This window comes from Acomys minous (genome assembly GCF_964271855.1).
Source record: "Acomys minous genome assembly, chromosome: 4".
NCBI lineage: Eukaryota > Metazoa > Chordata > Mammalia > Rodentia > Muridae > Acomys > Acomys minous.
Window position 1 is genome coordinate 83,736,947 of NC_140486.1, and position 144,179 is coordinate 83,881,125.

Here is a 144,179-nt window from a genome sequence, read left to right on the forward strand (position 1 = left end):
GAGGATGTGGAGAAAGGGGATCACTCCTCCATTGCTGATGGGAGTGCAAACTTGTACAAACCCTTTGGAAATCAATCCGTCACTTTCTCATAAAATTGGCAATAGTGATACATCAAGACCCAGCTATTCCACTCCTGGGCATATACCCAAAATATGCTCAACCACACAAGGATGTTTGTTCAATTATGTTTATAGCAGCCTTATTCATAATAGTCAGAATATGGAAACAACCTGGATACCCCTCAGCCAAAGAATGGATCAAGAAACCGTGGTACATTTACACAATGGAATACTACTCGTTTATGAAAAACAACGAAACCTTGAAATTCTCAGGCAAATGGATGGAACTAGAAATGATCATCCTGAGTGAGGTAACCCAGATCCAGAAAGACACACATGGCATACACTCACTTATAAGTAAATATTAGCCCAACATAGATGTCTTCTGATAGACTTCAATGAATGGGAGATCAGGACAGATGCTAGGACTCACTATTGGACTCCTGGTGGAGCTCTGAGAGAGGTATGGAAGAATGGGGGCATGGAAAGACCCAGAGAGGTCAGGAGCCCCACAAGTAGACCATCAAGGCTGGAGATCTGGACCCAGGGGGAGCTGCACAAACTGTTGCACCAACAGAGGACAATACATGCAGTAAACCTAGACTCCCTGTTCAGATGTAGCCAATGGACAGCTCATTCTCCATGGTGGGGAGAGCAGGGACTGCCTCTGACATGAACACTTGTACCCTGATTTGACTACTTCTCCTTGGTGGGGAGGCCCGGAGGTACATGGAGGAAGGGGAAGCAGGCTATCTGGATGAGACCTGATAGGCTGTGGCCATATCGTGTGGGGGAGGAGATCTTCTTTCAGAGGTCTAGGGGAAGGGAAAAGAGAGGAAGAGGGAGTGAGGGTGGGACCGGGAAGGTACAAGTGAGGGTATAACATTCCTGATGTAATCTGAATGAATTATAAAAATTAAAATAAAAAGAAATGAGACATTCTAGTGTTCAAATGGCACAGTCAGAATATTTTAGTGATTGTATGAATGGTGAACAATGTATAAATTCTTTTTAAAATATATTTTATTAATTTATTCATATTTCATCTCAGTTGTTATCCCATCCCTTGTATCCTCCCATTCCTCCCTCCCTCCCTCCCTCCCATTTCCCCCTTACTCCCCAAATTCTTATAAGCAATAAGGGCTAGACATGATGGAAAAGACATTATTCATGTCCCCAAACACTCATAATCTAGGGGTAGAATATGGAGTGAGCAAATGTAGAAGCTGAGGGACTCATTGTAGTTCACTGCAGCCAGAACCAGGCTAGAGCACGCACTGACCTGATCCTGACGAGGCAAGTATTAGGGGTGCCATTCCAGAAGATTCTGTAGTATGTTTGGGGATTTGAACCGAGAGCCTTGAGGACTGTCTCAGTGCTTTCAAGTGAAGCACTCCTTTGTAAAGACTTTACTGTCCTGTAGAGAGGCTTTTCACAGCAGGTTAAGGCTGGGCTTTTGTGCACTCTTTTCTTGAGCCATCACAGTGATTCCCTCCTTCAGTTCTCATCACTAAATGGCTAAACCTGTTTGGATGGGATCTTTGAGAAAATGCAGGCTGCTATGGGTCCTTACGCCATGCATACCCACCCAGGAGCGTCCACAGTGCTAACCCAGGGCCACAGAACACTGTTTTCTTTAGTGGACAGCCTTACCTCATGCAGCTTCTCAATATCACTTTGCTTCCTAACTCATCACAGGAATTATGGCCACCATTTATCATTTGGATTTATTAAATATTCCTTGGATGCCATATATTGTCAATAGCCACAGTCCTTCAATGGTCTCATTTTGGCAATCGCTATTAATAATATCTATTTTATGCTTACAATGTGCCACACACTGAAACAATCATAAATGTTTCACTTTATCCAATCTTATTATATGGCTCTGAGGTAATACCCTCTTCTAATTCCTGTCTCCCATGGAGTATTCTGAGCCCCAAGATGCAACACCAGCCATGTCTGGTGTCATGTCTTGCAAATACTGACTCATAGCTCTCCCCCCAAACCTCTGGCTCTTTCAGTCTTTCCACCCCTCTTCCACAATGACCCCTGAGCCTCGAGGGGAGGAAGTCTTATGTAGATATCTCAATTAAGGCTGAGAACTCCACTGTCACTTACTCTCTGCACTTTGACACTTTGTGAGTCTCTCTACGAACCAGAAGAAGCTTCCGTGCTAAAGGTTGAGAGATGGTCTAGTAGATACACACATGCACGTGCGCACACGCACACAGACACACACAGACACACACACACACACACACACACACACACACACACAAACACACACACACTAGTAATTGGAGTTAGTGTGGAAGGGAATACATGAAGTTGAGAGGAAAATCTGCTAAGATACTGGCCTGAGGATAGTTAGAGGTGAGAAAGTAGGGGGTGAATTTGATCAAAATACATTTTGTACATGCATGAAATGGATATATATATATATGTGTGTATATATATATCTCAATGCAACCTGAGTCTAGATGACACCAAGAAGCACGGGCCGTAGGATGAACACTCAGCTACCCACTCCCCAAATCCCTTATCCTGACTTTGGGGCCCAGTTCCCTCTATAACTTTAAATTATTATTTCTAAAACATTTCTCTTTAATAGATGATGTACTGTGCTTCAAATGAAAACATTTCAGTGTCTGCAGCAACTTCTTTTAAACGTGCTCCTTATAATTTAGTTTGTTTTTGTTTCTGTCGATTGGCCCTTTCAAAGTCTCTGTTTTGTTGCAATTTTGGCTTTATTGGGATTTCACATCAAGGCATTCCCTCCCCCTCCTGTTAAGTTCACACAGGACGCCCTCAGAATACCCTTACATTGTGGCAGAGACTAAAAATGGAAAATCCTGAGCCTTTAACTGGATGCTGGCTTTGTAATTGTTCCTGCGGTGCCTTTACCACATTCCTAGATGTGTGAGAGACAAAGGGAATGGGAGGGGAGAAATGTTCAGTTTGCCCAACAGATGTTAATCCTATTCATAATGTAAAAGCTCCTCCTTTTGTCCATAACTTAAACAAATGAATATTTTAATTTTTCCCTGAACACTGCCTAAGATCAAAGAGGTTCAGCCTTAATATCTCCATCACACTTTCTTCCTAATCCAAATTCTGAGGGAAAAAGAAGCAGTTTACTTCTTCCTTGGAGCTTACCATTATTATTAATCCACATTTGTTTACACAGGCCTTCTTAGCCAATATGGTTACCTGAGCTATATTTGGTCAGTATTGAATAACCTAACTGTTACAACACAACTCTCCCCACTCCCATAAAGTGATGCCCACAGGCACATTTATGTAATTTTAGGTAGAACTGAAATCTACTGTGATCAGTTTCCCACCCTCATCTCCAAGCTACTCTTTACAGTAACTTTACTCTCCAGACAGGATAGGATTTATACGACATTAAAAAGTTAAGAACACTTACAGAATACATTAGTATTATTCTCTGCAGTATAGTGTACTTGTAGAACATTTATAGCTATTTACAATGAGGAGATGACAAGAGTACCTGCATTGACTTTAAAGTCATATTTGGACAAATTATTTCTCTGGCAAAACTGAGTCTAAACATGTGAATTTCCTAATCTCCAACCCTGTACTCAAAGCAGAAGAGAACTGCACTGTTTGCTTCCCACACATTGGATCCCTCAACGCCCCCCCCCCACACACACCACCAGCCCCACAAACAAGGTCAGCCCACGAGGCAAACATTGGTGCTGACACAGATAATGGCAATAATACTGGTAGTAAAAGTATGTGTATCAGAGGAGCTATGACAACAGCAAACCAGGCTGTCCTGTTGTAAGAGGGCAGTTAAACAGAGAACAATAGGAAACAAGAGAGAAGGAAGAAAAGAAAAGCTCCAAGGAGAACATAAAAAGCAGCCCAGCATAGGTGAAACCTCTGGTGAGAGAGAGGACACGCCTTTACAGAGTGTCATGCTGCATCTTTCTGCACTTATTCTCTTATTTTCTTTTTTAGTAGCATCTTGATCCTTTTTCAAAAGGGGAACCCATGTGCTTGAATAGTAACTAGCTTTCTAGTTCTTTGAGGACAGCACAGACTGGGCAGTTGAGGCGGAGGGGGGGTTGTCGGGGCAGGGGTGGGGGTGGGGGAAGGTAGTATCCTATGTATAATGGCAGGGAAGCATACAATGTGAACAGAGCAAGGTGTTAGGGATAACGGAGATGACTGTGATGTAATGGTGCTTCGTGAATCATAGGTTTGAAGGCCTGGACATGTCCTTGAAGACTGAATCATCTATGAACTCCTGTATGTCATAGAAGAAACAAACAATTGCCCCGGGGATCTGATATTTAAATGAGCATACTTATATATTTGTTTTCAATTCTCTACTCTCCTAATTATGTGACAAAGTTAGAGATGTTAGAGTATTGAGCTTTTTGAATGGTCTAGTCTCCCAGGCAATACATTTGTTTGCACTAAATTTAAAAATTCAACTTTAATATGCCTCTCTCAACCACCTCATATCTCACATTTCTTTCTAAAGAAATTGTCTCATTCTTTTTCAGAAAATATATTTACTTCAAAGTAGTTTGTGCCCTATCCATTCTTAGCAATGTACTATTTTACCACACCACTTTAAATTTCTAGCAAGAATATATAAATATATACAATATATTTATATTTGCAATAAATATAGGGAAATCTTAGGAACTTATGACATAAGTAAACTTTATAATAAAGCTTTCATCAAAATTTTTGTAACCACAAAATATTTTACAAGGATAAATACTTTAACATTGAGATTTAGTTGCAATATTTGTGAACTTACCAATTTGCAAAATTAAAGTTATTACTGTTGTTTTATGCGTACATGTATGCAAACTGTGTGTGACTCATGGCAATGCAACAGAATGATACATTAAAATATAAGAAGTTATTATATAGAATAAACATTCATTCAAACTAGCTGAGGGCTATCTTTTGTCTTTTCTTTTTCTGATAACTTTTAAGTTGTAAGGCTGTCTCATCATGACAAGTGTCACTCATACATTAAAACACTGTGGGAAATAATCTGATGAGGTTTTTTTTGTTACTGGTGTGTGTGTGTGTGTGTGTGTGTGTGTGTGTGTGTGTGTGTGTGTGTGTGTGTGTGTTTTGTCTCTTGGTAGAATGTCTTTTTAACTTGATGGCATTTTCAGAGATAATAGTAACGAGAGATATAATATTATATGGATGGAACCAGTAGAAAAATATTCCATAGAGAACAAGAAAAATGTCCTGTTTTGGGGAAATTCTCCTGAATGAGATGGAGCAGGGCACACTTTCATCTCCTGACAGAGGATGTATGTCTCAGAAATGAACAAATAGGTCAGCAGGCAAGACCTTTAAGAGAAGTAAGCGTGACGTTTTTCTAAGAGAGGTTGTCCCTAAGCAGCAGAAAACCTGGGAAGTTCAGGACGATGAAGGGACCACACATACTGGGCAAGTGTGCCACATAGTCAGCGGCTTTGATTCTAATGAGAAAGAGCTGAAAAACAGTTCCCTTTAACAGAGACAACGGAGTCTTGGAGTGTATAGCCTGCCCCCAGCAGTTTGTTTTCATTTTGTTATTAATTTATCAACTCAGACTTTGGACAATAAGCTCTATACTTGACACGAAAGTGAAATAATTATAAAGATCACCAAAGACAGTTGGAAGAAGTCCACTTTCCATGATTTGAACTAAGGAGAGACACTAAAGGAAGAGTGTGCCAGATTGCCACCAGCTGACGAGTGTGATGGAGTGCCACACTCACAGTCCCCTCTTTCACCATAAGCCTAATCCTATAGGAACTGGACGCCCCTGCCTCCAACATCTAAAAATCTGAAGGAACTGTTTTCTGCACATCTGGGTTGTAAAAGCAAGTCGTGAAGGAAATGTCAAAAAGTAAAATAAGAACCATTGCACATGTATGAGTGTGCACGAAGTGAGCTTTTCTGTGGATTAGGATCTTAAGAATCCTCAGGTAATGAGCAAAAAGCTGTTGTGACCTCAGTCTCAATGGCTGTCTTCCCAGGAAGCTGATAAATGCCATCACGGAAAATACATTTTAAGAGAATGAAAAATGATATTTGGAAGAAAGCTACTGTGTATTATGTCAGGCACTAGTTATTGGAGATTATATTTCATTTTAAAACTCAGAGTCCTTATGCTGATGTAAAACAATAATAATCAGCCACAATATGAGGACAATGAAATAAATCAGAAGAGAAATGCCAAGACATTTTTACTCTCCTGCAGTCTCTAAGTAGCTTCTTTCTGAGTGGGAGCAGAAACTGGTAATTCAGATTTCTAGACATTAAATCCAAGTTCATTTCCTCAAAACTGTGGTTCTCCTAATATATATACATATATACATATATACATATGTATGTATGTATCTATATGTATGCACATATATATGAACAAAGACTATATAAACAGTAAAATGCATATATGTATATATGTATGTATACACACACACATATATATGAACAAAGACTATATAACAATAAAAATGCATATATGTATATATCTGTGTATATGTATGTGTATATACACACATATATACATATATAGAAACAAGGACTATATAAACAATAAAAATGCATATATATGTATGCATATACAGACATACATATATATATACATATTTATGAACAAAGACTATATAAACAATAAAAATGCATGTCCCGGGGCATTGCAGGAACGCTTATTCTGGCTAGTCTCTGTCCCACCTGTCTCGTCACTGGCTGCCCTCGATGGCCTCATTCTGCAGAACAAAATATCTTTCTGCAATAATGTCTCAAGGACATTATTGTTCTGAAGAACAATTCCTGTACTGTGAAAGTCATGTGGACAGTTAATGAAAAGACAGGCAAACCTCGGAGGGCAAAGCATCTATTATGCCGGTCTGTATGGGATGGGACTTGGAACTGGGACCCATGATTTCCCATGGTGCTGTAGGAGTGGCGTGGCCTGGGTGGCTGCACAGGGATTCAGGGACACTGTCCGCTCTCTTCTGCTGTTAGCACCTTACCAGTTCCGTGTCGCTGGACTCACTCATCATCATTCTTTCTTTATTGATTTCAATCTGGGTGTTTTTGTTTTCTTGTGGTAAAGAAAATAAGAGTTTAAAGCACTCTTTAAAACGTCGCACACCACTTCTTATTCCTTCATCAATTAGGAAAAAAGAGTCAGTCTGGGGGATCCCAAAAACAGATCTGAGAGAATCCTCTCCCTCTATGTGATTTTCTGCACCCAGCACAGAAAGGTTAAGCTGTGTGATGAGAGACGGCTTAGTAAAGGAGACCTTTAAAGTGGACTGGATGAAGCCACTTCCCCTGCTTGTGGTGTCATTTAATTCACTCTGGGAAAGGCTCCTCCAACCTCCTCTGCCTCCTTTCAAGGGTGTCGTGGCACTCCAGTCACTGAGAATTGCGTCCCCCGAACGTGAGGACAACTTGTCAGTTTTCTCTGAATTCTCTGCCCTGAGCTAAGTCATCCATAAGCTGCTGGCACTCCAAAGATGACTTGTTTGGGGTCACACGAGTGAGGTAACCTAGACTCAGAATGACACACACAGTATGTACTCACTTATAAGTGGATGTTAGCCATATGTTACAGGATAGTCATGCTACAAATCCAGGACCCAAAGAAGCTAAGTAACAAGGGCCCAAGGGAGGCCTCCCTTGAATCTCACTTAGATGAGGAGTAGTCAGAAGAAGAGGAAATTGAGAGGGAACTGAATAGGAGAGGGAGTTGGGAAGGAAAAGAGTTGGGGATATCAGACATGGGGAAAGTGAGGAGGGGAGGCTTGAGGGTCTGGAGAGAAAAGGGAAACTGAAAGCAGGGCCATCAATGAGACAAGCTGGACACCAGCAAAAGAGTAGGCCACAGGAAGGATATGAGAATATCTCTAGCTAACGTTCCTAATAGCAAGGGGGCATGAGATGGAGAAGGCTGCCTTCTAGCCAGGCAGGACCTTTAGTGGCGGGGGGGGGGGGGGGGGGGGGGAGGGGGGGGGGCACCAGCCCACCTACAAAACCTTCGAAGTAAAATTGACCCTGTCTACAAGATGTACAGAGATAAAGATAGAGATTGAGGGACTGACCAACCCACGCCTGGCTCAACCTGAGACCCACCCCAGGATACAGAGCCCACCTCTGACACCATTGATGATTCTGTTATGTTTGCAGACAGGAGCCTAGCCTGACCAGTCTCTGATAGGCGCCACCTAGCAGCTGATCTGAGACTCGCAGTCAAGCACTAGGCAGAGCTCAGGAGTCCTGTGGAAGAATGAGGGGGAAGGATGGCGGGACCCTGAGGGGACAAGAACACTGCAAGAAGACCAACGGAGTCAACTGACCTAGACCCATGGGGGCTTACAGAGACAGAAGCACCAACCAAAGGGTGACTGGTCCTAGGCCCCTACACATATGTCACCAGAGGGCAGTTTGATCTTCATGTGGGTCCCTTAGTAAGTTGAGTGGGTGCGGTCTATGACACGGAGTCTGTTGCCTGCTTTCGATCACTACCCTCTAACAGGGCTCCTTTGCCTGGCCTCAGTGGATGAGGGAGGAGCTCAGTCCTGATGTGACATGATGTGTTGGATGGGTAGGGGGAGGGACTCCCCTTTTCTGAGGACAAATGGAGGGGGGATAGGGGGCAGAAGGTGGGAAGGAAGGACCAGAAGGAGAAGTGGAGGGGCTATGATCAGGATGTAAAATGGATGTATGAATTAAAAATAAATTTTTAAAAAAGAAAGAAAAGAAAAAAATGTTTCAAATGTTGTAAAACAACAACAGACAACAAACAAACAAATAAAAAAAACCCCACCAAACTCAAAGGTAGCTTTGCTGACATGATGGCTAATTACAGCCAAAGCTTCCTGTTCATAAACCAAATTTCCGTTGTGGCTATCATGAGCTATAACAATGATTGATAATAGGATATGAATTAGGCCTGTGCTCTTAAGCCCAGGAACAAAGAGACATGCATAAGCAAGCCTGAGACACAGTGCTGGAGACACCTTGGAATCTTCTATCCAAGCAGAGTGGGTTTGTGAAGAGAGGTCCCAGATTGGTTTTCTGTCTAACCCAGTAGCGTGCCCTTCCCAGGTAGAGACCTCATGGACCGAATTAGCAGCCTTTACAAAGTGCTTTGATTTTTTTTTTCTCATCCAATCTACTTGACCTTTTTGAGCCACTTTAAGAAAATATACATGCAAGTGTTGTTCTCAGACACAAACTAATGTGTATACACCAGAGTATCCCCTCCCCCAGGGCTGGAAACGATGTGATGGTTATGGACCCCCCAAAAAACCCAAAGAGGATGTGTTCACTATGTTGTGAATATGTAGCCTACCCTGTTTCACATTTTCTATGGGGGAAAAAAAAAGGTTAGAGCAATATTATTAACTTCTAGTTAGTTTCTCAAGATCTGTCATTTTTTGGCATAATTTTCGAACCTTCTCACACATATACCTAGTACATCTTATGATGGAATTGCAAGTTTATATATAATAGTAACCTAAAAATGAACTTGTAAAAAAAGAGTCAGTGCTCTGAAAATTGACTGAAGGGTAGAACATGAAAAATATGTTGACTTCAGAATAGCAAATCACTCAGGAAATGGTGGACTAAAAATGACAGCCAGAAAGGCCGACTTAAGATGATTCCATGTACAATACATCACTGTGACTCTGAACTTCCTAGTCATTGTTGTAACAACACATATATGATTCAGAGATTGAGTGCACATGAAATGCTCAGTCTATCTTGGGGATTTCTAGGAGAACTCAAAAAGTAGCACTGAATTCTAATTGCCACCACTTGTCCTACTTGTTACTGTGGATTTCAAAACAAAACAAGTCAGGATTTATGTGTAGACATTGTCTTTCCCTGTTTTATTTTTATTTTGATCTTTTTATTATTTTTATTTTTACATTTATATTTATATTTTCACACATATATACAATAAACTACCCACAGCAAGAAGAATCGCAAAACAGTCAGGAATTATATAAATGCTACATTCATAGTGGGGTTTTTTTGGCTATTTGCATTTGACACCCTTGAAGAAAACATCTGTCCTATCTTGGTGTATCTAAAATTCTGAAAGTAAATCAATATCTATCATATCTCATCTTTATTAACTTAAAACAGCTATCTAGACCTAAAAACATCTTAACCCTAAACAACTAAGATTAAGTGTAAAACTAAACTATCTGGTCTTCAACTGCATCAGAGACTTGAGAAGGAATAAAAATGATTATCTGAGTAGACAAGAAGTAAAGGTTAAGAGCTTCCAAAATGAGAAAATAACAGAGACAATTTGCTGTCTAAACAGTCACCCAAAACTCTCTATAACACTGGAACATCTTCTTCAGCCTTCTGGCTCAATATGTCTGACAGACATATTTGTGAGGCAGGAGCTATTGAGGACTTGCTTACCCTGTCTTGGCAGAGTTTGCCTGATGACTCTGCCTGCATCCAAGCTTGCCCATTTTTAGGCAGAATTCTGTCTGTGGCCAAAATGAGGACATTTTGCCAAGTGGTTTGTTTGTCATGTTTGAAGCCATCTCCATAAAGAGGTTCTCCAATGCTCATCATCTTCTTTGAGGTATCATGGGTGATATCAGGGGTTAAACTGTCTTATTGAAGAAAGATTCCAATCCCAATTGGTCCAGCAATTCAGATTGTCGACACATAACTTTAATTAAGCCTGTAACTTCTCAACATTTAGAAACTAGACCACAAATGCTATTCCTAGCTTTTTAACCACTTCCCCAATTTTATTTGGGCCCCTACAAATGTATTGTTCATCCTAATTTATCCAAAAGAAACTGTAAGAGAAAGATGCCCCATTTCTCTTAAGGGGGGCTGGGTAGGGATTTGGTTGCTTTCTTGGAATATAGATGTTTATTCTCATTAGGAGTTGGTTATAATTTATTATTGGTCTTATTCAGAGGAAAAAACATGGTTAAATTCACATGAAGTCTCTCTTTTCCTTTATCTTTCTTTCTTAGGTTTGGAGATAGAGGTTGAAAAGAAAGAAATATATAGGGATGATAGGATGAAAAGTAGATTATTGAATCTACTCCTCAAATTAATGTCTTAATTGTTACTACAAGGTTATTTTTAATTCACTAATATAGAATTTTGTATATTGATGCAAAATAAATTTAATTTTGATACCCTGGTATAGAATTTAAATTTAAGATTATTCTTCAAACACATTATATATATATATATATATATGTATATATATATATATATATATATTCTAATATGAAGTATTGTACCCACACAACTCAACTATAATACGAGATTTACTTCCAATACTTTAAAAGTGCTATTTCAGCCTGCATAGATTAATTAAGTAATGCATGTTAATTATTAGCTGGTCAAATCATAGTCATGTCAATTACTATCTGTTTCTATCACAAGAATATATATTCTAGGTTTAATAGATAGATATGATTCTATAGATAGATAAGGTCTTCAAAAGTCTTAGAGACCTACAAAGTATGGTATTTAAAGATGATTTTATTATTGTAAAGATTCTTTGACTGATAATAAGACAGATTAACTCCTGGCAGCATCCTTGGCTTTTTTAAAGTTAAATATTCCTCCACAGTCTTCAGAGCTTGGGCAAAGATCATCCTGTGTTGCTGTCATCATGTACCTGAGGTTTTACAAGAGGGCCAAAGGACCAGCACAAACATTTCTTAGGGTGGATCAGCAATAGCATGGAACTTACCAAACGAGTGTGCTTTATATAGGACAAATTAAATAATTAACTTTCCATACTCTATCAATGCCTACTAAGTGTATGCAATATATCACTTTCATTGAAATGTAGTATGTAAATACATTTTATTGTAAGATTACTCATGGGAACACATAATAGACTTTTGGCTCTCTTCCTTTTTGTATTCAAATTTCACATTAACAAAGCTTCACTTTCTAATGTGAAAGCAAATTCCCTGGTTTTAGTCTCAGCATCAAGCTTCTGCACTAACTGAATGGAGAGATGCTCAGTGTTAAGAGTATATACTGCTCTTGTAGGGAACCGAACTATATCAGGTAGCTCACAATTGCGTGTAACACCAGCTTCAGGGTATATGGCACACATTTAAAAATAAAATCTTTTAAAATAGAATATATACAAATTACCTATACGCATAACTGATTACTAGCTATTAAGTGTTAATGCTAAATAATTCTCACTATGATAATAATATTGATTAAGTTTCCTTTGACTCTTGTGTTAGTTCTTTCGCTAGCTCAGAACTCCTACTGAAAATGTGACTATTAAATGAAATGACTACTGAGAAGGATACCAGTTACTAGGAAGCTCGTAAACCTGTGAAGACATTAGCAGAAGTCACTACATGGAGTATCAGGAGGGTCCCTCTGTGGAATGCATGAGAAGTCTTAGTAGACCATGTCTTCAAAGGCACAGACAACCATAGACGAACACTGTCAAGGTCAATCTTAGTTACTTCCTGCCTTAATTTACCTTTAAGAGTCTGACTCCAGCTTGAGGAACTTACTCCTCTCTTGATGCTGTTAAAATCCAATTCTTGACGACTTTCCTATTTGCTTTATTACCTTTCTTAAAAGAAGAGTTGACAATGAAAGTTTTATGCACTTTTATTACCACGTTTCCAGTACATGTGGCATCTTGTAAAACAAGTCACTAGGTGCCCCACCCATGGCTCAATTCCAGCAACCAGATTATTCTCAATTATTGTTATAAAGACCCGGCCAGCTCAGGGTGGACCAGAATATCCATCACAGTTCCTTCTCGAGGAGAGTTCCATGGCTGTCACCAGACAGACAGGTGAAACGATCCCAAGGGCCCAGTAGGCCACAGAGTGCTATATCTGTTTTCATGAATACCTTAGGAAATCATCTTATATTCTTTTTCATTGGAAAGTAAGATTCATTTAGCTACTTGCTTTGTGTTTGCATTTCTTAATGGTTGCACAGATTAATCCTTTTTGCTTCAAATTTTTTCACCTGTGTCACTAAATAAAAGCTTTAATTACTTCAATAAATTGTAGAGCGTTTGTACTTTGGACCTTTTTAGAGTCTGAGCTTATATCCACTAATCTGTTCTAAAGCCCTCCAGGGAACAAGGTCAAGAAATGCGTGACTGCTAAGAGCATTTTTTACTCTTATGCAACTTTATAGTTACACAATTCATGAGAATTTACCGAAGTGTCCTTATCTTAACAAATATTTAGAATATAGCCAAGTATATTGAATCTAATTGGAAACAAGAATAACTATGCCATTCTTTATTCCTACCCAGTAGGTAAAATATTTTAAATATAGTGTATTGGTTTGATAATTTTAAAGGATATTAATACACTTTGATACTGGCCAATCAACAAACTTATGTTTTCCAAAGGTCAGAAGTTGCCTCTTACTTAGCTCTAAGCTCAGAGCCTCATACTTCAGAGCTCTTATAATATTAAATGTATTTGATGAGTGAAGGTTCTCTCTCTCTCTCTCTCTCTCTCTCTCTCTCTCTCTCTCTCTCTCTCTCTCTCAATGTAGGTTTTTTGGCAAGTTCTGTGTAGTGCTATATTCTTCTAGAGAGAGAGCTCAGAATGATAAAACCTTCACTGTAGCTAAGCGAATCTTTTCTCTTAAATTTAGCCAACTTCTCATCTTTGTGTTGACTTGAAAACACAATGTCATTTGCGTCTTCCTTTCTCTTCAATTGTTCCTGTGTTCTTTTCTATCAAGAACACAAGTAATGAAGTTAGTGCTATCAGCTCAAGATACGCCTGAACCTCTTTGTGGGGAGGCAAAGTTACCGTGCGAGGATCTCAAGGAGTCTGTTTTTTTTATTAGCAGTCCTACTTTGGGACCCATCGAGATGTAGCTCAGTTGGTAGAGTGTAGATTGTCTCAGGTTTATTTCCCAACAACTAAGTGTTGCAGCACTAAGAGGTGGAGGCAGGATGGTCAGAAGTTCAGGGTCTGCCCCCCCCTTGGCTACATAGTCTGTAATAGGTGAGATTATGTGACAAAAATAAGGAAAGTACAATTTGAAGGGGAAATATTTGGCAGAATAGGAGTAATGCCATAGGACAGACCCACAGACCCACTAGCATGTCACCTGTCAGCCCCATCACCAATTATGAAACTTTTGTCTTTCCCTTGGGGCTGGATTCTTCAACACAATGGAGTCAGCTGTGGTTTTCAGTGGCTTTCCATAGGCATTACTAGGAAACTCTGAATGTATTCCCTTTAGCAACAGCTTCTCCCAAACTCAGAATACTGATGTCTTTGACCCAGGCTTTGACCCATAGGACGAGAGCAGAACCAGTGGAATATGATGATGACCAAGGGAGGAGCCAGAATAGCTACCAAAGTTTCAGACTGAATCCAGGTAGAGCCACCCAGAGTCTGTCTTTGTGAAAAGACTATCAGTTAAAATATGTGGGGGAAAAAAGAGGAAAGATGAGGAAGAGGAGGAGGAGATATCACAAGCTCACCAAGCACAGATGTGCAACCTGGAGGCCAATGGGCAGAAGTATAAAGCCACCACCCTAGGGAATTCTTCAGCTACACAGGGGGCTGAGCATTTCTATGAAGCCTAAAGAGCCTTTTTCACACTCGTAAATACCCACGCAGTGAGCTTGAGAGAGGAAATCAGAGTACATGCTTCATATTTTATGGCTCTCTTCTCTGCAGACATGCGTCTGGATGGGGGCTGTGGGCCTTCTCTATCTCCTTACATCATCCAGATACAAACAAGTAGCAGGGAGACTGTTTCCTATGCCCCAAACCAAAAGGCTCCATTAACAGATCAACAAGGGAAATGCATTTATAATATTTTCTCTTAAGGCAAACTTAGCTTCAAAGCGGTGTCATACCTTCAGTATCTGAAGCTTGTTTGCTCATTTGTTTTTCTAATCTTCTTTTGACTATTTTGAAATGTATTTCTTTCTTCTGTCTCATCTTCCTAGTGACGTCTCAGATCAGTCAGTGAATACTACATAGCTGGTTGAGATAGCAGAAGAGAAAAGCACGTTCCAGAATTCTAAACCACCGCATCCATTTCAGAAGCAGCACCCTTGTAGGCTATCACTTGGGAAAAGGGGTGGGGATATCAGGGGATGAGAGTACTTAGTGTTTTTGTTGTTGTTTTGTTTTGTTTTGTCACCTATTAGTTGCTAGACATTAGGTACCTGCTGTGTACCTGACAAGCTAGTTTTTGAGTCTTACCCGTCTGGCTACAACAGTGTGAGTGTTCTTAGCTGTCATGGGATTAAATGAGGGAACATAAAAGAGACTGTTCCCTGGGCCCTAGCATGCCATAGGAACTGCTGTTAGAACAGGCTGAAAGCTGTATGCTGAGGCTTCTCCAGTCTTGCTCTTGTATGTCTGTTTATAGCTGTTATGATTGCTGCTGTTGTAAATAGCTGGGCCCTGTCCATCCAAATGCTGATGCTAAAATGCAGTCAAAGCAGCTTTCTCTGGTTGCCTATCTGGTGGGTATTCTTACCCCTGACCTTCCTGTGCTCTTATAATTTAAAATTACCCATTTGGTCCTGTAAGATTCTGTGAGAACTTAGGAATCTATGAATGACTGATCTCCACAGTCTCATTTACTGACAAATGTATCGACACTATCTTATTTCCCTGAAAATCAGTAGCCATTGCAGCCACTTAGAACAACCCGACACTCCCTGACCATGTTAGCTAATATAGAATTTGCTCAAGAGAACACTGTATTTTATTAATTTAAGCTGGCTCCCATGGGGTGACCTCCCTCTATTTAAGAAAATAAAGTTGTGACTCAGGATCTGACTAAAGGGACTGGTTGGTGGGCTATAGAACACTTGCCCCCTGAGTCATCAGTTCACATGTGACCCCAAATTGCAAACATCTGAGTGTTGTTTGCTAGTCTCAGCCCGCTCAGTACAGGAAAGGCAGCCACATCGCATGCCTGCAGAAGCCACCACAATTGGTTGCTCTTTTCAGTGGCAAAACGAGGTGCACAGCAGACTTACCTTTTCATCTTGAGCACCTTCAAGGGCACTGCCAACACAGTCTAAACACCAAGATTCATTTTCCAAAGTTATCAAGCACTTTTCAACATGTGCATTTTGTTTATAAATTGGTTTCAAATAGCATTTACAAGAAATAATTTTGTTTCATCAAAAGGCTATTGGTAAGGCTTGTGTATGGCTCAGCTGGTAAAGTGCTTGTTATACAGGAGTGAAGACGTGAGTTCGTGTTCGTTTTCTGTCTCTCTGTCACTCTGTGTCTGTCTGTCTCTCTGTGTCTGTCTGTCTGTCTGTCTGTCTGTCTGTCTGTCTGTCTCTCTCTCTCTCTCTCTCTCTCTCTCTCTCTCTCTCTCTCTGTGTGTGTGTGTGTGTGTGTGTATACATATGTACATATGTATATCTCAGGGCTGGAGAGATGGCTTAGTGGCTAGGGGCACTTACTGCTCTTGCAGAAGATACAACACTCAGAAAGAGCAGTTCACAACTGCCTGTAACTCAAATTCCAGGGCATCCTATGCCCTGCCTTTGTCCCTGCATGAACATCATGCACATACATACCTCCAAGTGCACACATACACATGGGCATGTGGATCCTCAGGGCTCTCTGGCTAGCCAGTATGACATAACAGGAAATGTCAGGAAATCCAGAAACTTGTCTTAACAAAAAAAAAAAAAAAAAAAAGAAGCAAATAGCAAAAAGCAAAAAACAAAAGCAAGAAATGGTAAATGAAGCCTGTGGAAGAAAGGACACTAGAGGCTGACCTTTGACCTTGACATGAGCACACACACACACACACACACACACACACACACACACACACACGGTTGCCATTGGTTATTGAGGCTTGAGTACTGTGACTGGAACAGGCCTAATGTCATAAATATTACTCGTATTATGCATTCATTAGCTATTCATGATGTCAGAGTGACTGACTTCTGTCAGTCTACTTCTCTCACCTTCGTCCAGTTTTCACCACCCACAGCACTGTCTTTACTGCTTAGTGATTTTCTGTGCTGTGTATATGGGGCATTTTTTGCCTAGAGATAGGCTCTGGGAGCACACTAGATAGGTTACCAATTCTAGTCTAATTATTTTTGATGTCTATTTATCATTCTAAAGGATGAAACCTTCTCAAAATGTTCACCCAAACTTTGCTAGTATTTTATAAATTTCAAACATTTTCAAAATTACTAATGGGAAGTAATAGGCTAGCAAAAATGACTCAGAGAGTAAAGGTACTTGCTGCCAAGACCTATTGCTTGAGTTCTAACCCCAGAACTCCGATGGTGGAAGAAGAGAGCTAATAGTTTCAAGATACCCTTTGACTTCAAAGTGTAAGCAGAGGTGTGTGCGCACACACACACACACACACACACACACACACACACACACACACACACACACACAGCAAGCAGAACCTGAACTATATACTCAGAAAATACCCATAAGAAAACTAAGATTTGAAACAAATCTCTTCTCAATTGTGTATGTCTGAATTATCAAAGGATAGCAACTGCTTCTTCTTTGTTTTTGAGGCAAGGTCTTATTAGGGGTAGCCTTGGCTAGCCTGGAGCTTGCTCTGTAGACCTGGCTGGCCTTAGTCTCACAGAGTTCATCTGACTCTGAGGCCTCAAAGCCTGCCCCCAGTGAAACAATCCTCCAACAAGGCTACATCTACTCCAACAGGGCCACACCTCCCGATAGTGCCATGCCCTATGGGCCTAGAGGGGGCGGTGGGGGGGGCGTTTTATTCAAACCACCACAACCAGTACTAAATATTTATTTATATTATAGCAGTTAGGAAGGAGGGAATGACATTTGCTGGGCTAGGGCTGAAGCCATTTTTTGGTGTTGTGTGGCCGACAGTCCAGAAGTAGCTCACAGATGTAGCTAGAGCATTTTAATGTTACCTTACTTCCAGCAAAATGTCTTAAGCACACAGTCTTAATATGACAACAATCCCCATGACCAGGTACCAGTGTTCACTGCATGGACCATAATTCTATTCAGCTCTTTTCTGCTACTTTCTGTCCAGTACGTTTCCTAGATGGAGATGGTTTTCAGGCTGAGCTGACTAGACAGCTCACTAAGCAAAGTCCTATTATCTAGTGTCTTTTCTTTTTAAAATGTAATTTTGGAAATTTCCTGTGTGTTGGTGGTCTACTTGTATGCATTCTTGTGTGCATGTCCAGGCACCTGGAATTGGAGTTACAGACACTTGTAAGCTATCATATGGATGCTGTGAATTGAACCTCAGTTTCTCTGGAAAAGCAGCCAGTGCCCTTAACTGATGAACCATCTCTCCATCCCAGGTATTTTTCATTTATTTATTTTCACTTTGGACATCTTTTTCATACACCATCATCTCAAACTCTTCCATACAACTCTTGTCTCACTTTTTTTTGCTTCTCAGTGCCAGAGAAATTAAATATATTCATTAAACTAAAGGGCAATTAATGGCCTGAAATTATCTCTGGAAAATATGTAAAATATAATCAACATAGATAGAGTGCGAAGGGACACCACTTGGGTTTGAGGCTTAGAGCTACTGTTTAAAGTCATGTACCAGCAAGCTAGTGCATTTATGAAAACTGCATCGCTGACATGTGATTAGTCTGACTCTGCTTAGTGCCAAGGACTTAGACTCACAGAAAGGGGCTATTTTATTGCTTAATATATTCTTATTAAAGTAATATTTTGTAACAAAGCAGTCACTTACATGAGGGCTTTATGCGGTGGTAGCCGGGAAGAACATGCTTTTGAGCTATGAAGCAGACCATAAATAGTAAGCTGATTGCAAACCTTCAGTCCTAAAAGAGGGAAGATGAAGTTTTACTGGGTCTTAGCCTTGGGCCTCCATGAGTTTCCATGTCCCTTTCCTATATTTTAAAGTAGTCTGTGACTAAATGTTTACCTCATTTACTTAAAACCTAAAAATCCTATTCTGATTTTAAAAATAATCCACTTCTTTTGCAGAATACACACACACACAAAAGAAAGGAAAATTCACCTGAAATAATCCCACCAAAAATAATCATTGCCAAGTGTGTAGCAATATCCTTCTGCTTTTCCCAAGCTATGTATACACTCACGTCCATATGCACCACTGTATCGCATATATAAGAAAATAGAGTTTAAATTTTCTGTTTTCTTTTGTATGTTTATGTATTTATTTTTAAATATAACAAAATAAAACGTAGGATAAAACAAAAGTTATCACAGCTAAGTCAGACAAGATGGACCAGCAGAAGGAAAAGAGTCCAAGAAAAGGCACATTGCATCAATTTTACTGAAACAAGTAGAACTGAGATTCTAAGAAGGCAGGGAGTCGTCCCGGGTCCCAGGGCCAATAGTGTGCTCAGAATGTTCCAGAAACCACATGCCTTTTAATAGTTCGAACGGCAGAGTCTAGGCCTACCTGTCATCGGGCAGTCTCGAACTCTGCCACAATCTTTATATTTTGGCAAAAAGAAGGAATGATGAGTGGTCATCTGACCGCTCAGGTCAGATGAGTGTGGTGTCTCTTCATTGCTGGCCGGTGGCCAGATCCTGACAGTTCCCAGTGACTCAAGCGCAGGGTCAGTGGTAACCTCAGAGGCCTTATTGCTTACTCTCAATATCATTTTTTATCCTGAAAAGTGACATTCCCAGATGTTCGTATCATCTTATGTAGCCTTTGCCAGTGAATTTGATACAGGTAAGGTCATGAAGAACACACGTTATTCTTAGGAGTCTGTGACATGTCTCTTGGACAGACATGAGGTCGTGGAGACTTCCAGAATTCTTTCAAGCATCTACATGCTGACTGAAGTGTTGAGTGGAAACTTTCTCACATACTGTTAGAAAACCCTGAGAACTACTCAGTATGGGTGGGTCTTCAGAGGAAACTCCACAAATTGGTCCCCAAATGTCAGGGCCATGCTTCCTGACCTTAGGTCTGTGTGCTTGTCCCATGTTCCTACAGTCTCTGCGTCTCAGATCAACCCTTTCTGTCTCATTACAAACAGCTTGGTCCTCGGTTCCTGAGAGAAGTTGAAATGACACCTCATCTCTGCCCCTGACCTCTTATCTCTTGTGAGTATGGGGTCCATTTTACAATTCCGAAGCTCTGGGGTATGAGTCCACTAAGACAGATTATTGCCTGCCCTCGATCTATTTCCCTACTCACTCACCAAAGAAGAAGAAACTTGAGGCGAAGAAGGTCCATGCGAGTGATTTCAAGTCAACAGTATGTTGGTAGAACTGGCAGTGTGGACAAATTTAGGAATTATCATGAGGGAACGGAGTTAATCTCTTCCTCCTCCTTCCTTTATTCTGGCTAGAAAATAATGGCCAATTCTTTCAATTATTGAAGCTTTATACGTCAGAGATCTGAAGCAATCAAGCCCCCAATGTTGCAAACCAGGCATCTAGAATTATATGGCTAAGTTTATACACTCACATGAGATAGGGCACGAGTTCCATCCTATTTAAGTCACTGGGATTTTCATATTGATGGCATGATTAATACCAACCTCACAAGATAGTTTTCAGACTGATAATGATGATGGAGGGAAGGAAGAAAAAGCTCTGTTGAATTTCCAGGGAATGAACTTAGAGCCGCAAGGGCACGGCTTTGAATACCTACTATTTGTCTGCTTGAAGAAAAGAAGTTTTTTTTTTAACAACTGATCTCCTTTCCCAATTAGTAAGGAAGCTGAAGCGACCTTAAAATACACAGGATCAAAATGGCCAACCCCACTTGATTTCCCTCCTGGAGCTGATATTTATCCCAGTGTATGTTGACTTGCAATTCGTCTATATCCCCTACTTCTAGAAAATTTTAGGCATCTGGGTGACAGACTTACAACACAAAATATAACAAATGAGGATATTCGTGAGCAGTAATGTGTGCATTAGGCAGAGTGCATGGCGATTGTAACCCAGCACTCAGGAGGTTCAAGTAGGCCAAATGCTACAAGTTCAAATCCCTCATGAAGTATTAATCCAGCCAGAGCTGCTTGACAAGACTATCAGGAGCAAAGGGTTGGGTACAAGTTGACAAGTGTAAGCCACTCTTTGTTTATTTACTACTGTGTTTCTAAAACCTATTTGATTAATAAACATATGCAGTCTGAGGACTCCATTTGCTGGTTTTTCTTGCCCAACATTCTTACTCCCTTTTCTTTCCTGGAATGGGCACCCTCCTTGTTTGCCTCAGGTGAACCCCTCAGTACACAGGATGCATAGGGCTGACTGTGATCAACCTCCCGACAGAGGCCAGATGGTGACAACTGGCATGGGCCACAGCTGGAGGTGCTGAGTTGGTGGAATACGAGCCTGCCCTAGGTCTCTCTTGCTTGCCTGTGAAAGTTTTCTGGTTTGATTCTGTTTCATTACATGGACTTATCAGTGACCTTACCCAGTGATTTTCTACTTGAAACCACTTTATTCCCTGAGGGACATTTGGTCTTTTCTGAGCAACTTTCAGTCGTCCCAGTTGGAAGCATGGTCTTATTGGCAACCACACAACAGAGTCCAGGAATATTCCTAATCCAGCTGTTGTACCCAGGGTGGCCTTCAGCCTCTTTACAGAGAATCAGCAAGTCCACAAAGTCAGGGCTCCTGTGACTGAGAACCTTTCTGCCTTATTCAGTCTCCCTGTTGCTTCAAGTTGGTTTCGATTGCGTTTGAATTATTTACACTCAAGAGTCCTGGCTACCGTGGGGTGGAACTATAATCTGGTTCTTCCTGACAGCACAAATATGCACAAAATAGAATTCAGCAGTCTCCGAGGAGCCCCATAGCCAGCTGTTCTGGCCAGCAACATCCAAAATGAATACTACCTATAAATTCTCTTGAGCAAAATAGAAACCTACTTTTGGGGATTCTATTCTTAATCACAATAGTCCCTAAATAAAATACACCACAAGTCACCGAGACATTATTTGGGTGTGTCACTGACCTCTGTGTGCTACTGTCGAGCTTGCAGGATGCAAAAAGATGCAGTGCCAGACACCCCTGTTTTTAATATGTCTGTACAGCCAAAAGACCTTTTCAATTTGGCTTAAAGACATCTTGCTAGCTATTGGTAGCTCTTCACATTCTGATGCATGATCCCAAAAAAAGCAGAAAATATTTCTGATCTCCAGTCATAATAAGGCTATCATCCTCCACTTATTCAAATGAACCTCTTGGCATAGGGCTTGCTTCCTTCTGAATGATAAGAGCTGCCCCTGCCCAGATTAGCCATAGTATGCCTCCATTGTCATATGGTAATGAGCACAGTGTGTTGCTCAGAAGCAACTGGTTGGTGACTTTGGGAAAAATGAACAAACGGTTATTATCATACTTTACATACAGGTTAAGAAAGTTAAAAAGATCCAGGCAGTGGTGGCACATGCCTTTAATCCCAGCACTCGGGAGGCAGAGACAAGTGGACCTCTATGAGTTAGAGGTTAGCCTGGTCTACAGAGCGAGTTCCAGAACAGCCAAGGCTACACAGAGAATCCCTATCTCAAAAAAAGAAAGAAAAAAGAAAGAAAGAAAGAAAGAAAAAAGAAAGAAAGAAAGAAAGAAAGAAAGAAAGAAAGAGAAAATTAAAAACTACATACATTCTTCACTAGGCATTGGATAATTCTGGAATGATACATGAACCCTGGAGGGAGTGACTGCTGCTTGCTCTGGGGAGAAAGGGTTTTGGGATGTCTAGCCTTACTTATTTACCTACTTGTATTCATTTGTACCTGTGGAGCTTCTTCCATATGTGTACTTTCAAAAAACCAGCTTAAAGAAAAGATGACAGTGGCTGGCTAGATGCTTCAATGGTTAAGAGTGTGACTGCTCTTTCAGCACCCACAAGAGGAAGCACACAGCTTCCTTTGTTTCTAGAGGATATGAAACCCTCTGCTGACCTTTTTGGGTACTACACACACACATACACACACACACACACACACACACACACACACACACACACACACACGGGGGGGGGGGGGACAGAGAGGGGGGCTCACATACAGATAACTAATAAATTCAAGTTTTACTGTTTAAAGAAGAAATTATCTGTAAAATATGAAAATACAACCAAAAATCAGATCAATTCTGCTTTGCAGTTGAAGAAAGTTCCTTGAGATGGCCTCAAAGCTTGAGAAGAAAGTGGTGTGAGGGGCATGTGTGTGTGTGTGTGTGTGTGTGTGTGTGTGTGTGTGTGTGTGTGTGTGTGTGTGTGAAAGAATGAATGAGGGAAACAAAGGGCATTGTGCTTAGACCGGACAAGCAATTTAGTCAGGCCCTGCCTCTGGTCCACAGGGCAAATTGGCTAGAAGAGAAAAGGTAATTTTCTACAGTTGGACCTTGAAAAGCATTCTTGAAGAGTTTGGGCTTTTTCTTTTTTTTTTTCTTTCTTTCTTTCTTTCTTTCTTTCTTTCTTTCTTTCTTTCTTTTCTTTTTTGTTTTTTTAGACAGGGTTTCTCTGTGTAACAGCCATGGCTGTCCTGGACTCACTTTTTAGACCAGGCTGGCCTCGAACTCAGAGATCGGCCTGCCTCTGCCTCTGCCTCCCGAGTGCTGGGATTAAAGGTGTGTACCACCACACGCGGTTAAGTCTTTTAAAAATATATGTTCATAGGCTGTTCTTGATGAAAGTTGGACATTGGGAGGATTATAAGAGCTGCTTTCTGCCATGAGCTAATTATCTCTTGCTGGTTCTCCATTCACTGCACAGATGTCTACAATGAACTTTATAAGTTCTGCATTAAAACCCATGTTATGAAGATTCATATATTCTTTCGTTATGCTGATGACAACAGATAGATAGTTTTGTAAATATCTGGAAATACAGACAATTGAGTCACAATTCCATTACTCAAAGGTTTCAAAAATATTAATTGTGCTGGCCCGATAACTCAGTAGAAAGAAGAACTTACCAAGCGAGTTTAGTCTTTGAAAGAAGAGACTCAACTCCAAAAAGTTGCTCCCTGTTCTCCACTGGATTCCTAGCTTTCTTTTGCTGTATTCCATGTACCAGGACTAAATATCTGTGGTTCCTGAAATGAAAAGAAAGTGGGTGCAATCCCAGGAATAACTGAAGACCCCTGTGGCAGAAGAACCACATCCACACGCTACATCCGCAGTAGATCGCATCATGTGGGTACCCTACATCTTCTTCCTCCAATCTCACTGAGTGAGCGAATCACCTTATCCTGAGTTATTCAATTTGGAAGTTCTGAAGCACTGACCAATCTAAGGCTTTGGCCAGAGAAGTAGATACATGGGATGAAGGACTATAATATAAAACCAGGCCTGGTGGCACACGCCTCTAATCCCAGCACTCAGGGAGGCAGAGGTAGGCAGAATTCTGAGTTGAGCCTGGTCTACAAAGTGAGTCCAGGGAAGTCAAGGCTACACAGAGAAGCTCAGGGTGTATAGGTGTTACATCTGTGTAGATGCCTGTGTACCACATGAATGCCTGGTGCCAATGGAGGGCACCTGATCCCCTTGAACTGGAATGAGTTACACTATAGTTATGATACACCCCAGCATGCACAAAATTAAAAGAAAGTGTGCAGAGTTAAAAGGAAACATGGGACTGGAAAGATGGCTCCCCACTTAAGAGTGTGGACTTTAAGAGTGATGCAGGAGATTAGGTTACATTCTGCCCTCATTATTCATTCAACAAATACTGTGGGAATCTTATAGTCCAGTCATTGTTCCAAAAAAATTAGAGATAAGCTGTGACTAAGTCAAAGTTGCACCTAAGCTCCTTGCTGGTAGATTACCCCTTCCCCACAGTTACCACTGGATGGCAAGTTGATTTATTCTGTTTTGAGCCTAATTTCTAATGTTCAAAGAAATTAATGCAGTTTTAGCTTTTCAAAGGCCTCATTTCTAACATTTTTAATTTTTAATTGCCCTGTACACACAAGAGACATTTCAGGTTTTGTTGCAACAAGATCTGGGTATTTGAGTGTATCTCACACCCTGGTCACTGATTTCCCTCAGATCTTCCTTTCCAGACCTACTGGGTGGATAGTTATTGTCTTGTGACTAGTGAAGAAAAGGTGTCTTGACAATCTCAGAACCAAGTCTTCAGCCAAGAGGCTACTGATTGCCAATTGCCACGTGATATACCACACCGTTGATATACAGCACTCCACCATGCGTGCACCCAACAGTTACACCATTGATATACAGCACTCCACCTTGTGTGCATCCAACAGTCACACCATGGATATTGGGGCCCTGGACAACTACAAACAATTGGTCTCAGGCTAACAGAGCAGGTCAAGAACAAAAGATCAGGACCTGTTTGTTGTTGTTGTTTTGTTTTGTTTTGTTTTTTAATATTTCAAGCTGGGAGGGACTGTGCCATAATGAAAACATGCTATGATTCACTCAGTTTCTTCATTCAGATTCATTTGTGCTATTACAAACAAATAATATGGTCAAAGGTGGAACCCAGGTCTTTGGAATCCTGATGAACTTTCCACATGGCACTCTCCTCAAGAATATGTGTGTATATGTGTGTGTGTGTGTGTGTGTGTGTGTGTGTGTGTGTGTGTGTGATATTACAAAGACTGAATAGATTTTATATATGTATTTAGTGGACATAGGAGGAAGAGAAAGAGAGAGAGAGAGAGAGAGAGAGAGAGAGAGAGAGAGAGAGAGGAAGAGGGAGAGGGAGGGAGGGAGGGAGGGAGAGAGAGAGAGAGAGAGTCTGTCCATTTGAAATGGAGCGAAGAACTATTGGAGTGTTTAGATGGGAAGGGAGGGGGGAGGGGGAGAGGGAGGGAGGGAGAGAGAGAGGGAGAGTGCAAATAATGAAAAAAGAGTCTGTCTATTTGAAATGGAGCGAAGAACTATTGGAGTATTTAGATGGGAAGGGAAAGGAGAAATGTTTTCACTGTACTATAATCTCAAAAGATTAAAAGAAATAATTAAAACTAGCTCACTTTATCATATGTATGTTTAACAGCAGGAAAGATTTTTGTTGGGACTTTAGCCTTACAGAAAACCAACCAAGATGTAAAAATTGAGTCAATATGAGCCTTTGCTAAAATGACTGAACTGCGCCCTTCTTGTCAGTGATGTCATCTCCATGCAGCTCTGAAGCCTCCTGATGAGGCCAGGCTTTCTGGGTGTCTGCTTCTGCCCTGTGGACACAGCCATTCCTAGAACCAAGTGAGGAAGCCCCTGAACTGACTAAAGCCTCTGTCCTTCCCTAAGCAGGTCTCTTCCCTGCCAATGGCATTTACCAGAGGAACCTCTGGAGAAGCAGAACCCTGTGCCTGTGCCTAGCTCATGTTCAATGCTATTATTCTGGGTGAGGGCGTTCTCTCTGGCTTTTTTTTTTTTTACTTTTATAAGGTAGGTTCTACTCATGAGGGGTTCTGGGATTTGTCATCTGATAACGTCACAGGAGGCAGTTGAGACAGTTTGCAGAACTTACTGAAAGTGGAATTTTGTTTGTTTTAATAAAAGAAAAAATTCTGAAAGTCCTTCTTACAAAATCAATGGCAATGTCAAGGATAAAACAACAGCTGTGAGCTTAATGCATAAAATAAGGACTTGAAAGCCACATATTCAAAGGCAGGGTCATTATTTAAGTGCCACGGAGATTACAGGCCAGGACTGAAGTAAATAAGCCATCATCAGTGACTGGAGGAGTAAAGATTGTTTTCTCTGGGGAATAAACTTGCTTGCTGCCATAGTCCTCCCAGCAGTTTAAAAGAAAAGGTGGTTTGGTCTTGTTTTTTAAAAGGCACAATATGATTTACATCATAGAAGTAGAGGGAAAATAAAAATTCACTTCCAAATAAACTCTATACACATACTGTTGTGTTACTGTATATGAAAGCATGTTTCTGCTTGGAGTATCCTCGATGTCCTGTAGGAACTGTCTAATACATCGTATTTGATCATATCCCTGTGAATGGTGTTGAATAAACTTGTACTCAGAGACCTTCCCATGCTACTACTGGACTTGCAAAGCATTAGAAAACTCTGCAAGCATGCCCCAAGGGATTGGGGAGGGAAGTTAGACTCCTTGGGCCAAGCTTGAAATAATCAATGGAAGGCTAATGGATTGAAATTTTGATATATTAATATTTTCCTTGCTGCTATAGATAATCTTGGAGAGGAAGGAATCTTCTTCTCTTTCTCCATCAGATGAGCACATTCACCCACTGACTAAATACAACATTAAGGAGGAAAGGTTGCCTATTCTGAGCCGCAGTATCTCCCAGGCCCTCAAGCCTAATTGGAGTCCACTCCACATTCTGTCACTGCTTTGTCATTACAGATACTGTTCTGCAGGCTGATGCTGGTGGTCTGCTGTCATGAGCAAGCAGGGGAGAGCTTTCAGGTGTTCATCATCCCCAGGCCAACAGTGAGTATCAATACTGTCAGTCTCGGGATGCTTTCAGATATATTCAAATAGGGGAGACACAGGCTGATAGTTCACTCTCCGTCATTTCATCTTTCTTTTCTTTTCTAGAACGTATGCTATAAAAAGAGTAGAATAGTACTTAGCGAAGAAGCCTTCATTGGGGGAAAACAGTAATGGGACCCAGCTATCAGAGACATGAGTTATTTTATAACTCAAATACAGAAAGATAAAATCTGCACCAGCCAATTTGATTATTGCTGGTTAGTTTTTAGTTAAAAAAATAATGATAACAGAGTCCAGTTGAGAAAAAGCACACTCTTTCTGTAATGGAGAGAACTATTTAGTTAAGATTAACACACACATTTTCAGAGTATCACCATAGTTTCCATTTCAAAGTGCTGAGAATATATGCATCTGAATCTTTATTTTCCTGGGTTCTGTTTATTCTTTGTTCTCTCCACATTCTCCAATTCATGATGTCTTTAAGTCCTAAACCTGTGTCATTAAAGAAAATGTGAACATCCATAAGACTAATTTAAACATGGCAGAGATGCTGGTAATGGAGAGCTCTGAGTGGCTATATATGATTTATAAATAGTTTGTCCTAGATAAAAAGGAGCCAGGAATCAATGTGCCAGATAAAAGAGACCAGATGCTAAGGAAAGTAGCCTTATTTTCTAGAAAAAAAAAAGTCTTCAGTAGAGACACTGTGAGGGAAATAGAATTGAGCCTTCAGGGCCTATTTCAATTTCCCAAGAATTGGTAAAAATCAAGTGTCCCACATATATGTGTGGTGTTGGTCAAGCTTTCCATGATTTATGCTTAAACTCATTCATGAATAAATGCAGAAGTCCCTGCAATTCCAATAACATTCTAAATTCCTGCATGCATTTGGAATTTTTTTTTTAAGAAGGAAAAGTGGTTCCAAAAAGGTGCAGGATGGCAAAGCCACTGAGTTGAAACATTTGCAAGCATAGAGCTCTGTGAATATCTTAGAGAAAATCCCTTCTAAAGTCTAGCTCAAGTTACGCATCACAAATCACCCTGAAAGACTTTTCCTTCTTTCCCTTATGGTATCCAGTCTCTTGATTATTAGGGATGATGAGCCCTCGCTTGAAAGCAGAAACTTAAATCACTGACTCTATTTTCATTGCCAAGCGGAGATCTGAATTCATATAATAAGAGAGCAGTGGAGATGAGATATGACAGAATTCATTAATGTGCCAAGGATGTGGCCAACTTGTCTACAACTAGTTAAAAGGCAAATACACAGATTGATCATTTTTCTTTCCAGGACTGTACGTCACAATACACATGGCCTGTTTCCTAAAACCTTCTGTCTAATGTTTAATAGATTGATGGAACTTCAAAAGCAGCACTCCCCGACAATCCCGCTAGACAAGGGGGCCATGAAGATGCGTTGGGTTAGAACAGAGACTGCTTGCAATCTGAGCTCGGAAGAATTCGAGTCTACTTTACATTTGCCCCTTGAAACTAACTTCACTCTGGATTCAAGAGGAGTCGTGGTTTGACTCCGAGATTTTATATTTAAAAAGAAAAAAAAATCTGACATGAACTACTTTTTTCCCCCCATATTTTATTTTCAGCTTTCTGTGCACTAGAGGTTGCTGGGTTTATCAAGCCTGTGTGTCCCGGCAGCTTTTAAGCACTGCCCCCCATTCTTCATGAAGTACCATGGACTGGTGCTTAGGAAGGGAACCCCCACACTCTCCAGCCTGCCGTGTCTATAAAGTTAGTCAGAACATGGAATCCCGTGAGTATTGAGAGACTCACTCCATTGCTTTACCTGAAAGTGTCTTGAAGACGAAAAAAAAAAAAAAAGAGCTTGCTCATAGGTAAATTTTAGAAATAAAAATTATTCTAACTGCAATGTTCAATGTTACCTTGCAAGTTCAAGTGGGATTTTTAGGGGCTGCATAAAATAGCAGGCTTTCTCTTCTCAAAGTTCTCCGGAAGAACTGTGGTGTGTTAGTTGAGGGGGAGATCTACGGATGGAGAGATAGCCTCTGCTCTTCCTCTCCCATTTGATGCAGATCTCTGTCCCATTTTTTAATCTGTTTTCCACCACTCAGTTTTACCTGAGTTTTGTGTGCAGTTTATGGGCTTTAATTTCCTTCTGGCCTCAGTGCTCTCACTGAGAGAAAGAAACTGGGGTTCAGGAGATCTAGAATTAAGACCTACTTGGCTCACGGGCTCCTCAAAGCCCCTTTCTTCAGTGAATTACACAGAAACTGGTGTAAGCTGAGAGACTTCAGTTTTCTTTAGAGTCAAATTTTAACCTCATACTATTAAGCAAAGCTGAATCTTTCCAAACGGGTTGCACATCCTACCTTCTTCTGGAGATGCCCGAAGCCACCCAGGAAGTCATTTCTTACCTTCTATTGTGTGGTAACCAAATTTGACTGGAGTTAGTTAGTTTTTATACCCAGGGAGAACTAGTTGGAATGTCATCTCTCATTTCCCCAAATGATGATGACCATAAAGCCTCGCTTAAATGTTGCATTTGCTTTGTACAATGTGTACAGTGTGTGCTTACACACACATACTAGCCTGGACTTTTAAGTGCTTATATGATAAAATGTCGCATTATTTTTCATGTGTCTATCTGTATTAGCTAGTTTGACTTCACAACAATTCTCCATGTCAGGAAAGCTCCCAAAACTTGAAGGATCTGGTTTACACAAGTTAGCCAACACACTCAAGATTGCATGGGTCATAAAAGACAGAAGAAGCCTGGAGCCGGACCTCTGACTGCCTGCCGACTTGGCACTCGACCAGTCACCTTTATTTTTCTCTCCATCTGTTTATTCACTCACGCAGGCCTGACCCTGGTGTCTGGTTATGTTGCAGCAGCACAGTGGGAAAAGCCCAGATTCCCACCCCAGAACAATTCACAAGGGCTTCGCTGCTTTGTGTGTGAATGCGAAAGAGCAAAATTAGATCATCTCCAAGGTGGAAAGCGAGCGAGCCATATGCAACTCAGAGCTTGGATGAAAAACCTCCTTCTTCTTGGCTATAGATACTGATAAATTAAAGACTAACTTTGTGGTTCTGAGATTGAACCCAGGGCCTGCTACAGATATATGAAAACTCTGTCCCTGAGCTATATCACCAGCCCTCTTTTGTTTTGTGTGTGTTTGTGTGTGTTGGTAAGGTCTCACTAAGTTGTCCTAGGTGTCCCTGACAGCTCAGGCTGGCCTTGAACTTTCAGAACTCCTTCCTCTGCTTTGGAAGTAGCTGGAAGTGTGGACCTGTGCCCCTAGGCCTGATCAAATTGTATAGACTTTAGAGTTATCAGCCTTTTCATACAGAAAGCCAAAGATGGTAACATGAATTTTGAAGTAATCTCATAAAAAGTCAGCAAAGGAATATATGTACCAACAGTTTGCCAAATGGCAAGCACTCAATAAATGTCAATTATTTCTTCTAGTGTTAACACTTGTCATAATCTAAAGACATATAAATTATTTCAATAGCAGTTCTATCATATTATCTATAAATGAATTTTAGCATTACTAACTTCAAAGGCAAAGGATTAAGTGTATTAAGCATATGAATGATCAGAAATGGATTTATGAAACACTGTTTATCTGACAGCATTGATTTATGACTTCAGAATTTCGCCCAATAGAAGACTTGAGTGTTTTGGGGGTTTGTTTTCTTTTCTTTTCTTTTCTTTTCTTTTTTTCTTTTTTTTTTTTTTGTCTTCAATAATGGAAATGGAATTCGTGTTAAATAAGACACCAAAAATGGAGCTACAATCCCAGCCAGGAGCTAAGAGTGAATGTTAAGAATATGAGCACGTTTTAATATGTTCATCTTCTCTCCCTAATAGGAATATGAAAATTAAGTAGAAAAATTCTACATCTCAGGGAAGACAGAGCCTTTTCCTTCAAGCTGGAAAGTAACAAAAAAAGCAAGTCCACTGGGGCGAAAAACAAACAGCAAAAAAGATCCTCCAAAAGGCAAAGCACACATCGTGGGTTTAAGTGATTCTCTTTGTACAAATGTTTCATTAACATGGGAAGGAAAACCATTTAGTTTAATTGTAAAAATGATTTATTAAGCTCTAGCATTTTGGGGGAAATTCAACCATAATTGTTGTTAAAGAAAGAGGTAAAAAAAAAATCACATAGCTACATCACCCAAAACCAAAAATGCCCCTCACCAAGGCCATCGAGCAAGGGGGGTTTTAATGGCTTTCTGGCAGGAGTAACTTGGGTAGCAGAAAGAAATCACACAGGAGGAAAAAAAAAATCATCATACATAAAAAGCTCTCACTTTTTGTCTTCCTTGTTAGAAACCAAGAAACATTTGGGTAGCTTTTTTAAATTTTAAATTTTTATTTTTAACATATATTAATTTGAAGCTTCGTTTCAGGTCCAGGTGCCATGTGGAAAATGATTGATGTTCCAGGGACGGGAGAAGGACGAAAACTGGGAGCCATCCAAGCTGTAAGCTTCTAGAAATGAAGGGGAAATACCTACTTTCTCTAAGGGTGGGTCCACACGGGGAGTCTAATGCTAGCTTTGTTTGTTTGTTGCTTCATACATCCAAAGTAATATTATAAGCAGTTTTCAAGTAAACATAATTAATCTTTGACCCTATCAAAATAACTACCCAATTAGCTTATCTATATTTTTGTTTACCAAAGGAATAAAAATCCATGTTTAATGTATGTAGTTCAATACTGTTTACATTTGAAACATGTTCTAATTCAATACAAAAGGACATTTGCATTTTTCTGTATTTTGCTCTATGTTATGAAAAGTAAAGTAAAATATTAGAAACTGAGTTTTAGAGGAGGAAGTCCATTTTTATAAAATTCATTTTTACTTTCAGAAGTCCGTACATAGTTCTTACTATGGTGGTTTCAAAAATGCATGAACTTTGATGTTTTTCAACCTGATAAAATAAAGTGAGCTGAACTGCAAGTATAGTTGAAGGTGCTAAAATAACTATTAAATTTTCATGTGCTTTAAAAAGTCACAATTTGATAGCTCAATTTTAGATGCTCAAATAAGGGTCAAATTTTTGAGAAAATAAGTTAGCTGCAAAATAATTATAATATCTGTCTTCATATATTTTTAACACTTCAGGTTTATGCTTTTAAAAGGGGGGTCAACTTGAATCCACTATAAAGCCCCACTTGTAAATACTATGCTTTCACAGTTTCTCTATGCCCACTTTACAGCATGCATCCCTGAGTAAATTCTACCTTAATTCAGAATTGGAATGACCTTGATTTGGATCTAAAGCTGCTATGTTGTATAGCAGTAATAATAAAATCTTGCTTCAGTTCTTTTTGACCAAATTTCTCAGGAACTGATATCCCAGGACATGTTGGGATACATTTCCTGGGTACTGTTCCCAATGTAATTAAAATCAGATGCACAAAATACAAAGGGCAAGACTCTAATGGAGCCCAATGAATTTAGAATTATTCAAATCATACCAGAGATAAAGGGAACTGCTCAGGTAAAGAGGGTTGATGATCTAATACTTGAGACATTCCAAGAATAATCTTGACCTTCAGTTATCTTTATCAAGATAAGCAATTTGACCAGGTGGTGGTGGCACACGCCTTTAATCCCAGCACTTGGCAGGCACAAGCAGGCAGATGGATGTGAGTTCAAAGCCATCCTGTTCTACAAAGCGAATCCAGGATAGTCAAGGCTACACAGAGAAACCCTGCCTTGAAACAAACAAACAAACAAAAAAGATAATTTGACCATGCCACAATTTAAGGACATCATGTGAGCTATGAACTTACTTCTCAAGATTATTTCATCATCTATTGATTATTGATTCAAAATGAGGTGTCCATGGAATTAGGTTATTTCAGAAATAGTGTCAAGGATGCCACAAGATCATTTCCGTCTTTAGTGATACAGATTAGGTATGTTGTGTGTGTTGGTGCAGCCCAGTCTAATGTTCCCTCTGGGAAAGCCTCTGCAAGACACGCCATTGGCCTCAGAAGAGAAACTGAAGAAATCTAAGCCACCCCGCCTCCATACTGTGAACCATGCTATTAAGGTTGTGAACCAATGGTATTATTTTTGTTGTTGTTTAATACCTATTAAGATTACTTATAGGAAATGGCAATTAGATATCTAAATTTAAAATTTAGCTTAATACTAAGTTTGTGTGGCACTTTGAAGTGAGTTTTTAATCATTATGCATTTTAGGCTTGTATACATCAGTGGCATCAATTTTTATGAGTAAATAGACCACTATATACGAATTACTGCTTATCTTCCACACTACCATATATGGACATTTTTTGTTCCTCATCCTCAGTTCAGACTCTGAATGATTCAGTGAAACTAGCAGCATATGTTCTGAAATAACTCAAAAGGGTATTAGAAAATGTCTATTACCCAAATTATTCCCAACTTCATTCAATCATTTATTGAATGCCTACTATGTGGCTGGGGTTTTCTATACATCTTTAAAATGGCTGTATTGAAACTAGGGAAGTTTATAAACCCATCTAACTGTGTCTAACCTAAACAAATGCAACATTGTTTTATTGTACATCAACAAGGAAGGAAAAGTTTTCTCGGGCCAAATTGTTTCTCATAACCTACATGATGTTGTTATGAAACAGAGACTGAACCTTGCACACTGCACCCCAGAGCTGACAACAGCTGTTAAAAAGAAAAAAGTCCCCAGTTACCCAGCTCTGGCTCCTGTTCATTTTGTGATTATTATTATAAGTCAAAAGTCTATAGCAATAAAAATGACATCAACAGTAGCAACAATAGCCATAATATGCACCAAATATTGTCTACAACCACATTAACAGTGCATATTCATTGCAGCAGGCTGGGTGGGAAGACTTGGGGATGAGCTGACTCAATAAAAGACCGATGAGGAACAAATCATGGTAGGTGTCTGACTTCCATAAGGTCACATGGCACATAGAAGAGGAATTCAAATCTGCTTTATGACCTAAATATACAAGCTCAAAGTCATGGGTAGCAAGATTGGTCAGTATCACATTGCAGGAAGATTAAAAAAGTAAAAGCATTTGGGTCATAAAGAGATCATGGTATTTTACAATCTGAGCAACAATGAAAGGAGTGTTTTTGCTCAACTAGGCAGTGTGTTAGGCCAATAAAGGAAGGATACAAGATGAGCAACGTTGTTGAGCAAAGAGCATTCTGTTGTCTTCTGTGGAAGGAAATAACACAGAAAGGGAAATAACAACATGACAGTTTAAATGCTTCTTAGGAAATAACCTTCATTTTACCTTTACTGCTGTGAGATTCTTTGGTAGACAGCAAATGTCACTAAGCATAGGATTTTCTTGTTTTATCTGCTACCGACAGAACTTTCTATACACTTGTAAAAAAAAAAAGGCTGTTTGAACACTCACAACATATTTATGAATACATCTATCCGCATTCATCTTCAGATGCACAGTTGTCCTGGACACTAGACTTCAGAAGCCATTCTGTAGAATAAAAACTGCCTGAAGACAAAGCCATGCTCAGAAGGAACATACATGCATGCATGCATACATACATACATACATGCATGCATACATACATACAAACATACATATGTACGTACGTACATACACTCTTTATCTTATTCCCGGTGGCCAGCTCTGTTCAAGTTTCCCATTTTATGTGAAATAGTGACATGTACCTTGTTAAAATGATTTCAGTATAGACATCAGGGTGACTGGGTCTCAACCACTGAAGGTTTATTTCATGAAATATTTGGCTGCTAGCAAATAGGGGTGAAAAGACTCAAAGGATGCATTTTCAGTATCAGCTGATTATTGGCAGTGAAATATCACCTATATTCTCTGAAAAAAAAATGACTTTTCTTTATCAGGACTTTGCCAAGGCATGAAAAGGAAGCAAGGTTGTCATATATCTGATGAGATTAAGGCCATTTGAAGTGATACAGAACTCTTTGAAGAAAATGTACAAGAGAGAAATTGTGCATCCTACTATAACAAGTACTTGATCTTTTTTTCAGCACTCAATTGTCATATGGCCTGAGATTAATGCAAAAATATTATGGACTGAGATTTTAAACCAAATTGGTTGTGTATGCATTTACTTATCACCCAGTAGGCATGGCAGAACTCCATCTTATTATGTTTAAAAGTATAAATCTCAAATTTGTACGTCATATGGATGGAACATAGCCAGCAATAAATATGCAGTTGAGAGGAACCTTTGCAATGCTGGAGAATAATTTGGACAGCTGGTGTTATTGGTTGATCTACAAGGTTTTTGGTGTTCTTATCAATCTGCTCTTTTACACTTAATTTAAATTTAGTATAAATATTCACTGTCAAAAACATTAAATTGGGGGAGAATAATCTCACATTTTTAACTTGGGATATAAAACCAGAATATTAGCATTACACATACAGGTGAGTTTTCATGGTTGTCGTTGGTACAGAGGCAAAGAAAGTGGACAGTTTCTTTTGTTTATGCACACTTAGGTCAAGGTCTCAAATAATAATAAGGGATTTCTAGTTCTTAGCTCTGTGGCATACATGCTCATTTTATTAGAAAAGCATTAAATTACTAATACCATTTGTTGGGCACGCTCTACTTTGCGAAGCATTTGCATATCTCTTATCTCGGAACAGCTTTGGGAGAGGAGAAGTAAATGTAGCGAAAAGCAACTTTGGAAGATAATTTGAAGTGTTACAAATTGGCCTTGGACTGATACAGGTGCATAAGTAAGTCTTTAATCTTTACCATTCAGATTCTCCATTACAGGAGCTCTACAGCAAATCAGCACATGTCCTTACATAACGAATGCTAGGAGAACAGTTCATCTTTGTGTTCCCTCGATTTTGTGGTCGTTACAGTGGTGTAATTTCCGAAGAACTAAGGGACTGTTTTCATGCAGATATATCACACCATTTCTGTCTTTTCTACTGATATAGAGAGCAGCAGTGCCCACCTGTATGACTATAGTCAATGTCAAATATAACCCCACTGTCTTCAACACTACCTCAATTATATTTAGGCTGTAAGTATAAAGTCTCTGTAAAGTGAACATGAATCTACATAGGATGGAACAAAAAAAATTGAGATGAAATACCTTTTCCATGAGTTCCTTCCCTCAAGCTCAGAGAATTATCACATTTAGCCACGTGGAATACAGAAACACCCAAGCACATCAATGTGTAAAGAGACCAGCCAATAAAAACTGTGAGCTTGATGCAAGTGGAAGCCTGGAATCAATTTCCATCCTGGACGTAGGACAGCCAGGTGGTAATGTAGAAAACTTTAGATTTTTTTCAAAAGTAATACAAAATTTGTATTGGCTTTCAAATTTAAGAAAGGTACAAATCCTTCCCTTATGGGAAAACACAAGACTTTAAAACCCCTGGACCTACTCTTCCTCTTACACAAATATATTGGTAATTCTTTTCTAAATTTGATTATACGTGTCACCAGCACACCATTTGGTTAAAGTGAGGTGGTGTGTCACCACAGTGGAAATGTGGAATGTCGTCACTGGGACATGGAGAACTGTATGCGGAGGAGTCATGAGGCCAAAACCTAACAGTAAATCTACTCAAACAAGAGCTGAAAAGTTGGTGCTGATAACAGAATATTCAAAAGTGTGACAACTTATAGCACCATACAGTGGCCCTTACCTTTGCTCAGTCCAACCTTTTAAAGGAGTCAACATTTAGGGGAGCTGTCACCAAGTAGGAGTTAGTTCTGTTTTCAATGTTAATGCAAGCAATGAGGTGGCATTGATCTAAACCCTAAATGGTGATGATTAGAAAAGAAATTGAAGAAAGGCCATTCCCTAGGAGGCTTGGCCCATGCAAGCATGCAATATAGCCTGGCAGGATAGCCCAGGAGGTGAAGGCACTTGCAGCCGAGATTCATGCCCTAAATCCAATCCCCAGAATCTACAAGGTGGAAGAAAAGAATGCATGCAGACAAGTTGTCCTGTCCTACATGCCACTTGAGCCATGACATGCACTTGCTCCTCAAACATATTTGAGTAATAAATAGATGCTACATAAATAGATGATAACTAGTAGATAGAACGATAGATAGATAGATAGATAGATAGATAGATAGACAGACAGACAGACAGACAGAAAGACAGACAAACAGATAATAAAAGAAGTTGAAACACGTGCAATTCCCATTACACTACAAAAGCAGGAATTCTGGGGAATGAAAACTATTTGAAAAAATGATTATCCAGTTCTTTGCTCAAAAACACTATGATTTTTTATATGAGTATAGAAAAGACATCTTAATGTATTCTCGCATTGTTATAACTCTGCAGGGCCCATTTTAATTTAAAGAACTTACTTCATATAATATTTTTATTTCATCATCTAATTCTCCTCAATTTTAACTTTGTATAATGTGCTTCTTGCCTGACCAGATGGCAATGAATCAGCCAATAATCATGGGAGGCACACCGTAATACATTAACATCCTAATGACTTATTGTAGATCTGTTTCCAAAAATTACAGTTAATAATCTGGAAACAAGATTGCAAGACCAGGAAAGACACCGATAAGGCATTCTCACTGCCCATCTCTAAGGGACATTCTATCTGTCAACATACTTGCCTTACACAAATATCCCTAACAGAACTTCAGATGGTTTTAGAAGATCACTTCTTCCCTATATATGGTCCAGTGTTCTGTAAGAAACTGTTTTAACCAACACTCTAGAAGTAGGACCGATTGCTGTGTAATGGCAGTCACCTTGACAGTAATGGGCTTAGGAATGGCTCACTGAGACTCCTGACAGCTTTAAGAATATAGTCTCCCCTCTCCTCCTCTCCCTTCCCTTCCTTGTGTGTGTCTGTCTGTGCCTCTGTGTCTTTCCCTCCGTCTCTTTCCCTCCCTCCTTCCCTTCCTCTCTCTTCTCTTTCTCCCTTCTTTCAAATCATTTTTGAAATGGGAGTGTTTGCTCTTAGTTAGTTAACTAGCTTTCAGACAAAAACAAAGCCAAGTAGACAGTTAAAAATGTGTCATGTGGTGGTTGGGAGGGTTGAAGGGGTGCCACATCAGGATGCGCGTGCACAGCCTGTTTACTTTTTAACTTTTTCACATTTGTTTTCTTCTCTGAAAGAATAACTCAGTTTAAAAGATAGATGATGCTATAATATTTATTAAGGGTTGTTCTTTACTCTTTTGCCCATTTAATCTTCCCTAGGGAAAGCCATTTTTGTTCCATTATCAGAATGTTCAAAATATTTCAGTTTTAAGCATTTCTTTGCTATGCTATGTTCTGTCTTGGCTTTGCACCCCTATGAAAGTTTAGGTTTAGCTGGCCTTAGCCTCTGGTGTACCACACATCTGTCACCTTATCATCCCACATTCCCTATTTCCCCCCAAAAATAGATTACAGATTATAATTTTTAATCCGAATTCTTGCTAAAAAATTTAACCCACATTGAAATCATGTGCTTGCTGATCAACTATCTGAAGAAATGAAACAAAACAAGACAAGTCTTGGTTTATATATTTTTTTTGATGTATCCACTTTCTTAATATTCTTGCCTTGGCCAATTTCAGGATATGGAGACAATTGAATACACAGTTCAGAAGAGACGGGCACAGTTGGCTTTGAGCTGTTTTCTCTTGGTTGTGTAATAGGTGTGCTTGTATTTGCCTGTTCCATTTAGTATGCAGTGAGAGCAATTAGCAGTGAATGGCCACTCTCCCATTCTTAAATTCTTGCCCATGGGTAGAAATATATTAGACATTCCGTATAATGTGGAGAAACTCCTTCTCTCACACCACGTCCTGATTGCTTTCCACGCCTGTACCCCACTTCCCTGAGGTTCTCTAGCACCTCATCCTGGGGCGTGGCTTTCCCATCTGGATCCAGGATGCTCCAGATGCTCCAGATGCTCCAGATGCCCAGGATCTTTATTTGCTGCTTCATCTTTGTGGCGTACTCCCTCTGACAGCTTCCAGGAAATGTCTTAAGAGTTTGCAGTCTATCTGACGATACCTTTATTCTACTTTCAAACTTGCAGAAAGGACTCTGTAACTGCAGCTTGTAAAGGGACTTCCTTTGAGAGGCCAAAGGCTGTGTGGGTGATTCTCTAATTGCTTTCAGTGTGAGTGTGGAAAAGTACAGTGATATTTTAATTGCTGTTGTCTGTGTGTAATCTGCTCTTTCTTTTGGGGGGGAACTTTAAGAACTTGGAAAATATTTACATTTTCACACACATTCCAATATATTTTGTGAATAAAAGAAAATAAAACGAGATAACATATACCTTATAAAATCTGTGATCACCTCACTTTATACAACAAAGTAGGGTGTGTGGGGGGGGCTATCACTGATCCCTAGGAGCAGAGGTAGATGCAACAGATATGTGAATGGCCTACAAAGCCTAAATACATACTACATGGTCTTTTTGCTGACTTTTGATTTAGACTAAGTACTAAATCTATGTCGAATACATGCAATAAACTTCAAACCCCTACCCAGATCTAGCCAATGGATAGGATGTTCTTCACAGTTGAGTGGAGAGTGGGGTCTGACTTTCACACGAACTCTGGTGCCTCATATTTGACCACGTCCCCTGGATAGGGAGACCTAGTGGCACTCAGAGGAAGGACAGCAGGATACCAAGAAGAGACTTGATACCCTATGAGCATATACAGGGGAGGAGGTCCCCCTCAGTCACAGTCATAGGGGAAGGGAATAAGGGGAAATGGGAGGGAGGGAAGAATGGGAGGATACAAGGGATGGAATAACAAATTAGATGTAATATGAATAAATTAATTAAAAAATAAATAAAAAATAAAAATAAATCTATGTTGAAGTAAGACTCCTGTGACTTTCCAGTCCTGTGACTGAATAGCGCTATGCACAGAGCTTCTGTGAAATGTGGTGAAAGGTACAGTGAGAGTTTGAGGCGGAGAATGAGAAAAGCTCATGCAAGAGAGACACGCTGTGACCACATGTGCTGTCATCTGAGTGAGAGGTGAGACCTAGCCTTTCAAATGAAAGGCAATTGGGAACTTCTGAGGATTGTGAGCCAGGGGCAGTAACATGAGCTGGGAACATAGTCTATTTGTATAATGGAATTAATGCAGTGTGTTACTAATATATATGCAAACTTTATCTGGGCAATTGTTTTAGATCAGCTGTGAGTTCCAGTGAAGACACAGATCCTCTTCTATAAATATAGCCTTGAAGTAGCAGCTAAAGTTCTACAATCAAAGAATCCTGTTGTGACATGTTGCTTATAACCCTCCCCCAGTTTCTTATTTTTATGTACTATTCTAAGAGTGTCATCTATTTTACTATCGAGATTTTCATTCACTTCCAGTCCACCAAACTATGAAGATGTATGAAATAATTAAAGCAGCTAACTAACTCATATACTAGCTGCTGAATTAAGCTGGTATGGCATTTGATCACTGGATTCGTTCTTAACATATTACTTGTAAACTTAAGGTTCAAAAAGCTGCAACGAAAGATGTACAGGGTTGTCTGTTATTTCAAAGGCACAATGTGAAGTGCTCATTATAATCTGGTTAAAAATCCTAAATAACAAGAATGCTGGTCTCCCAGACAGAGTAATTCTAATTAACCTTATAAAAATGAGATTTGTACCGTATGTAGAAAATTAAGGATAAAAACAACCATTAAAAAACACCCTAATCACATTACATTAATTACGTTCAAGGGACACAATAGGCCACAGTCACATAACAGCACCATATTTTTATGACATCATAAATAATAGGAAATGGAAATGTTTGTACCATGCAATTATTTCAAATAATATTTTAAATTACCCCTTTCAATGGCCAAGCAAGTTGTTCTATTAATATGGGGATTTGAATGTGGATTCTGTGGATGTGTAAGAAAAGGACAGCTTGGACATTAAGTCAAGTTGTATTCAGATATGAAGATATAAAGTAAAAATAAGTGAACATTTGGAGAAGGATTTTGCATAAATATCAATACATCTTAGATTTGGAGTGAAGACAGGAACAAGAAAGACATGCAGTTTAGTTCTTCACAGCGGAAGTTTCTCTCCCCTCCCTCCTCCTTCTTCTTCATGGCGCATGACTGGCCATGTTAGGGCTGACATGTGCATGGTGTAGGCCCTAGAGACAAGAAGTTTTGTGTCCCGTGGTGGCTCTGCAAAGTCCCTTCACCACTTTCAGTCTCAGATTCACCATATATTAACACGACACTTCCAATACTGAGTTCAAAAGTCTCTTGATAGTGGGTTGAGTTAAGCATTTTAGGAGTGATAGTTGCCATTTTCATCATAATTATTATTGCCCATCTTTTTTTGAAATTTTTATTAATTTATTCATATTACATCTCAATGGTTATCCTAGCCCTTGTATCTTCCCATTCCTCCCTCTCTCCCATTTTTTCCCTTACTCCCCTCCCCTATGACTGTTGTATCCTCAGGTGAATCCTCTCACCAATGAATGATAAAAATGATGGAAGACAAACAATTAGAAATAAAGAGTAATTATGGAATTGACATTCTGCATCTCTTTCCCACATATCTACTCAAGTGTTGGCTTAGATCAATATTAACATTGACTAATTGTTACTGCAACCCATGGACTTTTACAGACACATAGTGAGTGTTTATAAAGGGTGTTTTGGGGATTCAGAGCAAAAATTGCCAGAAGCTTCTTGACTGATACTCCTATGAACTCCCATAGAAACTTGGCATTGAAGTCCCATAGAAAGCTCTCTGCCCACTGAAAACCCTTCTGATGGTGACCCCTTCAGAAGCATCTGGCTTTGCATCCCTCTTTCATACTGTGCTGTTGTCTTGAGTGGTCTATTTATAAGCACAGGGAGCTGTCTTCAAGACAAGGTAATATAGAGATGCCAAAAATTCATAACAGGGAAAGAAATAATTTCACATACCTGAAACAGTTCTGACAACACTAGCCCTAACTTGTTAACTTTGGATAACTGCTTTATCGGAGTATGATCTTAAGGTCACCTTGTGATAGTGTGGTAATTGTCATTTGGTAATTATTATGATATAATGGTACTCACATATTTTTGAGTCTCACGTGAAATGTGAGTGGTTGGTAGAAAAAGTTGCAAGTCATAGGCAACCAAGGGAAAATGAATGTCCCAGTTGTTAACATATTTGGTGAGTCATCACAGAGGTGTTCCGCTTTAGATGTGATGAGTTTCTTTGCCCTGAATAGTAAGTTTTATGTATTCAACAGATTTGTTGCCAGAAATGAGCCTCTTTACCTGTTGAGCAAACCTACCCTAGCCAACTGTACTCTCTATCTCAGTATGGCCTTATTTTCTGCTCTGACATCAAGTGTGGTAGAAATTGTCATAATCTGATATTTAAAATGCCTTTGAGTAAGTTAACTGGTTCCTCAAGTCAATTTTTGTGTTGGAGATAAGAGTAAAGAGAAAGTTAAAAATTAAGATATAAATTAGTCAAAGAGTAGACTGTGAAATTCCATGAAAACTTTCCGTTTGTCTAGAATGTGTAAACAAAAAGAAAATTTTGAATGAAGATTTTACTTAATTGATATAAATGCACTGTCAAACATGGGCTAGCACTTTAGAAGTATAGAAACTTCACCGAATGTGGTTTGCATATGTACACAGAATAATTACAACTCTACATGAATATGCGCTTAAGAGAAGAAATCAGGGACCTGGTGAGGTGGCACAGTTGATCAAGTGCTTCACATATAAGCTTGAGGACCACACAGATCCACAGCACATGCTTTATAAAAGAAAAATGTCAGCAGCGTGTCTATTAACAGTGTGAAGAGGATAAACGCAAAATGTCCATAGCACGGGATGGCCAGCCAGTCTTCCTGAACTTATGAGTTCCAAATTTAGTGAGAAAGCTTGCCTCCAAAATAAGTTAGAGAAACAACTGATGATAACAGATGACAGCAACTTTGAGATTCAGCACATGCAGGCATGGGTGAATGAAGCCTCGTGGATACAGCACACATGTGCACACACGTGCATTCCCGTGTGTGTGCCCATGAGCGAGTGCACACACACACACACACACACTAAACCAGATGCCTATAATTTAAATCAATAAGAAATGAAGTTAATATTTTCAAATTACTCTTTACCACAAGGTAAGCTAGCATAGATATACTTTGAGGACTCCATGGAATGTATCTGTAGTTTTTTTATTTTAAACAAATGTGATGTTAATGGCAACAGTACCTCTGCAAGAAGTGAAAACTCTTTCAGGTGAAATGTCTCAGAAGCAGATTAAAATGCCAAGAACCATTCAAGAGTGTTCACAGACGACCATGAAAAGTGTGTGTCAGACTGCGGCAGCCCTGAAAACATCAGTGGAGACTTGAGAACAGCAAAGCCAACTCTCAGCTCAAGCTGTGTATATTCTTCTGCAAGAACTCCAGAATGCTGAGCTAGAAGAAAATAGTGTGTTGACTTTACCGAGTCAATAAAATATAAGCAGGATGGGGGCTGATGTAAGCTGCACTGTTTCCAGTGAAATTGGTGCTGAGCAGTATTCAGAAATTAGCAGTATTTCAAGTTTCTGCGTATGGGTTTTTGCAAAAGTCAAAAGCCTACTGTAATTACCTTCACATGTATTTGCCATATTTCAGTGGAATGCCTGAAACTGCTCTCAGCAGTTGGATAGCTTATATTTAATTGAGATTGCACTCTCCGACTCTAAATACATTTAGTTAAAACTTTGTCACTATTTTTCAAACCAGATAACCTGAGCATAATTCTTCTCCTCAGCACATGCCCATTAATATCAGGTCAACCCAGACACAGAAATACGTACATGGTATACAGTCATTTATAAGCAGGTATTGGCCACATAATGCAGGATAACCATACTGCAACACACAGACATAAAGAAGCTAAATATAACATCCAGAAGGGCAAATAGAATAGACACCAGACGTGGATGAAGAGAAAGAACAAGACAGGAACCTACCATAGATGTCCTCTAGAAGATTCCACCCAGTGGGGGATCAAAGCAGAAACTGAGACTCACAGCCAAACTTTGGGGTGGAGTCTTATGGACCAGTGGGGGGATAGAATAACCTGTAAGGGATAGGCGCTCCACAAGGAGACCAATGGATCCAACAAACCCAGGCTGGGGGTTGGGGTTGGGGGTAGGTGGGTGCTGCAGAGACTGATGCACCAACCAAGGACCATGCATAGTGAGGACCTAGATCTGCTCAGATGTAGTAGATAGGCAGCACAGTCTCCTTGTGGGTTCCACAATATGGGCAGTAGGGACCACATGTTGATCACTTCCCCCTGATGAGGCTGCCTTGCCAGGCCACAGAGGAAGAGGATGCAGGCAGTCCAGATGAGACCTGATAGGCTGAGGTCAGATGGTATGGGAGGAGGGCTCCCCCTTTCTGAGGACTAGGGGAGGGGAGGAGGGGGATGAGGGAGGGAGGGTGCAACTGGAGAGAGGGGCGATGCAGAGCAGGGGAGCTACACTCGTCATGGAAAGCGAAGAAAATAAAAATATAAATAAAAAAATATATCAGTTCAAATTAAAATGTCTTGTGACAACATACACTGCTGTCGTTGATCTTATTATTTCGGTCTCTGCTAACAGGGACAACATATTAGAGAAACACATTCTAGAGTCTTCTCTTATTTATTTCTTAAAAGTGGAGTACAAAGCTGTTCAACACACCCCTGATCTCCACTTACAAGCTCATTGATTACTAAACTGCAATACCATAACATGGAGTCTGTTGCAAGGTTGATAGTTGTAGGATATGAGATCTCTGGATTCAATTGCATAATGCACATTTGTTACATAAAAAGTGTTGCTAAGTCTGTGCATGAATAAAAAACAATCCTATGGAGTGGGGTATATGCCTTGAGAATCCTGAGTATATGTATTTTATATTTTTCAGAAATTCGTATCTCATCATAGATCTTGTTGGTAACTAATATTTTCTTTATTTGCCTCTGTGGGGTTTTCCCCAAAAGTGTCTGTGTAGTGGTAAATATATTGACTTATTTTTTTTCAAGATTCTTCCTCAATGTCATAAATGACCTAGTAATAAACATTTTAGTGCAAAAAACCCTGTTTCTATAGTAACATATTAAGATGTCGTTCTCTGCAATGAATAGAATATAAAAGTGCACAGTTGAAGGCTACTTGAAACCTAGCATTTAGCAATGAATAGGAATAATTGAGATGTGTGTTAAGATTAACAAGAAGTCAATCTTCAGAAAACGCCTCCAAATGTTTCTCTGAAGATCAATTGCTTAATGAGACATCACCGCAGAAAGCTTCTGGGCATTGCTGAGGTAGGAGTGAGGTTCAACCACCTTCACACCCGTCAGTGGATGTCGTTTTGCTGTTCCTGGATGATTTGGGGGTGGGGCAGGTGGTCAGGTAGTCAGAAGAGCTTCAAATAAATATAGCCAGCATGTCGTTTTGTGGGTGTATCTAACCAACGTCATTAGAAACATGGTGATTGATTGCAATGAGGAACCAGCAGAGCTATTTTGGCTGCTTTTGTGACCGCCCTTCTCAAGCCTTTCGTCTCTGATTAGCCACCACACATAGTAGTGACATCATGCACTCATTTCTGTTCAGCTGAGAATAAGTCAAGGGTAGGACAGAGAGAAATGGCTTAGGTTCCAGTCTCTAGCAGCACTATTGTTCATGAAGAAAATAACTTACAATTCTGCCTATCATCAGGGAACAACTGGGAAGTGAAATGGCATTCATTTAAGTACTGTAAAATGAAGAAACCCTACAGGCACGTATTTGAAACTTTATACACTCAAATCTATGAAGTATTATCGATGGGATATAAAGATAACATGAAGAGTAGAGCATGTACCATTATTCCTAGGTTGAGAGGTGAATATTGTTAAGGTGCAGTGTATTTTCAGATGCTGTGTGAATGTTGGTTTCCTGCTCATAAAAACTATGCTGTTTGGTATGCAAACAACTTATAAGTTGTTTGCAGGTGCAGTACAATTAAAATGTATAGTACTTTGTCATATTCTTGCACATTTTTCTTTCGCTTACTTCAAAATAGAAATGTTTTCAACTTTCCGTCAAAATTGATTAACAGATATAATGCAGACAAATTGTAACCTCTGTAGATGCAACCGAAACTAAACAGATTCTCAAGGTGATACAGAAGACAAAGGACCACAGAGGAAAAAGAGAAGAATGGAGAATTTACGTATCTGATTCTGAGACTTGCTGCAAATCAAGAGTAACAAGACAGCACAGGGCACCAGTAAGGACAAAAAGCAGAAAAGAAGAGAAGAAATACAGAACTAGATGAACACTGAGAATTGTATACTTTGTGCGGAAGATGCCAATGCACTCTAAAAGGTGAAGAGCCATATGATAAGCAAATAGCACTGAAATTGCTGGCTACTGACAACATCATCATCATCATCATCATCATCATCATCATCATCATCATCGCTATCATCATCATCATAACTATAAAATAATTGGCTGATAATTTATATTTTATAAAACTTAAAAAATGTTCCTGCCCATTCAATGAAATCATCAAGCATCAATGAAATGTACAGACACTCACTATAGTTGGGAGGAAATAATCACAATAAATACATGTGTTTGACAGAATAACATTATATAGGAAGAGATAACACAAAACAAAAGTAGACAAATCACCTCAACATAAATAGATAACACTTTTGCATAGATACACATATGGCTAAAAATCCCTTTCACACCCACTGTACATCATTAATCAACAATGACATGTACACCAGATTGTGTTGCAACGTTGACATACTTATACGAGAATAGCCAAAATCAGTGGCCATGACACCAGGGAATACGGTGAAGATGTAGAGCAACTAAAAGCCTTATTCTTACATATAACAGTCAATAACTGTTATGGAAGCCCTGTGATCATGATCTGCAATTTCCCTCTCACATACCTTCCCAGAGAACCTAGAATATTAGCAGACAGCTTGCACAAGTGTGCTCACAGCAATTTTCTTTTCAATAATCAAAGGCTGCAACATCCCAGGTGTCCCTCAAGGACGTCTAGGGACTGTCCTGGGCATATTCAGACAATGGGATTTACTCAGCAGGAATAAAGGACAAAGTGACACTATATTTACCGCCCCTGATAGTCTCAAGATCATACTGAATTAAGAAAACTTACAAAAATAAGGACATGTAAAATGGTTCTGACTACATGCAAGTCCTGAACTGAAAAAGATGCTCTATGAATGAAAATGAAAGTTTGATGGCTGAGGTCAACTGATGTTGAACCCCTAGGAATAATGAGTATGTGCAGTGGATTAGTCCAGAGAGGCTGAACTGATAACTTCAGCTTAACATGGAACACTTGATAAAAAAAAGGATTCCTGGGGGTCCAGGGATCAAAGGATATATGATGCATCAGTCATGTGCTGCACTTTCATGTCAACAGAGCGTGTGCATGACCATGGGCCCCTAACATTACATTGGAGCTGAAAATTCCTTAGTGCCTAGTGCTGTTGGAGAAATGTAGTGGCTTGGTGAGACATGTTAACTACATATGTGTGCCAAATGATGGCCTAAACAAATATACTTCAATGCTACTTATATAAACATACAGCCCACTCAGTTATATAAAGTACATAATACTTGATACTCATTTATACAACTACATTACTGGATTGTGTATTTTTTAATAAATGTATTTATTTTTAATGTATTCTCTTTATACCCCAACTGTAGGCCCCTCCCTTGTCTACTCCTGGTCCAACCATCCCTTTCTCGCCCTCCTCACCCACCATCTGACCCCAGCCTATCATGTCTCATCTGGACTGCCTGCATCCTCTTCTTCTGTGCCCTGGTAAGGTGCCCCGCCAGGGGGAAGTGGTCAATAAGTAAGCACCAGTGTCCATGTCAGAGGCAGCCACTATTCCTCATATTATGGGACTCACACGGAGACGGTGCTGCTTGTCGACTACATATGAGCAGGGGTTCTAGGACTTCTGCACGCATGGTCCTTGGTTGGTGCATCAGTCTCTTCAGGTCTCCCTGGGCCCAGATTTGTTGGTTCCATTGGTCTCATTGTGGAGCTCCTGTCCTCTCTGGATCCTTCCATTCTGCAACTTTTCCATAAGACTCCCTGTGCTTTGCCCCCAAATTTGGCCGTGAATCTCAGCATCTGTTTCTACCCTTCGCTGGGTGGAGTCTTTCAGAAGACCTCTATGTTGGCCTCCCATCCTGTTTCCTCTCTTCCACCACTTCCAGTGTCTGTTCTATTTGCTCTTCTGAATGAGAATTATGCATCCTCCCTAGGGTCCTCCTTGTTATCCAGCTTCTTTTGGCCTGTGGATTATAGTGTGGTTATCCTGTATTATGTGGCTAATGTCCACCTGTAAGTGAGTACATACCATGCGTATCTTTCTGGGTCTGGGTCACCTAACTCAGGATGATCTTTTCTAGTTCCGTCCATTTACCTGCAAATTTCAAGATTTTAAAAAAAAATAGCTGAGTAGTATTCTATTGTGTAAATGTACCACAATTTCTCTATTAACAATTTATCATTATTTTGGAGTGGAAAACTTCTACTTATAAGAAGATGTTTTTGCTGTAAAACATTGTCAGTTTTATGCTGACAACAACCTTATATGTCCTGTGTTTATCTGATCCCTTGGTTGTATCAATTTTAAATGTCAGATTAAATTTTATGTAGTTTTGTTAATCGTGGACCCAGGACACACAAGGTCTACTGCGAATGTTGCCCCAAGAGTTATCTTAAGTTTCTAGCCAATAACAACCTCGACTGGCTATGCACATTCTACGGTATTCAAACAATGTCTATACCCTTGTCACTAAGCAGCACATGGCTATATTCTGTAATCAATACTTAATCGTGTCCAGTAGATGAGTACATAGGTGTGCACTGAAAAATGATTTCAAATTTCTTTCATGTTGCAACTTTTCTTTAAATTTAAAACAACCTACTGGCTGCAATTGCCTACTTGCAATAATAACTCGAAAATCATACCTCAATAAAATAAGTGGGTATACTTTTCAAACATAACACCCGTATTATTACTAAAGTTTATGGTGTATTGGGCAGTAAGGTCCAATTATCAAGCTCAGGAGTAAAATCAAGAGCATCAGAAATAGTTTGTACAGTTTTTGGGGGGTTTCCAGGACACCCCTGACCAACAGCTGGAGAAGTGTCCCATGCTGGACTTTTCTTTGGTGAACTATGGCTTCTGAGGTGAGCTCATAAAATAACTCTGATGAGCCATATTAGAAGTGTGTGTAAGATTATATATATATTTTTCCAAGTATCCTTAATGTCAGTTAGCCCTTTTGAAGTTCTGTCCTCTGTGTTTCCCATCCATGACTCTGACCACTTATATTGACCAGGAGTGTTCATCCGTGGTGGCTAGCTTTCCTATCACAAGATGATGCTCTGCAGACTGTCAGGGAACAATTTTAGCTGTGAATGTTTAGAGGTTCAGCAGGACAATATATCATCATGGATGCAATAAAAGCCCAAATGTTATGGGAATAAAATAGCACCCTCTGACTGGCTTTAAGGCCTGCTACATGGGAGGAAATACATACCTGTTACTGTAAATATAGCTAAGAACTAACCATTGGGGAATGCACAGGCCCCAGAGATAAACTTATTATTATTATTACTGCCCTCCAAATTTATGTATCAGTTGCCAAAGATTAGTGCAGTTCTTTGTTCACTGGATGGTAGTTAATGCAGAAACTCACAACTTGACAAAGTGCAAAGAACAAGTGGTGTTAGTGGAGGCTTGAGCAATGGATCAGCAGTCAAATATCAGTAAATGTTCAGCCACAAATTGCACATTTACATCACCCCATCCCCCAAGGCTCAAGGACTATCACATAAAATGCAAGGAATACAATAGGAGCCAGAGGTTAAGGAAAACTGGACTAAAATAGTAGCTTTTGGACATGATAGACCTATTGGCCTTATGTACGTCAATATAATTTTCAAAAAACATTTAATGAATTTTGGCTTGGGTTAGACCAGAGTTTCCAACAGTTTCTAAAATGACCCTAAGCATGCATCTGCCATTTTGTACCCTATGATTATTTGAAGCATGATTCAACATTGAAGATAATAAAATCAAATATCAATCAACTCTGAAAAATACCAAAGCTCTTCTCTCCTAAATGTTTGTGTTTGTGTGTGTGTGTGTGTGTATGTATGTGTGCTTATCATATATCATAATACACATACTTATATATGCACATACACATATATATATATACATACATACATTATATTTGATTTTATGATCATCAATGCTGTTGATACACACACATACAACACACACACACACACACACACACACACACACACACACACACACACACACACTTACCCAGACTTGGCTTGGGTAAATTCATTCTGCAGCTGAGGATGACCTTGAACTTCTCTTATTCACCCCTGTATCCCAAGAACACTGGAATTATAGGGTGCTGAGTACCAAACCCAGGGTTTTGCGTATGAGAGGCACAAAAGCCACCTGTAGCCCCAAGATTTAATTCTTTATGTACATTTTAAGAAGTACATAAATTTAACAAATGGTAAAAGTATGTATACCAAATATTTGTTGTAATACAGATTATTAATAATTTAGTATTAGTAAAAATGTGGACAACAATTATATAAGATGGTACTTACCAGCACTAGCCAGTAGAGAGGATCAAATTGGGCACCATAGGAGACCACATACCTGTTAGTGTGGCTGCCAGCAAAAGCCTAAATGTAACAATTGCAGAAGTGGGTGTGGAGAAAGGAAGTTCTGTATGCTGTCAGTGGAAATATAGACTGGGCTCAGGAATGACAGAAAACAGTAAAGAAATTAGGAAAAGAACTACTCTGTTGCAGAATGATTCCTCTCCTAAGTGGTGAAAAAAAACCTGAAATCTTCACTTTATAGGAAATACATGCACACTCATGACCGTTGCAGCAGTACATTCCACACACATGTCCAAATAGATAGAAGCTCTTTGACTTTTTAGACTTACATATGTGTATAAATATTCTAAGTGTTCTGAATATTAATCAGAATGGCATTTTAATGACTAGTATTCAGACATGAGGAGATTTATACTTGACACAACACTGGAGACTAGAGAGAGCATTATGCCAAGTAACATGGGTAATGTACAGAAAGATAAACACTTCATGATTATAGTTACAGGCGAAATCATTAAAACATAGTCAATAGCATCAGACAATGCTTACCAGGAGTATGCTGGCTAGTGCCTGTCAACCTGAAACAAACTTAGACTTCTCTGGGAAGAGAAAGTCTCAACTGAAGAATCGCCCCTGTCTAGTGGCCTGTAAGCCACGTCTCTGTGTTTTTTTTTTTTTTTAATTAATGATTTATGTGGTAGGGCCCAGCCAATTGTGTGCATGGGGTGGCAACCCTGAGCTCACAGTCATGGGTTAAGAAAACAGGCCAACCAAGCCATGAAGAACAAGCCAGTAAGCAGTGTGTTTCTCCACAGCTCCTGGTTCCATTCCTGTCTTGATTCTCTGCCCTAATGTCCCTCAGTGATGGCCTGTGATCTTTGAGTTGTAAAGTAAAATAAACTCATTGCTGTACCAGTGGCTTGTGGTTATTGTTTATCACAGCATCAGAAACCAAATTAGGACAAGGGGTAAGGAAGGTAGAGGTGGGAGGATTCAAAGTTGCTGATCTGTAGTATCATAAATCTAGGGGTATAAGGTGAATGTTATAAGTTAAAGCTCACTGTACTGAGGACTGCCACCGAATGGGAACTCCTTCCCCAAAATAAAACTAAAAATAGGTTGTGTGTGAGAAGTTAATTTACTTTATAACAGGAACCCTTTGTCTGTTTCTCATTGTAGCAGACTGTTGACTTTAACTATGACCTTAACTATAGTGTCATTTTAAAAAAGGATATGAGGTTTTGCAAAGATAGAGAAGAAGTTAGAGACATAGGGAAGAGAAAGGTTACTGGGAATAGGGCTTCCTCACGACCCAGCTATTCCACTCCTTAGAATATACCCAGAAGATGCTCCAGCACACAACAAAGACATATGCTCAACCATGATCACAGCGGCCTTATTCATAATAGCCAGAACATGGAAACAGCCTAAGTGTCCCTCAGTAGAAGAATGGATAAAGAAACTGTGGTACATATACACTATGGAATACTACTCAGCTATTAAAAACAAGGAATTCCTGAAATTTGTGGGCAAATAGATTGAACTAGAAATGATCATAATGAGTGAGTTAACTCAGAAGCAGAAAGACTCAAATGGAATATATTCACTTATATCTGCATACTAGCCCAAGGGGCATGTCACATGAGAGTCTTCACTCACCAGGAAACTGGGACAGAGGGGGAGGACATCCTATTGGGACTCTTGGTGAGAGAAGTATGGGCAAATGGGGAAATAGAAGGATCCAGAGGGTCCTAGAAGCCTACAAGAAGAACATTATGTTGGGCAGATCTGGGCCCAGGGGTTCTGCTCAAACTATGGCACCAACCAAGGACAATACGTGCAGTGAGCATCAAACCCCTACCCAGATCTAGGCAATGGGCATGACATTCTCCACAGTTAAGCGGAAAGTGGGGACTGACTTTCACACGAACTCTGGTGCCCTATATTTGACCAAGTCTCCTGGATGGGGAGGCCCAGTGGCACTCAGAGGAAGGATAGCAGGCTACCAAGAAGAGACTTGATGCCCTAGGATCATATTCAGGGGGAGGAGGTCTCCCTCAGTCACAGTCATAGGGGAGAGGAGTAAGGAGAAAATGGGAGGGAGGGAGGAATGGGAAGATACAAGGGATGGGATAACAATTGAGATGTAATATGAATGAATTAATAAAAAATAAAAGTATACAAACTGCCATCCTAAAAACTCAAATATAATTAATAAAAAGTAATAAAAAAAGAGAAAACTTACTTTCACAGCCAACTTACTCTCATCTCTTGACTTTTTCTTTCTATTGTTCATTTCTATTGTATCCAAATCTGCTTCCTTATGAAATTAAAAGAATATATCTAAATCTGCATATTATTGTTAGACTATGTGCCTGCTGAGGGGCATTTATCATAATTCAAAAGTATGGAAATGAATGTTTATATTTGAATAAAGGCACTTTGTGATTACAATTAAATTGCGTACTTCTTGTGACCAATTCAGTTTATGGAAAAGGCAAAAAGTTAAGGACATGAGATGAAAAATTTCTAACTTGTTTTGATCTCTGGAGTGCCAGGGATCCAGGTATCTTCCTGGAGGGCAGGAGCCCAACATACATTACCAATACAACCAACTAATCTGTGGGGTAATCTATGTAGTATGACCAGGCCCAGCACTGCCAACTCACAGCAGGGCATGAGGACAGCACTTTTGCTCACTGCCCAAATTACTTCCTCTAAATATTGTGTGTTTGTTTGACATGGTGACAATATGAAATTTAACAACTTACTATTGGACATTCTGCCTTTATTTTAGGCATGTATCCTCCTGCTCTCATTAAACACTGACCTTGACCTACTCGTGGTGGAACATGCCTTTAATTCTAACACTCTGGAGGCAGGTAGACTCTGTGACTTTCAGGCCAGTCTGGTCTATCTGACCAGTTTCAGGGCAGCCAGGGCTAATAACATTTTATTTAAAAGCAAACAAGCAACAACGTCAATAAAAAACCAATGGAACAGATAAACAAAAAACTAAGCAAGCAAAAAAAAAAAAAAACCCTACCTTAAGTTCACCTATATAGCATAAACATTTCATTAGTTATTAACGGTTTGGTACTTGGGAACAATATTGAAAATCAAGATATGCTCAACAAAGCTGGGGATCACGAGTCCGTTTAAGTCCTTCAGCTGTAATATGGGATGCAGCTGTGGTGAAGAAAGGCTCAGTGGTCAACCCGCATTTTCCAGCCTTGAAATCAACATCATTATTAATGTGTATATTACTTAAGAAGTTGAACAGAGCATAAGTAACTGCGCTCTTCAAAAGTTGGCGAGTTAATTAAATGATAATTGAAAGCACATTTAACTAAAGGTTTTCTTTCTATTTATGTGGTGTTTGTATGTGTGTAAATATGCATACACAAAGAGGAGTGCTTGTGTGGGTATATATATATACATGCATGTGGGTATGTATACTAGCATCGTGTACCAAAGAAGAGTGCTTGTGTGGGTATATATACATGCATGTGGGTACCTGGGGAGGCCAAAAGAAGCCATCAGATCCCTGGAGCTAGTGTTCTAGGAAGATATAACTCACCCAACATGGAAGCTGGGAGCCTAACTTCTGCCTTAACCACTGACTCATCTCTCCAGCAACTATGACAAATTTTTTTAAAACTAGCCATAATACAAGCATGTGGGAAGGCTGGTCTTTCATCCTTGTTAGAACGTCATTTTATTTTCTATTCTGTCTCAAACTTGCTGTGTGCTCAACTGATTTATGGAACCCACTCTGACTTGGAGTGAAAAAAAACAAAACAAAACAAAACATCACAAAAGGGTATGTGCCTGGATCATGGAACTTCCTTTTCCTCAAAGAAAGAATTGTTGCTAAGTCTAGTATAGTATGATGATTAATTTTACAGAGCTGCTCTTGACTGATGTCACTATAGCAATGAAAATAAACTATCAGACTAGAATTCAGCCAGAGGGGAAAAGTTCATTAAGGAATAAAAGTGGGGACGAAATTGCTCATTAAATGGCTAACCAGGGTGGTTTTATGAGAAGATGGATTAAAAAAAAATAGTAGAGGGTTGCCATGTATTTTAAAGAGATGAATTCAAATATGACTCATAGATTCCGGTTCCAATAAAATCTTGTGGAATATAAAAGTTTTGTTCCATGGAAAAAAGGATAGTTAGTAGCCCCTATTATAACATTAGAAGGACGCTAACGTGAAACTTGACTTGCCCACAAGCTGCAAGATGTGTACCATTAACTTCATAATTGTGAAGAGAAGAAAGAACATAGTTATTTCCGTTGCCTCAAGCCTGGTCAGAGGCAAAGAAAATCTCCACTCAACATCTTTTTTTTTTCTTACATGGGGCTGGAAAGATGACTCAGTGGGCAAAGTGCTTGCTGTGTAGAGTTCAGATCCCCAACATTCATATAAAAGTTGAGTGTGCTGGTTCTCATCTGTAACCCCAGTGGTGGACTTAAGTCTAGCCAGCTGGTGAGCTCTGGGTCCAGGGTGAGACCCTGTTTCAAAGCATTAAGTGGTCCACAGCTGAAGAAGACACTAAGCGTTGATCCTCAGCCCTGCCATGCAGGTGCACCACCACACGTATGTATAACACACAAAAACAACCACACATGATCTGTACACATATGCATAAAAATATTAAAGGTGAAAGTGATTTTACTATATAACGATTAATGTGCTTTTGTTTTTAGGGAAGTGAAAATCATTTTTAGAGGGCACTGCACTCGAAGGTAGTCCACACATGTGAAAGTTGAACCCTTTCTTTAGCTACAATAAGTTCTTCCTTAAAATAGTGGACTTTTAAATGGCTATTTTAATAAACATATAGACAAGAAAATATATACATATATGCCTGAGCAGATATATAAATGATAGAAAAGTACATGCATACATGACTAGACACGATAAATAGGTAGAGGATAGATAGATAGATAGATAGATAGATAGATAGATAGATAGATAGATTGCATATGGATGGGTAGATGATAGGTAAGTAGGTAGATATCTTTGCTTTTTAGAGTTAAATAAATACCCAAAACATGCATGATATGCTATATTATATTATCCAAAAGGTAAGCAAGCCATTATATTTTATTGGGAAAAATTGCTTAGTCTATTTCAAAATGTGAACCAACACTTTGTATACCATTGTACTTTTTAAAGAGGATCCTAGATCTGTGTGTGACTAATTTCCTCCCAAGATGCTGTTTGATATTCAAAAGTTTTGCTTGGGAAAGCCAGGAATCTGAAGAATTTATTGTATAAAATCTGGCCCAAACTAGCCACTCTGGCTAGCTTGTAAATGAGTTCAGTATTCACTTGACTCTTGACTTTTGCTCACTGTGAGCCCTGTACTGTGCTAGGTTCCAGGAAAACTGATGATGGATAATTCACAGCAGAGCAAAGACCAGGAGCAGGTGGAGGCTCAGCTTTGTTTCTGATGCATAGACACTGGGTTCACCGAAGGGGACTGATGTTCCTTAGAACAGCTGGGAAGGCTTCCTGAATAAAGACCAGAGTGTTTTTTTTTAACTGCAGGTGGGCTAGCAATGGCTAAAAAAATACAGAATGCTAGGGTCCAAGGCTAGACCTAATCCATTGTAAGATCTCTGTTTAATAAATGTTACTGAGCAAAGTGAACCAAAAGAAAATCAGGCTGGAGAAAACTATTGAAGTGATTCAGATGGGTTCCTCTTGGGAAAATTAAATGTCATTATATTTAAAATGTCATTAGCATTCTATTACCTCTTGTGAGATCTCCTTGAAGTGGAAAATTTAGAGGTGCCAATATAGAAACTTACAAACTGGAGCCACGTGCCCAAGAACACAAGTGCAAATCAGCCAAGCCCTAAGCTGAGAGCAGGGTGGCTTGGGCCTAGATACCACTGGGGCCGGCTTACCATATATGGAAGAGATCAGATAATTGTGAGATATTTGAACAGAAGTTTTAAATGGCTTTGTGTCCAAAGCAGCATTAATGTTGACCTAAGCAAAGCATTTGGTCAGCTGGCCCGTACTATCTCATATAACTTCTATTTTTGAGCATTTCCCGTGTTTATTATAAGTTTTATTGCTCAATTTGAATTATTTATCCTGCAAATTAATTATATTTATTTTTCTTGGTTGGCTGAGTGGTGTGGTGGAAGTGAAGCTGGATTGAAATCAGAGACCCTGGCCAGAGGCTTGGTTGGTTATGGTGGCTTGTCTGGGTTTTTCTTGGGTACGTTTTCCTTTTCCAGGCTCTCTGGGCTGCGATTATGCTCTGTTGCCAACCACGGTTGCCTAATATTAGCTGATTGTGCCACTTCTGTATGGCTGCTAGAGAAACGGGGCCCAGTGCTTTTATTTCCTTTATCTATGACCCGAGAAGAAAGCCGACTGGCAAAAATAAATACCCTGTGAGCTAGTGAGCGCCTCGTCCCTGTGAGCTAGTGAGCGCCTCGTCCCTGTGAGCTAGTGAGCGCCTCGTCCTCGCAACTCTTTTTCTCACTTCACTATATCCGCACGGCGTCCCTCCCAATTCTCATCTATTTTGGTTTCAGCTGATTATATTGTCCTTTTATTTAATTTTCCTCTTGCATTTTCCATTCACTTAGGACAGAGTCCCACATTAAATGAGGCTTCAGGCTCACTTACGATGCATTTGGCAAGCCACGTAAAGTAAAATCATCAGTAAATTCCAAATGTTTTATTTTTCCTTTTACACATGTACAGAGTCCAGTGAGGCTCTACTTAAGAAAAGAATTCCAAGACAAAGATTCCAGATGCAATTAATAATTTTTTTGAATTCTCCCTTGTTTATTGATTTTTTTAACCTAAATTTATTTTTTGAATTTATTTACTTTACTTCCAGGCCATAGCTACCTCCCTTATCTCCTCCTGGTCCTACTCTCCCTCCCTCTACCCCCTATTATCAGAAAGGGGGAGCCCTTCTCTCCTACCAACTGAACCCCAGCCTATCAAGCCTCATCAGGATGCCTTCATCCTCTGCCCCGCCAGAGGGAAGTGATCAGAGAACAGGCCACAGAGTCCATGTCCAAGACAGCACCTATTCCCTTTATTAGGGGACCCACATGGAGACTTAACTGCCTATCGGCTACATCTGAGTAGGGGCCCTAGGTCCTCTCTTTGGTTGGTACATCAATCTCCGCTGGCTCCCCTGGACCCAGATTTGTTGGTTTTGTTGGTCTTGTGGAGCCCCTGTCCCTTCCAATTCCTACTATTCCTCCACTCTTCCCTAAGACTCCCTGTGCTCTGCCCAAAGTTTGGCTGTGAGTCTTGGCATCTGCATCCATCCCCTACTGGTTGAAGTCTTTCAAAGGACATCTAGGGTAGGCTCCTGCCCTGTTCCCTCTCTTCAACCACTTTCAGTGTCTATTCCATTTCCGTTTCTAAATGAGAATTAACCATCTTCCCTATTGTCTTCCTTGTTACTTAGCTTCTTTAGATCTGTAGATTGTAGTATTATTTTCCTGTATTATATTGGTAATATCCACTTATAAATGAGTATATAACATGTGTGTTTTTCTGGGTCTGAGTTACCTCACTCAGGATGATCTTTTTCAGTTCCATCACTTGCCTGAAAATTTCATGATGTCCTTCTTTTTAATAGCTGAGTAGTATACCATTTTATAGATGTACCACCGTTTCTTTATCCATTCTTCTGTTGAGGGGCATCAAGGTTGTTTCCAGTCTCTGGCTATTATGAATATCACTGCTATAAATGTAGTTGAGGAAATGTCCTTGTTGCACGGTGGAGTGTTGGCGGGTATATGCCCAGGAGTGGTTTAGCTACGTCTTGGGATAGAGCTGTTCCTAATTTTTTGAAGTAGTGCCAGGTTGGTTTCCAAAGTGGTTGTACAAGTTTCACTCCCACCAGAAATGGAAGAATTTTTCCTTTTCTCCACAACCTGGCCAGGATGGGCATTCACTTGAGTTTTTGATCCTAGCCATTCTGACAGGTGTAAGATGGAATCTCAGAGTCATTTTGATTTGCATTTCCCCAGTGACTAAGGATATTGAACATTTCTCTAAGTGCTTTTTGGCATTTCAAGATTCTTCTGTTGAAAATTCTCTGTTTAGCTCTGTGCCCCATTTTTAATTGGATTATTTGGTTTGTTGGTGTTTAATATCTTGAGTTCTTTATATATTTTGGATGTTAGCCCTCTGTCAGGTGTAGAGTTGATGAAGATCTTTTCCCAGTATGTAGGCTGTTGTTTTGTTCTGTTGACTGTGTCCTTTGCTTTACAGAAGCTTTCAGATTCATAAGGTTCCATTTATTAATTGTTTATCTCAGAGCCTAAGCTCTTAGTGTTCTTTTTAGGAAGTTGTCTCCTGTGCCAATGAGTTTGAAGCTTTTCCTCACATTTTCTTTTACTAGAATTAGTGTATTTGGTTTTATATTGAGGTCTTTAATTCACTTGGACTTTAGTTTTGTGCAGTTTATAAATATGGATCTATTTGCATTTTTCTACATATAGACATCCAGTTAGACCAGCACCATTTGTTGAAGATACTATCTTTCTTCCATTGTATGGTTTGGTTTCTTTGTCAAAAATCAAGTGTTCATAGATGTGTTGGTTTATTTCCCGGTTTTTGATTCAATTCCCTTGATCTATCTATATGGTACTGTTTGCATGACAGTACCATATAGATTTTAATTACTGTTGCTCTACAGTATAGAGTGAGATCAGGTATGGAGATGCCTCCAGTAGATCTTTTATTGTACAAGATTGCTTTAAATATTCTGGGTTTTTGTTTGTTTGTTTGTTTTTCCATATGAGGTTGAGAATTGTTCTTTCAAGGTATGTAAGTAATTGTGTGGGTATTGTGATGGCAACTGCATTGAATCTGTAGATTACTTTTGGTAAGATGTTCATTTTTACTATGTTAATCCTACCGATTCATGAGTATGGGAGATCTTTCCATCTTCTGATATCTTCTTTAATTTCTTCCTTCTGAGACTTGAATGTTTTTTATACAAGTTGTTGTTGAGTAGAATGTTATTCAGTTTCCATGCTTGTGTAGGCTTTTTGTTATTTCTGCTACTGTTGAGGTCCATCTTTAGTCTATTGTGGCATGATAAAACACCAGGGATTATTTCAATCTTCTTGTATATGTTGAGGCTTGCTTTGTGAACAACAATATGTTCAATTTTGGAGAAGGGTCCATGAAGTACTGAGAAGAAGGTATATTCCTTTGTGTTTGGGTGAAAAGTCCTGTAGATGTCTGTGAGGTCTGTTTTATCCATGACATGTACTAGTGTCATTATTTCTCTGTTTAGTTCTGTTTCATTGATGTTTCCTTTGGTGAGAGCAGGATGCTGAAGTCTCCTGCTGTTCATGTGTGGGCATCGATGATGTGTGGTTTAAGTTTTATTAATGTTTCTTTTAAAAATGTGGGTGCTCTTGCATTTGGGGCCTAGATGTTCAGAATTGAGATGCCATCTTTGTGGATTTTCCTTTTGAATACAAAATGTCTTTCCTTATCTCTTTTGATTAATTTTGGTTGAAATCTATTTAATTAAATATTTTGAAAGGCTACTTCAGCTTGGTTCTTGGATATGTTCTCCTGGGAAATCTTTTTCCAGGTCATTACTCTTTTTTTTCTCCTTTATTAATTTATTCTTGTTACATCTCAATGGTTAACCCATCCCTTGTATCCTCCCATTCTTCCCTCCCTCCCATTTTCCCCTTATTCCCCTCCCCTATGACTGTTCCTGAGGGGGATTACCTCCCCCTGTATATGTTCATAGGGTATCAAGTCTCTTCTTGGTAACCTGCTGTCCTTCCTCTGAGTGCCACCAGGTCTCCCCGTCCAGGGGACATGGTCAAAGGTGAGGCACCAGAGTATGTGAGAAAGTAATATCCCACTCTCCACTCTCCTGTGGAGAGTGTTCTGTCCATTGGCTAGATCTGCACTTACCAGGAAACTGAGACAGAGGGGAGGACATTCTAGTGGGACTCTAGATGAGAGAAGCATGGGAGAATGGCAAAGTAGAAGGATCCAGAGGGTCCTAGAAGCCTACAAGTAGAACATTATGATAGGCAGATTTGGGCTCAGGGGTCCCGCTCAAACTAAGGCACCAGCCAAGGACAATAAAGGCGGTAAACCTTAAACCCCTACCCAGATCTAGCCAATGGACAGGTCATTACTCTTAGGTAGTATCTATATGTGTGGCTGAGGTATGTTTCTTGTATGCAGCAGAATGATGGGTCTTGTTTAAGCATCCATTCTGTCAGTCTGTGTCTTTTTATTGGAGAGTTAAATCCATTGATATTGAACAATATTCATGACCAGTAGCTGTTAGTTCCTTTTATTTTGATGTTGGTCATGGTAATGTGTGCTTGTCTACTTTTGACTTTGCTGTGGTGAAGTTATTTCTATCCTGTGTTTTGTTTTGTTTTGTTTTGTGTGTGAGTTTTCCTTTTAGTATCTTCTGTAGGGGTGTAGGGGAAGGTATGGGGATGTGTGTGGGGATGGACAAGTCCGTGTATCAGTTGCTCTGCTACTGTCTTTCTTGCTCCAAGGTTAATGAGCTCTGGCTGCCCAAACACTGTTCTCAGACAGGATGCTTGTTGGATGCAGCCATCTTAGGGAACCTGTGAGCCCAGAGACCTTGCCAGTTTCCCTAGGGAGACAGGTTGAGCTTTGGAGTGGCAGCTGGGGCTGTTTCCATGAATCCAGAGCATCAGGAGGCCTGAGGTTGGAGCCTTGTGCCCCTCCGCTGCTACAGGGAAAGTATTCATGGGATGGTGAAAGTGGGTAGGTGGCCAGAAGCTGAGATTGTGCTGATGGGAACCCCATAATTTTTCCTGGGGCTAGCCAGGTGACCTGAAGTTGGGCCTACTCTTTTCCATCACTATAGGCTCTCCTCTCACCTGAAAAACACAGATACTGGCATTTTATGGTCCACAGTATGGCCTGTCCATCACTCTGAAATCACTGCTGTCCTGATGATTAGATATCGTGAACAATCAGGGCCACCATCTTGGATCATCGTAATTAATAATTTTTAAGTACATAAAGAAGATCAACTCAATTCAACTTTGAAGATAAAAAAAAATGTTCAGGGATAATTTGGATCAACAGAAATCCAAACTGGAACTCATCATAAATGACTTAACATATCAGAGAACTCTATGATAAAGACAAAGCAAGGTCCATTCAAGGAAAAATAGGAGGGAGAGAAAAAGAATATTTTCATAATCATCAAGCTCCACTTATCCTGCATTTTACTATCAGAATTTGCATTGAGAAAAGAGATTACAAGAACACTGTCAACTGTCTTAGAGCTGAGAACACTCAGCTTATGGACATTAACTAGCTCATGAAAGGCAACAGAGATATTATAATCATGACCTCACGACTTTTGATAGAGCCAAAGTGGCCATCTCACTCTAAGTTCGAGCATTAGCCAACAGTTGAGCATGGCTTCCTCACTGCTTTACATATCAGACTCCCATCCTTTTGGGGTTTTGCCTTCCACATTTCCAAAACTCATATTATTTCTTACTTAAAGTAGCGAGTTCATTTTCAATCTACTCTAAGAGAGATGAGTCGGGCTGTGTAATACAGGGAAGTGATGTCTTCTCTGAGAAGAGCTTTGTATTTGGGGCCAGCTTCCTTGCAACTCTTGCAAAGGCACCCCCTTCATCTAAACCTAATGGCCAAGATGGTAAGAGTAAGATATGCTGGGACATTCTGTGGGTTAGGAACTTGTCTTCCTGCTGTGACAGAACATCTGGCAAGAAGTAGAGTTAAGAAGGGGGTTTTCTTTGGCTCACAGTCACAGTGTATAATCCACCACAGTGGGGAGGCAGGAGCCTGAGGCAGCTGTTTACACTATGTTGGAAGTCAAGAACCAGAAATCAGTGAATACCCATGCTCAGCTTGCTTTCTCTTTATTTAATTACTCTTCTGAACCAGGGAACACTGCTGCCACAGCTGACATAGGAAGAACTCAGTCAACCTAATCTAAATAACCCCTTACTAGCTTTTGTAAAATAGCTAGTCTCTTAGGTTATTCTCTCAAAGTGACACTCTTAACCATCACATAGGCTTCTGCTTCTCTTTTAAGTAATTACTAGAAATTCAAATTTAATTCAAACTCATATGTGGCTACAAATACAACAAATATTGTAATTTGACCATTGATGAGAGGTGCTCCTAATACAGCTGAGCTTTCATGTAGCAGAACATTATAACACAAGGTGTAATGTCTAATTTTTAGGATCAACAAGTCCTTTTGATCCCAATTGTATATTTCCAATACAAAGCATTCAAGTGCAGCAACCCTCCATCTTAGTTTCAGTAAAGCATGGTATAGGCAATTATCTTGCCACCATTTTTTACACAGTTTAATTATTCATAATGTTCTTACCCTTCTAAATGTGTTTACCTTCTGTGCATTCTTAATCTCAGCTTTTCCTACTTGTTGCTGTCAATCCCTTATCTCTCTAGGTTTGTGTATATTACCTTCAAGAGCTCGCTATAGTCAATGACTCTGTTGTAGCTCATTACTCCATAGTATTTTCAAGCACAGCTTTTTATCATTTCATTACTAAGTTTTGAAAAGGAAGCTTCTTTCTGACACTTTCTTTTTACTCATTAGCTATTCCAAATCCATTCGATGGAAAAGGGATAGCATCTTCAACAAATGGTGCTGGTCTAACTGGATGTCTATGTGTAAAAAAATGCAACTGGACCCATATTTGTCACCTTGTACAAAACTCAAATCCAAGTGGATTAAAGACCTCAACATAAAACCAGAGACACTAAGTCACTTAGAAGAAAAAGTGGGGAAGAGCCTGGATCATATTGGCACAGGAGACAACTTCCTGAACAGAACACCAACAGCCCAGACATTAATGTCATTAGCTATTCAAGTCCTACCTTTCTTTCACTAGTTAAAAAAAAATCTTTCTCCTTTAGGCCATAAGGAATTTCCTTTTTTAAGATTTATACACACACACACACACACACACACACACACACACACACACACACACACGCAGTGATGAATGTTTTTCTTGCGTGTATGTATGTGTACCATGGTGCATCTAGTACCCAAGGAAGTTAGAAGACAGAATCAGACCCCCTGTAGTGAATTACATATGGTTTTGAGCTGCCGTGTAGGTACTCAGAACAGAACTTGGGTCCTCTACAAGAGCAGAAATGCTCTTTACCATTGAGCCATCTCGCCAGCCTTGATAATGAACTTATAATTGACAAACTGCCAGTATGTTCTTGTTTTTTTTAATTGTCTTAGGGAAAATACTTTGAGGTATAAGAATAGGCAAAGACAATCTAAGGACTATATTAATAGACAAAAATAATATCAGAACTAAAGAATTAGATGGTATCAAATAAGCTTTTGCCAAGCATAGGAATTAGTTAACCGAAAAGACATTACTTACAGATGGAATAAATTCTTCACTAGCTATTTTTCTAACCAAGAATTACTATCCAAAATCCAAAAGAACAAATTACACAATCAATAAATTGGGCCAATGAATTAAACAGATAATTCATTAGAGAGCAAGGTGAGTTGTATGGGAGGGTTTGGAAAGAAAAAAAGGAAAGGGAGGTACAATTTAATTATATTATAATATCCAAAATAAAAAAAGAAATATCAATGGGTTATATTAAAAATGCACAGCCATAAAGATACTGAATAATGACTATTAAGGAAAAGGAGGTGATAGGTGTAAGTGAGGTAATGGAGCTTGAATGTAACTATGGACTATGAATGCACATATAAAATATGAACTATGAAAATATACTGAAAACTATTATTTGTACAACTAACATATGCTTTCAACAGAAGAACATGGCCGTCACTCTATGTTTGTCATGCCTGTCTCCTTATTTGTTCCCTGTGCCACTGATCTGTTTATTTTGAAATTTTTATCCCCTTCCATATCTCTCCATAACTGTTTATGGTCTCTGCTTCCATTTTTCATGTTCTGGCTGCTTAATTTCATCTACTTTCATAGTGCTGAGTTCCATCATTTTGCTTATGAGCCTCACATTACAACTACAAATTCACTTACCTTAATTAATGACCAAACTAGTATCTTCAATTCAAACTCACAAAATATTCATTTTTTTGGTAAATATCATTTGCTACTAGACATTTTTGTTCTCTCTCTGAGGGGTGGCACAAACACCAAAAGTCCACCAGAACCAACAGCACTCAATGTTTCTTAATCCATATGTATATGGTATAATAAGATTAATAGTTTATTAACCCAGGCTTACCAGAATTATTCTACAACCTCATGATTTATCATTATTGTTTTCATTCTTTGTCTCACATAGTCACATTTCAATCACATGATTTTTAACATAAAAGTCTTTGTAAATATATCTTCTAAGGGTGTATATGGATTCCCCTTGCCTTCAAAACAGAACCCACTAGAGCCTATATCTTGGGTGTCCCTAAAGGGCCAATTGTTAAACATGTTGTCTCCAACCCAAGGCACTACTAGAGGTATGGGCACCGCAAGACTTGGAGCCAAATGGGAAATGTTAGATTGCTAAAGCATTCCCTCAAGGAGGCTTTTGAGAACCTGGGTGCTTTTGCATAGCAGTCATGAGATGAGCAATCTGTTTGGTTATGTGTGCTCCCCTGTGAGGTACTAATGTTGCAATAGAACTGAAGGCAAAGGAGGTAAGTGACCTCATGAAATGGAGCGTTCATGATATTTAAAGTCAAAGTAAATATATTTTTGTTGATTATCCCAGGTATGTCAATCCACAAGGATTAGTCAAGCCAGAGCCCCACTGACTGACTTCAAATTTCATCTTCCTGGGCATCCTTATTGAGATAATTTGGCAGTCAGCCTTACAGACTGCATTGTAGAAAGGCAAAGATAATGTGGAAATGCATATGTTTCATCAGCGATATCTATCTTCCCTTGTTTCTTGGACTTTTTCCATTCGCTGGAGAACAATTAAAAAGACTGTCAAATAAAAATAGCCAAAACACTAAGAATGTAAGATTTAGATAATTCCTGATTGTGTCACGGTTCTTCTTGCTATAGGTAGTTTATTGTATATATGTGTAATAATGTAAATGTATATGTAAAAAAAATTTTAATGTTTTTTTAAAAAAACCCCAATGAGTTATTGTGATGATAGCATATACAATAGTCTTTAGATTTGAAAGAATTTTCACACTCCTTGCTTAATATCTTTATTATCCTCTATGATGTACAAAGTCATATATTTCATTGTTGATAATGCTGCAACTAACTATAAAATTCCGAAGATCCCTAAGCAACTAATGGCTAGAGATGCTCATAAAGTTGTAGGCATCACTTTAAAATCTATTTTTATTTTGGATTCTTATAATTCTTTCTCCCTTCTCCACTCAAATCACTTCCAACACCTCAACACCAGGTAAGAGAGAAAGAAGGGTAGTGGGGAGAAGGGGGCATCATTCTCTTCAGCTACTTCCTGCTGTTTAGGGTCACTGGGTTCTTTGGGGCCAACACCAATTTCCCTTACCTGGATATTCAGCCAGCATCAGCAGCCTTCTCTTCCTCCAATTGTCTCCTCCAATGCTTCTTTCAGAACACCCCCCACTGTCACCACTGAAATCTCATATTTGTATGCTTTCAGAGTCTGGACAAGATGTTTTCCAGCTGGAAAAAACCATGACCCCACACAAGGTAATCTTCTGCTGACAAGGATCACGTGTCCTCTCACGAGGCTGTTATCAGTTGTGGATAAACTGGAGCAGCCCGCATATCCCACACCTGGGATTAAAACAAAGACATAATTACATAACATAAATGAGTTTTTAAAGAAGCCAAAACTTACACAACATAAAGGTCCTTAGTGTGCTCTTAGAGTTAGTGTTTTTTTTTTCAATTTTACACATGGAATATTGACTTCTACCTCAACAATGGAGGTCCGGACACTGGGAAAGTCTAAAAAACTTTGATGAAATAATGATGCCTATGCTGTACCCATAGGCATTCACTGTCAGGAAAAGAACCTGGCTTTCTGTGTTCCCTAGAAGTTTTACAGGCAATTATAAGGACAGTGGATTAGATAAGTATATATTTTTTAATATGAGGGTCATCTCAAATCTCCGACTGTGCATTTCTCTTTGTAACGTGGACAAAGAATACAAAAACCTTAGCTCCGCAACACCTGGGCTCCCTGTCATGTCCAGAATAATAGTCAAAATTCAATCTTTGCTCATCAGAATCAGAATTCCTGTCAAAATTCAGAAAATTTGTCTTAAAAAAAAAAAACAAATCAAAAGTCAAAATGAACCAAAAACAAAAAGGGAAGGAAAATCAACGTTGGTGTATAGAATGTGGAAGTGGAGATGATGGGGATTAAACAGTTTCTGTGATGTGGGAGAAGTTCTATGTAGGGCAGGATTCTAGTGCATTCTGTGAACAAGCAGCGGCAGGCATCTATCACAGTGCGGCCTCCATCCCTCACAGTGCGGCCTCCATCCCTCACAGTGCGGCCTCCATCCCTCACAGTGCGGCCTCCATCCCTCACAGTGCGGCCTCCATCCCTCACAGTGCGGCCTCCATCCCTCCCAGTGCGGCCTCCATCCCTCACAGTGCGGCCTCCATCCCTCACAGTGCGGCCTCCATCCCTCACAGTGCGGCCTCCATCCCTCACAGTGCGGCCTCCATCCCTCACAGTGCGGCCTCCATCCCTCACAGTGCGGCCTCCATCCCTCCCAGTGCGGCCTCCATCCCTCCCAGTGCGGCCTCCATCCCTCACAGTGCGGCCTCCATCCCTCACAGTGCGGCCTCCATCCCTCACAGTGCGGCCTCCATCCCTCACAGTGCGGCCTCCATCCCTCACAGTGCAGCCTCCATCCCTCACAGTGCGGCCTCCATCCCTCACAGCGCACACCTCCTGCCTCCCTCTCCTTTTACATATTCCTTTCCTCTATGTCACTGCTCTGGGCAGCCACTTATAGTGCTGTGTTGGAAGGTGACATGGTTTTTTTTCTTTTTCAACTCAGCTGAGAGAGCAGCTCTTGCACATCATCAATTTTAAAGGATGTGAATGTATGATTTTTAAAGAGAGGAAATTGGTTAATAAATTAGAACTTGATTAACCTCTGCCCTGTGATGCTTAAGAAATATTAGAACAATGGCCTTCCTGAGTCGTCTTAACATTTGAGAAATAATGAAAAAGCACTTGCCAGCCAAATCTCTTACAGAATCCTCTGCCTCTACCCACTCTTGAGTATTTTTCCAGAAAAAAAGGAAATATATGTTGATGCTTTGAATGCCTCTGAGCAAGACAGACCTCCCCATCAATAATATGTGCGGAAAGTCTGTAGTTTCTCCAAAAGAAAGCTCTTCCCCCAGGCTACAGATGGGCTTGGGGACATAGCGTCAGTGGTTTTCAACAATGGATGTACCAGACGTTTCCTGGCATGAGGAGTGAGCATTCAGTGCTGATTTAGAAGCATCTCCAAGTATCTTTTATGTTTGTTCAGTGTTGTTTGTCCATTGTGAAGGTAAGATATTTTATATCCTGACACACTGCATGTAGAAATTGCAGGTACATGTTTGCATGGTGGTCTTGAAAACCAAATTCATAACAAAGAGTTTCTCCATTCAGTAATCAATGTTACATGAATTTTTTTCTGATGTTAACATTTTTAATAGAGTATTAGTTTTCATTTTGTGTATTAAAGGTATAAGTATTGTCACTTCACTTGCATACATCAACTTGTAAAGACATCCAATAATCTGCTAAATCTAAAGAAATCAACGCACGCATGTACACACACGCGCGCGCGCACACACACACACACACACACACACACACACACACACACACACACGGGCTAAGCCTTTCCTAACCAGAGACTTGCAGCAAGTTGCAGTCATTCAGTCAACAACAAATGCACACTGCACACAAGCAAAGCCTGTGGTTTGCTGAGCAGAGTGAGTGGAAGGAGGCAGTGTCCTGCCCCTGGACTCTCAAAGCTAGAGCATCAGATAACTGCCCTCCTCACTGCCTATGCCAGTCTTAGCCTCAGATGTTTAAAGGGACAGACCCAGAAACCCATGAATAAAGAGATTTGGAAAAGATAGCTATCACTGGGAAAGCACTGATGCTACCTTCTTTGAGCAACTTGTTCAGTCTGGGGATCTCTGGTCTCAGAACCCTGGTGCTTCCATCATGAAACCCCATTTCTAGGGGAACGGAATGTGGTACCCAACAAAAGCCATGACCTTTGAATGTCTTCTGACTCACCAAAACATAAGTGCTGAGTCTGCCATTATGCAGGTCTCAGAAAGATGAGGCTGTGGTAAAGCATGCCTGGCAAAAATATTGGACTATATCATTGTTCTGAGAGCATCCTCATTTTGACAGCGCTATCCGAACAGCCTGAGTATGGTAAACTATATAAGCTAAGTCACATCACCATTTCAGTTTAAGGGACACTGAAGTGAGCTCGATGTGTAGTGTCCCCACCTTAATAGAGCACTGAGTCTGACAGCAAAGACAGGCATGATGAGTACAATAGGAGACTGGCATTTAAGGGGGTACAGAGAGGAGCAATGGTAATTTAGAACAAGAAAATTTTACCAAAGTTATTGAGTCAGCCAAGACTTCAGGGGAAATGGCATTTAAATTGAGGCTTCTGGGTAAAAGGGAATTATCTAGGTGAAGGAAGAGAGGCAGAGGATGGATCATTGTAAGCAGACAGACTGCTTCCTATTTTTTAAATTTGGGAGGTAGGGAGCATACACATGTGCACATACTGGCACACACACACACACACACACACATGTCACTCAAGTGTGGAGGTCAAAGGACAACTTTCTGGAGTCAGTTCTCTCCTTCCACCGTATGGGGATGCAGGGGTCAGAATTGAGTCATTACCTTGCAGCAACTACACTTACCTGCTTAATTACCATTACAGGCTGCAGGCACCAGATTGCCTTTGCTAGGTCAGCATCTTTGGGGAGAATGAAATTATTTTAAGCCTCAATCTTCATGTGTACAAAAAAAAAATACTAAGCCATCCTCAGAATTGCACATGATATGTTTTAGTACGGAGCTAGTATATAACCTTCAGTGTGGGACCACTAGCTAATGACAGGGGTTTTGGGGAACCAGCCGTAGTGACATGAATGCTCAGACAACGGAATGCTGGTTTCAGAGAAAGGGAAAAACTTAAGTGGCTCTTTAATTTATTTTTATTTAATCGTTACTTTTCTTTCTTAACATATACATTTATATTATCACACAGCTATACAATAAACTACCTACGGCAAGAAGAATCATGAAACAATTAGGAATCACATAAATGTTACATTCTTAGTGTTTTGGCTATTTGTATTTGGCATCCTTGAAGAAAACATCTTTCCTATCTTGGTGCATCAAGAATTCAGAATGTAAATCCATGTCTATCATATCTCCTCTTTATCAGCTTAAAACATCTATCCAGACCTAAAAACATCTTAACCCCTAAACAACTACGCTTAGTTGTAAAACTAAACTATCTGGTTGTCAACCACACTAGAGACTTGAGAAGGAATAAAATTAGTTATCTGAGTAAATAGGAAGTGCAGGTTAGCAATTTCCAAAATGAGAAGATGACAGAGACAGTTTGCTGCCTGAACAGTCACCCAAAACTCTCTATAACTGTGGAGTATCATCCTCAGCTTTCTGGCCCAATATAACTGACAGACATATTTGTGAGGCAGGAATTATTGCTTACCCTCTCTTGGCAGAGTTTGACCATTGATTCTGCCTGCGTCCAAGCTTGCCTCTTTACAGACAAGAATTAAGAGGAGAGTTGTATAAGCCATAAGCCTTGATCATCTAGCTAGAAGCTATTCCAGGAATTAAAAGCCCTGGGTAGACACTAGAAAGGGGCACATCATCCTTGAAAGGTAGGTAACAGATATGAAGACTGGTCCCTGCAAGCTTGACACTCAACTATAGCAGCTGAGTATCCACACAGCATCAGAGACAGGACATGCTGTGACTGTAGAAGTTGCTGGAATGTGAGTCTCCTGGTTTAGTTAACTCACTGTCTTCTGTATTAGTCTTGACATGAAGACTTCCTCCATCTTCCCACAGATTATTGACTGCTTTAATTGGAGCTCAAGAAAATGAGGGAAAATCTGAAACAATGCTTCTTTTATTACAATGTTGTCAAGTCATATTCTTGGTATTGACCACACAATGTGACTGGAGACCACTTTAAGAAATCCAACCAGTTCTTCCATGGTATTGATCCATTGATAAGCAAGAAGTGACTGTGCAATCATCTAGTGTTTCCCAAGCACCAGTGGAAGCCAACACTTCAAAGAGTGTCCATCCTTTTTACAGAAAAAGGAAATTACAGTTTTGATCATTATTTCTTAACAATGATAATAAACAGTCCATTGTAAACTCTTCCATTTAAAGTGGCACACCATTAAACAAACCCTCCTCAGTGAGTGATCTTGTCCTAGGAATAAACCAAAACAAAAAGAGTCCAATTATTTCAAACCCCTAATAAAAACAGTTCAATGACTCCAAAGCCCTAAGTCTTAAATAACCATTTAGTCTTGGTTATAGCCTTCTGATTCCATCACATATTACCAATTTCATTTCTGTATGATTCCCAGACATCCCAGATCCCAGATCATTTTGGGTTTCCTACACTAATCACCCTCAGATTCCTGTGTTCTCACCTTTGTCTGTGACATTGTTTCTGTCTGTGGCCATACCACCCTTCTGCCCATGATGTCCATCCCTAAAGCCATCTTCCTTTCAAGACCATTGGGTCATTTTTAAAGCTGTGATGACATTTCTTTTCCCTTAAGCTTCTGCATGTTCTAGCTGAATTCCATTTTTTCTTTAATTTAAAAAATTTTGTACATGTAAACAATGAAATACAATCATACATAACTTCCCATTTTCTTCCTTCAAGTCTACCCATATCTGGCAACATGTTCTTTTCCCAATTTCATGCCCTTTAAAACCATTTATTTTTATTTTATATCTATGAGTATTTTTCCTATATGTACATATATATATATACCACATACATGCCTGATACCCATGAAGGCAAGAAAAGAAGGTTGCATACACCTTGGAACTGGGGTTCTACATGGTTGTGAGCTTCCATGTGAGTGCTGGGAACTGAACTGAGGTCTTCTGTAAGAACAGCAGGGTCCTTAGCCACTGATTCATCTCTTCAGCCAGCTTTTGTTTTTATAACCCATGAGATCCAGTTAGCCCTGCCTATATGTGCATGATTGTGAGGCCATCGACTGGGGTAGCAATCATATGCACAATGAAGAATCGCTGTTCCACATAACTGTCCCTTGCTAATTTTCATCTTATATGAATCTCAATTGTTTTTATCTGTCTCATCTTCCTTTCTATAGTCAAAACTCCTTGAGGCTACCTGTGGCCTCTTACCATTCCTGCGTTCTAACCCTACTTTTACACAATGTCATTTCCTAGGGTGTAGTGTACACACTGAGAGCGTGGACTTTGGAGTGACAGGGTGGGAGGGGTCCTGGCTTTGCTGTTTCGACTACATGACTTTGGGAAAAGACCAAACTATTTAAAGCCACTGTTATTAGTTCTACTTCAACACTCTGAGCAGCCTCTGGCATTCAAATTGCTAAAACTCTCGTGAGTCAGATAACATTTATTTTACCATCTCAGGAAGTCCCTGGACATCACTCAGAGAAGACATCCATGGGCATGCATTCAGGGCTACAGACTGGTCCTATCCGCTGGTACTTAACAGCCGATGGTTTAAAACTGTTGTCTATCTGCCTTTACAGGTCCAGGAGACTTTCTCTGCTTATATGAGACTATTGATTTGACGCATAGGCACCACAGCAGAGTAGGACTGTTGGCCGTCCCCCTCCTTCGCAAGCTTGCATGGTGCCTTCTGAATTGTGTAATATAGTCCTCAGGGAGGTGGTTCTCAGGTCAGCACCAGATCAGGGGTCTCTTGGCTCTGTTTCTGAAGTACACGGTGTCTTCAGTAAGAGGGATTTACTTTCTTCCTCTGAAGGATAATCAGTGAGAACACAATAGGCCTTGTTTTGTGGGGATATCTTGGGCAGGCCAGCTCAGCAACTCAAAAGAGGATTTCTCCTGTCTGGTATTGGGGGTTTTGTTAGGCGTTCTTCCTTTGGTGCTTGGAAAGAGCACTGTCATCTCAGATGAGAAAAGTTCTTTAAAACTATATGACTACATCTATACATGGGATTACCTGTGTCACAGGGCTCCTTTAGGAAAGTGGTTAACAGTGTAACTCCTTGTGGATTTTCATACATCCTTGTTATTATTTTACCCAACTCTCTTCTCCTCTACTTCCTTCCTTCCTTCCTGTCCCTCCTAAAGAACTCTCCTTTCCCATATTCCCCATCAGAAGACTTTACAGACCACTGTCGGCCTGTCAGCTTTCCTAGACATTTCTAATGAGATCAAAGATGATATAAAGAAATATAATTTCCATCTTCAAACCCATCACAGACTTGAGAAGTGATAAAACTTAAATACCTGAGTGAATCCAGAGTACAGGTTAGCAGCTTCCAAAATGAAAAAAAAAATGACTGAGACAGTTTACTGCCTGAACAGTCACCCAACACTCTCTATAACTTTGGAGCATCATCTTCAGCCCTTTGGTCCAATATATCTGACAGACATATTTGTGAGGCAGGAACTATTGAGGACTTGCTTACCCTGTGTTGGTGGGGTTTGGTTGTTCTCTCTGCCTGCATCTAAACTTGCCCATTTTTAGGCAGAATTCTGTCTGTGGCAGAAATGAGGATATTTTTGCCCAGTGGCTAGTTTGCCACATTTGAAGCCAACTTCACAAAGGAGGTTCTTTGATGCTCATCTTCTTTGAGGCAGGCTGGGTGTTGCCAGGAGTTAAGTTGTCTTGTTGTCAAAGAATCTTTAGAATAATAAAAACATCTTTAAATGCCATATTCTGTAGGTCTCTGAGGATTTTGAAGACTTTATTTAACTATCCCACATCATCTATAGATAATATCTATCTATTAGACTTACAGTATAAGTTTGTGATAAAATTAGACTAGTTTTTGGCATGAGCATGATTTGCATCAATACACAAAATGTAGTACCAATGAATTAGAAAATAACCTTATTTATGAGTAATAATTAGGGCCTTGATATGAGGGGTGGATTAAATAATCTACCTTTTGTTCTATCCTCCCTCTTTACTTCTATATCCCCCTTTTCTTCTTTTCAGCTCCTATATCCGTTTCTGGTTAAGCTTAAATTAGTTAGAAGCTAAGAAGTTTTTAGATCAAGATAGATGTTTTAAGATATTAGGGATGAGATATGATAGATATTAATCTCCTTTCAGAAATTTAGACCCAACAAGATAGGAAAGATGTTTACTTCAGTATGCCAAATACGGACAGCCAAATTACTATGAATGTAACATTTATAGAATTCCTTATTCTCTCATGGCTCTTCCTGCTGTAAGTTTATTTTGCTCATGTGTAATAATATAAATGCATATGTTTAAAAAAACATAACAAAAAATTTCAAAAAAAAAAGAAGGAAAGAAAAGAAATATGATTTTAAAATACATTGTATTGTTAAACATGGCGCCATTTTGAAGCTCTGGATTACTCAGTAAACGAACATTTTTCTAAATGACCGGTGCATGGTAGTACAAAACCTCATTTAAACCCAGCACAGCACATGCTGGTGAGGATGTGGAGAGAGGGGAACACTGGGAACGCTGACGGGAGTGCACACTTATATAACCACTTTACAAATCAATCTGAGGACAATACAGGCCGTGAACTTCAAACCCCTACCCAGATCCAGCCAATGGACAGGACATTCTCCACAGCTGAGTGGAGAGTGGGGTCTGACTTTCACACGTACTCTGGTGCCTCACCTTTGACCACGTCCCCTGGAGGGGGAGGCCTGGTGGCACTCAGAGGAAGGATAGCAAGCTACCAAGAAGAGACTTGATACCCTATGAGCATATACAGGGGGAGGAGGTCCCCCTCAGTCACAGTCATAGGGGAGGGATGTAGGGGGAAAGCGGGAGGGAGGGAGGAATGGGAGGATACAAGGGATGGGATAACCATTGAGATGTAATATGAATAAAATAATTTTAAAAATTCAAAAAAAGAAGAAGAAGAAATCAATCTGGTGCTTTCTCAGAAAATTGAGACTAGTTCTACCTCAAGACCCAACTATACCACTCTTGGGCACAGACCCAAAAGATGCTCCACCATACAGCAAGGCATTTGCTCAACTACATTCATAGCAGCTTTATTTGTAATAGTCAGAATCTGGAAGCAACTCAGATGGCCCTCAACCGAAGATTGGATAAATAAACCAAAGCAACAAATGGCATCTCTTTTTCTTAACATGCTACCCCATACTTCTTCCTGGTCCTTCACTTCACAACTCATGCTTGCCCACATGCACCGAGACAGGATCCTCGCTTCCTTCTGCGGTTCCCTATTCCTCCAGAAAGCCTTCGAGTTGCTCACCTGAATCTGTCTAGTGGGTTTCCATATTTGACTTCACTTAATTCTCTGTGCATTACATAGCAATTGTATCATGTAGTATATACATGCTGATCCAATGTTACAGATCAAGCCTATGAAAGATACCTTTCACCTTTATTCTTAAAGAATTTATAAATATCTGATAAGAGGAAAAAACAGTCATTATAGCAGTGGTGTGGCCAAAGTACTATAATGTCCAGGTACACCTCACATCTTAGGTGTTGGCTTTTCAACTTCATTTTGAACTTTGTAGTGTATACAAATATGTTTTATTTGAAATAAAGAGAAGAAAATTAAAGTCAGAAAAACAAAACAACAACAACAACAACAACAACAACAAAAACAAACAAGCCAAAACATTGTTTACTAAGTAAAGGGGACAGTGAGCTTCAAATTTAGGATGTGCAGAATCATACCATATTTATTCAGCCAGAGCCTATTTGTGAGCACATCTAGACCAAAGTGATGCCAGAAGCTTCCTTCCTGGTTTCTGTGAAAATTTCTGTAGAGTTTACCTAGAGTCTGTGGCACTGAGAGCAGCCAGCTCAAAGTGATGGCATGTGCCAGTAATACTCACTGGAGAGCTGGAAAGAGCCAGAATCTTGGGGTTTATTTACAAAAGACTTTCAGGGTCAACTCAGTCCTTGCAAACATCCCAGCAGCTTTGAGTAATGTGATGTTTGAAAAGTGTCTCCTGACAGGGTGAGAGGGCCTCAGAAAACAATGGGGCCAGTGGCTGGACATTGGCACGCTTTGAAGTATTGTTCTTGCTGGGCAGGCAAGAAATATAAGTGAATCAGTGTGCCTCCTGTTGCCTCACTCCTCTTCGTGGGACCCAGCACTGCACTACAGGATCCCAGCAAGCTTTCCCATCCATCTTCACCATTTGGCTGCATATGAAACACTATGAGGGTAAAATATGGATGACTGTGCTGTGTTATTTCCAAAGAAAGTCTCATGTAATTGATACAATGACTCATGACCAAGGAGCCAGATCCAATTAGACATTCCAGAAATTATAACCCAAACCCATGCACTTTAGAATGAAGTACAGTGAGCGTAAGTAATGTTTGTAATCACACAGCTGGCAAATTCTACCCCAGTATCGCTCAGAGAGTGGGAGAGGTGAGAAGAAAAGCCAAGACAGGATGGCAAGTACCATAGACCCTTTTAAATGCTTTTATTTTGTAAATAAGCATTATCAATATGATATCTCATGCAAAATAAGGTGCTTAAAATATGAGTCTGTGTGTGAATGTGTATGCATGTGTGTGTGTGTGTGTGTGTGTGTGTGTGTATGCATGTGTGTGTGTAATATAGAGCCCTCCAGAGGTTACGCACTGATAGTGGTTATGTGTGTGTGTTAAGTTGCATAACAGACTTTGATGGCAAGTAGACTCTTACTTACTGAGCAGCAAGGCTTTCCTCATGGGTCTCAATCTTCCCAGTCTTTAAAATACAGGAAAGCAATTATTACTGATCTAGTCTAATAGTTTTCTTATTACTCTAGTAATTTGACCCAATTCTGGCCAAAGAGATCTTCAGGAAAACTAAGAAAGGGAAACGGGAAATGTTACCTTCCTTTTAGGTGAAGGGCCTCCTAGGTGGTGAAGGTTTGGATGGTGTCACGGGAAGGTGTTATGCCTCAGGTTGCAGCAGGCATTTTGAAACACAGTAAAGTGACAGACTGGGAACACCACAAAGGTTTGCCGATGACACAGTAAAATGATGGGAAGGCCTGGGTCTGTCCCTGATGGCTTAGCTGCCCATGAGACTGACACGTTACACCTGCTTTATTCCTTTAGCAGCTACTTTTGTAAAAAGTTAAAAACTGGAACTTTCTTAAAATCATTATCTCTATTTGGAAGCATCTAACTGCTGTCACCTTTGAGGATCTGAAACTCCACTGGACTGGCGTCCCTATGTATACTATTTCTCTCCCTATAGGATTCTGCTTAGGGGAGATCGGCATCCAGATGCCAACACAGTGTTCCGAGAAGCAGTGTTTCAGGGAAGCCCCCCAGACGAGGCTTTCCTACCCTCTGTGAACCAAGATCCTGTGTGACACATGTGCCTCCTTTCAACTGCTCCATGAATTCAGTGACCAAGTCAGCCTCCTGGCTGCAAGAAGATCACACAGTCCCTACACGGTGGCATTAGGAAGTTCAGTCAAAGCAGAGTGATTTCTCCTTCACGATTGGATGTGCAACGAAGACAAATGGGAAGCCACCCCAGAGGTGTGCAGAATTCTGTGGCTACATTCTCCTCACAATCACAGATGTTTATGTAAAGAATTCTCATGTTTACATTATAGTTAGGTATGATACATGGGAACCAGAAAAGGCAAAGCCCACTCAGTTACTGTTAAGGCTCTCCACTCACTTTGTGTGTGGTGGGTGGGTGTACTTAAGCAGCATGCCTATTTATGTTCAATCACATATGGACGCTATATATGAATTAGGTATCTATAATGCAGATATTTTAAATATTTGTTTACCACCAACTGTTTAACTGGGATTTCCATGAATAGAATAAAAGATGTATGTGCTAAATATACAATGTAGTTGTACATGAGAATCTGGTACAATTTACTATTATTTCTTTTTATGGTCTGAATAGAAAAAGAAATCTCACAACATTTCTTAAATACTAACATCCTTGCCGTTTTTATCTCAGACAGTATATATCACACATTGTTTTCAGGAAGATGGAGAGGGAACTATCTAGAGAAGGGAGGAATCACAAAAAAAGACAAATTGTCATGATGGAAAATTAACTATCCCTTCTCGTTAAGAAATATTTGTATGTTTAAGTCCAGAAAAAATGTAAATATATTAAACAAACAAAAACATGCCAGGGATAGCAATAAACTATTTCTGAGTTAGGGAGGGAAAAAAGTGCCAGAAGCAGGCATGTATATTTTTAAACCATACTGCTTTGAGAGGTTGTTGCATCTTTAATTTTTTTGTTAATTATGGATGGAGCATTGTTGTGAGTCTTGTCCTCAAAACCAAGCTCAGAAAATAAGAGCAGATGCTCATCCCCAGGTTTGGCTCACGTGGGAATTGAATGGAACATATTGGTTTATAATTAATGTAATTTGTTGGATTATCTTTTGTGAAGGAGCGAAGGTAAACAACCTTGCTGCATTGTGCTAATATCGTTGGAGCTTGGAGGTTGTGTAGATAGATGGCAGGAAATAAAGGGTGAATAAGAGAAGGGGGAGTTCCTGCTGGCACGTTATAGGAAATTTGGAGATGTCTGTCACATTTAAATATATTTTAATTAATTCAAAAGAAAAAAATCAGGTGTAAGACCCTAAGGAAATTTATAAGAAGTGAAAAGTAGGAGGCACTGGTAATTCTGTGCAGAGTGTTAGATGAATTATCTTCTCCACATGGTTCCATTTTATTGTAAAGTAAACTTGAAAACGGAAAAAAAATTTTCTCTTTCTAAGCAGAAAATTAGTCACAATGCAAAACTCATTTATTTGGTTATTTACTGTTTTCTCAAGACATTCTGTTATTAGTAAGAAACTCATAATGCCATTCTCTCATGCCGAGAGGTAAAGATATTATCTTCATTTTGCATGAACTCTTTCGTGAGAAAAAGAACATATTCTCATTTTTTTTCTTCATTCAGCTTAGCTGTAAGAACTGTCATTGGTGTGACCTTTCATAGTCATAAAAAATGTTCCTGTTTCATGTTTTAATGGGCAGGTAGGTATACCTTTTGGTCTTTGACCATCTGTAAATGTTAGCTTTGATATTGTATATTAACTTTTCATCAGTTGTTTGGCTTTTAAATAGATTGAGATTGAAATGTTGATGTTAACTTTCAACGCATAAGGAAGTTTAACTCACCATTTTTCATGTGTTTTTTTATTTGATTGCTTAAGGGCTAAATTGCTGTTCTCTAAGAATTTTTTTTATTAAACACTTTTTATTTTTTACATATACAATTATATTACTACACGTATATACAATAAACTACCTGTAGCAAGAAGAACCATGAAACAATCAGGAATTACATAAATGTTACATTCTTAGTGTTTTGGCTACTTGTATTTGACTTGAAGAAAATGTCTTTCCTATCTTTGTGTGTCTAAAAATTCTGAAGGTAAATCAGTCTCCATCACATCTTGTCATTATCAACTTGAAACATCCGTCTAGACCTAAAAACATCTTAACCCCTAAGTAACTAAGCTTAACTGTAAAACTAAACTACCTGGTCTTCAACCCCATTGGAGACTTGAGAAGGAAGAAACTTGATTACCTGAGTATACAGGGAGTGCAGGTTAGTAGCTTTCCAAATGAGGCAATGACATAGACAGCTTGCTTCCTAAATAGTCAGCCAAAACTCTCTATAATGTTACAGCATCTTCTTCAGCCTTCTGGCCCAATATATCTGACAGACATAATTGTGAGGCAGGAACTATTGAGGACTTTCTTACCCTGTCTTGGCAGACTTTGACTATCAACTCTGCCTCCATTCAAGCTTGCCCTTTTTCAGGCAGCATTCTGTCTGTGGTTGAAATGAGGACATTTTGCTAAGTGGCTTGTTTGCCACACTTGAAGCCATCTCCATAAGGAGATTCTTTGCTGCTCATCATCCTCTTCGAGGTAGGCTGGGTGTCTCATTGTCAATGAAACTTTAAAATAATAAAAACATTTTAAATGTCATGTTCCATTTGTCTCTGAGGTTTTTGAAGACCTTTTCTAACTATTTTACCTTATTTTTCTATAGAATCATATCTGTCTGTTGCACCAAAGATGTATATTCTTGTGATAAAAGTAGACTAGTAATTGATATGACCATGATTTGATCAACTAGCAATTAACTTGTATAACTTATTTATCCTAAACAGCTTGCAGTAGCACTTGCAAAGTATTAAAAGTAAACCTTGTATTATAATTGAGTTATATGGGTACAATACCTCATATTAGAGTAGAAATATATATATATATATATATATATATATATATATATATATATATATATATAGTGTGTGTGTGTGTGTGAGAAGAATAATCTTATGTTTGAATCCTATACTACTGTATCTAAAATAAAACTTATTTTGTGTCTATACACAAAATTCTATACCAGCGAATTAAAAATAACCTTGTGAGTGACAATTGAGACATTAAATCTCTAAAAGTTTTTAATGATATGTACATATACGTATCTGTATGTGTATATGAGAAGGAGAGAGCAAGTAGCCGGAGAGGTCAGAGACAGTGGATCTTGTGGAGCTGGACTCATAAGCGCTTGGGAAATTCCCTTTCCTGGATCCTGAAAACTAAACTCAGGCCCTTTACAAGAATGCTATGCATACTTCACCAAAGAGCCATCTCTGCAACCACATCCTTTCCAAAGCACTTTAACTGGCTTACGGTGTTATAGTTGCCTACTCCTGTAGTAATTTCAAAGAGTATTGAAGACTAAAAAAATCATTAAAAGTCAGAGGGCATGTATATGTCTGGAAATCAATCAATCAATCATCATCATCATCATCATCATCATCATCATCATCTTCATCATCATCATTATCCTATCATATTGTTTGAAACGAACTTTTGTATTTTAGAAATTACGTCCTCTGGAAATATTTTTTAAATATCAAAGAAAAGACTGAAGCACTCTTTTATTTATACACTTGTAACCATGTGCCATTGTTCACAACACATTAATAGAAGTGTTTGTCTCTCTGTATGCTCCAGTAAACTGCCATTTTTATTTTGGCTTGGTTTTTTGTTGTTGTTGTTGTTTTTCAAAACAGAGTTTCTCTGTCCTGGACTCACTTTGTAGACCAGGCTGGCCACGAACTCACAGCTATTCAGCTGCCTCTGTCTCCCAAGTGCTGGGATTAAAGGTGTGCACCATCACGCCTGGTGAACTGCCATTTTTATTTGTGTGTTTTGAGCACTGAAGATTGTACCCATGGCTTTGTACACACCAGACGAACATGCTACAATTGAGCTACACTCCCAGGCAAGCTATGAATTCTTTATGAAAAATACAATTTATTATGTACACTGTCTTTGCTAGTGTCTGGATTTTTATTATACTGTCATTTCTTTGGAATGCTGGAAGTACAGTTTTTCATATGACCCAGGAATCTAGTAACTAAAAGTAACTTAAAAAAAAAAACAGTTAGCACTGCTCATGTTTGTACTGTGACTCTGTTTATGGAAGATCAGAGAAACCACAGAGATGCCTGAAGAGATGATATTGCACTTTTTGCAAGCTCACAGTCTTCTGGACCACTTAATACAAGTCAGACAGGGCAGGAGAAAGGGATCCTAACAGCTAGCTCTTGGGCACCTTCATCAACTGAAAATTGATGTGGTATGCCAGGTTCACAGGAATGCTGCTGGTGATGATGTCTGATTTATTATAAAAAAGACAGCTGGCCCAAAGTTCAACTACCAATGAAAAGAAGTCCATAATTGAATATCAGTCTCTAGATATAGGATTTTATGAAGTATGGCGAGCAGCATAGAAAGAGAGGTTTGAGGACCAGGATTAGCCTGGAAAAGGCCTTGGAGATAAAAACAAACGTACACAATAAAGGACCTACCTAGGTAGCTCTGGACAGATACCAGGGTGAGCGAATGCCTCTACTCAACTGCTCACCCCTTCTCCACTGGTTCTAGTCAAATCAGGCATTTAACCTCACATGATATAAGAAACAAATTAAGTAGCTTTCCCACGGCAATGCCACTACTCAATGGTGGATCTGGTTCTAAATCACGATTCAGTGAGAGAATACGCAGAAAGGAACAAAGAAATGAATTTAAATAACCTAGTAAAGAAAAAGGCATTCTTAAGTAGGTGGAGCAGAAATGGTAGGGCACTGCAAAGTCGTGGGCACAGAGGTGCTGGTGGAAACACAGTAACAGTGTCAAAAACTATAAAAAGGATCAAGGTGACTGCATTCAGTTGGCACTGTTTTAGACAACAAAGATGGTGATGTTTCCCCCCCCCCCAAAGAGTCAATGAGGGGGATGAAAACTGTGTTTCAGAGATAAACACAGAAGTTAAGAGGAAGCGTTGGTACAGATAGAGGTCTGTCATGAGAAGAAAGCGGGTAAAGTGGGCTGGACCGGAGTGGAGCTAAGGTCATCCAGTGGCTTTCCTTTGGTATAGAACTCCTTAGCACTTAGTTCTTCAGAGGGAGAGACTGACTGGAGTGGATCAAGTGCATCGGGGGAGTATGAGCACTTACGAGGCTCTTGTGAGGCTGAGACATGTGAAGAGATGCCTGCAGACGCGAAGAAAGGAGGGTGACATGAAGAGGTAAATCAGCGAGGGATAGCCTTGATCCCTTTACTTTAAGAACCAGGTGAGCTCATCAGATGAAACAAACAAAAAAAAAAAGGAATAAATAAAAATAAAAAGGAGCAGGGAGGGAAGTGTTGAAGGCTGGAGGAGAAACAAAGTCTGTTGCAGTCCAAATGGCAAAGATGAAAATCCTCCTTCCACACTTCCTCACCAACCTAACTGCATCCATGCCCTCTTCCTTCCTGATCAAATAACAGTAGCTAACTGGCTCTTGCACATTCCCAAAGGACTTCAGGACAATCTGGAGGCTTGACATGACAAAGTCTTCAGAGAAGGGGGAGAAAGGGAAGAAAGAAAATAAGGAAAAAAATGCCGACAGATTGACCAGTATAGAAATCCTGGCCCTTCTCCAAAATTACAGCATGTCACTGGCAAAAGCTGGAAGTATGAGCCAGCTCTCTATTCAGTTCTATTTCTGCCACACTCCACTGCTTCTCATAGAACATAGGTATTTATGTATATGTTACAACAAAGAGCTATTTTGAAAAACTCTATTACGTGTTTACAATGCCAGACGAAGCATCTCTAGTGCCCCTTTACAGAAGCCCGACCAGTCTCTTTATTTTATTGTATACAATAAGTCATGCGTTTCTTAGGATCAACATTTTTTTTTCCAGACAGTTATTTGAGGTTGTAAATAATAAAGGAGGATTTTCATCTTTGCCATTTGGGCTGACCTCCAGCCCCTTCTGCTGTGTGATCATTTTTAAACTACCGAGTGCTTTTCAGACTGAAATTGTGGTTGAGTACTGAAGGACAGATGATGGAAAAAGAATAGACAGGTTCCATTTGGGGAAGTCTCTCCTGACTGTGCATGTTCCTCTTGCAGGGGTGAGAACCCTTCTCAGCACTTGGGTTTCACAAGTGCTCAGCCTACCACACACCGCCGTTGCATTTGATTTGGGATGTCAAGTCCTATAGATTAATTACACTGAATATTAAAGATGACTGTTTTCTCCTTTGTTTCTCCAAACAGAAACCAGCAGTAACACAACACATTGTACCCAATTTCAAAGCCAAAATTATCTGTAGCAGAGGTATCAAAGCCAATGGCTCTCACAAATTACGGTAAATAAAGACCAAGATACCAGTAGCATAAATGAAGAACTGAAGAGGTGATTTATAAGAGAGGACTATCATAAATCAACATGTACGAGTAAACATGTATCTTCACTAGTAAAGAAAGGACAAATGAAGCACAATGTTAAACAGCCAACCCTCAGTATGGATAAAATGCTAATTGCATTTTAAAGATGAAGAACATCACACTACAAATTTATAGCTGGGGATTTGGGAATATATATGAAAAACCTAGATATTCTTTGATCCACTGATTTCTTATTTAAGCATTTCAAAGAAAGAGTGACTTGTATGTGAACATATAGAAAATATGGACACAAAAATGTTGTCCTGGGAGGATCTACTGGAAAGTTAACAGAAGAGCCTAAGTGTCTACCAAATATAAGTTGTTAAGTAACGTCACAGCATGTACACACTGGACTTACCTATGTCCCTTACCAAGGACAACGTACATATGTATTCATTAATATGAAAGTTTTTTGTACAATTTTAAGGCATGTCAGATTATAAGTGCATCAAATATATGTATACACCCTACAAGTGTGAAAGCAATGTCTGTTGCAAGGCATGCTGTAGTGGGAACCAAGCTATGTGCTCTGTTCTAAAGAAATGTCTTAAACATCTTCTAGAACATTCTAACTATGCTTCCTGAGAAAAAGGCCAAGTTTAAAGTCTTTTGATTGAAATGTTTTGTATAATTTCTGCATTGCTAGAGCTCTTAATGAATAAAGGCCTCACACAAAGCCTTAATTAGAGTTTGAAGGAAACTGTCATATCACTAGCTCTGGGTTTTTTCCTAAGACAAATCCAAAGGTTGGAGTGCTTCGGCTAAGATTGACAAATCAGCCTCCTTGCTTTCCTATTCTCTTTCTTGCCTGACAGTGAGTAAAGAAAGTAAAACAAATCCACAGGGGAAACGCTAATGCAGACATCTGTGAGTAATGGAAGAGGGTTTTCATTTGGTCTGTACATCTTACGGTTTAGCATATCAACCCTCTATTCAAAAGAGAGTGGGCCAGAGTTAACTCAAGTAAGATGTGTTTGGAAGAGCAAAACCACGAAAGCCAGTGACGATCCCCAGAAGATTTATATCTGCTGTTTTCAGGAAATCTTTTTGAGACCCTGTGAAACGTATAATTCACAGAATCTTGAATAAAGCCACAGCAACAGCCTTAGATTATGTGACCTGAATACTAGGCTTAATGTCATAAATGGACTATATTTTTCAGTCCAAAGATATATATTCCTAGTGATTCACAAATACAAGTGCTGTAACAGTCCCTCCCATTCTTCTATAGTCACAGGAAAAATGTTCAAAGAGAATGAGAATTTTACTGCAAACTCGTGACTTTCTGATATGTGATGTCCAAATTTTCAAATCCATGTAAATTAAGAAACACCAGAACAAAGTGACCGGATGCTCAGCTTCCTTTCTGGAATTTCTAGTGTGTGTGTGTGTGTGTGTGTGTGTGTGTGTGTGTGAGCACACGCGCACACGAGTGCACGTACATGGAAACCATCATCCTGATGTGCAGAGATTTCTCATCAGAAAACCTGTGTCTTCTTATGCTGTCATTCACCTTCATTTATTATCCATAACACTTACATTTTGGCACTTGACACTTTATTTCTTCTTTGATTCAGCCACATAGATTTCCAAAGTCATCCAGAAAGTAAGGAAACTGTTCTCCCATTTGAGTGTGGGAAACTCTAAGTACCATCTTGGGAAACTGCCCATGAAGCCCAAAGGGCTTTGAAGAGAGTGAATTTGCTCACATTTATATCCTAGCTTCAAAAGAATTAAATACAGATTTTTTTAAAAAGAAAAGAAATGAGTGAAGTGGGTCCGTCCCCATCTTGTCCTTCCATGATCACTGTTCTGGTTAGTTTTACTGTCCATTTGGCACAACCTTGGGTGACCTGGGAAGAGGGAAACTTGATTGAGGAATCACCTCAATCGGGGTAGGCTGTGGCCATGTGAAAGACATGATAGGGCTCAGCCAACTGTGGGCGGCACCACCCCTAGGCAGGTGGGCCAAGTTTATACAGGAAAGCCAGTTGTGAATGACCTAGGGAGTGAGCCAGTGAGCAACGTTCCTCCACGGCTTCTGCTTCAGTTCTTGAACCAACTTCCTGTAGTGATAGATTATGAAACGGAAGTCTAAGTCAAATAAAAACTTTCCGCCCAAGCTGATTTTTGTCAGAATGTTTTATCAAAGCAAGAGGAATTAAAACTTGAACAATCATCAAGTGCCCATTCTCTAAGATGATTTTAGTTCACGTGATACCATAAACATCAGGAAAATGGTAATATTTCTCAGAAGTAAAACTACAGCGCAATTTCTTTATTTCCCCTCTTTTGAAAATAGATTTTTGTCCTACATAAAGTATTCAAATTATGGTTTCTCTTCCCTGTACTCCTCCCAGGTTCTCCCAACCTCCCTAACACCTGGATCCACAACATTTCTGTATCTTATTAAAAAAAAACAAACAGGCTTCTAAGAGATATTAGTAAAATAAAATATAATAAGATAAAACAAAAACTAATACATCAGTATTGGGCAAAACAAACCAACGGGAGGATAGGATGCCAAAAAAGTATAAGAAAAACCCATAAACCTACTCATTTGCAGTTAGGAATCACATAAAAACATTAAGCTGGAAGCCATAACACATATGCATGCACAGAGACTACATGGCTTTGCACCAGGACCTCTGTATATGGCATCTGTGGTGGTTTGAATGAAAACAGCCCCATAGGTTCACAGGGAATGGCACTCTTGGGAGGTGTGGCTTTGTTGGAGTAGGCATGGCCTTGTTGTAGGAACTGTGTCACTGGAGGGTGGGCTTTGAGGTTTCTCTCTGCCTGCTGCCTGTGCATCCAGATGTAAACCTCTCCGCCGTCCTCCAGCACCATTCCTGCCTGTGTGACAACAGGCTTACCAACATGATGACAATGAACTAAACCTCTGAATGCTAAGCCAGCCCCAATTAAATGCTTTCCCTTTTAAGAGTTCCCGTGGTCATGGCGTCTCTTCACAGCAATGGAAGTTTGGCTAAGATAGGATCTCTGTTCAACTCTAGGATCTCACGTGGTAGAGACCTGTACTGGCTTTGTGCTTCACGTTTCAGTCTCTGTGAGTTCATATGAGCTTTGATTGGACTGACTTAGAGGCCTTTGCCTTCTTAGTGCTCTCCATCTCTTTCTGCCTTCTCTTCCCTGAGTTTCCCGGAATGCTGAGGGGAGGGAATGCATGGATACATCCATTTAGGGCTGGGTGCTCCAGGACTTCTCACTTTCTGCATAATGTCTGGCTGAGGGGCTGTATGTTTGTTCCCATCTCATCCAGGACAACGCTTCTCAGATGATGGAATGGGCAAGGCGCTGATCTATGCGTGTAGCAGAGTGTCATTTGGAGTCATTAGATCTTACTTTTTTTAGAACAATAATATTTAGTTTTATCCTAGGTCCCTGGGCTCTTTAGTCTCAGATTCTTGCTCACGCAGGCAGTGTTGAGTATGGACCTTAAGTCAAATCAAATATTAATTGGTTACTCCCACAGCATTGCGGCAGCATTGAACTACCATATCCAGCATCAGGGTACCACTATAGGTCAAAGGTTTGTGGCTGATTTGGAGTTTGCATCTTTCCTTTAATAGCACACAGGATAACTTCCTGTAACAAAGATACTGGCACATACAAGTAAAGGCTCTCTGTAGGCAACAGCTTGGCTTCTCTGTGTTCAGTGAACTGTGTAAGTATTGACTCCAGCAATAGGGCCTTGTCATCAAATTTTGGAGAACACCTGTACTCTTGACAACAATTTGCATTGTTTGGGTATTCCCAAGGGACCCATTTGGCTAACAATTCAATTAGCTATAACCCAATCCCGGTACTAGAAGCTTCATTATTTGTTCGGCCATAGGAGATGTATAGCTGAGGCTCAGACTCTCCCATTGTTTGGCAATTTCATTTTGATCATTTTCATATGTATATATGTATATATTAGAAAACTCCTACTCTATTAGGTTTCCATGCGGCCCCTTAAGTGGCCCACAGTTTTATCTCCCTCTCTTCTCATTCTTTCTTCCCTGTTTCCCTCGTTCATTGCTCTTACACGTCCCCCTCCCATTCCAGTCCCTCAAACCTTCTTCCATAAGCATCTATTCACTTTCTGTTTTGTAAGGAGATTTGACCCCTCTAGGTCTTTAATTGATATTTAATCTCTATGGATCTATGGATTTCAGCTTGATTGTCACTGGCTTAACAGTTAATATTCACATATAAGAGAATTCATGTCATATTTGTCTTTCTGGGTCTGAGTTACCTCAATCAGGAAGATTTTTTTTCCTAGTTCAATCCATTTATCTACAAATTTCATGGTTTCTTTACTTTTTAATGACTAAGTAACACTCCATTGTGTAAATGTACCGTATTTTCTTTATTCATTCTTATGTCAAGAGACATCTAAGTTGTTTTCAACTTCTGGCTATTATGAATAGAGCAGCAATGAACATGTTTGAGCAGGTGTCTCTGTGGCAGGATGACGAATTCTTTGGGTATATATCCAAGAGTGGTAAAGCTGTATCTTGAGGTAGATTGATTGCCATCTTTCTGAGGAACTGCCATACTTCCTTCCATAGTGGTTGTACAAGTTCGTATTCCTACAAACAATAGATAAATGTTCATCTTACTCCTCATTCTCACCAGCATGAGCTGCCACTTGAGTTATTGAATTTTGTTCATTCAGGTGGATGTAAGATTAAAAATCTCAAAGTGGTTCTGATTAGCCCTGGTGGCTAAGGATGTTGAACATTTATTTAAGTGTTTCTCGGCCATTTGTCTTTCCTTTTTTGAGAATTCTGTTTAGATCTTTAGCCCATTTTTAAATTAGGCTATTTGTTTCCCTTATATCTAGATTTTGTTCTCTTTATACAGTTTGGATATTAATGTTCTATCAGATATAGAATTGGTAAAAAAAAATATTTTCCAATTCTGTAATGCGCCACTTTGAGTGATGATGTCCTTTTCTGTGCGGAAACTTTTCCATTTATTAACTGTCAATCTTAGTGCTTGAACTATTGGTATTCTGAAGAATGTCTTTGCTTATGCCAATGAGTTCAAGGCTATTCTCCACTTTATCTTGTATCAGGTTAAGTGTATCTGGTTTTATGGTAAGGTCTTCTGTTGACATCCTCTTAAACCATCTCCATTTGTTGAAGATGCTGTCTTTTTTTTTTTGCCAATGTGTATGTCTAGCTTCTTTATTAAAATTCAGCTGACCGTAGTTGTATGGATTTATGTCTGGGTCGTCATTTCAATTCCATTGATCAATATATCTGTTTTTTATTCTAATACCATGATGCTTTTATTACTAAAGACCTGTAGTAGAACTTGAAATCAGGGATACTGGTGATACCTTCATCAGTTGTTGTTGTTGTTGTTATTATTATTATTATTATTATTATTATTATTATTATTATTATTCAGGAGTGTATTAGCTATCCTAGGTTTTTTGTGTATTTCCATTTGAAACTTAAAATTATTTTTTTCAAGATTTGTGAAGAATTTTGATGGTTATTACACTGAGTCTGTACATTGCTTTTGGTACTTGGCTATTTTTACAATATTAGTAGCAGCAATCCATAAACATGGGCCATCTAACTTCTAATATCCTCTTCAGTTTCATTTTTCACAGTCCTAGTGATTTTACTGTACAAGTGTTTTATTTACTTGTGATTAGAATTACCTAAAAATATTTTATACTATTTGAGGCCATTGTGGAAGGTACTTTTCCCTGATTTCTTTCTCAGACCCTTTGTCTTTTGTATAATTCTTGTGAGTTATTTTGTGTCCAGCTGATTTGCTGAAAGCATTTATCAGATCTAGGAGATTCCTGGTGGAGTTTTTATACTCACTGAAGTATGCTATGATGTCATCTGCAAATAAAGACAATTGACTTCTTCCTTTCTTATTTGTATCGCCCTTAATCTACTTCAATTGTCTTATTCTTCTAAGGACAACCTTGTCTTGTTCCTGGTTTTAGTGGCATTGCTTCGAGTTTCTCTCCATTAAAGCTGATGTTAGCTATGGGCTTGCTATAAACTGCCATTATTAGTTTGGATATTTCTCTTGTATCCCTACTCTGTCCAGGACACTTATCATAAAGGCTGCCATTGGACTTTATCAAAGATCTGTTCTCTATTTAATGAGATAACCATGTGATTTTTGCCTCTTCAGTTTGGTTATGTGGTAGAATATATTCGTTAGTTTACAGATGTTGACCCACCTCTGAATCTCTAGGATGATGCCTACTTGATCATGTTGGATACCATTTTTATGTGTTTTTCATGGATGTGTTTATCCTCTTTAGGTTGGAGTTTTCCTTCTATTAGCATTTGTAGGGCTAGAGTAGTAGATAGATATTGTTTAAATTCCATTATAATGGAATATCTTATTTTCTCCATCTATGGCGCCTGAAATTTTTGCTAGTCTCCTTGAGTCTGTAGAACATCTGTCCAGTCGCTTCTTGCTTTTAGAGTATACACTGAGAAGTCAGATGTAATTCTGATAGGTGCCTTTATATGTTACTTGGCCCTTTTCTCGTGCAGCTTTTAATATTATTTCTATGTTCTGTACATTTTGCTTATTGTGTGCTGAGGGACAAATTTTTCTGGTCCTGTCTATTTTGTGTTCTGTAATATTCGTGTACCTTGATGGGCATCTCCTTTTTTAGGCAAAGAAGTTTTATCTATGGTTTTGTTGAAGATATTTTCAGTACCTTTGACCTTTGGGTTTCTTCTTCATCTATTCTCATTACTTTTAGATTGTCTCCTGGATGGTTTGCACCAGGATTTTATAGATTTAACATTTTCTTTGACTGAGGTATCTATCTCTTATATTGTGTTTCAATGCCTAGCACTCTCTCTTTAATGTTTTATGTTCTATTGGTTTGGGTTGCCCCTAAAGTTCTGTAAAAAGTTCCTAAATATCTCATTTCATTTTCATAATGTTTGGGTTTTTTATTGATTCTATTTATACTTTCAGGTTGAACTATCTTATATATTTATTTCCACAGTTTGTTCTCGTTTTCATAGATTTCTTTAAGGGATGCATTTATTTCCTCTTAAGGACCTTTATACTATTCATTAAAACGATTTTAAGGCCTCTTTATCTTGTATTTCTGCTATGCTGTAATGTTCAGGGTCTGCTGGGTAGGGTTTCTGGGGTCTAGTGGAGGCACACTGTCCTGGCTGTTACTGGGTTTTTACAGTGGAGTCCAGGCATCTGAGTTTGGGAAGGTTATAATTCTTATGCCTGGTCTAGTTTATGTTAGGTGACTGTTTTGTTCCTTGGTTTCTGTTGCCTTCTCTGATACTTTAGGAGAGTCTTTTGCCTGGTAGGAAATTTTTCTGGGATCCTTATTAAGTATGGTCATGAGGGGTTCAGGGTACATTGTGTTTCCGAGTATGAGAACATGGAAGATGGTGTGAGAAGACTCTAAGAATCAGCGGACACAATGGCGCACGCCTTTAATCTCAGCATTCTAGGAGGCGGAGACAGGTGGATCTCTGTGAGTTGGAGGCTAACCTGGTCTACCAAGTGAGTCCAGGACAGCTAAGGATACACAGAAAAACTCTGTCTCCAAAACAAAGCAACAAACAAACAAACAAAGAATGTAAGGATTAGAGTATAAAGAGGAGAGCTTTGAAGTGCTGCCTTGTGGCCATGGCACCACTGTAGCATTTAAGAACTATTATTCGCCATTTAAGCTATGGTTACCTGCACCAGACCAACTCAGTGAAAATACTGGCACAGAGGGAAGAAGGCCTCTTGAAGTCCCCTCCTTTACTGAGGAAATGTTGGCAGTTGATGATGGTTTGGACAGGAAGATTTATGATATTTTGAATGTGTGGCCACTGGTAGGTTCCCACACTCCAATGGATAGTCTCTCTCTCTCTCTCTCTCTCTCTCTCTCTCTCTCTCTCTCTCTCTCTCTCTCTCTCTCACACACACACACACACACACACACACACACACACACACACACACACAACTAACTGGACATGGATTATCAAAGTGGGGGTGACCTGAAGTTGGGGTGTGCCATGTTTGGGGGAGACTTTGGAGTAATTAGAGGTTGAAATGGTATATGACTATGTTTTTATTACATATGAGTACAAAATTCTCAAGAACAAAAAAAGCTAACATACAAAAAGGAAATCTGATAGCTAGGAATAAGGTACACTTGTGAAATGCTTGTGTGACTGCATGACTGTATTAGGAAATGTTTGTGAGGACAGTTTTGTAATAAACTTCCAATCTCTTTTTTTAAGCTTAGCAATAGGCTTTTTTTAAACTTAAAAAATAGTGCATATTATTAAGTAATAGTCATGGCAAAATCCTCCTCCAAAGCACATCCTATAATAGTCACTGCTGCTTTATTTCCAGCCCCTTTCTGATCCTCAACTAAACTTTTATTTGTCAAATTTTGTCAGAAAGAAAATGAAAAACAAACTGTTTCTTGGCTGAGACAGTGAATTCTTAGCAAATAGCATAATAAAAATAAATTCACCTTTTATTGATTTACACATACTACCATAACAGGGCAACAGATTTTTTTACAGCATTGTTTTCTTTTAATATTTATCTCCAGTAAGAGGTGAAATAGATGGTTTATGTAATTATAGGATTTCTATAGTTTTTGCCCCCTACTGCGACATTCCGGAGGTAGAAGTCCAGCCTATGTTGGCCTCCCTCTTAGGTTGACTGATTTGCCAAGCAAAAAACAAAATTGTCTTCTCTTATTACCACCCCGAACTCTTCCCTATTAAAACCCGAAAGTCTCAGTAGCCTAATATTTAACGTGAAGAACTGTTGACTATTTGTGAAGCAACTGAACAAGTCACTGGAAGGGTAGGGAAGGACTACGTTGCAGCGAGGCTGTGGTTATGAGCACAAGCGACCTGGCTGGGTAGAAGGAAGAAGAGCAAGCTTTGAAGTCAGTAAAGCTTTGGTGTCACACCGAGGAGGAACACTGCATACACAGCTAGGGCCTCTGGGAGTCAGAGAAGGCTGGTTCTCTGGTTGTTGAGTAGACTGACGGTGAGCTGGATTCGAAGACTTGCTTTGTGTAGAGGCGCTGCCATGGTGAAATGTCATGTGGCTTACTCTACAAGAACAGGCCAGAAGTGCACCAAAAATGTGTCTTGATGACACCATACACTGTAGGACGGAGTGAGAATGTGATAAGTTGTCCACCCTCTGTCTAGTGTCCTCTGCTGGCTGAACAAGACAGAAGCAGTAGTTGAAGCTCTATTAGCAAAGTCCACTCATTAGAGTCATGGGACAGTTTGGAAAGGGACCTTGGAGATAAAAAAATAATAATAATAGTCTAAGAACTGGCATTCAACTTTTCAAAAAGTAATTTTCCAATGGCTTGTTATTCCTGAAAAACAAACCAAACAAAAAAAAATCAGAAAATAAAGGAAAAAAACTCCTTAAATCCTATTCTAAATTTATCGCCTTTTCCAAATAAACCACTTTTAAAAATTATATATTTTTAAAAGTAATAATCATTACTTTTAAATCATTAAAAGTAATAATCATATATAGAAAGTTTTACGGGATCTCTTTCACTTAAATACCCCTTTTCTACTTTTCTTCAAGAGCTGTTTATCAAATATCTGATGTACATCAGAAAGTGTTCTAAGGTGTTTTGGGTAGGCCAGTGACAGAAAGAGATGATAGTGTTTCATTCTTAAAGGATTATTCTTCTTATGCATATGAGGCTTATAGAAACAATCAGAAATAACCAGTATCCCATGAATATATTTTCCATACAGTCTAGACCTACACAGGAGATAATGAAAGGCTAGAACCACTTCCAGGCACCTCCATTTTGTCCTCACTCTCAGATATATTTTGCCCGACATCTATCAGTATCTCCAAGATCTTCAAGATCTTAATATCTCAGTAAACCCCATTTAACAACCACATCATAAAAAGGCATATGCCACTCTTCTTTATTACCTACTGTCCAATAAGATGTAAAGGGATCTAACTAGAAATTTTGCACATGCTAGGCAAGCGCTCTACCACGATGGAAAGTAATCCAGTGTAAGAGGAGGAAATGCAGGGTGATGCTGAAGAGCATTTAACAGTTAATAAGTTTCTTTAATATATACTTAATATATATGTAAACTATAGTAATTATAATCTTAGGTTTAGTGTCTAGGCAGTTTAAAAAAATCATTTCTTTTACTCTATGCCAATCAAAAACTTCACAAACTTAGGCTTAGCTTATAATGGTTGTTGGAACTATCATGCTGAGACGTCAGTAGATATTACTTCTACATGCATCAAAAACCCATCTATCTAGCAAGTGTAGATTGTAACACCCTCGCCAAAACAATCCCCAATCCTTTTCTCGGTAACCAATAAAAAAAGCCTAAGACCCAGATGTTACATTATTATAGCTTTAAAATCTTTAGGAGGAAGTTCCAGCTCTAAAATTGTGGAAGCAGAAGCAGTTAAACTTAAATATAAACTCGTGTCGGAAATTCACATAGGAGTTACATCGATTTAGGCCTGATATACTCATGGTGTTTTTTACATAATTCATCATTAATGTACAAAGAATTTTCAGGATATGCTGCTGTTTCCCTGTTATCTTGCTTGAAATGTCTTGTTGTACCTAAAATTAGCCTCTAGCCTTTGTATGTCCCCTTTACACATAGGCAGAACTGGGCCCTAATTCTTCATCCTGTCCCTGTGTTGCTAAGACAGAAGACCTGGGACGTCTCTCTGTCTGGTAGGGCATAAGTAGAAGGCCGCTCACAGTCAGACATGCTACTCCGTGTCACCCAAAAAGTTTGTTTCATGTGTAATGAAAGGCTACTCAGTCTTCTGTGTGATTACATAAACCCTAAAGAACTCTGTCTAGCTTTGGGTGCTATTAAGTTACCTCCCAGTATCCTGTCTGTATCTTCTGAATGTCCATCCAGAGCCACCATAACCCAACTTATGTCAATGCCCCTTTGAGTAGTAGTGCCATTTCAAGATTGGCTACTGACTGGACTAAAGGGCAAGAAAAGATGCTCTTAGATTCAGCACTGGGTACCTCACCTTCTTCCAGTGCCACTGGAGTACTGATGTGGAAAACTCTATTTCAAAACCAGTGAACCTCGACCTCACTGCTGAATCCTTTTCTTTGTGGCTAGCCACGATGCCAGCCATAGGCTAGTAGTTTTAAACTAGATTTCTTTCCTGACATGATACAGCAACATTTACGTTTCTGAAAGAAGCCTTAGTTTCAATTGTTCCTTTTCTATCATTTAGGATTTTCATTAAACAAAGTGACACTGATCAGCTCCTATCTTTTCCAAGCATCTGATTGACTGTTGATTTATGTTTCCTTCTAGGACTAGGAGAGAAAGTATTTTAGAAATAATATTGTTTATATAGAAAAAATAAAATATAAATGATACGCTCTGGGGCAGTGAAGGCGAATACTGAAACGAAGAGAGGGGTAGGAGTGAGTCCACAGGGTGGATCTGACCAAAGTGCAAGACACACTCATGTAACATATTTTTATGGAACATATAACTATGTACAGTGAATGTATGCCAATCGTTTTTATAAGAAAGAAAAGACATTCTTCCTACAAATGAACCCTGCCAATATGATGTTTAGTTTTCTAGTCACAAGGGTAGGCTGCTTGTTGTAGGAGTGACTGGAAAGTGGGAAGAAGGGGAACTTGGAAGAAAAACAGACTCAGAGTTTTGTTTAGCAGGCAAGATTATTAAAAATAAAATGCCTTTGTAGCCTGTCGTCTCTGGGTTATGAAACCCAGTAGCATGTTTTTTTTCCTCCTTTCAAATGATTTTTGTTTTTAATAAGTTTGGCTACAAGGATAAATGCTTTTGGCGAGGTCAGCTTGAACTTGTGGCTTTTCTCAGCCATTGGGGTCTACACCTCAGAGAGTTCTCTGTTTTTACTGGAAGTCTCAGTTTTGTTGACTGAACTGGCCGCTGCCTTGTGAGAGCACTGGGGTCCTTTAATGTTTTCTTTTTTTGGTCTCCCTTTTGCTGTTTAAAAGAATGACTTGAGGATAAATTTGGTGCCTTGGATAGATAAATAAATCTGACAAAATTATAAATGACTGAGTGAACTGAAGCAAGAAAGGGGAAATAATAGAGAATTAATTCTAAAAAGAAAACACACCCCTTGGTAAAATGCATGAAACCCTAACAAAGACAAAGACACTTTAGGAAAAAAGTCAATACTTTAAAGGAAGGAAACAGTCAAGTCTTCCTCATGCCAAAAATAAAAAATAACAAAGGGGCCACTAATAGTTTCATACATCTGATATGCAACAGTTAACTTTCTACTTTCAGGAACATTTCAAGTACCTTTATGTAGCTAGTGCATATCAGCATATTAACCTAAAATACAAAAGTATATACTTTTACTAGAAACTCACAGTGAATATGTCAATCTGTCATTACAAAAATAATGGATCACAGAGAGTCTAATTTGTGATAAAAAGAAAAGTTGGTTTTACAGATTTAGAGCAGCTAAGAAAGGGATGCTTGCACTGAGTGTGGTGCACGCCTTTAATCCCAGCACTCGGGAGGCAGAGGCAGGCGGATCACTGTGAGTTCAAGGCCAGCCTGGTCTACAAGAGTGAGTTCCAAAGCAGTCAAGAACACACGGAACACACAAAGAAGCCCTGTCTTGAAAAAAATCAAAAAATAAAAAGTAAAAAAAAAAAAAAAAAGAAAGATGGAAAGAAAAGTAAAAAGGAAGAAAGAAAAGGGCCCCTGAGCTGCATCAAAATCAGAATATTCATTGGCTGCAGATGACATGCGGTGTCCGTGCACTAGATGTGTGTTCTCAGGACAGTTGTAGTGGCTGCTGACTGAGAGTGAGTGACATTGGACACATGTGTTCTCGTTAGGCTTCTTCCCAACAATATTGCAGAATCATCTAAAAGAATTGACTAAAGTCTCCGACTTTCCTTTAACTCCACAGTCAATTTCTAAATTTATTCTTTTTCTTTTTTTTTTTTCTTTTATTTGTTGACAACTCTTTTGAGATGTGGGACACAAAGGTTATTCAGTACATGCCAATTCTACGCCTTGGTCAACGAGATGGCACCAAATGTAGCATTCATGTAATGTCTATTTGTAAGGAATATTTAAACGATATTTGAATATCATTTTCTATATTACCTCAATAGGCATTTAAATAGTTTCAAACAGGGTAATCCAAACAGTACTTTTTAAAGTTATTTGTTTATTTTGCTTGTATGTATGTGGTGATTACATGTTCACATACATGTGTGGAGGTCAGAGACTGAGGAGCAGGACTCAGTTGCCCCATGTAGATTGCAAGGACTTGATCTTGCATAATGAGTCCTGGAGGCAGGTGCCTTTACCTACCGAGCCTTCTTACTGGCTCAACACTGAGAGTCTTAAAAACATGTATTATTGACCCATGTATTTGTATCTATTTATATGTGTGCATATATGTACATATAGTTATACAGAGAGAAAGAATGGAGCTAGACACACAATTAAAATTTTGAGTTAGTTCTAACTATTGAGGCATGCATAAGCAAGTACTAAATTGATGTTTGATGCCATTTTCTGATATCTAAGTAATTTCCTTACTTGAACTTTTGAAGATTAAATTAATAGTTTGGACGGTTAGAAAATGTCTGGTCTGTAGTAGGTGTTCAGGAGGTATGATCCCAGAATCTCTGCTTCAGTTTCCTTTTTAGGAGACAGGCACATTTAACAGATAGGTTGGACCTTGGAGGGAATCATTGTATGAAGGTGAGTTTAACAGACAGCACGTGGACCTTGGAGGACGTCATCACATGAAGCCGAGTTTAACAGACAGCATGTGGACCTTGTTGGGTGTCATCATTATTTTATTACTTCTGCTCATCCACAACTCTTCACCCTGGCCAGGAGACTCCCCAGAGGCTGGATTCCCAATCTTTACAGGGAAGCAGTCCTGGCCTTAGAAGGTGATTGTGATTGTTGCTAGGACAGATGTAAAGACCTGATGCACAGCAAGGAGTCACTGGTCTCTCAGAGGTCAGCCCTTTAACAAGGACCAGAAGACAAAGTCAGTATCATACACAAGATGCGTTCTGAACCATTTGTAACTGTGACTAAGCCACTTCTCTAGTTCATTTACTGTCTTGAGAGCATTACTGAATTTCCACGTAGCTTTCTGTATGTGGCTCTACAGCAGCTTATGGATCGCAACCCCTTTCAGAGGGTCACATATCAGATACCCTGCACATCAGATATTTACATTACGATCCAGAACAGTAGCAAAGTTACAGTTATGAAGTAGCAACGAAATACTTTTTTTTTTTTTGTTGGTGGTCACCACAACATGAGAAACTGTATTAAAGGGCCTCAGCATTAAAAAGGATGAGAACCATCGTTCTAGGGCAAAAGAACTATGCAGTGTTAAGTAAAAAGGAGTCAGAATTCCATTTCTGGCATTTAGTAGTTGTATTCCATTCTTGAAATTTTGTATTTCAAATGTTATATAAAGTAGCCCTTAAAATGCACAGTAGAAACGCATTTTAAATCCATGACATATGAAGAGACTTGCCACATCAGTACCAAATACCATATTGTCACTGACCGTGAGAGACTTTAAAGAGGTGAACGAACACTAAGAATCCGTCAGAGCTGGGTGTGGTGGCACATGTTACGTCAGAAGAAGGATTATGAGTTCAAGGCCAGCCTGGTCCACAAAATGATTTCTGGGCCAGTCAGTGCTACCTAAAATGGAGTTTATCAGACAGGCATATTTGTTACTCTACTAAGCTGGCTGGGGGTCACCTACCCTGTTTGTCGTGCTCTGGCGAAGCAGTCCTATCTTCAGCATGCTCCTCCACGTGTAACATGACGATGCTGCATGCTACATGCTTTGGAGCTAACATGCTTTAAGGATAGACCAGACCATACGTGATGTAACCCTGTCTGGAGAGTCTTTTTTCTCCTAGTCTCACCACATCCGCTGAGCTACTAAACAAGCTACGTGCCATGACTTACACCTTCATTCTCCCTATGAGCTATAGAAAGTAGCCAGGTGTGTGTGCTTGGACCAGACAAACTGCAAGATGATAAACTGACCTGTGTAAGCCAATGGAAGTAGGAATATTTTGTTGTGAAGCATCAGAAAATACAAATGGTAGTGTTTGAGGAAAGAGCATCCCACATAGGTTTAGTTATTTGAACATGTGGTATCCAGTTGGTAGTGTAGTCTGGGAAGGTCATAGAGAGATAGATAGATAGATAGATAGATAGATAGATAGATAGATACAGATATAGATATAGATATGTGTATATATTTTTATTTTAAATAGAATTACACCACTCTTCCTCCCCCACCCTTCTTTTAGCCCATCACAGGAAACCACAACTGGACTCAATACAAAGATGGATGGATGGTGAATAGCACAGTCCCAGGTTTGTCACAGCTCCTGCATCTACGGTTCAGGGAACGTCATGGGGGAAGGGTGCCGAAAGATTGTAAGAACCAGAGGATCAGAAATTCTGCTGTGATATGGCCTAGAAGTGGCTGCATAAAGATCAGGACAACGACAGCATCAATGAATAAGGAGATTATGGTACTTTTAGACGGTGAAGCTTTGCTGGAGGAAGTACATCGCTGAGAGCAGCGATCTGCCAGCTTCCTGCTCCTATCATCCTGTCAGCCTGCTGCCAGGCTGTCCCTGTCTCTATGGACCCTAACCCTCTGGAACCATATACAAAAATGAGCTTTCTTCCTTGAGTTGCTTCTGGCCTTGGTATTTTATCACAACAAGAGGAAAGCAACTAATGTGATGGGTGATGCAACTAAACCAACAACAGAGCTATGTAGATTAAAGCTGAAAAGGACAACGATTTTATCTTTTGTTCTCAAGTGTAAACCACAGGGCAACACTGTTTGTTCTCACAGCTCTTAATGGAATTTTGCAACTCCTGATCATCTTCTTTAAATGGAAAATAAAACAACAACAACAACAACAAAAATAAACCAAGTCCTGCAGTAAAGGTCATTCAAGCTTAAGGAACAATTGATGGGACGTAATCAAGCTCAACAGCTCCAGCCCATCAGACAGGAGGTACCTCCATAACAAGGCAGCACATCGTTGTTTTCAGTTGGAGCATCTCACGAAACACCAATAAATCTAATGCTGAAATTCTTTGGAATTCAATGGAGGTGTTGTCAAGTCAAAACCTCTAGAAAGTTACCCAAAGCTGTTTTAACAGGTTTATCATGACTGATCTTCTCTGATACGGAGTTTGACTGATTCGCGCCACACCAAACAAACATACCAGACGCCTCAGCATTCCATATCACAGCAGAACTGCCAAAGCCTTTGCTTCAACATGATGGGCACCAGAGATGCTCTGTGCTCCAAATGATTCCTGCACCCGCTGCCAGAAAGCTCCTTTCTTTGCCAATGCAGAGCCTTGGTAGCATCCATCTTGCTTAAGAGTAGCCTCTTAGACTACGGCCCAGAGAAGAGATGCTCTCCTTCATGTGTTACCCTGCCCACACAGTTCACGTGTGCTGCCAGAACAGGGTCGGTGTGAGATGCCCTCACTCAGTTACCAGCCTATAGAACTGAATCTTCAAAAACAAAAAAAAAAAAGGTTTCATTGAATGCAGGAGGAAGCGAGACACAGAGATGTTAGTTCCAATATATTTTTGAGAAGTATGTGTTACTCAGCGTCCTCAGAAGTCTCAGAACATTCCATAGCTGAAACCAAGTGACAAAAAGTTGTCTTCCTCCAGCAAAATGCTATCAGCAGAGAACTTCAACGAACACCTCTACTAAGATGGTGTATTGTGTCAAAGGCTCAATCTTAAAAATGTAGAAACCTGTTATTGATTTTTTTATAAATATTCCATTGGCTAGCACACTGCATTAATTGACAGCAAAATGCTGGGTTGAATACATCTGAAGGCTCACAGCTTCCTTCTGTTTTGTGGCCACAAACTGAGTCCCTAACTCTAGCCAGATGTTTTATGAATGAGCAATACCACAAATCTATCACTTAATGCTAGAAAAACAACCCAAAATGCCTTATATACCAATGATAGTTCGTAAATATCATTTTCAATAGAAAAAGAAAGCTTTTCCTCAGTCTACTGACTGGTTTGATTTCACTTATTCATAGTACCAATTGGTTTACAGTTATAAATGACTGGTGATTTTGATTTGTGTCAACAAACTCCCTTTCTCCAACAGTCTAATATCTTTATTTAAATTATTTATGCATTGTCAGTATGCAACACAATACATTTTTGTATGAGAAATGTCAAATTAGTTTCTCTAGTTTTTTTTTACACTCATTCCAAGTTGTTCTGTTTATATATTGAAAATATTAAATATTGACATTCAACATTTTAGTTAATATTTATTAAACTTATATGCTATACTCAGAATGAATGTGTTATAAAGAGTTTAATACTAAGTGATAGTGATATAACTAAATGATATCTTCTAATTATGTTCTTTTACTAAATAATTGGTGATTTCCATACTTTCATTTTTAAGTATTAAATTTTAGTTCCTTAATGAACAAATGAGTAAAAAATCCAAACATATTGGAAAACTTTTAAAGTATCTTTATCACTTATTTTTAGGATTTGCAATAATTAGAAGTATCTAATATCTTCTATGATGTTTACAAAAATATCAGAAAGAGTTACAATGTATATAAAGCTGAAGAAAAAAACTTAAGGGTTCCTGTTTTATATATTTTATCTACATATCAAAAGCATCAACACATCTGCAGCATTTTATAAATATATATGTTTATAAATATATATTAATATAATCTTATAAATAAATAGATATGGAAATTTATATTAAAGATCAGATTCAATGGACAAATTCTTTTATCAAGGTTTTCTCTATGCTGTCTTAGGTACTCTTATTGCTGTGACAAAACACCATAATCAAGGCAACTCAGAAGAAAGCATTTAATGGGGTTTCAGAGGGTTTGAGCTCATGGCTTTGTAACAGAAAGCACGGCACCAGGCAAGAAGGCATGGGGCTGAAGCAGTAGCTGAGATCTTACATCTGAGGCACAAGTGTGAGGCAGAGAGAGAGAGAGACAGAGACAGAGAGACAGAGAGAGAAAGAGAGAGAGAGCGTGGAGGTTTCAAAAACCCACTCTCCCAATGACACAGCTCACCTAACAAGAACATACCTTCAAATCTTTCCCCAAAACTTTCACCAACTGAGGACCATACATTTAAATATATGACCTACAAAGGCCATTCTCACTCACATTGCCACACATAAAAAGTGATGTATGATAAAGTAATTTCTATGTTTAGTAATTCCAGGCATTGCTCTGGGATCCAAAAGTTACCATGACGAATCCATGAAACTATTTCCATGTAACTGAACCTGCAACTGTTGGCATACTTTTAACCAACTATTTTTATTTTGGGTTCCTTAAATCTCTTTCTCCCTATTCTGCCCCAATCCCTTCCAATACCCCAACACCAGGTAAGGGAGAGAGAAGGGTAGTGTGGAGAGGGGGCATAGTTTCCCTTAGCTGCTTCCTGTTGTTTAGGGTCATCAGGTTCCATGGGGCAAGTCCAACCCTGGTTTCAGGTTATCTCTGACCTCTCCTCACACTGCATCAGTGGCACCCAGGAGCAGCAGGGAAACACCAGTAGCCTTCTTTCTCTGAGCCCTGAGCCTCTCTTTGGGTCTGGCTTTTATCTCTACTGACAAAGACCACACCCCTGCATGAGGTAGTTAAGAGCTGACCAACATCACATTTCCTCTCAGGAGGCACCTATCAGCTATAGACAAAAATGGAGCAGCCCCCATGTCCCACACCTGGGATTAAAACAAAAACATGTTTACATGTAAACCAAAGCTCCCACAACATGTAACATAAATGGTACTTTCCCACTAAAGCATGCCTTTGTGCACAAAACTGTAGATTCACCACATAAAAAAATGTATTTATATAATGTACTTAGAACCAAAACCAAACTGGTATAAAACATTTAAGTAGATGAACAAAAATGTTTACTATAATTTTCTTCAGTGGATAGATTGTTCAAATTGTCTTTCATGTTTATATATCTTCCAAATGTTGTTTATAATCTTTTTTGTTAGGGAAAATATAATAACCCTAGTCTGAGCCAAAAACAAAACAAAACAAAACAACAACAACAACAACAACAAAAACTAAACAAAAGACAAAATGTACTAACTTACACCCTCATTCTCTTCCACTAAGTTCATGGTTGACAAAGACATGTCAATGTGAGACAAAATTATTTGATTTTGATCATGTTTATTCCTTAATCTGTTACAACCTTTATGCACATATTTAGGGGTTAAGGAATTTTCCCCACAAGCAAACAATCAGTTTCTTTCCATTGCTACCTCTTGAATTGTCCGTTTGCATTCCAAAAACAAAACTATAGAAACATTTCTAATCCCAGCTCATAAAGTTCTATTAATATTTTGAATGAGTAATAATAACTGAAATTCATCAAACTTCTTTTGCGCCAAGTATGTGATAATCAATGTTTTTATCAAAACTAATCTATATGAAAAGTTAACTCTGAATAATGTAGGTAAAGTTTTCACTTCTATACTTTATATATTGTCAGTTGCAATGATTCATGTAGTAATAAATCAAGTAATTTTAATCAATGAAATTGTACCCTCATGCCAGCAGTCTCAAAACTACATGATAGAACTCATTAGAAGAACAGTGAGTTTCCATGTTGAGTGAACTCCATCCATACCTTCATGTAAACCTGTGATCTAAATCTCACCTCTGCCTTTGCTGTCCAGGGCGTTTTGGTGAGGTCATCCCCTTTACTTTTCATTCGAAAGAATTTTTGTCTATTGTAATACATTTTCTTTCCTAGATAAGCTTTAAAAGCAGCTTGCCAAACTTACTGGGACTTTGTTTGGCATTTCATGGAATCAGAACACGGTTAACTTGTCAATCCGGTAAGAAAATGCCTTTCTTTGGGATTGAGTATTTCTCCACGCGTGCTGTGTCTTCTCGGTGCCCTTCCTTTGACTTTTGAGACTCTCATTGATAAGCGGTGCCCCATTCCTTTTCAAAATGTATCATAGCTAATTTAGGTTTTATAGGTTTTCATGACACTTCAGATTAATTTTTTCAATACTTTGCTTTCTCATTATTTCACAAGTTGTAAAAGTTTCCAGCGGTGGACTAGTGATGTCCTTGCTGAATTGCCGACATTAAGATATGGAGTTTACTCTGAGTTGCCTTCTGATCATTTGCCTTACCCCATGGATTGCCTCAGATGTTAGGACAGTGCTACCAAATAAAGGCCTGTCACTAACTTTAGTTTCCTTATTAACAATGAAGTTTTTAAAAACATTGATAATGATGTCCATTATAGTGAGATTAGGAGGAATAAGTAGATGAGCCATAAGAAAGTTCTTAGAAAAGTAGTGTATGTGCATATGATGGTTCTGAGCATCAACAGTAGTGTTTCTTACCTTAACTTGGGATTCTGTATAGCAAATTCTTTAAGGATTTTTTCTATATTTCCAAGTAGAATAGCCCTATTGTTTTCTATATTTCTCATGTAATCTGACATCATGCTAACTTTGTCATATAGAAATATTAATAAAGTGTCTGTATATTTACAACAACTACTGAGTTTCCACAAGTAGACACGTTGGCAAGTCCTACTTTAGTGATGTCTGTGGTTCATGATGAGGAATACGACGCTGAAGACATCCTTAACTTCTTTAGGACCATTTAGCTAATCTAGATTTCTATGTGTTTGGAGACTTGTAGTAATATATATTTTCTTGAGAAATGAACTTTCTTTAATGATGTATTTTCTATCTGTAATCCTGCCTTCATTATATAACTTGAATTTCTCTTAGAGTCTACATTTTAAAATTCAAAGTTGGCCAAGATTGGTCTATTTTATTGCATTAAGCTTTTAGTCTTATTGATCGAGTCTGTTTTTTAAGCCCAGTTGTTTGTGTTCTGTTTTTATTAATTTGTGCTTTTATCTTTATTAACTTCCTTCTGTTTTCATTTTGTTTACTTTTATTCTCCTTCCAGCTCCCTGACTTTAAGTCTTGATTCATCCAGTTTTCATTTTTCTTGTTTCCTAATAAACAAGTTTAAGGTCGTAATTCTCTTCTCTTGGCAGCCATTTTGGCCCAGTCACAGGGGTTTTATTTCCAGTGCTCGCATCATGCCTCATTTCAAAATACTTTATTTGAATTTTTATTTACTCCTTAACCTAATAATTATTTATTGGGTGTTTTTAAACATTTCAGTTGATTGATATTTTTTATTTGTCTTTGTTCTTAATCCCTAATTTTATTGCACTGTGGTTAAAAAATCATACTCAGTATTATGCCCGCTTTGAAGATCTTAATGTTTGTTTGAGGCTTAGCACAGTGTGTTAAGAGAACACTAGCTGGCCTTTAGGAGTGATACCTGACACACGGGAAATGCCATGCACTCAAACACAATGTTTCTGTGTTTTGTATACACATTTAAAAACATTTGTGCTAATTTATTTAATTATACTTATTTATACTACTTTCTTAAATTCTTAATCCTTGTGTCTGTGAACTTGGCTTTATAAACAGTTAGTTCTATACCAAGCTCTCATTACATTTCCTCCTTGCATTTCTGACATTTTTCTTCCTATGTATTTAATCCTATATATTTTCAGTAGAAAAATTATTATTGGCCCTCATATATTTGGTTGATGGTGAAATTTTGGACTTATTCACATTGTTATATCTATTTTCTTTTCATTAGAGTTTTCCCATTTATTTTCAAACTTTTTTTCCATTTAATTTTTTAATTTTTAAATAAATTAGAAATTGATATATAGCATTTTGTGTATCTCTTCCAAATTGTATGTTTATGTCTTCATTTCATTCCTCAACAGAAATATATAGTAACTGTTGGATTTCTTCCATTTATCATTACTAGCATCTTGATATGTTATATTTATTAATAGCATCTTAAAATCTTTTAATTTATTAAGACTTTTTTTGGATTTTTTTTTACTTTATTAATTTATTCTTGTTACATCTCAATGGTTATCCCATCCCTTGTATCCTCCCATTCTTCCCTCCCTCCCATTTTCCCCTTACTCCCCTCCCCTATGACTGTTCCTGAGGGGGATTACCTCCCCCTGTATATGTTCATAGGGTATCAAGTCTCTTCTTGGTAACCTGCTGTCCTTCCTCTGAGTGCCACCAGGTCTCCCCGTCCAGGGGACATGGTCAAAGGTGAGGCACCAGAGTATGTGAGAAAGTAATATCCCACTCTCCACTCTACTGTGGAGAGTGTTCTGTCCATTGTCTAGATCTGGGTAGGGGTTTAAGGTTTACCGCCTGTATTGTCCTTGGCTGGTGCCTTAGTTTGAGCAGGACCCCTGGGCCCAAATCTGCCTATCATAATGTTCTACTTGTTAATGTTTGCTTATCTACTGTCAACAAACTGCAACCTGTCCATATTCCTCTTCCACTGCTATCTGATTGAAACCTGCTTTACCTAAATTCTCTGCACACTCCTGTGTTTCATGAAAGGTAGATCACCCAAAGTCACTTGTTATTGTGATAGTGAGTCATCTTACTTGTTTTCACTGCAGTTTCCTGCATCAAGGTCATGTCCTTTACTTGGAAAATATTGGGAAGTATTTTCTTTACTGGGTACGACACAGAGAGATGGGGGAGGGAAGAGTGAGTGAGAAACAGAAAGAGAAAGAGGGAAGAGTGAGAGAATCTTCTCCCAATCTGTGTTTGTCCTAAGTACAGTTTAGCCATCTTCCTATTGTTGTGTAAGGTCCTTCAGAAGACACAATGGAAAGCAATGAGGAGTGTGATGTTTTAGACACATTTTGTCAACATATGAACTGCTCTACTATTTGGCAAGGGGCTATTTTGAATAATTCTTTCAGATTAGTGGGATCTGATTTTGCCAGTCACAGAGCGTGACTTTTATCAGCACCTTCCCTCACTGCCATGAAGATTTCCTCCTTTTACCATCTGGGGTAGTAGTAATAATAAAAAAAATAATAATCATTTCTATTTCTGTTTTTCCTCCCTCTGAAATGTTCATATGATATTTTTCTCTTTAAGAAAATTTGGTCATACTGTTTCTTGATACATTTTATATTTTATATTTGTTTATGTTTCAGCTTTTGCCATTGTTTTAATTTTGTTATAATTTCTGTTGTTATTTTTAAAACACACATTTCCTCCTTGTTGGTTTTCATCTATTGCTCCCTTAATCATTGCTTTTCTTCCACTTTCTTAGAATTTTTGTTTGTTTGTTCGTTTGTTTAAAGCCTATTGGATCTACTGGCAGTCACTGTTCCCATTTTCAGTACATAATTGCCATTTTGCACTTTGTCCTAGAGTGGTATTTCCATTCAGTCTTTACGTTCTTTCATCTTTCACTTACATGTTTTCAGTTGTACTTAGCTGTATTTCAGTTGTAGTCCATTAACATATTTTTAGGGGAAAAGGTAGGTTATCTTGTTGTCTATCTTAAACAAGAATGGGCTATGTCAACAGTAATCTGAAGGGGGAATGAATCTAATGAATAGTAGACAATGTTTCTAACTAAAAGTATACATTGCTCTATTTTAATACTTGAAGCACAAAATAGAAACATCTTATAGACAAAGTAGAGAGACCACCAACAGAGGACTCAAATCAGATTGAGCTCAGATGTCTCTAGTACAAATTTTAAAACAAAAAAAGTGAAGACTAAATGCTAAAGACAAGCACGGACCAGCATGCTGTCCACACGTCCCAGGCTGTGGTTTGTGATGCATTTTTAAACTCAACAGGGAAACAAAATTTTATGTGCAGGAATTCAAATAAGTGAACCATGCCAGACATTTTCTAAATAGCTCATTTTAAAATGAGTATTTTTAAAAAGTAACTTAAATTTACAATTTTAAAAGTGTTTTGTATATTTATTTTGGCTCTTATTACTTTGTTTGGACTTTTTTTTTATCTTAATGCTTTTTGTTTCTATATATGGTTCCCAATTTTGTCTTGTTACGGGTTTTGATTTTGTGCATTTCTTGTGATTTTCCATCTTCTTAAATTCTGGTTTGTTTCTTTGTTCACCTGTTTGGTTTCTTTTTTATTATTCTTTTTATTTATTTTCTCATGTATTACATCCAGACTACAGTTGCTCCTCCCACCTTTCTTCTCAGTCTCTCCACATCCCTTCCCCTCTCCCTCAGATCCATCACACCCCCATTGAGGGCCTTCCAGGCATATCACCCCAACATGGCTTATCAAGTTGCAGTAAGACCAGGCACATCCCTCATATTATGGCTGGATGACGGAACTCAGTAGGAGGAAAAGGATCCTAAAAGCAGGCAAAAGGGTCACAGACACCCCTTGTTCCCACTGTTAAGAATCGCACAAGAACACCAAGCTACACAACCATAACATATACCCAAAGGACCTAGGTGAGACCCATGAATGCTCCCTGATCGTTGGTTCAGTAGTTTCTGTGGGCCCCTATGAGGCCTGGTTAGTAGATTCTGTGGTTTTTATTGTGGTCTCCTTGACCCCTCTTGCTCCTACAATCTTTCCTTTCCCTTTTCCAAAGGATTCCCTGAGCTCCACCTAATATTTGGTTGTGGGTCTCTCTGCGTCTGCTCCCATCATGAGCTGGGTGAAGCCTCTCTGATGGTGATGATGCTAGGCTCCTTTCTACTAGTATAGCATAGTACCATTAGGAATCATTTCATTGTTTCTGTTGATATCTGGCCCATTCAGCCCTCCAGGCAGTGTCAGGCATAGGCTGCCTCTTGTGACATGGGTCTCAAGCTAGACCAGTCATTGGTTGATCACTCCCACAAGTCTTGCACCACATTTACCCCAGCACATCTTGTAAGCAGGACAAATTGTAGGTCAAAGGTTCTGTGGCTAGGTTGGTATCCCAATTCTTTTACTGGAAGTCTTGCTTGGTTACAGAAGATGGACAGTTCACCTTCATATCGCCCAATATTGAGAGTCTTCACTAGGGCCACCCTTTTAGATTCCTGAGAGTCCCATTTGCACTAGGTTTCTACCTCACACATGAAATGCCTTCTCCCCCCAATTCTAGTAGTCTCTTCAAGTCCTCTCTTCCTCTATCCCTCCTGATCCCTCCAGTTCTCATCCCCATATGCCCCCACTCCACCTTTGATATCTCTTCTATTTCCCTTTCCCAGGGAGACCAATGCATTCCCACCTTGAGCCCTCTCCTCTCTGGGTCTGTGGATTGTAACATAATTAGCTTGTGTGTTAGGTAGGTAGAGAGAGAGAGAGAGAGAGAGAGAGAGAGAGAGAGAGAGAGAGAGAGAGATCTGGAGAGGGTAAACCATGATTAGAATATATTTTAAGAATTTTCAATTAAAGAAAAAAGGAAAGAAAGAAAGAAGAAAGGAAGGAAACATGTTGTGAGGCTAAGTCAATTTTTACCAAAGCCTTTTGTACAGATAATTTTAATAAAAGAGAAAGTAACATTGCTGAAGGATATTATTAATAAGAACAATGTAGCTTTAAACATATTTTATTTAAAAAACACTTAGAAAGGTGTTGAGCAATATCCCCCACCCTGTCCCCAGATCCCTGTCCCTCCTATTTTCTGTGCTCTAGCCTCTAACTCCTGATCTACTAGAGATCTCACAGACTGGGAGAAATCCAGGTAGGCTGTTTGTTGGCTAAATTCCCCCCATTATCTCACTATTGTGGTATCCTCCCATCCCATCAGCAATCCTGTGCCATCCTAGTTGCCTTTACTCAGCCTCCAATTTGGATAGAGACTCCCCACTTTATCAGAGACCACACAAACTGGGAGAAGCCCAGGCCACACAGACCAAAACAGCAGAAAGGAAAAAAACCAAGGAACAAAACCCATCCAACAAGGACAAACACAGAAATCAAAACCTACACCTTTAATTAGCCTAGATAAAGATGTGGAGAGGCCAGAATAAGAACACAGAAAACAACAGACAATGCATAATGTCATCCCCAGAACCTAGCTATCCAACCACAGCAAGCCCTGAATATTACAACACAACAGAAGCACAAGAAAAAGACCTTACAATCAAATTTATGAAGATGGTTGAGGTCCTTGATGAAATGGATAAATTTCCCTTAAGGAAATTCAACAAAACACAAACAATTAGAGGAAGTGAATGAATTCCTTAAAGAAAGCCAAGAAAAAACAAACAGATGAAGGAAATGAATAAAATTGTTAGAGACCTAAAAATGGAAATAGTAGGAAGAGATAAAGAAACTGCAAACTGAGGAAATTCTGGAAACAAAAAAAAAATCTAATATGTGAACAGGAACCACAGACACAAGAATCATGAGCAAAATACAGGAGATGAAAGAAAGAATCTCAGGCATAGAAGATAGGGTAGAGGAAATAAATACATTGGTCAAATAAAATATTTAATATAAAAAGTTCCTGACACTGAACTAGATGGAGGGAGGGAACTTGATAGGGAGGGGAACAGGGATAGGGATCAAGAATGAGGATGGGGGAAGTCTGGGAACAAAAAAAAACCCTCTGAAATTGATGGAGGGGCATCTCTGAGGAGAGTCTCTGGGTGTGATCTTAGCAGAAACATTTACCAGGAGGGGATACGGAGCATGAACAGGTCACTTCCTGTAGGCAGGTAGGACTTCCAGCAGAGCATCAATATACCCTCAAGACTTTCAACCTAAACTGTTTCCTGCCTACAAGTAGTGTATGGATAAAGATGGAGCAGAGATTGAGGGAACTGCCAACCAAAGACTGGCCCAACTTGAGACCTACCCCATGAGAGAAAGTCAACCTCTCTCACTATAAATGATGCTATGTTATGCCTGCAGACAGGAGTCTAGCATTGCTGTCATCAGAGAGGAAGCTGATGGAAACAGATGCAGAGACCCACAGCCAAAAAAATAGGTAGAGCTCCAGGAGTCTAGTGGAAGAGTACAAGGATAGATTGGGGGAGCCAGATGGGTCAAGGACACCACAAGAAGACCTACAGAGTCAACTAATCTGAGTTCATGGGGCCTTATAGAGACTGAACCACCAAAGAGCATGCATGGACTGGACCTAGGCCACCTGCACATATGTAGCTGAAGAGTAGCAACTAGAGTTGGGGCTGTCTTTGATTCTGACATCTGCCTCTGAATCCCTTTCACATAGTTGGGCTGCCTTGTATGGCTTCAGTGGAAGAGGATGCACATAGTCCTGCTAGAATTTGATGTACCAAGGTGGGTTGTTATGAATGGGGGTAGGGGACTCTCCTTCTCTGAGGAGAAGGGGCAAGGGGCAGGAGAATGGGGGAAAGGTGTAAGGGTGGGACTGGGAGGAGAGGAGGGAAGGAGACTATAATCAGGCTGTAAAGTGAACAAATAAAACAAAAGTGTTCCTGACATAAAACATGCAGGAAATCTGGGACACAATAAAAAGACCAAACCTAAAAATAACAGGAGTATAAGAAGAAGATCCACAGCTCAAGGGCCTAAAAAAATGTTTTCAATGAAATCATAGAAGAAAAATTTCCTAACATGAAAAAGGAGATGCCTATAAAAGTACAAGAAGCTTACAGAGCACCAAACAGATGGGGCCAGAAAAAGAAGTATCCTCTCCATGTGATAATCAAAGCACTAAATATTCAAAACAAAGAAGAATACTAAAAGCTGCAAGGGGAAAAGAGCAAGTAGCATATAAAGGCAGACGCATTAGAATTACACCCGACTTCTCAATGCAGACTCTAAAAGTCAGAAGAGCCTGAACAGATGTCCTTCAGACTCTAACATACCACAGATTCCAGCCCACACTACTGTATCCAGCAAAATTCTCAAAACCGTAGAAGGAAAAAACAAAATATTCTATGATGAAGCCAAATTTAAACAACATCTATCCACAAAACCCAGACCTTAGAAGGTACTAGAAGGAAAACTTTAACCAAGGAGGCTGGATACAAGATACAACCCAAAGTGGCTAGATACAAGATTAACTAAAAAAAATCAATAGCCCTCCTTTATACAAACAATAAATGGGCTGAGAAAAAATTCAAGGAAACAACACCCTTCACAAGAGCCAAAATAATATAAAATATATCAGTATAACCTCTAAATGAACGACCTTTATGACAAGAACTGCAAATCTTTGAGGAAAGGAATTGAAGGTATCAGAAGATGGAAACAACTCCCATACTCAAGGATCTGCCGACTTAACATAGCAAAAATAGCCATCTTACCAAAAGCAATTTGCAGATTCAACACAATTCCCATCAACCTTCCAACACGATTCCTTACATATCTTGAAAGAACAATACTCAATTTCATATGGAAAAACAAACAAACAAACAAAAACCAAGAATAGCTAAAAACAACCCTGTACAGTAATCCAACTTCTGGAGGTGTCACCATCCATAATTTCAAGCTCTGCTACAGAGCCGTAGTCATAAAAAAAAAAAAAAACAACTGTATGGTGTTGGCATAAAAACAAACAGATTGATCAATGTAATTGTACAGAAGACCCAGAAATAAATCCACAGACATATGGACACTCAATTTTTGACAAAGAAGTCAAAGTTATACAATGGAAAAAAGGAAGCAGTATCTTTAACAAATGGTGCTGGTCTGATTCGATGTCAGCATGAGTAGGATGCAAATAGATCCATCACCATGAGCAAATCTCAAGTACAAAGTGAGTCTTTTTGCAGTACTTCTGACAGCGGGAGCAGGAGCTGTCTCTGACTCTTTTGCCTGCTCTTTGGACCCTTTTTCTCCTCCTGAGTTGTCCCGTCTAGCCATAACATGAGAGGATGTGCCTAATCTTTTACAACTTGATATGCCACGTTCAGTTGATATCCCTGGGATGTCTGGTCTTTTCTGAAGGGCAACAGAAGAGGAGTGGATAGTGGGGGACGAGATGGTGGGCACTGGGAGGAGAAACTGTGGTCAGGATGTAATATGTGAGAGAATACATTAATTTTAAAAATCTATAAAAATGACAATGGACTGGGACACATCCTTGGTCACTGATGACTATATCTGAGCAGATGATACTGGAAGCCTCATCCTCTCTAAGCAACTTGGTATACCAGACACACCAAGGAAGTTGGTCTACACCTTCTGCCTTCACTTCCTGCACAGCTGATACAGTAAGTTCTGTGTCAAGGCCTGCTTTATAACTGATAGGAGTCCATACCCACATTTGGACTCCGGTTAAATGTATGTTGTGTGGCTTCCATTAACCAGAATCAGGTATGGTGCCCACATACTTCTTAAAAAATAAAAATAAAAATCTCTCTATGCAGAAATCACACAGTATGCCTTACTTTAATGACAGGATTTGTGTATTTTCCTCACAACCTTTAAGTCTAACATTTTTGATGACATGGCTAGAGCAAAACACTGAAACTCCCTTGTCTTTCCAAACATTCTAAAAAAAAGCATTTTTGGCTTTTTTTGGTAACATGAAGATACTATAACCCTCTTATAATGCAAACCGCAAAGATGGTTATATTCTGAAGATAACTGGTTTGTCTATCTAAAAATAGGACCAGAAATCTAGATGTAAACAACAGATAATCACTGAATGCTATGTGAGGCCCTGTAGACAATGCGACTTTTTTTTTCTTTTTTTTTTTCTTTTTTTTTTTTGGACTTAACAATGCCAAGAAGGTCAGAAAAGAACTCTTAAAAAGTCATTCTTTGTGCTTGGCATTACAAAATTGATTCTAAATCTATGAGTACTTTTATGCTTACATTCCAGTACGGCATCACTTTAACTCAGCTCCAAGTATTCGATGGCAGCGAGAAAATTTGACTGGGACCTTAAACTGTTTTCCTTTCATCTTGATGAACTTTGCCAGTAGAGAGCACCACGGAGACAGTGTAGACGGAAGTTTCCTTCTCTGGGTCTGATACACTAGCTTAGATTTAGTATCTTGGACAGCTTTGTCAGAGTCAGTGGCCAGTCTTTTCTGGTGTCATACTTGAATGGTTTGGCACTGATGTGCTTTCAGAGCAGTCTTTTCCAGAAGAAGTTCTATTGCTGTCCCCTATGTTTGACTCTCTGATGGTCAGTGAATCCTTGAATATGTCCTCCCCAACAAGGTTTGAATCAGCCCATACTAGGAAAGAGGGGAATAGCTTGCAAGAGGTTATGGAATCTTCACTGGATGTTCTAGCAATGGTCTAGTGTTTGCCACTTAAATCTGTGTTTTCTATAGTATTCAGAATTGTCCTTAAATCCTGCTGACCAGTCTCTAATCCCATTTGTTTATTATTCAATGCATTAAATTTTCTGTGCTTAATACTTTATTACTTTCTGTTTCTTGATAAAACCCTGATTAGTTAAAAAAAATCAGATCCTTTTATTTTATAACTTATCTCCTATCAAAGCAAGCAGCATTCTGATGAGTAATATTATACTCATCAGAATATAATACTGGTACTGGCAACTAATAAACTAGTCTTGAAAACAGTAAGAGTAAAGTTGAACAATAAATCTAAATCCTGATTGTTTGGGGAAAGGAGACAAAAAAATCTATGTTTCAAATTGGACAAGTAAAGAAAAAATGTGTTAATATAAACATAAGTGAAGAATTGTAGAAAAAGAAAAGATGGGTGAAATGGAAATGAAATGATAGGTAATTTGGAGATCTTTACTCGTGAATAAAATGAACATTTACCACTGGATGAAACTCTAAGAAAGCCAAAAAGAACTACCTCCTTACAATGACAGAGATGCTGTCTGCAGCTGGAACATTCAGTGTAAAATTATGGAAAATTTACATGAATCCACAAATCTTATAAATTTAAAAGGGTACAATTACAAAAGAGAAAAGACAGAAGTGCTTCATTGTATTTAAAATTATAAAACTTGGTAATCCTTTAGATTGGAAAACAACTTATCATTAATGAAATTAATAAAATTCTATAGATGATTCCATGTATTGTTTTACGTAGAATTTATTTACAGTGAAGGCCTAAATGTTCTGTCTCTGAAACTGTTAAGATCATTCTGTCAAAACAATAGTTTTGAAAACTATTGAGAGCAACAGAGCTAGTGGAAGAAAAGACACGCTTTGATATTGGGTACCTTTCAAATACAGCCTGGTCAACAAACAAAGCCAGTGGTGATGTTCTTGCAAGACCTCAGCATCCACTGTCCTCTGCTCCTCAGTCACAGAGATGCCAGCTCAGCTCTCAGTGGCACTGATCCTTACCAATGACACTCTCTCACTGGCTCTCACCAATGGGATGAACAGAAGTAGATCATACTCTCTTGGAAAGTACTGGAACCTGGAAAGGTATGCTCTCTCCCTGAAGCTGAGCTGACTGGCAAAGGGGCAGCTGCCTTGACCTGTATCATGGAAGTGTAGTGCTCAGTGTCAAGCCTGGCCAGACAGATACCAGTCAGAACTACCCTAAATCTTCAATAATTTGGAAACCAGCACATAGCTCTAGACCACCTACATCTCCATGCGGGAGCATCCAGCTTCCATCTTCCAGATTGTGCTACTGTTTGGCATCTCTTTTGCCTCACAGTTGATCTTGAGTAACACAAGCGCTGATGCCCCTACCTAGCACCCCTTCTTTGCTTCCATTTAGGCATGACAACAATTTCTCACTCCATTTTTGAGATTCACGCATGCCAGTCTGATCATGCCCACAACTTGCTTCAAAACTATGCAGCTTTTAAGATTATACAAGACTTGGAAGGAAGTAGAAAACCTGGTCGTACTTGCAGTTCAATTCTAGATCAACCAGGCTACAGAGGAATTTTAATCCAGCAACATCACCGCTCTGGCAATGGTTCACAACCAAAGATCTTCTGGGTCTACGTGATCCGGCTGGAATGCAGACACACTCTGGATTACAATATGATCTGGCTGTAATACAGGCACACCCTTAGTACACATCTTTAACCCCAAACAATGACAGCAAGGTTAGTTTATAAAAGGAAACAGCCATGTTTGAAAGTGACATTTAATTGAGGGGCAGACAAAGTGACAATCACAGAAAGATTTGAAGGAATGAGAAAGATTTGAAGGAATGAGTCTGAGATAGAACACGCCCAGCTATCACAAGAACAAGACGGAAAAAAGAGGCTACTTAAGAGCAGCGCAGGGAAAGAGGAAAGTTTTTAATTGAGTTTTTTTAAAACCAGGACAGCTTTACAGAGACAGGTTATAAAGAGAACAAACTAGACACAGGTGAAGATAGAACAAGTGAGAAAATGAGAAGGAGCCAAAAAATTAAAACATATTGCCAGAATTAGTTTGAGGCCAGGTAGAACAATTCAGTCAGAAGCCAATTTGAGTCATTCGGCTTGGAGAAGAGTTTATGCCAGAACAGCTGAGTTGAACCAGCAAGCCAGAGTTCAGGAAGAACTGGAAAGGCTTGGGGACAGCTCTCATCTCTTCTCCTCATCTGAGAAAATAAAAATTACACCAAGCAGAAGCTCTGCCCTTAGTTTTTTGACTTACAACCTTTAGGATGACAGCCACACACTGCTGTGAAATGGCCTTTGTAGAGATGGATGCTTTGCAGAGAAGTAGAATTTCTGGGATGTTCACTTCTCAAGTTTGCACATGTCTGGATGGAGCAGAACCTTTGGTAGAAGTTATGTTCCATCCAGGACACTGTTGTCTTCTGTTGCCCAAGTGAACAGCCAGTAACTAAGGGAACCTTGCAAGTTGATTGCTTATCACAGAACAGATATAAATTACCCTCCTCTGCCCCTACATGCTGAAATTATAGCATTTTGCTTTTATTCTCCCCTTTCTCTAAACTTACCTCAAGAGAGCTCTGTGGAAAAATGGTACTGAATGAATTTCGTGTTGAAACGAAATATCACCAAATACAATTTTACCCTTGAAGTATCCCAGGCTTGGTAAGTCTTCAACAGATTGAATGCATTAAGCTTTTGTATATGTGCATAGAGAGACCCATGCTGGAAGATATACGAAGTTAATCAGAAAGTAACAATTCCTACAATTTAAGCCTAAAACATGCCGTGGAGACACAAATACAAACAACAAGATGTGAATATGAGAGAACAAACAGCGGCCTTTCAGGTGTATGGAGCAGAGCTGCCTTTAACACATGCAATGGCTGCTGTGTTTAAACAGGAGCCAGCACACATCCTTCATGACTAGGAAGGATGGAGAGCCTTTGTGAAGAAGTCAGACTCCCAGCCAAGATAACACACCCAATTAATCCAACTGATGTAATGTCAGACTCTTCTTGCCCCTGAAGAGGGCCAAGTGCAAAACATGCTTGCCAAACTAATTACTGATTATTCCACAAAAACAGTTAGATGCATTTCCTTTAAGATAATATATTTTTTCATCTAAAAAAAAAAGAAAGAAAGAAAAGAAAATGTCACCGTGATGCAGCCAAGGAAAGAGTTTAAACTTTGCAAGTTTTCTTTCCATCCGGTGATGATGAACCTGGAAGGCCATGGGAAAACAGGAGCCCTGGCCCTCTGGCCACGCAGCTCCTGCCCTTTGTCTTGATTCATTTCTAGAACATCAGCAATCCACACACAGTGGTCGCAAACCTGCGTTGGTCCAGTCCAATGTCCCCCTCGCCTCCCCATTTCCCTGGCACTTACATTTCCCCCTCCCAGACGGAGGCTGGCTTTCATTTAGGAAAAAAACTTCTTACAGTAATTTTGAGTCAGACCAACTTTGCCTGCTCCTCTTCAAAACTTAAAAGCAAGCACTGTTTCTATTGCAGCCCCTGGCCAAATCTTCCATGTGTGTATTGATAGATTTAAAAAGCCAATAAATGGAGTCAACCTCTACCTCCACTCCTGGTTATGGCCCGTAGGCTGGTAGTTTAACCTGAAAATTAGTGTGAGAAAGATCCTGCAAAGATCCAACACTGAATATATAGACAGCCCCAAGCTGAGGGTTTTCATCTTCTCTGATTTATTCCTCCCTTTATCCACCTATTTCATTCCCAAGGCAGTGACTCAATCTTTTCCTCTATTGAAGTCGCTGAAAGACTGAAATCCACCTCATCCAAGCAAAACAATTTCATTCGTCATTCTGTAGTCACATTGATTAGGAGTTAAGGGTATAAAATAAAACACCCAGAAGCACCCCTTGACCCTTGAGATATTTTCTGAGACACCAAGATCTTGCAGCACAATTTCGTTACTACTGATTTATTTATCAAGTGTTATTGACTGCCTGCTGGGTGCCACACATTGTGCTAGGCACACGTTGTTTAATGTGTACTCAATACTCTGTTGGTGCAGTCACATGCTGAGAGTTCGTCATACCTTTCACCTTCCAACATAACTATAAGCCCCTTGAAAGGAGGAGTGCAGGGAGCAAAAGGACCATTCTCTTCAGTGCCTACCCTGGAGACCAAACAACGTTTTCTCAGTAGATAATATACGGGAGACCTGTCTTATACTACTTGTTTTTTTTTTCTGGTTTTGAAGTCTCATAAAACTCTAGCTATCAATTATCTGCCCAATTTTCCAGGCCCGGATAGGACATTCTCCACAGTTAGGTGGAGAGCGGGGACTGAGTCTGACATGAACTCTGATGCTCCACAGTTGACCACCTCCCCTTGGTGGGGAGGCCTGGTGACACTCAAAGAAAGAATAAGCAGGCTACAAAAATGAGATTTAATAGACTATGACCATACAGTGGGGGAGGAGGTTCTCCTCGGTCATAGACCTAAGGGAGGGGAATAGGGTTAAAGCGGGAGGGTGGGAGGATACAAATGATGGGATAAATTAATAAAATTATAAAATTAAAATTAATAAATTAATAAAATTAAAATTAAAAACTAAAAAACTCTAGCTATCATGACCCATTTTCAGTTAAAAATTCTGGTGGTTTTTTTTTTCTGGTCTATGGAATGTAATGGGGCACATTTTACCTCTTTACCAGTTAGAAAGAAATTGAATTTCTGCCTTTGGGGGATCACCTACATCTCAGACTCTGCCAGATGTGTTGGTTACACATGCCTGCTTTGTGAATACAATGGTTCCAAGTTATTTTATCAACTGCATTAAAACAATGGCTAATTTTGAGACTCCACAGTGTATTATAAAACTGTGTGTGTCATAGTAATATTATAAAACCTTGAATATTGTTAGCACAAGACTTGACAATGATGTCAATTGCTTGAGACTCTAGTTAGACAGAAAATGTCTTTTCATTCTTTAGTCTTTGATTTGCATTAGGTATACAATCACACCTCCTCAAGTATATGAGCTAAAATAAGTAATTTACAATACTTAATTGTATTCTTGTATTAGTGGATGTACAATGTAAATAGTCATCTTCTTTGTCATAGACATCTTAACACTGAGAACAAGTGTTAAATTTCTACATCTTCTATTCAGTGCTAGAATATATGTGTGTGTGTGTGTGTGTGTGTGTGTGTGTGTGCGTGTATTATATATATATATATATATATATATATATATATATATATATATATATGATTTATTAATTTAGTACATACATATTAGGTCTGTGACTCTTAGTCTATTGTCCATCATTGAACTAGCTAAATGAGAGAACATGATGAATGAAAATGGTTAAATTAAAATACAGAATCTCTGTGGGGCAAGTTGTTGGTTACTTTTAATTGCCTCTCATTTGCTAATGAGGAAAAACAATGCTTGCCACTGACCTCAGACCCGCTTCGGTAAAGAAAGACTGGTATTCTTGGATGACTTGAGACAAGTTTTTGGTGATTTGAATCCTGACAACCTTTTTCTGATTGGAAGACTCTGAAAGACTGAGGCTGTCTCTAAGGGCATAAGAAAGTAGTACAGCAAAGGGTGTCTTAGCCCTCCTGCAGCCAAGGCCTGGCTTTGAACCTGGCTTGGGATTTAGTCAGACTGAGTCATTAACTGGAAATGTTACAGAAAGTCCCTGTCTGCTGTGTGCATGGGCTCCACCTCTGGAAAAAGACCTAAAGCTAGAGCTTACAAAGGACCAAAAGAGGACATTTTGGGAACGAGATCAACATGTTCCCAAGGAGGGGTCTGTCTTAATACCTACAAGATGACCTCTACAGAGAGATGGTAGTGTTGTCTTGGAAATCTATGGAGCTTTTAGTACATAGGATGTGGCTGGATTGGGAGCCTCTGGTTTTCCAAAACATGAACTTCCGCTACTATAAGCTGAGTGGCTCCACCATGTCTTCCCACCAAGTGGACAGAAACTTGTGAAGCCATGAACTCAATTAAATCTCTCTTCCCTTCCGTTATTTCCATCAGGTGTTATGGTCACTGTACCATGAAAACCACTAACACACTCTCTAACCAACCAAGAATTTCCCACTTCTAGCTTCCTCTCTTCCCGCTCCCCATGTAACCCCAGAGGGCCAGGGCTAGCCTAATAGGTGCGATCACTTCCTCCTTTGCTTTCTTTGGGGCATTGATACAGCTGTTTACAAGGAAGTTCAAATACTCTGAGGACAGTTCTGTGCAGAAAGGAGCCAAGCCCCAACCGTAGTTCCAGCCCCACAACAGAGTTTTCTTGAAATAGACTAGCCATCCCCAGTTGGCTCATCCCCACTCCCTGACAGATGAGGAGCAGAGATGCTCCTGCCTTGACCAAATTACAGAGTGATAAAAATGATATTCTTACTGTGGTTTGAGGTCGCTACCTCTGGGAGTATATTGTCACCTAGGAATAGTAACTGGAACAGATTGGCCAGATTAAAGAATGTAGAGGGAGTTTTAGATGGAGAGATATCAACACTTTGATAACAGATGCGCCGTATTTTCACATGCTGGAAACTGCCCACTGAATCATTAAAATGTTTCCAGAGTCTGTTTGAGAGGATGTGCAGAACTGAAAGGGAAACTCCTGTCTCTGCCAAATGATTTAAAAAGCATCAGGAAGGAACAATAAATTAAAGTCATTTTATTTATTTTTGTTTGCACCACTCACATTCGTTCCTAAATAAATTGCCCACTAGACAACAGTAGGGGTGACGATCCCATAATGTTTGAAATGGTTGGTTGATGAGGCAGGATGACGATGTAAAGACATAAAAGTGGCATTATGTATAAATGCCATTTTTACCTTAGAATAGCTATTGGCAGAACCACCTAGGATCTTCTATTTCAAACTCATCAGTAGACATATTAAGGTGAGCATAAGATCATGAATATTTTAGAAAATGCATCCCTACCTCAAACTTCAGCACAGTGAGTACTAGTGAGTGAACAAAGGAACAAATTACTTTTTAAAATAAATTTAATCTGTCTACCTAGTTGGAAATAAAAATACCAAAATTAGAAAATTGTTTCTATTAATGAATTCATCTTGGTCTTCAACACATTGACTCACTATGCCACAGACTGTGAACAGAAAGGCTTTTTTGTGGCAAGATTTGCAATCTGAACCCAGGCAAGGAAGAATTAAATGAAGGTAGTCAGGAAGCTTTTAATAATACGGCCATGCTACAAATTCTTTAAAAGTGATATTTATTGAAAATGTTATTGTTGAAATTTCCTTACTCTTCGTTTGTTTTGTGCTGTGTTGTGTTGTTTTTCCAAGACAGGGTTTCTGTGTGTATCTTTGGCTGTCCTGGAATTCAATTGGAAAACCAGGCTGGTCTCAAACTTGTAGAGATCCACCTGTCTCTGGCTCTCGGAGAACAAAGAGTAAAGGTGTACACCATGTCTGGCTGTTCCTTACTCTTAAGAAACTTGGTGTCTGGGAAACGCACATACTTGATTTTTAAGTGATTATTTGATAGGATTTATATTATCCAGTCATTTCTGTCATTTTGAGAATTCACTGTACTCCAAATCATTGCATTTTATACAGAATTATGATATGTACAAGCCAAAATTACCTTTAATACTACATCATCTAATTTCATAATTTATGATTAAGGGAATTAAATTATAGCAACGAGAGTTCACTTATTCAAGAATACATATCTTAAAAGGAGAAAAATTACAGATCTTTTATTATGGGTATTTTTATTTTTCTTAATACTTATTTTTATTTAATGTTATTGGTGTTTCGCCTGCATATATGTATATGTATCATGTGCTCCTGTTGCCCTCAGAAGTCAGAAGAGAATATTGGATCACCTGAAACTCAAGTTACATATAACTGTTAGTTGCCATGTAAGTTCTGGGACTGGACCCAGGGTCTCTGAAAGAGCAGTAATTGTTTCTAACCATAGAGCTATCATTTTGGTCCTGTTGTGTTGTTATTGCTTTAGTTGTTCAGGGTCTCTCTTCATAACTCTGGCTGTCCTGGAACTGCCGTTTAGACCAGTTGTCCTAGAACTCAAAGAGATCTATCTTCCTCTGTCTCCCAAGTTCTGGAATTAAAGGAGTTGCGCCACATTTCTTGTCTTATTCTGGGATTTTTATAGTATCCTATGTCTGATAATGCATTAAATATAGAACTTTAATAACTATAACATTTTGAAGATGTAGACTAATAAAGATTCTAAGGTTATGAACATGAATCAATGGAACGATATGTTGAGAAATACATAATCTGGAAGCTTGTTTTAATAAAAAAACTATTTAAAAATGGTATCTTGACATATGAAAAACTATAGTTTTCAAATCTAAATAGCACATTTCACGACTTTTTTCTTATTCTGTAAACAACAACTAGATATGCAACACATGCCAAAGACTTGAAGAGACATGGACAGCTTTGAATCAAACATTAAATCTAGAGTTTAGAGTCCAAAGGAAAATAGAGGTGATAGAAAATATGGCCCTATATGGCAAGCCACCTGCTCTGTGGCAGAAGCACTTGTACTGGTCTAAGAAGTGCATGAAAACTCACTTGAGAAAATTACTCTCACTGGAGAAGTGAGAATTAACTGAAAGAGCTTCAAGGTGTGTTACAGGCAAACAATAGCATACGTCTCCTGCCTTTTCCCTGCAAGTATATGTGGCGGAATATCACCACATTATTTTTTTGTTTACTGTAGGCAAACGTTTATGGAAGACACTGATACTTGTGTCTACATACTTTATTTTAAAGTACTGATGCAGTAAAATGTTGAAAACACAATTGCAAGGATTGTCTCAAGATTACTGTCTACAAACAGCCTAATTTTACCTCTGTATTTTTCCATCCAAGGTCAGTTAGAGACTCTTCTACATAGAAAATCAAGTAACCTTGAGGAGGGCAAATTACAGGCACCGCTAAGAGTGGCATTGAGAACTGTGAGAAAAACTCATACAACGTCCATCTAATATTTTGCCTATGCACGATGGGCACCGCCATGGCTTTTAAATGTATGATGCAGTCTTTTATTAATTAACTTGGCAATATTAAAAATTGCCTCTATTGTGTTAGCATGGCACATTCCTTACATTATTAATCTCTTTGAAACCTTCACGTCCTGACTATCTAATGATAAAAACACTTAAGCCAATAAAAAAAAAAACCCAATAGCATGCTGCATTGCAGAATCTCAGAGGAATGCTCCATGAGGCCCATGGCTGGGATGAAAATATTTCCCACATTGTGAGGTAAATAGCATTCATATTCAAGTCAATTTACAGCGGGTGGCTAGCAGGGCTTTGTTCATTCCTTCAACATGGCCCTCCTCAAGAGCTTGTGAAGGTTACGACGCTTATTCACAAGGACTCCTCATAATAAATGAAGTGATATGTCAAGACCAACAAAGCAATTTGCAAATTATTAGGCATTATTTTCAGCCACGTATTTATAATGTACAGCCCTCAGAAGTGTTGGGAATGGATGGCATTTTCAAATGAATAGATTAAATAAATCATTTACTATCAGAACTCTGGTTTCACAGTATATTTATTGGTTTCTTCAACTTAGGACTTTCTTCGGTGCAAACCTCCAAGGCACAACGCCTTTCACTGGCAATCATCGAATTTATTCATTTCAAATCAAATACTAGGCATATTCATTTTTCCATTATTGTGGCTAAGAATACCTATTCTCATTTTCTCATAAGGTAGATTAATTTTTGTAAAGTTTCCATACTGAGTCACTGCGTGAAATTCAACAGTCAATATCATTTTAATTCTTCATAAACTAAGTATTTATTTTAAATAAACACATACACGTGTGTGTGTGTGTGTGTGTGTGTGTGTGTGTGTGTGTGTGTAGTGTATTGAAATTTGTGGCAAAAAGAAAGAACTTTCTGGCATACAGAAATACATGAGTCCAGAAGTTAGGAATACACACACACACACACACACACACACACACACACACACACACACACACACACAATTGACTATATATACTTGTAATTTGTTTACAACTAAAACTTTCCCCCACATAATGAATAGGAACATCTCTAAAATTCATATTAATGTCTTTAGGTATTGTAGGTACAATCATCTTATTTGTGAAGTAAAATCAGAGCTTTATTTACACACACAAACTGGAAGCAGTGATTCACCAACTCACAGAGTTATTTGGAATTAAACTGGCACAATAAGTGAGACAGTACTGGTCCTCCCAGATTATTTCATTGTGTCCTAGTTTAGACAAGTTTTCATGCTTCCACAACTACCAGGATGCTACTTACAACCAGGGGATCTCACAGATGTCCTCCTTAAAGGGCATTATTTCTCAAAAAAAATCCTAGAATTTCCACTATGAAACAGGGAAAAATAAAATTAAACCTGAGCAGACTAGAAGTAATGTGTTTCTTAGCTTAAAAAAATAAACCCCATGGCCAAATCATTTCATATTCCATTGAAAGGGATAAAATATTACTCAAATTGCAATTATCTGTAAAGAACAATCATCCTGTAAGTACCATCTCTGGAGAAATTGGTTGCTTCTTTATGTCCTCTGTTTATACATTTTTCTTATACTTAATGGCAGACTAGTGACCATTTCATTATCACAAGATGCTTCTCTCTGTTCAACAGCTGATTCTTGTCTTTCTTCTCCTTAATGGTAAAGGTAGTGCTCATAATTAGATCCAGCATCATGTGCAATGCCAAAGTGATTTCCTGACCTTATCAAATCTTCTCAAACATTTTGCTATAGTAAGAGACACATACAACTTGTTGAAATTCACACTGGGCACACTTGCCTTGCTCTGCCCTAAAGGTAAGTCCTTTAAGGGCAAGAAAAGGGAAAGTGAATGGTGGCTATGTGTAACTCAGATTTATGGCTCGACTACTTAACAGTATTTTGGTCTGAGGAGACCCTCTGTTTGTATTGCGGTCTGAACTCATACCAATTTTCCCACCACAGGATGAAAGCTAATCAGAAAGTTTTAATTGCCTAAAAGACAAAGAGCAGAGATACACAATAAAACAACTCAGTTTGTATCTCAAGCTAAATCATTTTGTGAATGTGGTGGTTTGAATGAAAAAGATCCCCAGCCCCAGCTCATATATTTGAATAATGGCTCCTTAATTGGTGGGATTATCCGGAATTGGCTGGGAAGTATGGAATATGTGCAAGGGGGCACAGTAAAAAGAAGAGCTTGGGAGTGCAGAACTGTTCCCTGCAGTTTGGTGCAATTCCATTGAATGAACTTCAGTTGGTGGAGTTCAGAAGCAGTATTTCCAAGCAGAGAAATTCGGCAAGAAACAGAGAGAACCCGATTTGAGCCAGTCAGCATGGAGAGGAGTTTTGAGTCAGAACTTCTGAGTTGAACCAGGCAGCCAGAGTTCAGAAAGAACTAGAAAGAAGAGCTTATTCAGCAGTACAGCTTGGAGGCTGAAAATATTCTAAGCCTAGGTTAGCAGATCAAGTTCCAGGTTTGCAGAAGATTAAGTTGTGTGGAGGATAGAAGGCCCAGGCCTAGTGTGGATATAGATGCTCAGGACTCAGCCTAAGATATGTATTCATAAAGCTTGGATATGGCTCTCATGCTATCCCCTCATCTGATCTGAGGAATTGACAATATTTACAGGGATAGGAAAGCAAACAACAAGAAAGAGTCATGAAAACAGTGAGACAGCTGGATAGAAAATAGAGAATATCTCGAGGAGTAGGTAGCAATTGATGGGGGGGGAGAGAGAGATTGAGAGAGAGAGAGAGGGAGAGGGAGAAGGAGAAGGAGAAGGAGAAGGAGAAGAAGAAGAAGAAGAAGAAGAAGAAGAAGAAGAGGAGGAGGAGGAGGAGGAGGAGGAGGAGGAGGAGGAGGAGGAGAAGGGAAGAGAGAAGAGAGGAGAGGAGAGAGGTCATAAGGAGATGAGCATATGGAGGGAGAGAAGTCTGTGAGCCAGATGGAGTTTAGGGTAGAAGAGGAGATGAGAAGGGCAAGAATGCTAGGATGGACTTTGTAATGTATATCGGGTTCTTGTGATGCTGAGAGAGCTCGGAGGCCAGCATGAGCTTTGATATGCTGACAGGCACCATGGGTGTATGTCCACTGAGAACCCACTTCACAGGCTTCTGAGGATTCTGGCCTTTGTACAACCTCCAGACACCGTTCTACAGTTTATCTTGAGTTCATGTCTTGATATCTGAACAGCCTAAGACCTAACATGGACTTGTGAGAGGAGGGGTTGTCCCAGGAAAAAGCTTGGAGCTTTCAGAAGTCTGCTGTCACTCCCAGTGAGCTCTCGGCCCCCTACTTACAATTTAGAAAACCCCTCCTAGGCAGCTGCTTTCTAGGAGCAAGCAATCCCTTAAGTTCTTTTTCACAAATTGAAGTTTATCTTGGTCAAGTGTAGCCTTTAGGGCGCCTTTTCTATTGTTCCACTGCAGGGCAGGTAGAATCTCTTTAATGGCACATGATAGAATATCTCAAAATTAGACTTGGGTTTTTCTACAGAGTAACAAGATATGCCATGAAAACAAGATATGCATGATTATTATGGCCACAGTACAGGAGGCTTTCACAAGCCTATTTAATTTTTTCAGTGAGGATAATTACTCACAGAATATTTATGTAACCCCCCCCAGATCTCAAAAAATATCCTAAGAAACTGAGAATTTTAAGAATGCAGAAAACTATCCTTTTTTTTTTTTTTTGGCCTAGAGAAGACATGAGAGTAAAGAATACACACATTATTCAAGTAAGACAAAAATATTTCCAAAGATAAAATAAAAGCAGTTTAAAAGATTAGACAGTAAGTAGGTATGGGATGCTAAAATGGTAAAGGACATGGTTAGATTGTGCTGTGCAGTAGAGAATACACAGAATAGGTATATAAAATAGATTATGATATAATATGCTAACCAAATGTCCACTTATAAATAAATCATGAAGGAATTTATTTTAAAACAATTCTTTGGTACACTAACAGCAATTCTACTAATTTATTAAAGACAAATGCAAAATTGAATACATGTGAGAGAGATGTGCAGCCTCTACCTGTTTCTTTGACTTCGCTCTCCATTGCCCACCCACTCTTTTACTCTCTCATCAATAATGAGCAACACACAGAAAGAAGTCCATTGCCAGATGCCAACTCCTTGTTAGCGGATCTCCTGACACCAGGGCTGTGAGGGATAAGTTTGTTCTCCTATGAATTCTCTTGTATCTTGCTAAAGCAAAACAAAGAGACCGAATCACAGTCAAAAAGAGAAAACCCAAGCATAGAGCTATAGAAAGAAAAGGAACAAGGGGGAGCTATTTGGGACTGGTAACAAGCCTGGGAAGAATTGTGGACAAATGATACAGCCATGATCCTTTAGGTGTGACTCAGTCTACTCGAGGCAGGCAGCCCAGACCACTTTCAGGAAGTCTGTAATGTCCAAACTATCTTCATAACAATGCCGATATGTCCTCTGTCTCAGGACCTCACAATACAGACTCATTGCTGTTTTCTCATTCTACAGTGCAATTCACCTTTAAGTAGTTTTACTGAGTTTGGGTACATTATCAAAGCTGAATACTCCCAGTACGTGGGTACCGTGTCTTCTCTAGAATCCACCGCTGATTTCCATGGAAAAATCAATGAGCAAAGAGATTCAGTATCTATTGAGGGTGTGTTTCCTAATGCTCTGGATGGCTGTTCTCCTTTCTGTGACCTCAGATGCAGGAAAGTGGTGGGGAAGATTTGTAGATTCCTTGTTTTTAAAAGGAGACAATGCCACTTGTGGGGGCTCTACATCTAGGCAGCTCCCAAAGGCCCCAACAGATGGGGGGGGTGAGCCTTTGCAATATGTGCAACTTTGGAACACAATGTTGCTATTGACATGGGGATGCCCACTCGGAAGCTGGGATGGCAAGCACCAGTTGACACAGTCAAGACAATCCCCTACAGACATCTGCTGACCAGCCTGATCTAGGAGCCTCTCACTGAGACTCTTGCCAGGTGATTCTAGACTGTGTGGAGTTGACGATTAAGACCAGTCACCACCAGCTGTAACAGCAAGAGATTAAGGACTGTTTGTCTAGGCAGTCTGCTTCACACTTTGTTCAATTTAAAAGTTAAGAAATTACACAACCTGTATAATCATTTTGCAACTACTCAGTCTTTTCCATTAAAAAAAAATCTGCTTAAATCCTTTGACAGATTGTATTTTTTTGAAATGTTCTCATCAGTGATCATGGTCCCAAATTTTTTTTATATCTTTCCTATTAAAAGGTAATAACTAGTTCCCTCACCAAACTTGAGCCAACTTTACTGGCTCACTTCCAATTAAGGGGAAACAGTGGACAGATTTGTGTGTGAGTCTAACAAGTAGCCTAAATGATGTCTGGTATTCTCACTTAATAATATTTCATTCACTCATATTTTATTTCCCCACCCCATGGCCTTGTGAAATCATCTGGGAAGACTGCCTGAAGTCGGTTTACGAAAGCAGAAATCCCTATCTAGTCTGCATTTGAGTTATTACTGTGTGGCCCACACCAGCTCTCCTCCTAAGATGGTCTACATCCCCTCTCTCACCCTCAAACTACACCTACTGCATCACTGGGGCAGAGAAGAACTACCTCTACCAAGCCTCACCCACATTCCAAATCTGTGTGCAAAGCTAATGTTGTCATTGTTGAATTTGCTACACAACTTTAGTAACTGAAGTAAACCCTCTTTTGACTGCTGTGAAATTGTCACACGGAAGAGTGGGACATAGTGTAACCATAGTAGGTGAACATTTTCTTCAACATCCATCTCACTAAGGACCACTGATCAGGGAGGAGCGCCAGCATCAGCATCAATGGCACAGAGGATGGAACAATGGGGTCTAGATCTCACTTTCCCATCTCCTGATCACTGGAGGCATAGAAAGTGAAGTGAGTACAAGAAAAACATGCCAAGCTCAGTATCAGAACCAGTGAAGAAAAGGAGAAACAATCACAGCAGATACTAGAAAGAATCATTGCTTTATAAAATTTACTATAATGATTATACTAGCTATAGAATTAAGCATTACATATTACATAAGATACATTATGTAGTATCTCCTATTTTACTATTAAGAAATTACCATTTTTCTTTGGTAGATGAGAAAACATGTGACAATGAAGGCCACTTAACAATCTGCCTTATACAAACACAAAATAAACTTAGAAATTCTGGAATTTTTGTACATTGAAGTAAATTCTCTCTCTCTCTCTCTCTCTCTCTCTCTCTCTCTCTCTCTCTCTCTCTCTCTCTCTCTCTCTCTGAATAAATAATGTGGCTTCAAATTTCATGCTCTAATCTAAGACACAGGGAGTGTAAATATGCCAGACATCAAAGGCAGTATTTCTGCTTCCCTCTCGGGGGAAGAGTGTATGCAACACCATGTGAAGCCTTGGCTAATGGCAGGTGGCATTAGGGACAGGATGGGATGAGGAGAATGTTAACAATTTACTATAAATGATTTTTCAATTGGAGAGGAAAAGGAAATGTGCCAGCAGGCTGTGGATCAGAGGTCAACACCTGCTCCTCCCTCCCCGTGTCCACAGATTCTGACATCTCCTCTGTTGGGAAATCAGATGCCCCGAGATGGCAGCCAAGCCAGAGAGCACCAGTGTCTTTCTGCCAGCTACTGCCAGGTCTTAGCCTCTTGAAAGGCACTCCGCAGCATCCTGCTTCTTGAAGTGACTCCCACTCTACCCTGATACACCGTGGCCAAATAAAGGCTGAGTGCGAATTTACTTGGGGAGCAGATGCCCAGATGCCTCTCTGGTACGTGTCACAAGGAGCATATGTATTTCTTCGTTGCAAATGTTCATTCCCAGGAGTCTGCGGGAATGGAGGAGGTGCATTGCTCCTTTAGGAAATGCTGAAAATATAAAAATGTAAGCACCCACGGTGTCTAGGAGCTGTTATTTACTAATGAACATCGGCTTAGAGTTCAAATTTCTACAGGGTGACTTTCATGCAAAGTCTTAGATACAGGACAGTTATTTTTTCCCCTCATTCTGCTGCAAGAGAAAAAAAATGTCTAATCCCCATTCGATGTTAGCAAATCTTTTCTAATATCCACTTTGCTTTATGAGCGCAAGGTAGCACAGGCCTACAACACCCTTCTGGAATAGGACGTAATGCACAAAGCCACCCAGTGGACCACATCTGGCTCCTTACTTCTGCAAATTATTCAGCCTCAATTATTCCCTTACTTTGTGGGCACAGTATTCCTTCTTTCCTCATCAGGTCTCCCCATCTTGTCTCAGAACTTAATTAATTAATTTACTTTTGAGATCAGGGTCTCACGAACGATGCCAAGGCTGCTCAAACTCCAAATTCAATAGATTTTCCCACTCGCTTCTGAAGTGCTGGGATTACAGGTGCATATCACATGTCCAACTTTAATTATTTAATTATACTATTTAATTATCATGTATTCAATTTAGCAAGCATTTGGCAGGAGATTTTCTAGTAGCTCAAGCTGCTTTGGGGTGGGGGCAGGGTAACATAGAAACACTCTGAACTTCTCTTGATTTACAATTTTCCTGCAAGTCCATTACTTCAAAGTTAAAAATGTTTAAATTATCTGTTTTCTACACTTCAAGTGTTATTAAGAAATGTCCCTCCCTTGAAGCTTCAAGTTAAACTATAGACTCCAAGTAAACCCTCGTGTATTTCTATTAATGGCAAACTATGTTAAAACATAGATGACCAAAACTAACTCAAGGAGCACATCATATGAGTATTGTATGTATACATATGTATATAATATGGTATAAAGATACCCACAGAAAGCTCTCTATTGAATGCTAATAAACATTTGAAGTCTAAATGGCAATTCTTCATAAACTGCCACAAAAAAGGGATTTAGTTGCTTTATCACACATTGTAATACTACTATAGTAAGATATCAAATTTCTACTGGAACATCATGAGAAAGATATAGAATTTTTCTAGTTTCTATTGTTCCAAGACATAGGTCAGTTTTCTAGCCTCCTGAGTCTCAGCGGCTCTCCCTGTTTCACCCACAAGGAATATTTCAGTTAGAGGAAACTGCTACCCAGCAGTTATGTAAATGTTACTGATAATTTGACAAATGGAAAAATAAAGTGGCTATATTAATTACAAAATTTCAGAACCAGAAATATTACCAAGAACATAGAAGGGGTGTTTTGTAAAGGAAGATGGGAGCAATTCATCACGACTACACAGCTCCTCTAAATGTTTACACATCCAGTAATAGAGATTCAATTATATAAAAACAAACAAACAAACCTCCTAACATTCCAGAAGAAATACAGAAATGAATAATTACAGCTGTGAAATCCGATACTTCTCTTTCTGCACTTATTTAAGGGAAAGATGATAAATCAGTAAGTCTAAAGCCATCAATTTGATTTATAGATAATACATTCAAAAAGTAGCGCCATGTATATGCAAGTGTTGGTAGATGCCAGAAGAGGACATCAGATCCCCTGTAACTGTAGTTACAGGCAATTGTGAGGCAGCCACTGTGGAAACCAAACCCATGTCCTTGACAAGAGCAGCAAGTGTTCCTCACTTCTGGACCAGCTCTTCAAGGGTGTATACATCATTTAAAAGTATACATCAAGTTTCCCAAAATACCAGTCAGTAGTCTCTATGACTGTGGACCCAGTAGGTCAGATACAGACATACACAGAAGGATTGGCTCTGAGAATTACCTCGGGTCATATAAAGGCTGTGAGGTCTGGTAATGCGAGATGTACCGTCTTCAAGATGGAGAGCAAGGAAGCCGGAGAGTAGTAGTTCAGTCTAAGTCCAGAGATACAAGAATCACAAGAACTGATTGATTCTCAGTCAGAAACTGAGGGTCTGAGAACCTGGGGTCTGAGAAGCTGGGGTGGAGCCCACTGGCAGACTGGTTGGCACTATAGTCAAGTAGCCAGAAAAGTCTTGAGTTCTAATGACGTAGTCAGGAGTTGTTGAGTGACCAAGTTCCAGAAGATAATAAATTTGCCTTGCCCCTACTTTTCTTTTCTTTCCTTTTTTTATTCTAACCATGCTGTTTAGTTTCTTTCAGTATTTGGATGTGGACACCCATACTGGAAGGGAGAATCTTACCCTTACTCTGCCAAGTGGTTCAAAAGCTGGTCTCTTCCCAAATAACTTCACTGACGTGACATAAGCAGAAATTGCTTTACCAGATATCTAAGAATCTCTGAATCCAGTCAAGATGACATCCAACATTAGTCACTAAGGGCACATACTCCAGCAACAGAGTAGGTCCATGGCACCGCGGGATTCACTACACTTATGATTCCCAAGCCTCTTCTCTACTCCACCATTCCAACTCCACATTCAGCCACAGAGACATCTTTAAAATGGGCCCATGTGCCTGCTAATGGCAAACACTGCTACTATGGACTTGTGATGTGTTAAGACATGGACATATGCTACAGGAGATCATCATACACGAGCATTTGTATCTCCTACACACCTGCATTTCCTACAGAGACTAGAATCAGTGAGACCCAATACCCATGAGAACTGGGAGAACCTAGGTCTATGAGTCCTAATATGCTCCACAAACTAAACCAGGTAGTCTTGGTTTGATAAAATGGCTTAGGGAGCTAATTTGTGACCTAGGGCTGGAACACTACATGGTATTGTAAGGAAGATCAGGGCAAAAAGAAAAATAGAAGTAATAGGAGCATGTCAAAGTATATACTACCCAACCCAAACAGTGATTTAGATACATTGACTTCTCAATGATTTAGAAGCACAGCTAAGTAAATTAAATGGATGAGAAAGATGGATATTTTATTACACAAGTATTATAATCAATAAATGTACAAGAACAGTTGAAATAAGAGATTGCTGTATTTATTTTTATGTACATTCGATGCTTGGCCCACATATATGTCTGTGTGAGGGAATTGAATCCACTGGAATTTGACTACAGACAGTTGTGAGCTGCCATGTTGGTGTTGGGAATTGAACCAGGGTCCATCTCTCCTTTAATCTTAGCACTCGGGAGGCAGAGGCAGGAGGATCTTTGCGAGTTTAATGCCAGTCTGGTCTTCAAAATAAGTCCAGGACAGCCACGGTTACACAGAGAAAAACTGTCTTGAAAAAAACAAACAAACAAAAAATAACAACAACAACAACAACAACAATAAAAAGAAATAAGAGATTGCAGCATAGTAATAATAACAGCAAAATTGTCTGGCCTTTGCAAGAGTTCATAGACAAAAATTGCAGCAGAAACAAGATGTTTATGTAGTCTCTACAATGCTTTGTGATTTCACGGAGAAAAGCAGCAATTGACCACAGATAAGGTTGAAAATCTCTACTTTAAATCATGTGACTAAAGTTAACATAGCATTAGGTTTTAAGTATGTGCTGCCGTTAAGGGGCCCTGATATGCTCTGAGAAGGGGAGATTACCTCTGAGCTGTCCTTGTCTGCAATCTGTACTCCAGCTAAGCAGAAATACAAGCCAGACAAACTTGAACAAAGGGACATTGCATAAAATAATCACCAATACCCCGTGCAAGTTTCACGCACAACAATGAAAGACGGAGACTCACAGCCTTCAAAGACTACAGAGAAGGAACATCGAAATGTGGTGTGGGAGGCAGGAAGAGAAAAAATAAGTTAATGGGAAACTCCGACAAATGTCAAATAAATTCTGTAGTACACAGGGCTGCCAGCCTTAATGTCTTATGTGTAATCACCTCGCTACAGTTTGTAAGATTCTAACAGGGGACGGGGGAGCACGGGAGATCTCTGGGTACAGTCTCTGTAGAATAAGTCCCAATCATGAACTCACAGTGAAGTCCAAAGGCCTTGTGTAGGTGTAAAGCAGCCAGCTGCTTTAAGCTTTTAAAAGGAAACTGAAAACATAGATGAGATGATTCTGTAAAGCACCAAAATTGGAGTAGTTTGCTGAGTTCAGGATACTACAAAGCTCCATAGTCAGGACAGGTGATCCTTCTATGAGAATTAAAATACAGATTAATAGAACAAAATAGAGTCCAGAAAAGTAGATCCTGCATGTGTTTTGGCAATTGTGGGTGTTGGGGGTGAGATGGGGTTGGACAAACATGTCTACTCAAATTACTGGAGAAATAAGTCTTTTAAAAATGTACATTAACTTGAAAGTCAAAACCATAAGCACAAATTGTGTACCATAGGTGTTAATTTACGTATTAAAACCTCATAATTCTTTTTTTGTTTGTTTGTTTGTTTGTTTTGCTTTTTCTGAGTCAGGGTTTCTCTGTATAGCCTTAGCTGTCCTGGACACACTTTGTAGACCAGGCTGGCCTCGAACTCACAGTGATCAGCCTGCCTTTGCCTCCCGAGTGCTGGGATTAAAGGCATGCACCACCACGCCCGGCAAAATTTCATAATTCTTAAAAGTAAATGACAGAAAGGTTTATCTTTTTTTTATTTTTTATTAATTTATTCTTGTTACATCTCAATGGTTATCCCATCCCTTGTATCCTCCCATTCTTCCCTCCCTCCCATTTTCCCCTTATTCCCCTCCCCTATGACTGTTCCTGAGGGGAATTCCCCCCCACCCCCGTATATGCTCTTAGGGTATCAAGTCTCTTCTTGGTAACCTACTATCCTTCCTCTGAGTGCCACCAGGTCTCCCCCTCCAGAGGACATGGTCAAATATGAGGCACCAGAGTACATGTGAAAGTCAGACACCACTCTCCACTGAAGTGTGGAGAATGTTCTGTCCATTGGCTAGATCTGGGTAGGGGTTTAAAGTTTACCGCCTGTATTGTCCTTGGCTGGTGCCTTAGTTTGAGCAGGACCTTTGGGCCCAAATCTGCCTATCATAATGTTCTACTTGTAGGTTTCTAGGACCCTCTGGATGCTTCTACTTTGCTATTCTCCCATGCTTCTCTCATCTAGAGTCCCAATAGGATGTCTTCCCCTCTGTCCCAGTTTCCTAGTAAGTGAAGGCTTTCATGGTACATGCCCCTTGGGCTAGTATGCAGATATAAGTGAGTATATACCATTTGAGTCTTTCTGCTTCTGGGTTAACTCACGCATTATAATCATTTCTAGCTCAATCCATTTATCCACAAATTCGGGAATTCCTTGTTTTTAATAGCTGAGTAGTATTCCATAGTGTATATGTACCACAGTTTCTTTATCCATTCTTCTGCTGAGGGACACTTAGGCTGTTTCCATGTTCTGGCTATTATGAATAAGGCTGCTATGAACATAGTTGAACAAATTTTCTTGTGTGCTGGAGCATCTTCTGGGTATATTCCAAGGAGTGGAATAGCTGGGTCTTGAGGAAGCCCTATTCCCAGTTTTCTGAGATAGCACCAGATAGATTTCCAAAGTGGCTGTAGTAGTTTGCATTCCCACCAGCAATGAAAGAGTGTTCCTCTCTCCCCACATCCTTGCCAGCATGTGGTGTCAACTTGAATTTTTGATCTTAGCCATTCTGATGGATGTAAGATGGAATCTCAGAATTGTTTTGATTTGCATTTCCCTGATGATTAAGGAGGTTGAGCATTTCTTTAAGTGTTTCTCAGCCATTTGATATTCCTCTGTTGAGAATTCTCTGTTTAGTTCCAAGCCCCATTTCTCAATTGAGTTATTTGGTTTGGTGTTGTTTAATTTCTTGAGTTCTTTATATATTTTGGATATTAGACCTCAGAAAGGTTTATCTTAAGGTAGGTAAATTTTACTAAATAGAATTTATGAAAAATATAACTTAAAAAGAAAAATTGGAATTCACCAAGACTAATTTCACCAGAAGATTATACACCTTTCAAATGTATAATCAGAAAAGAAAGGGAGAGGGGGGAGCCGGGAAAGCATGTCACAAAACATTTATATCCACACTACAAAAAAACAAATAAACAACAACAACAAAAATACCTAACCTCTTTATACTCAATTGTGTGTGTGTTGGGTGACGGGTACTCACCGTGTGTGTGTGTGCACAGACGCCAAATGTCAACAGTGAATGTCTTTCCACAACCCTCTCCATCTTCCTTTTTAGACAGTCTCTCATTGAACCCGGGGGTTGCTGGTTGGCTGGGCTAGCTTTCCAGTGAGTTCTTATAGCCACATGTCTCTCTGCCTAGTGCTGGGATGTCAGATGCTCACAGTAGCATCTACTTTCTAAGCCAAGCTCAGACGAACATTTCACTAACTGAGGTACCTCTCCATCTCTTAGTGATACCTTTTAAGAAGAGAAATCACTTAATAAACGTGGGCAAAATTTTAAATGTGCTTTACACAAAAATTCACATGAATGGCAGCAATAAATGTGATTAGACATTGTGCTCCATTGGGTGAAACAGTGCTGACTCCGTGCCCCTAGGGAAAGGGGCTACCTTTCTCAACCTGGTGTGGGAAGTAAGGGAATTCCCTTTGTCTTTACAAAGAGAGATTTGTGTGTGTCATCTAATGTAGACAAAAAGGCAACTACAAACTACAATCTGCTAATTCTTTGTTTTCTTCAGTTCGAGGCTGTTTCTGCCAAAATAATATATTTTAGCTTGCAAAAAATAACATTCTAGACCATTTCATCATAAAATGGTAAAAATAAATAATCTGGATATGAAAAAATAGCATTGGGAATTACAAAAAGAAAAAAATGAGCTATGATAGGATACGCACTATATTCATTTATATGAGTGCCTTGAATAGGTGAGCAAGGGTAATAGAAAGAGTTCAACAGAGCTACATCCACATGTAGCTCCACACTAAAACGATGAGCTTGGTTCGCTATCTAGACTGCTCTCCACATCGAAGCCTGTATCAGAAACACAAGCAAGTTGTGAAACATGGTCTGAAAATGTTTATTGACTTGCATATATGTGTATGTGTACACTAATACGAAAATGTAAATCCTGAGTTGGCTTGATTTTAATTTTCAGATCGACACACATCTGTACAAATAGTGAATTATGCTCCATATAGTAAATATCATCAATGTTGAGTTAACTGACTGACTGACTGACAGTGTATGGCAAGGCGTGACATGAACAAGTCAGCATTACCAGGACAGCTTTAAGTTTTTGATGTCATTCTTCTGTCATCTAATTTTCAATCAAAACATTATCTCAGCGTAGGTCTCTGGAACTAAAGTGCTAAAACATATACTGAAGCTAAAATGTACGTCAACCTTAATTTTTCTCACTCCATGACACAGTCTGAATCTTAAAACCTCACAAAATGCAGCGAGATGCACTTCTGCAGATCCCATGATGCCAGTGGCCCCATTTCCATGGTAACTTTAGTGCTTGAGAACTAAAAAACAGAAGGAGTCTTAAGAAAATTGCCCAAAGTGAACAAAATAAATTATTAGATTGAACATATGTGGCATAAACAAAATATGGGGTGAAGTTATTAAAAAGTGAATTGCCTTTTAAAAGTGAAAACAAGCATAGCTCAGGCATGGAACTTCAATTTGTGGGAAACGTGGTCATTCCACACTCAAGAAACAACACCAGAACTTCTTGGGATGCAAAATTGGAGCTCACAAAGACATCAAAATAGTCAGCCTCCTTCTACTGTGCAGATACATGCTTTCACGCAATTGCAAACTATCAATAAATGAAGGCAGCGAATGAAGCATGATGGGGCCATTAGATTAATTCCAGTAAGAGCAAATATCTATCATTTATATTATAGCAGCACACGCTATGTATTTAATATTATTGAATGTATTTTCCGCCCACAATATGAGTCCAGTGTCAATTTTATCCCACAAGATATTGTTAAAGAAAAAGTTTTCATTGTGAGGAGTCCTAAGTGTCCCATTTAAGCCTGATATTGTCCAGTAGGTCCTTGACACTGGGAACGTTCACAGTGAATTAACCATCCGGTGACAGATGCAGTATGTAGAATTTACTGTACCAGCAGTGAAGTAAAGTATTCTCTTCGTTTACGAGTGTGTTGGTATTGGCTGGACTCGAGTTAAGCCAAGTTTGCCTTTCAAACACATTTGTCTCCTTGCTAAAGATTGTGTTAGACTTAACTTATCTGGGTTATTAACTCTATCTCATTAAATCCTCACCAGTTCTGGCTTTCAATGTCTATATTTTTATTTCTATCAACTGGGAGTGAATTACATCCTTGCCCATCAAATATCTTTGGGAAGAAGAACAACGTAGATTTCGTGGAGACTCCCTTGGCCTTGCTCATCAGTTTGCTTTAATAGTATTAATGTCCTAAACTGAAAAATAAAATTTGATTTTCAATGTTCAAGGCCTCTAATCCAATAAAACCATGAATAATAAGATGTGATGTCTTCAGAATTATAAACTAAAATTTGATTTTCAATTGTTTATTTTCTCAACTGATGAGTGTGCTGAATGAGGAGTGTACAGGAGGCACTGTCCTTGGCAAGAAGAACCCAGGCACAGATCCGATATACCACATCTAACGGGGTGATTGTTCAGTTAATACAGGAGAAAAACATGCTAATAACGCCCTTCAATGTGGTAAAACATAACAGTGATATGTATGAATTTTTTTTTAAAGCCTGAATGTTTGAAATAAAAGAAATGTTTGGTATTTTCTTGTCTGGGCCTTTTGTTTATAACTTTTTCTAGTATTAGCGGTTTAACCCAGGACTGTATACATGGTAGAAAAGTGTTCTGCCACTGAGAAGCATCCAATGTCTTCTATATCTAGGGAAACAGTTACAGACTACAAGTGTGTGTGTGTGTGTGTGTGTGTGTGTGTGTGTGTGTGTGTTTCTAAAACCCTGTCGACAGTCGACATAACAGGAAATTACACTTGAGCAGACCTCACTGCTATTACCTGTGTGTGCATGTACATACACATATACCATGGTTTATGAACACAAAATATGAACTTCACTGCAAATCAAAAGAGGAGGTTTTATATTAGCGCATTTTCTAATGCCAAAAAATACAACCCCACAGATATGGTACAATATAAAGGAAGAAATATAGTGTAGCTCACAGTTATGATCCAAAGTCTAGGTGACACCTGATGCCCTTCTTAGGACAGTCCTGAGGTAACACAGGGCATGATAAAAGAGGAGTCAAGAAGAACATGGCATTCTCTCACTTCTCCCTCTTATCCTCAAATCTGAATCACCTCCCCAAAGTCCAACTCTAAGCTCTATAATCACATCAGATTCCCTCCCTCTCCCCAAACCTTACAACAGTGAGAAGCTCCTCTGTGAATTTGGAAGGGGAAGATCATATTCAAATCATAGACACTCTTGTTTGCACTAATGTGTAGATATGAAATATTGGCAAGTTGTTCAGTATTTCTTCATCAATAGTGTGGCTTCTTTATCTAGTACTTAATTCTCCCAGCTACTTTGAGAATTACATGTAGCAACAGATACAAAAGTACTTTGTAAAATATAAAGTAGAATAAATTTTAATATTTCATAGCATTTCACAAAATAACTTTGAATATATAAATAAGATGATTAGTTTAATTGCGAGCGATTAACTGAATTATCAGAGTGAATTGCATAGTTAATTGTAAATTAAAAGAAGAAAGTTTATTTAATGTTTATCCACTCATCATTTGCTGTCAGGCTTGAAACATTTAAATACTCCAATCAACAGAGAGGAGAAGCAGTTAGCAAATACAGGAAATTTATTTCTATGTCTCCTTTCATTGTAAAACAGAACCTGTGGGTGTTATGTTGATATTTGAAAGCACGCATGCAAAGCATGAGAGCTGGTACCCGGTGCACTCAGGAAGGGACAAGGTAGTGGCAAATAGAAAGGGCTAGCCCACCACATCCTCTTCTCTTTTTCATCCCACATTACTGCAAAATGCCAAGGCCAGAAACAAACACAGCCCATACATGGCTCTCCTGAGTGTTGTCCCATGCTTTAGAATAAAGTCTTTTGAAGAATTTTAATACTGAGATGTTATAGATGGAGAGAGATGTCATCAGTAGATGAAAGCAGATGGTGTAGGGTCAAGGATAGAGGCACCAATACCCAAGTTATACGGAAGCAAAGTCCACTATTAACAAAAATATATAAGGACAGTAGAGTATGGGTGTATTAGAAGAACAGCCATAAAGGAGACTTAATAAATGTGGTCCTCAGCAGTGGTGAGAGCGGCGGCACAGCAGCAGCATTGCCTGCAAATGGTAGCTGATGAGCTGCACAAGGATCTGTTTGGTTTTAATAAGTATCGCCCAGGAGGAAGCCAGTTTTCAGAAATAGATAAACAGCTTTCCGGTAGCTCTGTCAAGGCATTTTAGAAAATGCGATGCATGAAATCAGGATGTGGGTCTAGAAGAGTGAGAAGCCCGTTGCACTGGACGTTTCCTGTAGAGCTCAGATCCATCTTCTCAGCCTGGACACTTAACTCTAGCTACTGCTGCCATCGCCGGTGGCATTCAGTTCTGATCACATCTAGTCACGAAATAACCAGACAGCATTTATCCTGGTCCCAGTCCCCATCACTCACACACTGCCTTGGGAATTCCATCTTCATGGCATTTGGAATCCATAGAGTGATGGAGGGTGATAAGTATTCACTTGTACATGAGAAGAACCAGTAATCAGTTCCCACTTCTCCATGGTGTAGTAACTATATAACTTTCTCCCACACTGTAATACACAGGGTCCGTGATCATCTCAACATTTTCATGAACATTATGCTTTAAAAAATTCACAGAGACCCAGAAGCTTCCTAAATGTGTGAGCATTTCATAGACCCAAAGACCTGGGCAACCATAGAGACTCTCTCTTTTGAAGTAGGAATCTAAATGGTTGCAGCTTCCACACCATGAAGCAAGGACAAGCCTTCTTTGTATTCTGAAGGCAACGTACTTTACATTTTTACAAACTGGATTTATCGCGTAACACTAAAACAACAGTTTAAAGTGGGCGTGGAGTAAACGAGAGGCTACAATCGTGCCATACTATATTTTCAATTGCCCTGCCACTCAAGCCGTATTACCCACAGGAAGTGGAGTCAGTAGAGAAAGGCAATGCAGAGAAAGACAACACGAGGGATATCTGGCAAGCCACAAAGGGAAAGTTATAGCGTGGGTTTTGTGTTCTGCAGCAATGCCATGCCATGCTTTTTGCTGTAGAGGACGACTGTACATTGCAAAATTAATCCTGACTTGTAACTAACCTAACTGTAAGATACCAGACTGACTATGAAACCAAACCTTCCCATAGTAAACTGGCATAATCAAATCCATAGAGTCCTAAGTTAAAGAAAATAAAGCAAAAAAAAAAATATAGCATTTGTTACAATCCATGTGTTTGAAGTCCAGAAGACACAAGGAGATCACAAAAATTCCTATTAAAGGCTACTACAACCCAGACACTGGTGTACTGAAAAATCTATCCCTGAGCTCGGAGTCATGGTTCAGAAGGTGTTTTTCTAGCACCAATTATTGGAGGAGGAAAATTCTTTTGGCCTGGCCCACAGCTGATATTTGATATGTCCGTGCTGGAATGGAAGGCTGTAAGAAGCTCTCCTAATGGGCGACACTGACAGTTATCTATTCAGCCACATGACAATGGGGGCAACATGTGGTGTGGCTATAGAGCCCTAGATGTAGGTGACCAGCTAGGGGAATGGAAATAGCACAATTAGGAGGCCAGAAACCATATATAATGGAAAAGAAACATGCGGATAGCCTACATGATAAGGCACACGAAAGTCAGGTGTCTATTTACACCCAGGGGAAAAAAAAAAGGAGACCTACTTTAGAAAATACACTCAGTAATTTAGTTGAGAGAGTGCTTCAATTTAAGGAAGTTGTCTGGGATTTCTCCTTAGATGCTTAGTTTGAGAACGATGGCCGTTAGTGGAGTGACCGTGGCATCATAGGTACAGGCTATTCATGGAACCAGGAGCCAGGATTTTCTCACGTCAGGGTTGATCCTCCTATTACCCCTGAAGAAAGTCATCAGAAGAGACGGACAGTAATTCCCTGATGTGGCAGTGTATTTGAAGATCATGCTGACCACACGACACCTCAAATCCCTTACATGGTGAAAGGTTCAACAACGTGTCATCATCACATCTCCCTTCTCTCCCACAGCAATGTTTTTGGCAAGGCTTGTCAAGATATTGCAGAACGCTTGATTTGTGGATATAGTATCCCAAACAATATTATCTCTCATCAGGAGAATCATTTTATAACAAAAGAAGTACACCAGTATGACCACAAGTCCTTATGGCCACAGGACCCTCTGAGGGTTTGCCTCATTATTTATAATCAGTTAGCATAATAAAGTGACACATTAAAATGGTGTAAGTACAGATAAATCCTACTCAAGGGAACAACATTCAAAACTTGCACAATCTTTGAAGGTTACCATATTTGTACTGAACCTCTAGTAATGTTTAATTTTGCATTTCCCAAGCTGGAATGTCTTAGTCCAGAGACCAATGAGTAAAAACTGAGATGTCATCCCTCACCATCCAAGACATTCTAGTTCACACCCTAGATTTGTCTCCTGCTGCACTGAATTCCCTAGCTCCTAGGAGGCACTGTTCTCAGGTGACCATGCTTTGAGGAGTCCACAGTTTTTGAGGTAACAAGAATCACCTATTCGATTAGAGATTCTTATGACACTGTATTACAAAGCAGCAAAGAACAAACAAAAATGCCTTGGCAGGGTTCCTAAACTTGATTATTATGTACAGGTAGGTCCTATAGCCGAAAAGCATGAACTTTAAAGAAAATGCTTTGATGGAGAGGGTTCTCAACAGTGTCTGTTAGTGCTCCGTGACAGTGACTGTTACTATCCCACAGCTAAAACCAGAATTGTAAGTACTCAAAAATTGTCCCTGAGGAAAATATGAAACCCTCCACTGCCCCAGCAGCTTGAATAAACAATGTTCCTCCCAAAATGGGAAAAATCAAGAGTGACCAGCAGAAGAGTTTATGGAGATTCTGTCCAGAAAGCCAGCTGGCATGCAAGTGACTGTGGCTGCTACACTGTCTCCTGTACTACACCTTTGGTGATATTGTATTTGACCTTCACGTTGAGGAGATGTTTGTGACATGTTAGATATACATGGGACACTGGTGAGTCTGAGCACCACGAAGGACTTCTGTTTCAGAATCAGCTCCATAATAGTTGCTGCAGGAATCAGTTTAATATCATTTTTCTGCTCAATTAATGATAACATTTTAACATCATCATAATCATGACATTATAATGAATTTCCAGAATGTTCTAATTTATTTCTTAACCTTTTTCCTTTAGATTTAATTTTTTTATTTTTAATTGGGAGATAATTGAGGTCTGGTGTGATATTTCAACATGTCTGTATAATGTAATGATCAAATCAGGATAACTGACATAGTTTTTTACCATAAAAACTAACCATATCATCTGCAGAGAATACTCAAAGACCAAGAAGTCATGTCAAAATTCATACGTGCCTACTGTCAATGCAGTGAGCTTACCGTGGCACTGCCTTTGACGAGGTTTTCACAGGAGCAGTCTGATGTACTTTAGTTCCGACCTATGCCAAATACAAATCACTTTCTGTGGAAGAGTTTACAGAAATGATGACATGAAATACGTAGAGAGACCCCACTGGATACAAATGTGAAACTTAGAATTGTAGTAAAACACATGGCCTTGCAGTTACCTATACTGAAAAGAGAGTGAGTGCTGAAAGATAAATATCTTTTCCATCCTTCCAGATGTACTACTTAGAGTTC